The sequence below is a fragment of the Mustela putorius genome, unplaced genomic scaffold (genome assembly GCF_011764305.1).
Source record: "Mustela putorius furo isolate JIRA1106 unplaced genomic scaffold, ASM1176430v1.1 tig00000596_pilon_pilon_pilon, whole genome shotgun sequence".
NCBI classification, from domain to species: Eukaryota; Metazoa; Chordata; class Mammalia; order Carnivora; family Mustelidae; genus Mustela; species Mustela putorius.
In genome coordinates, this window is record NW_025421428.1 from 15212788 (window position 1) to 15340236 (window position 127449).

The 127449-nt window shown below is 62.7% G+C and overlaps 2 protein-coding genes across 7 annotated transcripts; both read right to left on the minus strand.

The window, feature by feature from the left end:
• Positions 1–23670: 23670 nt before the first annotated feature.
• Positions 23671–89621, minus strand: NACC2 (NACC family member 2). Of its 3 annotated transcripts, XM_045082701.1 has the most exons (7): positions 89472–89621; positions 49963–50390; positions 49443–49599; positions 31954–32118; positions 30073–30178; positions 29608–29705; positions 23671–28314 (listed from the first exon to the last, which is right to left on the minus strand). In XM_045082701.1, the coding sequence occupies exons 2-7, from the start codon at positions 50326–50328 to the stop codon at positions 27809–27811; spliced, it is 1398 nt and encodes a 465-aa protein (XP_044938636.1). In that variant the 5' UTR covers positions 50329–50390; positions 89472–89621; the 3' UTR covers positions 23671–27808. The 3 variants fall into 3 exon arrangements, with proteins under 3 accessions (XP_044938636.1, XP_044938635.1, XP_004757029.1); XM_045082700.1 differs by having other exon boundaries at positions 49443–50390; XM_004756972.3 differs by lacking the exon at positions 89472–89621 and adding an exon at positions 51671–52226 and having other exon boundaries at positions 49443–50390.
• Positions 89622–106198: 16577 nt separating this feature from the next.
• Positions 106199–109752, minus strand: TMEM250 (transmembrane protein 250). Of its 4 annotated transcripts, none has more exons than XM_045082703.1 (2): positions 109674–109752; positions 106199–108511 (listed from the first exon to the last, which is right to left on the minus strand). In XM_045082703.1, exon 2 carries the CDS (start codon positions 108460–108462, stop codon positions 107974–107976), a length of 489 nt encoding a protein of 162 aa, XP_044938638.1. In that variant the 5' UTR covers positions 108463–108511; positions 109674–109752; the 3' UTR covers positions 106199–107973. The 4 variants fall into 4 exon arrangements, with proteins under 4 accessions (XP_044938638.1, XP_044938639.1, XP_044938637.1 ...); XM_045082704.1 differs by having other exon boundaries at positions 109670–109746; XM_045082702.1 differs by lacking the exon at positions 109674–109752 and adding an exon at positions 109302–109439.
• Positions 109753–127449: the final 17697 nt, after the last annotated feature.

Sequence of the window (127449 nt, forward strand, 5' to 3'; positions counted from 1 at the left end):
GGGGAGGGTCAGGCGGGGGGGGGGGAGCGCGCACGCAGGGGAGGGTCAGGCGGGGGGGGGAGCGCACGCAGGGGAGGGTCAGGCGGGGGGGGGAGCGCACGCAGGGGGACGGTCAGGCGGGGGGAGCGCACGCAGGGGACGGTCAGACCGGGGAGCGCGCGCACGCAGGGGACGGTCAGGCGGGGGAGCGCGCACGCAGGGGAGGGTCAGGCCGGGGAGCGCGCACACGCAGGGGACGGTCAGACCGGGGAGCGCGCACACGCAGGGGACGGTCAGGCGGGGGAGCGCGCACGCAGGGGAGGGTCAGGCGGGGGGAGCGCACGCAGGGAAGGGTCAGGCGGGGGGAGCGCACGCAGGGGACGGTCAGACCGGGGAGCGCGCGCACGCAGGGGACGGTCAGACCGGGGAGCGCGCGCACGCAGGGGACGGTCAGGCGGGGGAGCGCGCACGCAGGGGAGGGTCAGGCCGGGGAGCGCGCACACGCAGGGGACGGTCAGACCGGGGAGCGCGCACACGCAGGGGACGGTCAGGCGGGGGAGCGCGCGCACGCAGGGGAGGGTCAGGCCGGGGAGCGCGCACACGCAGGGGACGGTCAGGCGGGGGAGCGCGCGCACGCAGGGGAGGGTCAGGCCGGGAAGAAGCAGACCCCCCCCAAACTCCCAGCAGGAAGGCCGACCCGCGGCCGTCCGGACCGAACGCAGGCAGACGCGCCACCAACTGAGCCCCCGCTCCCGGGCCCACACCGCTCACATCGTGAAGTAACAGCCCCGGTGACCCCCGCAGCGGCTTCTACCGCGTGACGAGGCGCCCGCGGACGCGGTAGTTAAGCCCGTGACCGCCGCTGTGCGCCTGCGACCGCAGGCTCTGGTCCCCAGCCCAGCGACAGGGCACTTGGGAACTGGTTAGGAAGGCGGGTCCCTGGCGTCACCCAAACCCCGGCTCAGGGGGCAGAGCGCTAGCCGACACCTGGGCCCCTGACCGGGCGACTCTGTACGCACTTCCTGGGAGGAGGACCGACGTGGAAGGAGCCCTTCGGGCCAGACCTAGACCAGTGACTGACCGGCCACCACTCACTGCTTTCATTCATCCAGACTCCTTTACCGAGCAGAGAGGAGTAGGGCGCCTGCTCTAGAGGGGGCGCTCCAGATGGGAAGGTGGTCCTAGCATCTGTATCCCATTCGGCCACTTACTGTCCCCAAGCTGCTTTGTACACATGCCCTCACTGTCCCCTAGAATCATCCTGACCATGCCCAAACCTCGTGTGTCCAGAGTAGTGTTCAGTGATTCTTCATGAATCAGGCTCTCCACTAGTCACCGCGCACACAGGCATGATTAAGGCCGGAGACGGGAATTCTGCCCTAGGAAGACGTGAGACGGGGTCTTATGGGACAGAAGCATGCCCGAGCAAGCAGAGCCAGAGAGGAGGGGGTCACCAGGGGCGCTTATGGGACTCAGTGACATAGGCGGGCTGAGGATGAGAAGTGGGGAATGATGGAGCAATGGTGTGGGGGGAGAGGGGGCAGTCCCAGCATGGCCAGGAGACCGGCAGGGAGGGGGAGGGAGGCTGGAGGCTCCCGGTGGCCGAGGACATGGGAAGCCGCAGTACAGCACGTGGACCTCCCTGGAGGCCGTGGGAGCTGCGTGTGGGTGGTGGGGTCTCTGCCGGGGGTAGCGAGGAGGACAGGAGCCAGCCTGGACGCAGCAGAAAGCCAGGAAGCCCCTGCACCCTTCCAGAGGGGGATGCGAAAGGCCTCAGCCAAGACAGTGAAGACAGAGGCATGTGGGCAGGAGACGCGGCCCCGTGTGGGGGTGTGGGAATAGGTCGACGGAGGAGGGCAGGTGAGGCGAGAGCAAAACCCCGCCGCCGCCGTGCGCGCCTCCAGCGTGACACCTGACAGTGCACAGGGTGTCGCCCCCCGAGGGGAGGAGGAGAACGTGGCGTGGGAAGATGCTGAGCTCTGCTCTCCTGTGCAGGGGTGGATGTGCAGGGCGTCCGAGGGGACCAGGCCGGAAGGCAGTTGAAGGCACTGAGCTGCTTTCTCTTCTAGGTGAGGATTCGGACACGTGTGGACATGCAGAGGAAGGACTGCCCCCCAGCGTTGGGGAGCGGTCAGCAGCTGCCTTCGCTACTTTGCAGGGTCATAGCTCCCGCTTCTCCAGCGGCTGAGCCGTGGTGTATAAAGACCCAGCCTCTCCCAGGCCCTAGAGCTCCCCACCAGCCTTGGCCACAGCCAGCTGAGCTTCTCCCCGTGTCAAACCCCTGCCTCCCCTGCCCCCCGACAGAGGCTGGTCCCTAAAGCACACTGGGCACCTGACTCGTTACAGCCTCTGCCTGCAAGAGCTGCCTGGTGCGCCTGCCTTGACCCCCACCTGTGTCTGTTCAGTACCGACTGTGTGCTGGGCGCCCCTGCAGGTACCGGCAGTGCAGCAGCACGGCAGGAGTAAGCTGGCCACCAGCTCCGGGAGGCGCTCTCAGGACCAAGGGCCGGTTGGTCTGAACGTGGCACGCCCAGGACCCAACGGGGCTTCGGCATGAGCCGAGGGTTTCCCTGAATGCAGCAGAGCCAGCTTTGGCTCCCGTCCCAGAACCAAGAGTGTCCGGGAAGAGCCGAGTTGCCCTGGGTGGTGCCAAGAGGATGATCTCCCTCCCCGTGGTGTCCCCACACTCTCTGACTCTTGCCAGGACTCAGCTCCTGGGCCCCCAGCAGACAGCGGCTAGGCCATAAAGGCTGGAGAGGGTCTCCTGGCTAAGGGCACTCCAAGTCTGGCTGAGAGGGCGTCCATCCTGGAGCTCCTGGCCCCCAGGGCAGTCCACCCTGTGGGGACCCAAAGCCTCCAACAGCGGCTGCCCAGCGGTGTCTCTGGGTGACCGCTAGAGGGCGGGGGCGAGCCGCGGTCCAGCAGGCTCCCAGGTGACCCGCAGGCAAGACCCAGCTGGAGTCCTCTCAGCGCCCCTGCTGGGAGCCCTGTTGGGCCCAGCAAGCACCCCCTGCGAGGGTCACGGGGACCGGCCATAAAGGATGCCTAAGAGCTCTCCTCCAGACGGCAAGAGGAAGGAGGAGGTGGTTGAGGGGGAAACTGAGGCACCCAACAAGAAGCAACAACCCTGTCACCCTTGTGGGTGCCCTGAGGAGCCCAGTTTGAAAACCACAGCTCTGGGCCAACACCCTACGGCGGGAGACCCAGGCCCAGAGACCAGAGGGGCAGGCATCTGGTCATTTAACCTGTTCACGCAAAAGCACGCACCCAGCATCTGCTGCTTAGATGGGGGGGCTCCGGGTTCCCAGGAGACAGCACCACGCTTAGCTGCCCTCTGTCTGGCACCACCCCCCAAGGTCGCCGAGTGTGGGAGTTTTCCACAAAGCAGGGGACTTCCGGCACCGAGAATCTCCTCTCATCCTGCTCTGGGGGCCGCAGGTGGGGGTAGGGCTCGTCCCCTCTGTGGGGGAGTCTGTCCCCGGCCTGCCGTTGGTGTCCCTCCGCGTGGAAACACCCCACACTTGTTGCTGTTCACTGTTCCCTGGGCCTGCTCCCTGTGTCCCAGATTTCCCTCTCCACCCCATGCCCTGTCTCTCCTTCTTCTAGAAGACACCTGTCCCGGGATGCAGGGCCCTCCGTAAATCCAGGGTGACCTCATCCCCAGATCCCTAACCAATCACGTCTGCGAAGACCCTGTGGCCCAGTAAAGCCAGGCTGAGATCTGGGCTGGGCATGGGCTCGGGCAGCACCCTACTCACGGGCACCCACCCCGCTGGGTGTGCGTGAGCCGGGTGCACCCCACCCTCGAGGACTGAAGCCTCGGGAGCTGGCAGATAGGAGTGGTCCCAAGGTTAATTAATCATTACATTAAAAATTCACCCGTTAGGGGCCCCGCAAACAGGAAAAGTATTAATCACTCGTTTCCTCAGAGTGACAAGTGCATTTCCCTAAATTCCTGGGCTGCTGACTTAACCGAATGCTAATCCCCACGCTGCTGCCTTTCCCGGGAAGTCACGGCTCATGAATATTCCAGGGTCACAATTTGCTTTTTAAAAGGACAGACTTATTATTTCATTTTTAAGCTTGCTGTCATGAATAGTAATAGTCCAGGCCCTGAAATAATGAAATGGCAGCAACTTTCTGGTTCAGTCCCCTGCCCCGTAGGGGACAGGGTGGGGGTTCTGGGCCTCCCCATCACGCGGTCTAGACACACGGTCAACCCACGGGAGCATCGCTGCCTGAGCAGCAGGTGGGCTGCAGCCCCTTCCCTTCCCCAGGGCACTTCACAGTTTATAAGCAGGTGTATCCTTGGCTCCTGAGAGCCTCCTGGCCACGATGGTATCACTAGCCAAGGAGGTGGGAAACCTTGCCGAGGAGCTAGACAGAGAGGCCAGTTCAAATCCTGACCCCAAGTGACCCTCGCCAAGTCCCTCGGAGCCTCCATTGCTCACTGTGAAAAGGGGTCTCGAGCCAGGATTTGAGCCAGGCTTAGCCGATGCCAGAGCCAGTGTTCTTCAGCCTCTCGCTACGCCCTCAGGTCTGGGGAGACAGAGTACCGGGACCCCCGCCCTGACGCTTGGATCTTCGATCTCCGTGGAGCAGGAGTGATGGCACCCCCGGGCAGACGGAGGGGGCCTACCACCCAGCAGCGTCCCCGGGAACGTCCTCTCAGTGTGATCTCTACCACTTGGTGAAATTATGGGCCGTTCCAAGCACCCAGTAACCCGCAGCAGCTCACTAAGTACGTGTTTAAGTGGAAAATCCGATGCCATGTCTCCCTTCCAGGACCGTTCAGACAGAAAGGAACTCCTTTTCAGAGATGGGCTGCTGGTAGGGGGGAGCTCCTCGGACCCCAGCCCTCCCCCGAGCCTCGGTGCCCTCTTCAGCGCTGGCCTCCCTGCCCCCAGCCTGTCACCAGACAGACCCTAAGGGCCCCCACTGCGGCCGTCTGTGGACTGGGGGTCACCACCTCAGCCTGGTCTCAGGTCGGCGGCCAAGGGGGACCAGCCCTGCACCCCACCTGCCTGGGCTTCCTCACTCTCTGCACCACAAAGCCCCCACCCCAGCTTGTACCGAACCCCCCCACAACCCCTGAGGCTCCATTCCAGCCTCCCTCTGCTGCCAAGCCCACCCCGGCTGCCCCTAGCAGGCATGAGTCCCCCTGGATCCCAGCTCAGGCCTTCCTGTCTCCCTGTCCTCACTTCTGCCTCTCCTGCCTCTCTGGCAGACGTCTCTGGTTCCTGGACCCCAGCCCCAGTGCAGCGCTTGTGGGCGATCAGGCGGCCATGTTCTTGGTTTTTTGTTTTTTTTTTTAAGACTTTATTTATTTGACAGACGGAGATCACAAGTAGTCAGAGAGGCAGGCAGAGAGAGAGGAGGAAGCAGCCTCCCTGCTGAGCAGAGAACACAATGCGGGGCTCTATTCGAGGACCCTGGGATCATGACCTGAGCCGAAGGCAGAGGCTTAACCTGCTGAGCCAGGTGCCCCTTTTGTTTGTTTTGAATGAGTGAAAAACGAATGAATGAAGAAGTCGCTCTGGGCCTCAGTTGCTCACCTGTGAGATAGCGGAGAGCCGTGACACAGGTTTACTCTGGAAATAATACGCACGGACCAGGTGTGGCCCCAAGAACTCCTCTCGGAGCATCACGCCCCGTCTCACTCTTCCAGAACAGAGTTACAGAAGGTGTGTCTATCCCGGGGTCTGGACCTCCAGGGGCCCACGGTGCCCTCTGTGGACTACCGAGGTGCCGCCCCACAGACCCCAGCGATGGGGTTGGTGCAAAAAGTGGAAATCTCACGGGGCCGGATGCTTCTCCCCAGCGCCGAAGCATGCTCGGATAGGCAGGCAGCACCGCGTGCACTGAAGGCATCACCGACCCCCGCTGAAAGCCACTGATGGGGACCAGAGCAGCCTTACCGTAACCAGACGTCTTCAACTGTCCCTGGGATCTTGTCACAGAGAATTTGAGTGGCCAGGGCCTCCAGAGCCTTCGTTTCCGGAAGGCTGTGTGCTTTTTGCTGAAATGGCATTTGTGGGACATGTGATGATTTTTCCCAGGGACGCCATCGGCGCTGTGGGGGAAGGGCTCAGGGGGCAGAGCCGCATGCCCAGGAGTGCTGTTTCCAGTCCCGGCCGGGGGATATAAGCCAATGCCACACCCCTTGCCTCCGGGACAAGAACCACACACAAGCCTCTCCCACGGGCTGGGGCCACGCCACCCCAGGGGACAAGTTTGGTGTCAGGAGCTGAGAAGCAGGCAGGCCAGCTCTGTCCGCTGTCCCCGCCTCCCCTGCACCCTTCCTGTCTTCAGACTGGTGTCCTGGTTCCAGAAAGCCCCCGTGGCAGCGGGTAGAGTCAAGAGGCCCCTAGAGGGACAGGAGGCTCCCCGAGGTCATGCCCAGTCAGTGCAGAACCGGTTGCGACCCAGACCCCTGAGAGTCTTTCCCAGCTGGGGTGGCCCTCAGGTGCACAGCCTCAGGCAGGACCGCCCTCCACCCTTGCTGGAGAAGCCCCGTAGACCCTGAGATGCAAAGTCCTTGGGAAATGTCACCCAACCCCTGCCGGCTTTGCCAGAGAGAGGAGCGGGCAGGCAGAGGTCAGGACGGCATCCCGACCACGGTGCAGGCACAGCGTGTCTCTCTCCGAGGTGCTGAAACACTGCCCGGCTCGGGCCACCCCACCGGCTGGCGTCGTCCCGCTGGGCTACCCGTGGGCGTCTGTCCATCCCCTCCGCCCACACTGCTCACCATCCTCGTGTGCTCACTTTCAAACTTTGTGATTGTGGTAAAACATATATGACATGACACTGACCGTTTTAACCGTTTTTAAGGGGTGTGAGGCACATTCACATCCATCCCTAGAACAAGACAGTCGTTTCTCCAGACTGAGCCTCTTCTCCCCATTAACCACTGACCCATCCCCCCAACTCCAGCCCCCAACCCCCCCCCCCCCCGCCTCTGTGGTCCAGCTCCTCCGATTCCTCCTGGGAATCGCTCCTTCAGGTCAGTCCCTCTGTGCCGGGCGGACCCCACCGGGGACCACGGCCTCCTTGTCCATCCGCGGTGTGGCCGGTGTCGGGATTCCTGCCTCTTTCAGGCTGAGTCATGCTCCGTGGTGTGGACGGACTGTGTTGTTTATCCATTCGTCCATCCATCACTGGACCCTTGGGTTGTGTCTACTTTTGGCGGCTTTGAACGATGCTGCTATGGACATGGGTGCACGAACACCTTCTTAAAACCTGCTTTCCATTCTTCAGGGGACATACCCAGAGGGGGCTGCTGGTCAGACAGCAGGTCTATGTTCAGTTTTTCGAGGACGCCCACCCCTGTCCTTTCTCCCATGGTGGCCACACCCCTCTGCACCTGCACCCCAAGCCGCAAGGCTCCTGTCTCCACGTCCTCACCGACACTGTCATCTTCTGCGCTTGCTGGCAGCTCTCCCAACGGGTCCATCTTTCTCTTCTTTTCCTCCTGCTGCTCTTTTGCTTGATTTCATCTTGTGGGGAGTTTTCCAGGGGCAGTCATGATGGTCGAGATCATGACTCTGGAGCCAAACGGATCTGATCCAAACACTCGCCCTGACACTCACCAGCTGCGTGACTGTGGCCTGCTGTCCCAAGAAAGGAGGGAAGGCCTGTGAGGGACCAGCAAAGGGCAAACAGGGGCCACGGCAGCTCCCTTTATTGTCAGCATGACCTGGGCTGGGCTGCATGTTTAGGGAGAACTGGCATGCGGAGGACGGCTCACACGGGTGACCCAGCTGCCGGAAAGCTGCGGGAGGGGCCCCACCCTGGCCACCCACCTCTGAGGACAGCACCTCTGGGGGCGCGGGGCAGGGTGGCCGCGGCCTCGAAAGCACCTCCTTCCCCCGCTGCAAGGCGGGCGTCCTCAGCGATGAGCTAACACTTCCCAGTTCTGAGATAATGACCTCTGAACACGCACCAGAGAGCTGATGTCCGGACGCCCCTGAGGCAGGAAGCACCCGGCTCCGATTCTGGGAACACGAGCCATTTAAGTGACTGCCTTGCTGAATATTTCATGATTTACATTAATGGCTTTCTGGTGTTTTTCATAACAAAACTGTCCACATTATGATGGGTTAAGATGTGGTCATTCCAGCCACTCTCCCTCCGCACACCCTCTCAGAGCACCGGCCACCATCCCTCTGTCTACCTGACTCCTCCCCGAGCCCACGTGTCCTAACCCAGGCGCCCCTCCTCCAGGACCCAAGGTCCTGCCTGAAGTCGGGGCTTAGGCGCTGAGATGTGCCCCACAAGCTGGCCTGGGGTCTGGAGCTGGAGGGACCCCCACAGGCCCCTGTCACATACTCCCTGAGAGCACCAAGCACCCCCAGGAATATGCTTTTTTTTTTTAAGATTTTATTTATTTATTTGACAGACAGAGATCATGAGTAGGCAGAGAAGCAGGCAGAGAGAGAGGAGGAAGCAGGCTCCCCGCTGAGCAGAGAGCCCGATGCGGGGCTCGATCCCAGGACCCTGAGATCATGACCTGAACTCAAGGCAGAGGCTTTAACCCACTGAACCACCCAGGTGCCCCTAGGAATACGCTTTTGTAGTTAATCAAAGTGCACGCTCTGTCAAAGCATCTGAGTTTTTACTGAAGTCTCTCGCCTACTCAGGGTCCCTTTGCTGTCGTAGGGGCTGCTCTGGGTCTGGACAGCTGTTCAGACTTTCCTCATTTCAATGACCTTGACGGCTCTGGGGAGCACAGGACTGGGATTTCGTGGAATGGCCCTCAGCTGGGATTTGTTCAACATGTCCTTTGGACTGGGGGGGCGGTTTCGGGAAGACCCCAGAGCTGAGGTGTCCCTTCTCAGCCCACATGTCAGGTGCACACCATCAGGTGGTAGGCCAGACAGTGACCTTGGTGACCTTGGCGGTCAGCAGAGGTGTGGTAAGCCGGGCTTGCTGGGGCCACCTACCTCGGTGCGTACTGTGCACCCCGAGGGGCATCTGCACAGAGACCCGTCTCCCCGCCCGCTCTGCAGACCAGCGTGGCCCACAGAGATTTATGACCTCAGCTTAGAGTCCGACGTGACCCTGTTTTGCTCACTCTGTTCCACTTTGGGCCCCTGGGGCTCTTTCACCACCCTCAGTGGTGCTCTTTTCGTGGCCCCCAGATACTTTCTTAAGTATATATCTTTTAATTGTGGTAAAGAATATAAAACATAAAATTTACCACCTTAGTGTTTTTGAGCGCACAGCTCAGGGGCGTCAGACACACTCACGCCTCCACGCGGCCACCCCTCCCTCTGTCCCCGGACACTCCACCTTCCCAGATGGAGCCTCTGTCCCCTCTGAACGCTGACCGCTCCCTTCCCCTGCCCAGAGGCCAACGCGCTAACATCTGCGGCTGCCTGCCGCAGCTCAGCGCAGGCGTTACCGTGGGGGCTGGGTCTCCATGGGGCGGGGGGGCGGGGGGAGCCACAACGGGGAGAGTCCTGCCCCCTCACCCCAGGGCAGGGTGCCCAGCCAGTCCCCAGGGTTCAGGCCCCCACACTCTGCAGGACCCATGATGTCCTGGGGTGGCTGGAATATTTCAAAGCTCCTAGTACAACATCCCCAAAACCAGAACCATCAAAAGCTGCTCAGAGGTGCCAAGGCAAGACGCTGTCAGCAGGACGCGAACAAAACAAAATCCGTTTCTTCTAAGCAACGCGTGGCCTCTGCTCGTGAGGTCTAATGCCAGGGGCCTGTTGGCTCCTCTCTGAGAGAGCCCTGGGTCACCCCAGCTGTCAGTGGCTGAGACCTCAGACACCTGGGTCCGGCCCCGTAGGCATCACGTCCGGAATGGAGGCCCCACAGGTTCAAGCCCGAGGACAGGCTGTGAGGGTGACCTGGAAGAGCCCTCAGTCTGCAGCCACCGCGGGGGCAGGCATCAGGGCTTGGAGGAGGTGTGGGGGGGTGACAGCTGACCCCCACAGCCCCGGGGAGGGTGGTCATGAGGGTGACACCACTGGCCCCCTGTGCACTCCCATCAGGGCCTCTGGAAAACTGAGGCTCACAAGGGAGGTGATCTGCAGTCACCCGGAACCTGCCTGCAGATCCCGGGACTCTGTGGGCTGCCCCGTGGCTTTCCCATCCTCGGGGGTCCTGGGGCTGAGACCAGCCCAGGTGCCTGCCCCCAGGCTGGGGGAGGGGGAGGCTGGCTGCCTCTGGGGGTCATTCCTGTGGGGGTTGAGGGAGCCCCTAGGGGCCTCACAAATCCCTCCTCCTCCCACTGGGCTGGTGCGCCACCGACCTTGGCGACCGACCACGGAGGCACCAACCCAGGGACGCCCGGCTGCGAGTGAGTCAGGAACCAGCAGGCTCAGCGCACTGGCCTCTCATCAGCCAGCTGGGGACCTGGCAGGCAGCCCAGGTGGCAACGGTCTGTCCCAACGGGGGGCCACGTGGAACCCAGTAGGGACACAATGTCGGCCCGCCTTCATCCTGTCCCTGTGTGGAGAGCCAGGAGGCCTGGGCCACCCACGCTCCACTCAGCTCCAGGACACCCGAGGAGCATTCTGCCTTCATGACGAAGGATGGTGAGTCCCCACCTCTCCTAGTCACACGGCCTCAGGGGACTGCAGGCAGGACATGCACCCCAGCCCCTCGGCCCGTCCACACCCTGGGCCCCCATCTGCAGGGCAACAGAGCCAGGCTGCAGGGGTGGGTGAAGGGGAGTCAGGAGGGCACAGGGGTCCGGAGTGCAGGGGACACCGGTTCCCGTCGGCCGTAGTGGGTGCCCACGTGGCTGTGCTCGGCCCCTGTCACTCAGGGGCTCACCCCCCACCCCGGGGGAACAAGTCCCACCAAGAGAAGAGCACATGGAGGCACAGAAGGGGGTACCGGCGGCTCGCACCCCCCAACCTCCCGTTCCCCCACCAGGACCCAGACTGTTAGGAAGGTGGCAGGATTTGAAGGGGTCCCCACTTCAGTCATCCAGTTCCGCCATGGACGGGGTCTCCCTGGGATGGCCATGGGGCTTGGGATAGGGGTGGTCATTGGGAGGCCCCAGCCACCCTCCCCTCCCCCTCCCCAGCAAATCTTCCCCCCACACCCCTCCCCACCTCTCTCCTGCCCCCCTCCCCCAGCCACCCTCCCCGACCTCCGACCTCCGTCCCCTCCTCCTCCCCTCCCCCGTCCCAGCCTGGCCCAGAGCCCCCCTCGAAGCCGGCTGTGGGTCGTGGAGGGTCGTGGAGGCGCCTGCAGCTGCACACACTGCATTCAGAGCAGGTCCCTGCCCAGGAGGTGGTGGGGACACAGCGTTCCTAACCCTTACCCTGTCCGCCCTCCCCCCTCCACGCAGGCACTTTCTGCAGAGGCAGCGAAGTTCCCGGACACCACCCCATCCCCAGACACACGCTGTCCAGCCGGCCCCCCGAGGATGCCTTGGCCACCCAGAAGCCCAGAAGGGGTGTCCCTCCTGCGCTGGGCCGAGTGCCCCACGGGGCTTACACCTGCCCATGGCGGACCCCCAACCCCGGGCTGGGCTGGGCAGTGGTTCCGGCCAGCCCTCCGTCCTCTGGGGCCGTTCAGTCCCGGGCTCAGGCCTGACCTGTGTTCAAGAATTGCTCGGCCCCTTCGCCACCTCCGAGATTGTCTTGGAGACACACCTGCAGCTTTGAAGGTTTCGTGCTGAGTCCCCGCCTGTGGCCGTCTCCAGGCCCCGCTTCCTAGGTGTCCCGCGGGCGCTCCCCCGGCACAGCGTCCCCAGGGAGCCGGAGTCCGCATCCTCTCTGGCTTTCCGGGACTCTGGCCTCTGCTCCTCCCCGCCATCCATCTCCCTGCTCTACCCCTTGCCCAAGCCCTGCCCCCTCCAAGCTTGTCCCTTCTCTGGCCTGGCTCATGCTGGACACGTGGCCTGCTCCAGAGCTCCTCCTCCATGAAGCCTTCCAGACTGCTCCTCCAGCATCATCTGGTCAAGGTGGACCTCAGGCGTCCTTCTGGGGACCGAGGGACAGGGTTCCTGACCCACGGCTCACCCACTCACTAGGACCCCCAGCAGCCCTTCCAGGCCAGAAGGTGGGTGTAGAGGCCGGGGCTTGTTGGAGGTCTCCAGACATGCCTGGCAGAGTCAGGACCTGACTGAGCCTTCCACAGTCCCTGATCGTGGAGTCGGTGGAGGATTCACGGGGTGGAGACTAGAGAGCCCCCAGCCCGAGCCTGTCAAGGGCCCAGAGGAGAGGGGCCACGGGGCCTTGGCGTGCGTAGATCAGGTTGGTAAGCAGGGGTTGGGGCGGCAAGGACTGTGAAGGGGCCCGGCGGTGGCCATGTCTCGGGTGCACGGACTGTGAGTAACAGTGTCCTTAGTGGTCGCAGGGAAACACACGCACTATCCCCTCCACGGACCATCTACTGGCTCCCCAGCCACAGCCCTGGGGCCACTGGAGCACCCCCAGTCTAGGAGACCCTTGGAGTCTGCAGGGCCCCAGACCCAGACACCCGTCCCTCACAGATGCACCTCCGATCTGGGATAGGTTGAGACCTGCGCCCATCCAAGAGTAGACACCCTCCAGGGCCACCCAGAGAAGTCCCCACTATTGTGTTGTCATCAGAGCTGCCTTGACCAAGCCCCATGGAGCGATCGAATCAGAGAGGAGTGAAGGGAAGATTGTGGGTGCGGCCAGGGGCCGGGGGACCCTCCTTTCTCTCGAGCTACTGGAGGACCCGGGCTGCCACAGCCCTCAGACCAGGCCCCCGTGGCTCCCAGAGTCTCCCCATGGCTCCCGTGGCAGAGAGGGGTCGCATGTCCCAGCTGGCGCCCGGGCGTGATACCAGGGCAGTAATTCCTAATTAGATAGAACACAAAACTGGGGCTGGGGGAGCGTTTGCCCAAAAGGTTGGACCTTGAGGAGCAAACACATGCCCATCCTGGCGTGGACATGCGGCCATAAAATAGGGACACAGGGAGCCTGGCGGCGAATTCGGAAACCTTCTCCGAGGCCACACGCTCAGAAAGGGGCCGCTTCCTGGAGAGCGAGCGGAGGGGACCGCCTGATTTATCGGCACAGACGCTTTGTAGTACTTGAAATTAATACAAATATTGAATAAAGAATCAAGACGTTTTATCTGTAATGCAAAGAGCATCACATTGCCTATATTTTTATTACTGAAAAATTGGAAGCAGGAAGAAATAGTGATGTCAGCCACTGGATAATTGACAGAGATACCCATTCCGGTTACATGCCGCGCTCCACCATCTCGCTCTGCCCCGAACACAGAAGCTACGTGCCACCTCTTCCGGCGGCTTGCAGAGCCTGCTCTGCACTGTGGCGTCTAATACTGCCCTGTTCTCAACAGCACAGGGAAGTGATTAAATAAGAAATAAATTTGGCTGTCACTGCATTTAAAATCAAATCAAGGATCATTTGTCACCCCAAATGAACCGGCTCTCCTTCCCTGCCCATAAGTAGGCCGCTGTTTGCCGAACCATTTAGAAATGTATATAGAGTAAACTCGGCGCATAATGGCTTGTACTGAATATGATCTTTATGGGGCTGCCGTGCGGAGCTGCCGGTGGAGTCATCAGCAGCACATGGCTTTTTTAATTTAAAGTTATAGGTACGAGACTTCGCAGATCCGTCTCAGACGGAGCCCCGTTGGTGGAGGCCCGCAGCGTCACATGGGGGCCGCAGTCCCGGGACTCCTCCTGCTCCCGCCACCTGCCCCTGGTGGGAGGAGGGGCCGAAGCAGGACAGAGGGTGCCTGTCCCGTCCCAACCCTACGTGCACCCATCCGCCAGGGGCAGCAGGGCCCGGAGGAGACCAGGAGTCGACCCAAAGCGGCTTGCCTTTCTCACACAGAGAGAGCATCTGCGGCCGGGGCGCTGGCTGAGAAGCAGGGTGGGCAGTGGGACTAGGAGTGGGGATCCCAGGCGGGACCCAGACGGCTGGGCTACAGTGGCTTCCTGAGATGGGGCTCAGGGGGCCTCCTGAGAAGGTAGGGCACCCCCCAGCCTGAGGTGACCTTTACAAGAGTTCTCAACACCGACATTTCACGGGGTTTCGTACTATAAGGGGTCGAGGTGCAGGAAAGACACTAGCCCCTCGCCCTGGCCCTCTGGGACCAGACAATTCAGGGAAGAAGCAGGAGGAGGTGACTCCGGAGCTTGGCTGGGGGCTGGGGAGAGCGTCCCTTTCTGCTAGGCCCAGAGAACTGGTCCACAAACCCTGGAGCGGGCCTGTCTCCTGCCCCCAGGCTGTCCCCTTGGGCTCCGCGGCCCTCCCCTCAAGGCTGCCCCCCACCAGGTGTCAGCGGCTGAGACGCTGGCACCAGCACCATTCACCACGGGCTGTCAGTCCTGCCCTTTCTCCCCTGCCACTGCCCACCCCCACCCCCGACCCCTGACCCAGGGAAAGTCAAGCCTAGAGCCTGCAGGAGGGGTCCCGGGGCAGGGCGGGGGTTGGTGAAGGGGGCTGGGAAGGGGTGGCCAGGGCTGGAGACAGCCCCCTGCAGCCTCTCCCTCGACCCCCACGGCTGTGGTTGCAGCAGCATCCTCTGCCCGGCCAATGCCAGCCCCCAGTAAGGGCAGGAGTCGCCTGGCAGTCGCTCCTCGTGGGGAGACTGAGGCCAGGAGAGGAGCGGAGAGCTGGAGAAGTGGACAGAGAGGGTCAGACTGGATGGAAGCAGGGCTGGCCCGGCCAGCTGTGAGCCTGAGCCCTGCTCTGCCCCTGACTTCCGAGACCCCCACACGGTCCTGCAGGGCTGGATGTGGCCCAGCGGCTCGGCAGGGCGGTCCGGTGAGCGTCCCCGGAGGGCGCTGGCCCAGGGCGCTGGCCCAGGGCGCTGGGGTTAGTGTCCCCTCCTCAGGGGCCTGCTGGGCTCAGATGTGCAGCAGAAGCTCAGACATTCATTGCTCTGCCCTTCCGCAGCACGTTTACCGGCTCCTGGAAGGAAACTCGGCCAACAACCGCGATTGTAGACTCCATCCTTGTGAGAAGATTATGTTTGACCAAAAGCCTTTTGTTAGCTCATTATTTCACATTTTCTCCTCCCTCAAAGAAACCTTTTATTCTGGCCCTAATTTTTAAATGTTCAAAGGAATACCGATTATGCTTGGGTCTGTACAGGCGGGCACGGGACCGGCCCGAGGGGACAGGATGCTCCTGACCCGAGGTGCAGGGCCGGCCCCCGCAGGCTCAGGGGCCCCCCTCCTTCCTCCCAGGGACGGTTCAGGGTGTACAGGAGGCTTCTGTGCTTCCCGCCGCTGGGGACTCACCGTCAGCCCAAAGGGATGCTCCTCCCCCATTGGGGGGCCCCTCGGAGCCCGCAGGGATGGTGAGGCATGGCCCTTAGGGGACCTGTGGGATGAGCAGCCCCGTTGTCTTCGGCCTGGGGCAGAGGCAACGGGGCAGGCTCGGGAGCTGAGCGCCCCGGGCCTTGCTTCCTCGGAGGCCGGGGAACACCATGGGGGCTTTGTGGTTGCCTTCTGCTGGGTACCCGAGCGCGGGCCTCACAAGCCCCTGGGGCCTCTGACTCTGTTCCCCGGGACCTGGCTGCCAGGTGGGGAGAGACCCCAGGGCCGGCCGCTGGCCGTGGTCTACACACGGTCCCTCCACCCACCTCGCGGCAGAAACGGTCTCTCCCCTCAGCCGCTGCAGACAGGAGGTGGAGAAACAGGCTCAGCTGAGGGATCCGACGCAAAGCCCCTGGCCCTGGAGAGCCAGCCTCAGCACGCTGCGTTCACACGCGTCCACACGGGTGCTGGGGGCACCGCGCTCCCGGAGCCCCCGAGCCCGAGGCCAGCCCAGCGTCCAGGAGCCTGCAGCACTCCTTGGCCCCCTCTGCCCAGCAGCCCCAGATGCGGCGAGACCGTCCAGCACGCCGCTGCGCCCCCGGGGTGGCTGCGAAGAAAGCCGAGGCTGAGGGTCCGCCAGCCCGAGAAGGGCGAGCACTGCGAGCGGAGGGGTTCAGCCCCACCCGGCCCCGCCGTCGGCAGCTGTCCTGACTGCTGGAGGACAAATCGCTCTCCGACAATAATCAGATGACCGGACACTTAATTCTGAGGCCATGAGACAGCAAGATTATTAATTTTGAATCACGCAACTCGCTCCTGAAAGCTAAGCGTCGACAGCGTGGATGCTCCTGGGGCCCTGGGAGCAGTTGGAGGCTAGGGGGTTCCAAGCACCAGAGTGGGGGGCTTCCAGGCAGCCCCAAAACTCTCCCTCTGGCCAGGGGAGTCTAGGTTGCAGGGGAGTGGTGGGGCCAGGGCTCCGGCCCCCCACAGAGGCTGCCCTGCCAGCAAGCCCCAGAGTCTGACCCCGGTGAGACCGAGCCAGCCCCTCGTGCCTACAGAGGGCCCATCGTGCAGTCGGCACTGGGCAGACCTCCTTTCCGAAGGCTCGGTTCCGCTGAGAAGGTCCTGGGCCTAGGAGCCCCTGCAGCCAGGGCGGGCGTCGGCATGCCTGCCTCGGGAAAGAAGGGGACGTGGGCATTGGCACAAGGCTGACCTCAAGAGGAGGCCTGTCGCCAAACCTCAGGGACACTGGCTCCCTCCTAGAGCTTCTCATCTCTTCCCACACCTCCTGTCTCCCCAGAGTTCGGTAATTCCTCCCACGGCATCTCCCAGCCGCGGGGCTCCCCATCTTCCCAGGTCTGCCGAGGCTGCCCCAGGGATGAGGCTGGGGGACCGGTGGGGGCCAGAGCCCTGTCGCGGGGCTGCGAGACCCGGAGCGCAGCAGGGGACACCCTCCCGGGCCACGGGCAAGAAGCCGTGTGCCAGGCCGGGCAGCCTGTGTGAGCCGACTGCCAGCCAAGCCGGCGGCTGCTGTCGCTTGGCAGGCGGGAAGGCATGTTTGCCGACTGCCGCCGACAGCTTCCCAGGCGAAGCCGCGCTGCTTCAACAGAAGAAGTGAGCAGTGCCCACGGGCAGATCCCCACCGGGAGGAGGCAGGCAAGGCGCAGATGCAGAGGGCACATGCCCTGGGGGCTGGGATGCTGGGGCGGGGGGGCTCCCCTTCCCACCTCGTCCACCCCTGGCAGCCTGGCCTGGGCTCTGGTGCCAGGCTGGGGTCCAAACCCTCCAAACTCTCCCCTCCCCACCTCTGTGGACAGTCAGGGTGGCCACCCTCTGGGCCACAGGGTGGTGGGCATCTGGATGAGACCTGGGGAGGGGAGCCTGGGACCCCCTGCCGGGGTCTCTTTCTCTCTGTCCTCCCGGGTGGGCTGCCAGGTGGGCTGAGCGGACCGACCTCCTCTGGGGACGGGTAGAGGGCAACCTCTCTTGCCTCCCAGCCTGTCCTGGCCCTACTCTCTACGGAGGCCGACGTCACGCTGCCCACCGGCCTCCCACGGACGGGGAGGGCATGTCCCTGACAGCACCCCCCAAGACAGCCTGGGACCTCAGTGTGCAGCGGGGTCTCCGTGAGTGTGGGAGGGATGGCGGGCATCGCGGGGAGAACCCCAGGAGGCTCCACAGGCCGCCAGGAGGGTGAGGGGACTCCATTGTGGGGTGGGCGATGGAGTAGGGCAGAGGAGGGAGCAGAGACAGATCGGGAGGGGGAGGGGCCCGGGCTTCCACCTGGCCTCTCCTCTCGGCTTGTTTCCTAACTGGCAACCTGGGTCTGCAGGGGCCCCTCCCGGGCAGTGGGGCAGTGTCCCTTGCGGCGCCAACGTCCTCATGCTGAGAAGGGCCCCAGCCTTCCCCGAGCCTCCCCCAGGTCCCCGCAGGCTGAAGGAACCCGGGATTCCACCCTGTGCTCCAGGTCAGCCCGGAGGGACTGGGCTCGGGGGAAACTCCAGGCGGGGGTGGGGCAGGTTGGGCCAGAGAAGCTACACCCCACGCCCCCCACGCCCCCCACGCCCCGCACGCCCCGCGCCCTCTGCGCCTCAGCTCCAGCGACTGCTTCCTGCGGTAGGTGCCTGGATCTCAATAATCAAAGAATAATCAATGGGTCTTTAATTTCCATACAATAACTGTCTTATTAAATCTAAATTTAATGTGCTTCTAGAATCCTTAATTTAAAGTGTTACTGCGCCCACCATCTGCTCCACGAAATACAGACGCCGGGCACACGTGACTCAGCAGCGCAGAAGCGGGGCTCTGGGACTCGCCCGCAGCTGCGGCTCCTGGGGCCGCCCCCCACCCCCGCCCCGGCAGGCCCACCCGGGCCTCTGTCTTGGGGAGCGCAACCCCAGAACCAGACCGGGAGTCTGCCAAGAGATGGGGTGTCGTGGGCCTGGCATTCAAGGCCGCAGGAGACCTCCTCTCTCCAGGGCTGGGCACCTCATCTTTCTTCCTGCTGGGCCTCTGCCCTGATGTCCTTCAGTGCCTGCTCTGGGGCACCCCCAGCAGGACGCCTTTCCTGGCCCCCCAGCCGCTGCCCAGAGCGCCATGGACCCTGGAGACGCGCAGGGTGTCCAGCAAGCACACCGTGGGCGCCTGTAGGCCCGCAGGCTCTGCAGGGAAACCTCCCGACAGTCCACCCTGGACACTGGACTCAGGGACACGGGGACTTCTCCACACACCTGTGTGGCTAGGGTCCGACTCCAGGACCTCTCTGGAAGGGGGACAAGATGGGGACAGGCCTGGGGGGGATGGAGCACCTTCCTGCCACAGTCTGCAGGGGCTGGAGTTCATGGATGAACGCGGACATTGGGAATGGGTGGAGGGCATGTGGGGACACCCTGGGGGCTTGGGACGGGGAGTCTACTGGCTCCTTGACCCCTTCCCTTGGCGTGCTGGATGGCTGTCTTGCTCTCTACTCCTCCCCAGATCCCATCTGATGGGGGCGGGGGGTGGGGCGGAAACTGAGGCCCAGAGGAGCTGAGAGCTCACCAAGGCCAAGGAGGGAGGAAGCAGCAGCAGGAAGCCCTCTACACCACCAGCCCCGGGCGCTCCCAGGGGCCGGGCGCCCTCCCCTTCCAGCCACGGCTCCTCCTGCGTGGGTCCCTCCACACAGGTGTGTCCTCAGAAAGTTCCAAGTCAGCAGAGCTGGCTTCTGCCTGGATCACAGCCTCCGCCTCACGGTCCCCACGAAATCCACCGCTCGCGAATCACACCGCTTTCCATCCCAGCGAGCCCTGCAGGCAGCCTGCGCTCCAGGACCGCATTTTGAGCGCAGACATATAATCAAACGGCAAAGCGCAGAGGGCACAGAGGGCCTCTCTGCCAATCGAATAAAAGCTAAATGGCCCGAGCTTTTAGGCCTAATCACTGATGTATTCCCACTTGGGGTGGGTCTACGGCAAAGCCCATCCGATCAAGGCCGGGCTTTTCCGAGCATTTTGGCATCAGGCCCCGGTTCCCCTCCCAGACGCGCCCGCCTTGCCAGTCCTGCTCTCTCAGCCGCGGTGGCCTGACGCTTCTCTTCCAGACCAAGTCCAGGTTCCCTGCGGGAGGGGCTCCCCCACTCAGTCCTGGAGATGCTCTTGGGACCAGCACTGGGCAGTGCACGTCCTCCTGGCATGTCCCCTGGGACTGGAGGCCCCATCAGGGCTGAAGCCAGGGCACAAGTCAGTCCTCCAGCCTAGGCAGGCTCTGGGTCTGCCCGGAGCCCCGGCCCGGGGAGGCACTGGAAGGGGTGCGTGGGGTTGTAAAGCCCAGTGGCTGCCCAGGGCATATGCGGAGACAGAGGCCAACACCCCTGCAGCCAGTCCCTGAGTCCAGGGGGACCCGTTCCAGCCCCGCAGAGCCTCCAGGTGGTGAGCCCAGCTTTGCCTACCCCCTCCCCTCCCTACCCTTCCCAGCCCTTCCCCCCAGGCCTCTCCCACCCCACTGCCCCCCCCATGTCCTCAGACAAAGAGCAGATCCCTCCCCTTCACCCCACTCCGTGGGCAGGGAGAGAAGCCGCCAGTCCGAGCCTGGAGCCTCTTCCTGAGGCCTGGAGTCCAACCTGGCCCGAAGGCCATGCCTCTCCGCCCCAAGCTCTGCACCCCAATCCCCCTCCATATGACCCCGGTCCCCCGTCTGTGTGGCACGGGTGCCTTGCGGGAGCACCTGCTGTGGTCTGCAGCTCACTGCCGGCTGCCTGGGGGCATCAGCCTTCAGGGCTTCCCCACCCCCCCCACCTGCCACCTGCAGGGCTGGGCCTGGGGCGGGGCTGTGTCCCATGGCCCCGCCGCTCTGCAGGCCTCAGCTTCTGCAGGCCATAGGCCACAGGGGAGAGTGTGGCCTCCCCATGAGGGACCCTGGAGCCCTGTGGGCGGGGCCCACTGCAGAGACCCTACGGTCTGGAGACGGAAGCCCCAGTCGGGGGATGGGCCGACACGTGCCAGTCTCAGCCCGTGGCCCTAAGCTGGACCTCAAACCCAGAGAGTCCCTTCAGCACCACATCACTGGGGCTTCGAGGATGGGGGCCCGGAGAGGGGCCCGGCCGATGGGTGAAGGGACGGGACAGTTGAATCACCAGGGTCCCAGCTGGCCGGGAGGCTGGGGTTCCTTCTGGGATGGCTTGGGGTCCACGGGGCTGCTAATTCCCTCTAATTCCCTGCTAATTCCTGGGGCAGGCAATGCTCTCCCGGCCCCAAGCTGCATCCGGGCCTCCGTGGGCCCAGGGGAAGGAGGGGCCTCAGGAGGCAGCTCAGGACAGAGACCCAGCCTCCGGGGCCGTGGAGGTCACTTTCCCCACCCCTGCTGCCGAGACTGTCCCTGGGGGCTGCCCAGGGCCTGTATCGGAACACCCTGCCACTAGGGGTGACTTCCGCCCTCCTGTCCAAGTGCAGCCCCCCAGCTGGGGGCCATGACTTCCTCCTTGGGGGTGAACTTCTGCCCCTGCCCCGCTGCAGGAGAAGGGCTGGCCAAGGGCCTAAGCCGGGTGAGGGCCGCAGAGCTGGACACCCCGAGGGGTGGTTTACAAGTGGGTGGGGCCCCCAGAACCTCCCATACCAGGGAGAGCTGTTTCCTGAACGGGTGCCCAGTGCTGCTGGGGGAGCCCTTTGCCAGAACCTGCCCCACCACAGCGAGGCAAGAGAGACACACACGGCTGGCTCCTTGCCAGGGTGGCTTCTGTCCTTCACTGATAGAGCTGGGCTACAGCCACACACCAGCCCACCCCTCCAGGAAGGCGGGGAGCCGAGCCAGGAGCCGGCCGGCCCCAGGCCATGCCCCCAGCCTGGGGCACGGGCTCTGTCCCAGCCTGGGACCGTCCCAGCCAGCCTGGCTGGCCCTGGTCAAGGCCTTGGTCCCCTCAGCCCCTGATGGCCAGCCCTGGGGAAGCAGGTTGCCTTTCCAGGAAATCGGGGCCTCCACACGCCCCCACCCCTTGAGGCAAGGCCATCCATCTCCTAGCTCTGCCGTCTGTCCGGAGCAGTTCGTCAATTATGGGTCCCCTGGGGGCTGGGAGCAGCTTCTGCTCAGTGAGGCCTACCTCCCTGGTGTGGGTTGTGTTTGTGGGAGGGGTGGGGGGGAACCCGAGGAGGCCCCCCCCGGCGCCGGCGCTGCCTGGGCCAGTGTCGCCCACTTCGGTTCCTCTGCCCTACCTGCACCCTCCCTCCGTCGGCCCAGTCCCTGCAAGAGGGCCCGGGAGCTCTGGGTGGCACCTGCGATCACAGCAGCCTTCGCAGCCCCGGCCCACCCAGGACGGCCTCCGTTGGACTGACGGAGGCCCCCTCGAGGTGGGTCATAGGGCCAGAAGAACAGCCCCGGACCAGAGGTCTCTTCCAGCCCGCCCTCATGGCTGCATTTCCCCTGAGGCTACCCGGGGTGCCCCGACGCTCACTTTACCCCGGCCCAGCCCTGGCCCTCACCCCTGGCCACAGACACTCTCGGGGAGCCCAAGAAGCAGCACCCAGGGGGGAATGGCATCGCACCCCCCCACCAGGCACACAGCCAGACCTCTGTAAAACCCTACTGTCACCACCGGCTCACCCCGTGTGCTCGTCCCCTGTGTGTGCGGAAGCCAAAATGTCTCCAAGCTGGGGGCATCTCAGCACCCCACCCTTCCCTGCCTGGCCCAGGGCCCTCATCCACCGCCCACGGGCCCACTGTCCCCTTTCCATCCCAACAGAGATCCCCCAGTGGTCCCTGAGCAAGTGTCTGTGTCCACTTCCCGGCAGACCCTCTTGCCCAGCCCTCCTGGGCTCCCTGATAGAGCGGACGTGACGCAGAGCTGAGACTGACCCGCCCCAAGCCTCCTGGGCAACAGTGGAGACCACTGCCCGCACGGCCCTGGCTGCTCAGAGCAGGCCCGCAGTCCCCCTCCAGGGACGGATGGTGCCCACCCGGCGGGGTTGTGAAGAACATGCCACTCAAAGCTGGTCAATGAAGACCGGGAGCTCCCAGCCCCCTGCCCCGCCCCTCCCTGCTCTCCTCCTGCACCGACCCCTGCACTGGCCAGGCCCTCACCCTGACCTCCGCACAGCTTGGACCAGCAGGCCTTTCCTCCACAGGCTCAGGATCACCCCCACCCCAGGGGCTCCGACCCTTTCTGCTGGGCTGAGCGGAGGGGCTGAGCTTCTGACGCCTCAGCCAGTCTCTGCCCACACTGTGCGGCCAGGGAGGCCGGCTGAAGGACAGGGGCGGCGGGGGATGGCCGACAGGTGCCCGGCCGCTCCTCCTGAAACACCAGGAGGCCCCATGTCACAGGTCCCAGCAGAATTGGGTTCCAAGCCCAGACCCTCCTCGTACTCCCACCCCGCGTGGGCCTCAGCTGGCCCTAGGCCGCCTGGATCGGGCCTTTGGAGGCCTGTGGGCATCCCGTGGCCCAGAGACAGGTGTCTCTATCAGCCCAGGGAGGTGACAGGGGAGTGCACCCCCTCCAGCAGCTTGGAGGCGTGGGTGGGAAGGGGCTGGCACAGGCCCGAGAGGACACTGGTCAGCTGGGCTGGAGGCGGCTGTGGAAACAAGATCGAAGCGGCGCGCTGTCCCCGTGGCCAGAGCTGGGCTCAGCAGCAGGGTGGGGACACGCACACCCAGCTCCCCAGCCCTGTGAGGGCCAGGCTCCTTGAGCATTCCCGGGGAGAGACTGTGATGTGCCGTGGATACAGGGGACCCCATCCTGGGACGTCACCATGAAGCACCCTGTCCCTGGGAAAAGCTCGCTAAACAAGGGAGCAGATACACCCATGGCTTCGCTCCGCCAGAGACCAGGGGTGCGGCGGAGGAGGAAGACCGGAGCCCACCTCGCAGGCCTCAGGTGTGGGAAGCACCCGCGAGGGGCCTAGCGCAAAAACGTCCTTGCGGACACGGCAGAGAAACCAGGGGGGCAGGGAGCGGCCCGGCCTGGATCTGAGGACCCCAGTCCAGAGCTGGCCTGGCAGGGACCCGGTGGGCACCAGGGGCTCCGACCGGGTCAGGCCAGGAGACCGGCCGTTCATCTGCAATTCCCCCTCTGTCCATGTGGGGGCAGACCTGGCCCAGGAGGAGCCGGCTGGGGACCGGAAGCAGGTACCTCACACCTGGCGGGTGGCAGGCAGGTGAGGCAGGTGAGGTGGCTCTCCTAGCTTGCAGACAATTCAAAGAAAAGGGGCCCCTCCCAGGCCAGCCCAAGGCCCTGCCCCAGGCATGTGATACCCCCCTCCCCGCATCCTGCCGACCCAACCCCCTTCCCATTAAGATACGTCACTGGGGGAAGGGGAGGTGAGTGCGCCTGCTGGGCAGCAAGCCTCGGCAGGCCCCTGCCCCCACCTGGTGATCCTGGCTCCTGGGGGGTGTCCCGAGTCACTGGGCCACCCCGCCCAGCAGCCGGCTTTCTCCTTGGCTCCGCAATGTCTCCCCCAGTCCCTCTGACGGAGGAAAGCGCCAGCCACTTGGGTTTGAACTGACTTTATTATTCTGTAAATGTGAATTTTACAAAGCGCTTTACAAGTAACGATCACATCCTTCTGTTTGCAAGGACTTCCGTGTCCTGCTCGGGCTCCGCTCGCCGCGGAAGCCCTGGGTTTCCCGGCGGCCGGTGGACGTCTCTGCAGGCTGTGACTAGTGCGGCAGCAAAGGCGACAGCGTTGGCTCTGCTGAGCGGCGGGGCCTGGGGAGGACGCACCTGCGGGGCGGGGGGACGAGCTTGCTGGGGGGGGGAGGGCTGACGGGGGGGGGGGGAGGGCGGGGGTGGTTCTAGGAAAACAAACCTGCTCCACGGCACAAGGAACAGTGATTTCATTTATTTATTGTTTAACAGTCGTGAGTTACAGCAGGACTTAACCCCTCCCAGACTGGACAGGAACCATGTCTTTGTAAAAAGGCTCTTTTTCCCAAACGCTCCGTCCAGAGGATGAACGGTCTGTTTGCACCCAGTGCCATCCAATGTTCAAGTCCAAAATATTTATACATTTTATACTTAGTTCTTTTTTTTTTTTTTGTCTGCTAAAAATAGTATTGCAAGTTTTGGCTTCTTTTGACATAAAAATTACAATCATGTGCAAAACGCTAACAACGAAGGAGTTGATTGGAATTCAAGCAGGTTGTCCAATCCGAATGCTTTAGATTCTGCGTTATTTTCCTTTGCATTTTTTTTTCCAAAGAAACAAAACAAACAAACAAACAAAACCCAAAACCTTTTGGCGCGTTAGAAACGTCTTGTACCAAAGCCCTAACGCTCTCCGGCCGGCGGCGGGTGACGCGCTCCGAGCAGCCTCGCTGACAAAAGGACAAACTTACGCACCAGCAACATTCTGGAACAGCAGCTCCAGACTCCCAGCTCTGTGTGTAGGATTTACTGCTGGCAAAGGCAAACAGAGGTTTTCTCACAGTTTTCAGGTGGTTAATGGGCCATCAGTCTTCCACTGGCATCAAGACACTTCCATAAAAATAACCCGAGAGGGGGAGCTAAGCAGTAAGTGGCCTGGGGTGGCATAGGGCTGGTACTAGAACCTTCTGCCCTTCAAGGGGACGCCAGGGCTGGGCACCCCAGAGTCCCCGTCCTCCCCCTGCCCCCCTCCCAGCTCCAAACACAACCGCCCCAGAACCAGACTGCAGCCGGGGGGCTCCCAGGACCGTCTCTCCCCGTGGCCTCGCACCCACAGCCACGGCCACAGTCGGGGGCAAGGCAAGACGCATGAATCCAACGCGAAATTAAGTGACCACAGAGAACTCTGGGTGACAGCAGACACGGCACAGAACACAAGACAGAATTCAAGCACCGAGGCGCGCCGGCGGGGCGGCCCCGCCAGCTCACGGTACCCCGTCCCTCTCCCCATCCCCGCTATCTCCTGGGCACAGCCCGTCCGCCGGGGAGGGTGGGCGAGGGTGGCGGCCCAGCCGGCCGCCCGCCACGTCCGCCTCGACGGGGTCCAGTCCCTTCTCTCCTCCTCAGAAAGGCGCGGGTCTAACTCAGCTCTGTGTTAGTCTACGTAGTGTATGTGTATTGCTAATAGTCAAGCTGGGGGGTCAGGTGCAGGCGCGTCATAAATACTGAGTGGCTTGTCTCTCGCTCTACGGGGTCGGGGTGAGTCGGGGTCGCGCTCACAGGACAGGCATTAGTCGTCTTGTAAACAGAGGAGGGGGAGGGTCCGGTTTTAACGGGTTTTCCTTGGGAAAAATGATCAGAAGATGCTAAGGCACTCTGGTCGGCCCCTCCCAGCCCAGGCCCGCTGCCGCCCGCCCCGCGGAACATTCTGGACGCGGAGGGAGCGCCCCGGCAGATACAATCATCAGCCATGCCCGTCCGCAAACGCTCCGGACCCACGTCCGCCGCGGGACACATTAGTGCAAAACGCTCGGCCTGGCCCGCCCGGGGCTCAGGGGGAGCTCAGGACCCATTCACATTGAAGAACTGAAGGTTCACACATCACTCCTGCCTTCCCTACCGGGAACAACGAAACGGACGGCGGTTACACACGATTAAGGGACCGAGGTCGCGGGACATTGTGCTGGCCTGAACGGCGGTCAGGCCTTCTCTGTGCGGGCGCTGCTGCCGTCACCGGGCCACGGGCACCCCTTCGTGTCCCGGCCTCAGGTCGGGGGCCGCTCTCACTCTGGAGTGGGGGGGGGGCAGGGGAACAGGGAGAGCGAGCGCGCGAGCCCTTCTGCTGACGGCCAGGACAGGCCAGCCGCCTGTCTCCCCAGGGTCCTCAGGGATGGTCAAATTAAAGTGCACATCAGGGTCGGGAAGGGAAGCTACGGAGGGGGATGGGGGCCAAGCCTCCCCATCCCCCTCTCCACACCCCCAGTGGCTGCCTGAGGATGGCCGCCTCTCGGTTCCAGGAGGGCTAGGTCCTGAGTGGCCTTGGGGCCCCAGGCCCATGCAGCTCCAACCCCAGGTGGGCCCAGGTCAGGGGAGAAAGAGGTGGAGACAGTGTGGCTCACCCCTGGGCCAGAAGGCTGGCTCGGATCCCCAGCAGGAGTGCAGCCCCTTCGGGCCCAGACACCTCCCTCAACCGCTGCTCTCGGGCACAGGGGCTGAGACAAGCTCCCACGGGCCTGCCCGAGGTGCCCCCACTCCCTCCTGGGAGCCCTCAGATCTTTCTGGAGGGCAGGCCCATGTGTGGCCTGGCTAGAGGAGGCGTGGAGGCTCCACACCCAGCCTGGGTCTCCCCAAAGCCTCTCCATACAGGGCCGTGGTCAGAGGGCACCTGAGCACACGGGTGCCGCAGCCCCGCAGGGCAGGCCCATGGCTGGGGGAGGTTCAGGTTTGTGGGTCACAGGGAGGCTGAGCCCAGGGGCTGCCGGCTTGCTCTGCACCTGGTCAGGGGAGGCAGCGTGCCGGCAGCGGGGGGCAACAGACCCCTTCATCTGGGAACAGAAGGGCATCTGGTCTCGCGGGCGGCCGGCCGGGGGGAGGCGCGTGGGACTCAGGAGGAAGCTTCCCGACCGCTGACCACGAGCGCACAGCCTGCGCCCTCGCTCACCAAAGACCGGCCACCTAACATGGAAGCGAGCCTTCCAGCCTCACCCACCACGTCTGTCTCCGGCCCCTCCTCACTGCGCTCCGCCACCCCCACACTCTGGATCCTCAGCTCTGCTGCTGCCCGGCTCCTCCCGCCCACCGCCCACCGCCCGCCGCCCGCCGTCCGGGCCCAGGGTCTGCAGCACGATTCGGGACCCGCTCAGGCCCAGCCCGGCCACGAGGGGCCTCCACACCCTCCTCCGTCACACACCCCGGCGGCATCTCCCTGGGACCTGGGCCCGGGCAGGGCGAAGCGCGGTCCACAGGTGACCCAGACCCAGGCAGGGACACCAAGTCCTCCCTAATTTTTTGCTCTTTTGGGTCTGAAAGTTTTCAAACCATACATGAACTAGATCTGAATTAAGACAAAAACAAACAAACAAACAAATGTAATCCCAACATGGTCGAGGGCGGCGGGGCTGCCCTGGCTGTGGAGCTGAGGGGGCCGGGAGAGCCCCCGGGCGCAGGGCAGGAGGCTGGAGGTGCACGGAGCTCTCCCTCCCCCTGCTGTGCTCACACCGATGCCCCCACACACGCTCAAACACACGCGCACTCACACACGCGCTCGCGGGCGCTCCACGCACGCAGCCGGCCCGGCAGGCCTGACCCCCGAGTCTTAGGAATAAGGGAAAAGGAGTTTGGCCCCTGTGGGCCCAGCCCTGGCCCCGGCCCCAAAGGGTGGGTGGGGTCCCCCGAGTCAGCAGCGAGGGTCGGGAGACGGGCCCCAGGCCGCTGGCCGCCCGATCCGGCTCCCAGGCACCGGGGACCACAGGCTCTCGTCCCTCCCGGAGCGGGGTCAGAGGCCCACGGCCTGGAGACGAACCTCGCAGGTATCCAAGGAGCCCTGGGACCTTCCTCGCAACTAGGTCACCAGCGGACTAACCCTTTACAGTATAACGAATGCATTTGTTTCCTTCATAAACTTTAAATACAAGCAGGATAAAAATCACATTTTTTTCAGGCAACAGTAGCAGTTCCGTAGTAAGTGGCTTGATCACATCTGTTTGTATTAGTAACGCATGCAAGCAGCTTTAGTACCGGCCGCGAGCCTCCCGGCGGCCCCTCTACAAGGTCCCTGCGTAGGACGCCTCCGGTCTCCGGGGCGCCGCGGGCGTCTGCGGCCGGCTGGAGCTCGCGCCCGCCTGCTCGAAGGGCTGCGGGGGGCTCGGGGCCGCAGCGGGGGGCGGCTCGGGCGCGGCCACCTCCTGGATGACCGAGCCAGCGCCATCCGCCTCCTCGGCTGCGTCGAAGCCGGGGTTGGCGGTGGCGCTCAGGTCGACGTTCACGGCGTCAGTCCTCAGAGCCACGATGGTGGCCGCGTCCCCCCGCCGCTCCGCGTAGATGCGCTGCTCGAACACCTGCGCTGCGGCGGGTGGGAAGTCGGGGTCGAGGGGCACGCCGGCCGCCGAGGAGCCCATGACCGTGCGGTACATCTCCACGCCCTCGGGCAGCATGGACTTGATCTTGGGCAGCCAGCGCTTCCGGACGCGGCGGGCGTTGGTGCACATGTCCGCGGCGATGACGTTCATCTCGCTCTCCTTGAAGCTGGGGGCGAAGTTCTGACAGTACACTGCAAACACGGGGGGGCGTTGTCAGCGACCCGGGGCCCGGGCGCTCGCGTGCTGCAGCTGTCCTCCTGGGCCAGCAGGGGAGGGGGCCTCCACCCTGCTGGCCGCTGCCCCCGGGGTCCATCCTGGTCTCAGCTGGCAGACAGTGGTTACCCTTCTCAACACTCGACCCTGGAGGCCCTGCCCTGTTCCCTCAGGCCAGAATGTCCAGGGGAAGAGGGACAGTCGGTGTCAGAGTATGAGACCGTGGGCCCTCCCTGAGCACAGGTTGGCTGTGTGGCCTTGGGCAGGTCCCTGGCATCTCTGGGCCTTACATTCCTGCTCTGTCCCACCCCCCCTGGGTCCCAGGGCCTGCTGAGACAAGCCCGCTCAGTGACCTTGCTCTGGCCAGAAGGGCAACTCGGGCAGGGGCCCGAGTCAGGTGGCCGTTGCACTTACCCACTGTGAGGCTCAGGCTTCTCGGGCCCTCACAGAGGCTCTTCCTCACAGGCTGGACGAGGAGTGTGTGGGGGAGCCGGTCCACACCTGTCCCGCACCCAGCCCCCACCAGCAGGAAGCGGCGGCCAGGGCCATATCCGCACTCCAATGTTACTGAGAGTCCCCTGCCCCGGGAGCCCCAGGACCCAGCTCTGCAAGCAGCCTGGGGGCGGGACACAGGTCCCTGGGGCGAACCCCTCATGCCAGCATCCCCGCACACCCCCCGTTCCCGGAGCCCAGCCGGCCGCCAGCTTTGGGACTGTCACGACCTATCACAAAGGGCCCTCTCTGCTCTAGAACAAAATCGGTCTCACGAGACGTGTTCCAAGCAAGGAAGTGAGACAGCGTTTCGCGTGCTGACCGCCACGGGAGGGCCCGCGGCTGGCCAGGGTGGCCCGAGCAGGCCGGGGCGGAGCCGGGCCGGGGGGCAGCAGTCAGCCGCGGAGACGGACCGGGCTCCACGACACCCCACCCCCGCGCCCAGGAGCGGGAGGCAGAAGCCGGCGAGCAGATGGCAAAGGCTCAAAATAACCTCGAAATGTAAATAAGGGGTTTTGTTCAAAAAGGAAAATTAGATCTATTTCACATATTAAAATAGTTCCGCACGCAGCTGAATCCATCACGCTTGGAAACCCACCAAGAACGTTAACACCTCGAGACCTGGCTCCCGCGAGCTGCTCTTTTCTCTCCCCCCTCCGCCCCCAAGCCCAGCAGGGCCGGCGCACTGCCCAGAAGAAGCCACCTCCCGCAGCCTCGGTCCCCAGCCCAGGGGACCGGCAGCCCCCCCCCAGCCCCTCAGGGCGCCCCGGGGCACTCACGTTTCACAGCGTTCAGAACCCGGCTGTCCAGAGGCTTGCGGCTGGGGTCGCTCGTGGAGGAACGGATGCCTGTGCCACAGCTGTTGGCCAGGGTGTTCCTGGTGGGGCGGGGAGGGAAGTGAGGCCGCCGGCCGGGGGGCCTGCTCTCCCGGCCTCCCCCCTGCACTGCTACTGACTGCTGGGGCTCAGGGTGACCCTAACCCCACCACTCTCCGAGAGATGAAAGGGAAGCAAAGCCTCTCGGGGATGGGTCCCTCTGACCCACTCACAAAGCACGTGTGCTTCTTATTTTATGGGGACGGGGTGTCCGGGGCAGCCAGGCCCCCTCCGATGGGCGTGTCCCCTCGCACGTCCCCGACCCACAGTGGGACATCAGCACGGTGGGGGGCCGTGGACCCGAGGCCGCAGCGAGCAAGCACTTTGCCAAGAGGCTCACACAGCCTCCGCACCGGTCCAGGGACCCACCTGTCGAAGAAGGTGGCCAGCAGCCGCCGCAGCAGGACCTTGTGCTTCACGCCCGCGCACAGGTGGCAGTTCATGAGCTGACCGCGCGTGATGTAGACCCCGGAGCCTGTGACCGCCAGACAGAGAGGCTGTGACCCACGACCCAGGGCCACAAGCTTCCCGGGGCCGCGGGGCTTCTGGGAAGCAGGGGACAGCGGCAGGCCACCCCGACTTCAGCAGCAGTGCTCCCCCTGGGGCCTGGGACCCCACAGGCTGGGGACATCGCTCTAGGGGTCCCTCACTGTGCCGAGGCCCTGTCACCTGCAAGAGGTGCCCTCGGTCACATGCCCAAGCGCTGTCCCCAGGTCGCCCTTCGGGCCTTGAGAGCATTCCCCGCTCTGCCTCTCTGTCCCTTCCCAAAACCAAAGCCCCTCAGGCAGTGGGGGGAGGTGGGATCAGGGAGGTCAGCTGGCCCAGCACATGTCGGGGGATGGTGCAGCCCGCCACGGGCAGGGGTGCAGTCAGCGAGCTCACGCAGCGCTGTTCATCCGAAGGAGCCTGGCAAGCCCCGAGCGCCCAGCAGGGCCCGGCAACGGCGAGGCCAGAGCCCGCCGAGAGCGTGGAGTGGCCTCTGTCGGCCCAGACTCTGCTCGCGGGGAAAGGAACGGACAAACGTGCGCTCCGTGTCCCGGACTCTGGAGAAGAAGACACCAAAGGGCACGTGCGTGGGGTCCTCAGGACGCCCCCCATCCCCGTCAGGCCGTCTTCGAGGACCCGACATCACAGATCCCGCTCTGAACCCTGGGAGGGAAGTGCGCGGGGCAGGGCGGAAGGAAGGCACGTGGAGGTGCTCTAGCCGCGGGGGACCCTGGATGGAGACCACCATCGGGGCGCTGGGTCTGTGCAGTCTGACCCAGTGTCTGTGAAGGCTCCTGTCAGGCCGTCTCCCGTCTGCAGAGGCTCAAGGCCGACAGCAGAGCAGGTCACCCGGGCCACACGGGCTGGGGACATCCTTGTTGAAGGGACTTTGTAATGGGCTAGAGTACCAGGGGGCCCGCCCCCGATGTCTAGCTGTGGGTCGGGCCAGGGAAGGGGGCCGGCCCTCGCCCGTCCCAACCCCAAACCCTGACAGACAGGTGTGCCCCACCCGTCTCTGCCCTGCTCTACTGCTGCCCCCTGGGACCGCGGCTCCCAGCTGAGGGGACAGTCAGAGCCCCACAGTGCTGCCCCGGGTATGGCGGTCGGGAGGAGCGAAAAAGACTGGGGGACCCAGAGGATCCCAGCGGGTGCACAACAGCACCGGGGAGGAGCGATGGTGCCCGTGGGTCCTGGCTGGCCCGTCTGGGGCTCCCCCGGTGACCACGGGAGGACACTCCCAGAGAATGGCTCCACCTTCCCCAGCACGGGTGACAGTTCCCCACGAACAGCCTGAGATCTGCCAGGAGCGGCGAGGCCCCATGCGGCCCCACGCGGCCCCACGCCAGGGGGGAGGGCTCTTGCTGACAAAGGCACCGGGCCCCAACGGGTGCCGTCTGTGTTCATCAAACTCCGTTTCCGACTCTGAGCTGCATCCGGTGGGGACACTCTGGGGGCTGGGGGAGGGGACCAGCACGCGAACTCGATTTGGTTTTATCTGCCACCTAAATTAAAACACAATCGTGATTGCAGTCCCTGCCAATCAGACGTGCGGCCGGCCCAGGGGATTCAATTAAAATGCTAAATTAATTCAATTGAATAACTCCTCTTAATGACACATTCTTCTAAAAGGAAATTAGAGGAAATTTAAGATGTTCTATCTTCTTTTTTTTGACTGATTGGTGATGAGTACATTGTTCGCAGCTCTGAGGAGAAAGGAGAAGAGGGCATTTGCATACAACAGACAGGGCGGGGAGGGACCTTCACCTGCCACCAGCTCCAGCTTCTCGCCGGGGTCCCCTTCCGAGTACAGCTTGGGGTGGCAGCGGTACCCAATCTGGCTGATGAGGCTGGCGGGCAGGGCCACGAGGTCACGGCGGATGAGGACGCAGGAGCGGCTCTCCAGGGGCACGGGCTCCGGTTTCTCTTGCACTGTGGACACAGACCCGATCGGGTTAGGGGCGCTCCCAGGCTGCGCCAGGACAGGGACGGAGCCGGAGAACGCCCTTCCCTCCCGCCCAGGCCCGGGTCAGACGCACTCCGTGCCCGCCCTCCATTCTCTCTCCCTGCCCACCTGGTCCTGACCCCGGCGGCCAGGACAAGAGGGAGTGAGCGGACGGAGGAAGGCAGGGGAGGGCTGGGCTCGCCCCCCCAGACCTGGACACGAGCTGGGAGGGCCTAGGAGGCGCCCGCGAGGTGTCCCCCCAGCAGAGGCCTGCAGACGAGGCAGGCATGAGTGGCCGGTGCAAGGGAGCCAGACCCATGGTCTGACCAGGGAGAGCGGCCCCTCTGCAGGACAAAGTGCGGGCCGGGAGCAGCAGCGGCCCCGTGCGCAGCCCCAATGGGGCGGGGGACAGGGAAGCGTGAGGGCAGCGGGCCGTGGCCATGGAGGTGGCCGCCGCCCGCCCCCACCGCCAGGCCTGGTCTGGCTGTGGGAACCTGCTCTCCACCAGGCAGGCCCAGGGCAGGTGCCCCCAGCCACCACTGAGGCTGGGCCACCCTGTCCCCTCAGCTGTCCCCTCTGCACTGTGACCCACTCCCCCTTAGGGGTTATAGGAAGAATCAGCACCTGTGGGCACTGAGGGCGGGAGGGGCCAGGCTGGGCCAAGTACCTGGGGAAGCTGTATGGGGGCTGCCACGAAGGGGTTTGGGGAGGGAGGATGGCAAGGAAGGGTCCTGGGCAGACCCTCTGCAGCCCCAGGCCTCCAGACGCTGGTGCAGCCTCAAGCTCCCAGAGGGGGGCGGTGAGGACCACTCAACCGTGGGGGGCTGGCACGCTGGACACAGGTGGGCCTCTGCGGAGAGGGCAGGCGGCTGAGACCAGAGCTGAGGGGGGCCTGCAGCTCCAGCCCATCCAGCCCGGACCAGGACACGGGTCAGTGGGTGCTGGGCCGCTCTGGGGGCTGGGCGTACCTTCCTGCAGGTGTGTGCGGGGCACCGGGCGGGCCGGAGCTGCCCAGAGCACCAGAGACTCTTCCCAACCCGGACGCCCGGGGGCTCAGGGAGCACAGGGAAAACAACCCGGATATTTTAAAACATAATTACCCGCCCCCGTCCCCCCACGGCCTGCTGTGACTACACACGCAGGCGCAGCGCCGCCGGCCCGCGGCGTTTACGTGTAGAGCGCTCACCGGCAGAAACCCCGCCATCCACCGCGCGTCCTGCCGTGTCTCTCTGAACAGCAGAAGTTGTCTGCACCGGCACGCTTGCCCCCCAGCCCCCCAGCCCCCAGCCCGGCTCCTGAGAGCAGAGAGCGGCGTATCCAGAACATCCAAAAGAGCCTCTTCTATTTCTGCTCTGCCGAGCGCCGGATACCGCGCCGGCTAAAAATACCGAACCCGAGCGGTGGCTCATCTGGAGAGGTGCTCTGGAGTCCTTCCCCGCCCCTTCCCCGGGCCCAGCTCTCCCGCCGCAGCAGCCCACAGCTGAGTGGAGCGGAGGGGGCAGCGTGCGACCGGGTTCTGGCGGACCTGGGGGATCGTGTGGGGGGAGGGGCACAGGGGACACGGGGGGGTGCAGGGGGCACGGGGGCATGGAGGCGGGGGCACAAGGGACACAGGGGAGTGGGGGGCCCCTAGGGCATCCCTGTGGCCTTCAGGTGGGCATTCCGGCAGGCGTGCTGGGAGGCCCCCTCGGTGGGCTGTAGGCAGGGACACAATGGCCCCGTTTTTAACCAGCTTCAGGACTGAGAGCTCCAAATATTTTGGCCCCGTGGAATGTGGAGAGGCACATGAAAGAGCGATTCGCTGTTTGTACCGAGAGGGAGTAATTGCTCAGTGCGGGAACCGTGAGTCACTGTCGACAGGGTCTGCACGGAAGGACCTGGAGCAGCAGCTGCCGGACCAAAGGGGACAGCGACCAAGGACAGGCAAACAGTGCCCCTCAGACCGCTGGACAGAGAGAGCTGTGACCAGACGCAAGGATGGACCCTGCGGGGAACTCTGGGCACCGAGAAGGGCCCCAAGTGCTCCGAGAATCAGGGACACTGCAGAGTTCAGCCGAGGAAGGACGGGGCCTTGAGGACATTGCACTGAAAAAGAGGAGTCCAGCAGAGGACAGATCCCGCCAGACTTTGCCGCTGTGTGGGCCCAAGAGTGCTCAGACCCACGGGGACGGACCGCAGGAGGGGAGATCTGTGTGTAACGGGGCAGAGTTCGGGTCAGGAAGATGGAGAGTCCTGGAGACCGACGAGGGGATGACAGCAGAGCAGTGCAAGTGTGCCCGCGGGCCCTGGACGGCGCACCGGATACCAGCGGGATGGGAAACCCCAGTTTGTAGGTCCTGTTGCAACAGAGCCACTCTCTTGAGAGACGAACAGTGACTGTGGGGACGTGGGCCCTCACCCTGCAGGGCACACGGTGACATCCGTCAGCTCAACCTCAGTACAACAGGGGCGGCAGGGGGACCAACCGAGGGCAGAGGGGGCGAGGCGGGCCTGGAGGGACCCCGGCAGGCTCCCCAGCTTCCTCTCTGGCACTTCCTCCCCCTCCCGTGGCTCCCTCACTGGGAATCTAGAAAATGTGCTGGGTCCTCTCCCCAAGCAAAGCACACGGATCCCACAGCCTGCGGGACGCCGACGCGCCACGGGGCCCCAGGGGCCGACTCTGCTCCTGTCCCCAGGTGCACCTCAGGATGGCACGGGGACCCCCCACCAGGGCCAGTGGCCGCCTGCAGAGAATGGAGTGCCACTGAGGCTGGGCAGGCAGGTGGGGGGACAGAGAAGGGGACTGCCACCCTATGAGAGCATAGGCCGTTTGTTAAAAAGGGACCCCTGGTCTGTGATTATATGGGAAAATAAAATTACAACCAAATGGAAAGAAAAACGCTAAATCACACTGTCCAGCTCTCCCGACTGCAGTGACTGTGACCAAGCCTGCGAGGGTCATGAGAGCAAGCGAGGGACCCCGAGGGACCCCCGTCCACAGGCCCGAGTCAGACCCGCACAAACACACTCAGCTCACTTGTGACTAAGGGTCACTCACCACGGCAGGGGAAGGGACAGCCGCTCCGAGACGGGGTGCCCTGGAACGGGTGGTATGTGGGCAAATTGCAAAAGGAAACCACAAAACTACCCTCGATCTAAACCTCACAACCTTACCTGAAAAAGAGTAAAAACGGGTCATGGACCTAATGTACGACACAAAAGCGTAAACGTTTTGGAAGAAAATCTCTGTGATCTTGGGTTCAGCTAAAAGCTCAGACACAATCCACAAAACAATCGATGGGTTAAAACCGACCAGATGAGGACGAAAACCTCCCATGTGGGAAGGAGGTACAGACAAGCCCGCCCCCCAGGCCAGAAGGAGCAGTCCGCAGACCACACGCGACCCAGGGCTTGCCCCGAAAATCCAGTGCAAACTCTCAAAACTCAACAGCAAGAAGACGGATGGTTTGTTTTTTAAAATGGGCAAAAGATCTGAACCGACACTCAGCCAGAGATGGTCCAGATGGCCAATTAGCACATGAAAAGATGCTCCACGTCTTCAGCCGCTGGAAAGCGGCACATAAACCACACAGAGAGACCCCACTTCACGCGTACGGAGCAGCGCAGCTCACGAACCCCGGGAGAAACGAGACGTGGAGACAGTCCGCACAGACCCCCAGTAAGGGGCCTCACCCCGCTCCGCTCACCAGCGCACCAGGCTGGAGACAGCCCGGGCCCCGCGGCGGCAGGCGTACATGGCCGAGTGCTCACATAGCGGGTCACCGCCACACGTCGGGAAGACCATGGTACTGCGCAGGGGAGCCTCAAACTCGCCAGTGGGACGGAAGGGGCCAGTCTCCCACGGTCACACACCTGGTGTGTGGGACAGGGTCCCAAATGCAGGACTCTGGAGAGAGAGAACGGGCCAGTGACTACAGGGGACAGCGCGGGGCCGGGGGACTGACAACAGCCACGTGGAGGCCGACGGAGCTGCTCTGCACAGTGAACACGCGCCACACGCCCCGTGCCTGCCCGCCCTGTCCCTGCTCCGCACCAACCAGACCCACAGCTCTGAAAGGGGCACACTGAGACCGGCAGCAGCGCCCCAGGACACGACCACATCAGCACCCCGGAAACAGGGCTGGCAGCAGTTCCCCAAGGTGCACCTGGGCCTGGGGGGCCGGGGGTCATCACAGACGGAGCTGCTCCGCGGGGAGAAGCCATGTCCCCCACCGATGGCAAGACCACCCCATCTTGTGGATGCTCAAGGGCAAGGACACGGGCATCTCAGAACCAGCAAACACGACACGCTGGGCACAAATCAGTCTGGCTGGGAAGGCCCAGAAGAAATAAACACAAGTGAGCACAGAGGTGAGGCCGGGAGTGGGGACGCCGTGTATGCAGACGCCGCTGCCCAGGGCCCCCGGGAGCACAGACAGAGAGGGACGCGGCAGGCCTCTGGGTCCCCGTGCTCGGGAGGACACAGACAGCCACAGGGGAGGATGCAGCCCTGAGACGGCTCCGCCTGGACAGCACCGGGTGCAGCCCCGAGCCATGTCCTCCCGCCGCAGCCTCCACCCCTCTGGTTCCAGCTCGAACACCCAAAATGTCCTCTGGGCATCTTCCCGTCCAACTCAAACCTGCCGCAGCCACTGCCTGAGCCCAGACTCCACAAGCTCTGCTAGTCTTGTGTCCAGCACCTGGGTCTGGCCCTGGGGGACCCCATGAAGCCCCCGAATGGAGTCCCAGCAAAGCCAGGGGGCCTGTGTCACTGCCCATCTGACCAAACTCTTCCTGTCCGCCCCCCTCTGTCTGCTCCCAGGGCTCGTCCAGCGCCAGCCTCGAGATGCAAGCCGCCTCTCCATCCCCCGTCCCCTGCACACGACCAGACAGGTCACGGCCTGGGACACCAGGCGACAGTGGTCACCGTGAAAACCCAGCAGGGCTCTGTGCCCGAGGAATGTGTTTAGGTAAAGTGCATGTGCACACTCTGTACAGCGACGAGACGCAGGCCTCTGGGAGACAGCGGGAGGCAGAGGGTAGGCTGGGAGCATGGCCTTCCCCGGTGTGGTCTCTGTTCACGATGACGGACATATATTCGCTATGCCAAAATATATGTGTTTATTTGATTTGATGTTTTAAAAAGACTTTTATTTATTTGACATAGAGAGACAGCAAGAGAGGGAACACGAGCAGGGGAAGAGGGAGGGAGAAGCAGGCTTCCACGGACCCCAGGGTCATGACCTGAGCCGAAGGCAGATGCTTAACGGCGGAGCCCCCCAGGTGCCCCCAAAATAAATGTGCTTAGGTGTGCCTGGGTGGCTCAGTGGGTTAAAGCCTCTGCCTTCAGCTCAGGTCATGATCTCAGGGTCCTGGGATCGAGCCCCGCATCGGGCTCTCTGCTCAGTGGGGAGCCTGTTTCCTCCTCTCTCTCTGCCTGCCTCTCTGCCTACTTGTGATCTCAGTCTGTCAAATAAATAAATAAATGTGTTTGACTTGTAAGGTTCCCCAGAGATGCCTGCCTGGCCATGGAGTGTCCCCCCAACATGATCAACTCCAGAAGCTGCATAAAAGTTGCTTAACTTTCAGGGCCAGGCCCCCTGAGCTGAGTGGTCAGCGGCCATGGGGCCGGGCAGCAGGGGTGCAGGGCCTGGAGCGTGCAGACTCAAGGTGCCCCCGCCCGGGGGACCTCCTGGCTTTCCTTCAATTTCCTTCCACCACAAAGCAGCATATGTGGAGGCCAGATTCAGAAAAATGACCACCAAGACACTAAGAAAAAGTTAAGTCAAGAACGTGGTGTCCACATACAAGATAAACAGACATCAGATCTTGGGGCCTGCCAGGAGGAAGTGCTCTGGGGACCGTAGGCCTTTAGCCAAGACCCAGGACTGGTCACGGCGCCGGGCATCCTGCCAGCTCCAGCCGAGACCCGGAGGATCCAGCAGACCCTCTCTGGAGCAGCCCCGGTGGGGGCTCCTGGACGTTCTCACACACGGTCCGGCATTCAGTAAGAAATTACCAGGAACACGGGAAAATGAGGAATAAAACCCCAATTTACAAAAAGATGTGAGACCAGACCCCCTGGGGATCCGTCCCGGACAAGAGCTCGGCACACACGCAGGGAGCGTGGGAACGTGACGGAGAACTTCACCGGAAAACCAGAAGCAGACCCTGGACACGGGATCGGTGCTGGAGACGGAACAGAGCAGGTGACAAGATCTTCGACCTGGAAGACAATCCAGATTGAAGCAGAGAAGGGGAAGGAAGGAGGAGAGTCCCAAGCAAGAGCCAAAGTGACACTGAACGCGGGCAGTGCGCCCGGGAGGCCATCGTGGCTGAGAGGTCCCAGCGAAGAGGGAGAGGAAGAGAGGGAAAGAGCCCAGGGACACTGTGCGGGGAAGCGTCAGCACAACTCGGGACACGGCCGAGAAGGGCTGGGGGCCCTGAAAACGTCCCCAGAACGAAGACAGAGCCCGGTCAGATGGCTTTGCAGGTCCCTGAAGGAGAAGCGTCCGTCGGGATGGACGTGAAACCCTAACCCTGGAGACAGCAGCGCACGAACTTACAAGTGAAGAAAAGGGGAAAGAAACAGAGTCAGGCTGACAGACTAGAAAGAGGGAAAACAGAGGAACACGGGGCATCAGCGGGCACAGACGGGAAGCGGGAAGATGGGAGAGAGGCCCCAAAGTGGTCAGTAATTGCACGAAAAGTAACCGGACTGGGCTAAGGACTTGAAACTGGAAGTCTGCGAAGCCCGGGAAAGGAGAGGACGAGAAAGGCTGGAAGCACAAGCGGACCCGCGGCGCCCGCCCCGACAGCACGCGCCAGCCGGAGAGCGCACAGACCCTCCCAGCCGGCCGTCGGAGGACGCGCGGGAGCGGCAGGACGGCCACTTCCACGGGGAGAGGACAGCAGCCGCGGCCGAGTGTGCACGGCGTGCCCGGCCGGGACGGTTTACCAGGCTGCACGACGCCCTCGTGCTCCTGGCGGTGTGGCTGGGGTGCAGGGGCGGACAGCCGACGGATGCCCGAGCAGAGAGCCGCTCTGAACACCCTCTAGCCGGGGCGAAGGCTGACCGGAAAGCCCGGCACGTGTCTGGGAGCCAAGCACTGCACCCCGGCCGCCCACCCCGTGGGTCAGCTCAGGGACATGGGGGACGCAGTCTGTGCCATCGACAAGGGAAACACACTACCCGGAAGGTGGCCGCACAGACCAGGGAGCACACGGCCCTCAGTGCACACAGTGGAGAGTCCTAGGAGCTGGTCGTCTAAACGTCTGCGGAACCCGGAAAGTAGAAGCAAACTGAAGTGACAACATACATAAGGCTGAAAAATAGAGAAACAAAATCCCAAAATCTTTCTTTGAGAGAAAGAAAAGGAGAAAGGGCAGAAATTAACAGGGTTAAGGACGCGGGGCAGGAGCCTGCCAGACAGGGCTCGGCAAAGTTCCGACATAAAGAGGCCGTCGGGGCTGCATGTGTGTCGGCTGCACTCAGGACGCGGCCCCTGCCGGGCTCCGACCAGAGCGGGCGCCCCCTGCCCCGATTCACCAGCGGCCGGACGCAGGCCCCGCACTTGCCCTCTCCGTCCGCCCGACGCCCCGTCCAGGAGTCGGACCCTGGGCAGCGCCGCATGCCCCGCAGCAGTCACCCGAAATGGGAAAAAAAAAAAAAGAAATCAGGAAGACAAATCGGGAGCTTCAACTGCCACGAGGCCGAACGGATTCCAGGAGCACGAGGTTTTGGTTCTGTCTTGTTTGAATATGCAAGAGGGCTCTGTCCTCCGTCGCTCAGAGAAGTAGCCGAGGAGAAGAGGGGAACCACAGGACCGTTTGGATATTTAGAGACAAAGTTTTGGTTAGAATTTAACACTTACAAAAAAAGCAGACAAAAACACTCCTCACCTAGGAAAAGAACGTCCTTCCTCTCCCAATGCGCACCCCAAGCGCCTGGAGCAAAGACCCCACTTAAAGACGAACTACGGCAGGCTGCTCCCGCGTTTGGAGAGGCCGCGGCTGAGCCGGAAGCCCCGGCCAGTCGAGCCGGGCAGAGAGGAAGCCGCACGGTGAGGAGCAGCAGCTGAGCCCCGGGGCGGCGGACGCCGGGGCTGCGCACACACACAGTCCGGAAGGATCCGCAGGCAAGCGATCAGAATACGTAAGTGAGCTCAGGCCAGACTTTTTTCTTAAGTAATAAACCCCGTGTGTTCCTGGGACCCTCGCAACAACCGATGACAAGACAGAAGAGACTTAAATACCAGGTAGATTCAAACAAAAAACGAGTTTCTAGGAATCAATCTGACAACGGGCGGGCAGAGACCACCACCACAGTCCCGAGAAAAGCCCGGGGTGGAGAGGAACAGCGAGCACCGCAGGGACCTGGGTGCGCCCTGGGCCTGGCCGGAGGCGACGGCTAACCCCGGCCGAGCCCCAGCAGACAGGCTGCGCGGCATCTGACAACGCGATTCTAGAAGGCGTGTGTCTGAGAACACAGAGAGGAGGCAGGCCCGGTCACCGTAAGGAAGAGAACCAGGGACAGGGGGACGCGCAGGGGGATGTGTGGGGGCAGGGGAGGGCATGGCCCAGGCGGGCTCACAGAGCGACACCGTGGGAGGAGGTGGTCTCCCGCGGACCCGTGGCTGACCCGCTGGGGAGTCCGGTGGGGTAAGGGTCAGCGCTGGGCCCCGTCGCAGCCCATTAAAACCGCAATCCCAGACGTGCCAGACACTAAAGCCTTTCCTGCATTCGAATCCCGTCTGTTAGGAGGAGAACCGGCGCAAGGGGAGGCCAGGATGACCCCAGGACTAAACCGGATTTGAAGACACCGGCCAGAGGCCTGACCGCGGGGCTTTGAATCCAGGAATCCCAGCTCGGATGGCCGGACGGCGGCACGTGCCCCGCCCCCCTGAAAGGCGAGTCGATTCTGGAACATTCGGAACGAGATGGGGTGAAAAGTGCTGTAAACACCCTCTACGCTAGCAGTAAGTGCCAGTGCAGGAACGCGTGGGGGACGCGGGGACACCGTCCGTGGCGGGGACCGTCGGCAAGCCAACCCCGGGCTGAGGAGCCAGACCACGGCAGGAATCTCGGCGCGCGCTGAACCTGCGTGGCAGGGAACGGGTGACGGTCTTCTCTTGCAAAGGGAAGAGCCCGGCTTCGCTGGCAGGGGTCACCTTTCCTGGCAGGGGTCATCCGTCACCACTGAGGAGCACACGCCATCGGGTGCCTCCTGAAGGCCACACCGGGAGGGACCCACATAGCTGCCACGGAGCTCCACCGACACGCACAACCCGAGCCCAGTCACGACCAAGACCTGCCAAACCCAAACAGGGGCTCTGCACAGCAGCTCAGCCGCGCTAGAGAGAGGCCAGTGTCCTGAGGGACAAGGGGCGAGAAACCATCCCAGACTAAGGGGAGGGCGGAGAATGGCCACAAACACGCAGCGTGCTCCTGACCCAAGCCGGGGTCCAAGAACCTCTGGCTGCGGGGGGCAGAGGGGACCGCGGGGACACCTCAAGGACCGCGGCTCAGAGGGGCCCTGCTCCACCGCTGATGGGAGTGTGTGCTTCCGTGGGACATTGTCCTTGCTTGTCACAAGTGCTAGCCTGGGGGGCAGAGGGGCTGACTCTGGCAACGTGCTCTCGGGGGGTCAGAGACCCCACAGCCTCTCCGGGTGCAGACGAAGGGGCGGCAGAGCGAACCCGGCACCTTCTGGCCCGTGAGCGCGTCCAAGCAGACGGCACGTATCGGGACGTTTCTGCGCATTTAAAATGATTTCAAATCTTAAAGTTATGGCTTTTTTTTTTTTTTTTTTTTTTTTTTTTTTTTTTGGAGCACAGAGGAACGTCACAATATCTTGACGTGGAGAAAAAAGGTCTTTCTTTAGACAAAACACAAAAACCAAATGATCATAAGGAAAAGGGGATAAACCTCTCGTGTCCGAGCAGAAGGCGGAGGCCGGGCGGGGACGTCTCCGCGACGGACCTGGGACAGGCAGAGCGAGGACAGGCAGCTCCCCCCATGAGAGGGGACGCTCCCGGCACAGGCCACCACGCCCGCAGCTACCACACACGCCGCTACTGAGTCCTGCTCGGTGCCACCGCCAGAGGCCCGGAACCACGAGCCACGGGTGCCTCACACGGCGACATGCGCCAAGTCCCGGATCCACCGACAATGAGCAGACACGGGACCAACCCGGAAAGGTGGCCCCAAAGAAGAGAAAAACCGGCGAAGAAATGACACAGGATGGCGCGAGGGGTGGAGGCTTTCGTCCGGCGACGGAACCCGACCGCGATGCCGCCGGGTGGAGCCCAAGGAGGGGAACCGTGGGCAGCCGAACTGGGAGCGAAACGGAGCTGCCACGAAGATGGTGCCCGCGGAGACACAGCGACTTCCTGCGGTTTCCCAGGAGGAAAGCCGGAGGCCGGTGTCCACCACACACGAGTGCGAGCTGGGGACGCCAGCACAGACCTGCGCCCGGGGCAGGGGCGCCCCCGCACGTCCGACGCCAGCGAGGCCGACTGATGGAGGCGCCTCTCAGACCGACCCGCGAGTTTCTGGAACTCACCGCTGGTCCGGTGTCAGCACCGTGAGAAATGTCACGGGAAATTCTTCAAGCGGAAGGAAAAACGGCACCAGACGGAAACTCGCGTCCACACAAAATAAATACCAACCGGGTCTTCTCCTGTTTTTAAAAAGATTATTAGAGAGAGAGCCTGAGCGCGAGCGGGGGAGGGGCACGTAGAGGGAAGCAGGCTCCCCGCCGAGCAGGGGGCCCAACGCGGGGCTCGATCCCAGGACTCCGGGATCATGACTTGAGCCAAAGGCAGAGGTTTCACCAACGGAGGCCCCCAGGTGCCCCGGGCTTTTTCTCGTATTGTAAATATCTTTGAAAAGAAACTGGACGTCACATGAAAGAGAAAACAGAACCTCACATTTTCTGCAAAAATTAACCCAGAACGACCCACGGACGGAACGTAAAACCCAAAGCCGCAGAACGTGTAGAAGGAAACGGACGGGAGAATCTTCGCACTCTTGTGAGTAGCGACTTGAAGACGACGCGGGCACAGCCGACGCCTGGACAGGGTGACGGCGAGAGGCCCCCGGGCCGTGGAAAACCCGTGTGTGACTCTGACCTGCCCCCCCACAATGTAGCAGCCGCCGCTGACCACCAGCCTGACGACAGCGCACGGTCTGGGAGCGAACGTGACTCCCCGCGTGACACGCTCTTCCCGGGACGTCAGCCGGAGGACAGGAAGTGCCGCCGAGGAAGGCCGCGGGGACGAGAACATACGCACAGCGGCGGCCGCAGACCGTCCACACGCGTGGGAGGGGGTCCCAGCAGTTCAAAGCCGACTGTCCAGGGTCAACTGTAATTAATGGCTTGATTTCATCGACATTAAAAATTGTCTGTTTTGTGTTTTCTTAAGATTTTGTAGATTTGAGAGACACAGGGCGAAAGAGGGAGCACAAGCCGGGGGAGCAGAGGGAGAAGGAGGCTTCCCGCTGGGCAGGGAGCCCGATGTGGGTCTCAATCCCAGGACCCCGGGATCGTGACCTGAGCCGAAGGCAGACGCTTCAGCGACGGAGCCCCCGGGCGCCCTGAGAATGTGTTTCAGCAGAGACTGTGCCAAGGGGACGAACAAACACGAGTCCAGGAGAAAATGTCCGTGACTCACGCACCCAGCAGAGGCTTCTTCCCCCGAATCCGTGAGGAACGCACAACTGCCGCCGGGGCCCGGGGAGCCAAACAAGCCGGAAGAAGGGCCGAGGGTCAGGGCACGGCAGACACGTAGGAGGAAGCCGACATCAGACAGCAGGGACACCACCGTGGCCCGGCAGCCGCAGCTTTAAAACACGGCAAGCCCAGCGTCAGCGCGCACGCGGCCCGTCTGGCCACAGAGTGACCCACAGCACCGCGTCCCACGAGAGGGCAGCGTCCCCCAGTCAGACGCACGCCTGCCACGCAACCACCGCCTTACCGCGGGGGCTCAGGCCGCGGGACGGGAGCCTCCAGCACGTGCCCGCGTGGGAGCTCAAGCATGCACACGGCCTCGCTCTCACTACTGGGGACTAGAAGCCACGGAAACGCCCCGTGACCGGTGAAGGAGCAGCCCAACCGCTGTGGCCGTGCATTCACACGGCGCACGGGACACCCACGTGGTCCGGCCCCCCCGGGTCATCCCCAGGAGAACGCAGAGCAGGGGGGCAAGAGCTGGGGGAGCCGGGGTCCCCGGGGACCTGACGAGGGTGGCGTGAGGAGGGTCTCTGGCATGCAGAGGCCATGACAAGACCACCCGCGGCGGTGAGACGGGAGAACTGAGCAGCAGGATGGACGTCGGCTCCTCACCTATCATTACCTGTTACCCGCGGTCCGTTTCTAAGCCACGTCCAGACGCAGCTGCAGCCCAGCGCGAGGCGCGCACTCCCGGCCCTGAGATCCAGAGTCGGAGGCTTCCCTCAAGACTGAGCCACCCAGGCGGCCCTGAACTTAGATTTTAAAACGGACTAGAACCCGAACCCAGAGAGTCGGCTGTCTCCGGCGGGCAGAGCGGCGCAGGGGAAGGCCGCTGCGTGGGAGCATGGGGAACACGCGGCTGCACGAGGAGCACACGGCTGGATGGCAGGCCAGGCCAGAGGGGACGGGAACGCGTGGCGACAGGAGGGGCGGCGTCGCGGAGGAAGCGGACCGGCCGAGGGGAGGCGTCCAAGGCACAGGGCGCGTCAACAGTGGAGCCAAGAAGGAAACATGCAACCCGAAAGGCGCTGGCAGAGGGGCGCCGGGGGTCCGCGGGGGAGCTTGAGCGTCTGAGTTATGATTTCGGCTCAGGTCATGATCTCAGGGTGGTGGGATCGAGCCCCGTGGTGGGCTCCGCCTCCTCTCATGCACCTGCTCGCTCTCTCTCAAATAATGAATAAAATCGTAAACCACACCCAGGTGCGAGGAGGTGTCGGCAGCAGGATAACGGGAACAGGGCCACGAGGGCAGACTTGAAGCAGCTCCATGGAAAGTCCGACCCCATGGGCGTGAGGGCCTCGGATAAAAGACGGACTGTGGGACCCTGGGCCTCGGGGAAGGAGCTACAGCCCCAGGTGGTCAAAGCCCAGGTCCGTATGCTGTGCCACGGTGACCGCGGGACCCGACTGCTCCCAGTCACCAGACCCATGACCCTCACAGCCGGCCTGGGTATGCGTACAGCTGACTGAGCACCAGACGGGGGAGGGAACCGAGGGACTGACCCTCACAGCACAGACGAGCCCCGCACGCACTCTGCCCAGACAGAAGCGGGAGCGCCTAGTGCATGAGGCTTCCCCTGACATTCTAGAACAGGCCGGCATGTCCAGACGGACAGAGAGCCGCTGGGAGGCTGCCGGGGCGGGTAGTGACCACGCTCTGCCGCCACAGCCAAGACACGGACAGGTGCCTTTCACACCCACTGCATGGAGGTAGAATGAGGCCCCGGGAACAGAGGAGGAAACCCCGGGGTCCTCGGGCTGGAGGGTTACACATGACATATGATGGGCTCTGTCCTGTCCCCGAGACAGGAGATGCTGAGGACCGGGGAACCAGGGAGGCCACCGCCAGAGGCTCTCAGGGACGAGCCCCAGACTGCAGCTGGAGTGCACAGCCGAGCCCCCTGCCCTCAGGGCTGGCACCTCCCCTGCCGGGCTGGAGCACTGCCTTCACAGGGAGGGAACCCCCACCCCACCCGGGAACCCCCACCCCACCTGGAAACCCCCACCCTCTCCAGAGCAGCGACAAAAAGCCCCACTCCTCCCCGGGCCCTCCCAGCCTTGGGACTGAGCTCCAGCAGTGTGGACGCCGTGACCCAGGCCGGGAGTCAGGGAGAGCAGCGTGGGGTTGGGACTTGCAGAACAAACCTTGCCTTCCCCTTCTTTGCAAGACCCCCAAACCGGAAGCGGGGCTACAGGTGGGCGTAGCCCCAACAGGCAGGGGCCGGGGTGCAGGGATGGACAGCCTCACGGATGGCGCTGAGCAGGGCCTGGTCCAGGACACAGCACACACTCTGTCCTTCCGGAGTCCCAGGGGTCCCCTGCAGCTTCTGCTCCGGGCGGCAGAACCGGAACGGATGTGTGTGTGCCACAAGCTAGGACCCCATCCCGAGTCCAGTGTCGGGCACACAGGCAGACCGCAGGGGAGCTGGCCAGGCCCCCGAGGGAGCAGAAGCAAGGCTGAGTGGGGCCGCTGCACACCTTGGACAGCGGCCCCCAGGGATCCCCTCCTGGGAGCGAGCGGGGCCCAGTGGAAGTGCCTGGCTCGGGGCCTTTGTCTCTGACAGCCGCAGGGGCAGGAGGAGGGGCTGAGCCTGTGGCAGAAGGTGCCACGGGAGCCCTGACGGGGTTGGGGGGAGGGGGCAGTGGTGCAGAAAGTGGCCCCTCCAGCCAGACCCACCCCACCTGCAGAGGTGGCAGAGGGACCCCCTCCACCTTTGGTGGGCTCACTCTCCCCACCCCTAAGCGTCACTCCCGCCCATCCTGCCTCAGGGTGACCCCCAGCCAAGATTAAATACTTGTTCAAGATCTGTTTGCTGTCTCTCTCCCTGTCTGGGCCACCACTGCTCGCGGCCTGTGGGTACACGTGTGCCCCAGGAGCATGGCAAGGTGGGAGCAGAGCCCGCACCTCTGTGCCCCACCACCAACCCCCACCGCCTAAAGGGGGCAGGCCTCCTCCACTCACTCCCCTGGCTCAAAGCTGGGGCAGGGGCTTCCTAGGCCCCCAGGAGACCCCACTCCAAGCCAGGGGCTGTGGAGAGACGGGAGGGAGCCTGACCTGCCCTACCGATGCCCCCTGCCCCTGCTCAGCACCCTCCTGGTCACTCAGTCCTAAGAGTGTCCTTGGGGACTAGGTGAGTCAACTATGGTATCTCCGCCCGATGGACGAGGAGCCCAGGGGACACAGGGGACAGAGGCCCTGTGGGAACGCAGTGGGACCACTGGGGGATGGTCCCCTAACTTCCTCTGTCATGTTTAATTCCTTCATTTCCAGAACAAGAGGCTCAGGGCACGGAAGCTGGTCTTGACGAGCTGGAGGGTGGACATGGGAGCACCCCTGTGGGCTCCCACACCTTCCTGCATAGACGAGGCTGGCCCAGAGACCCTGGGAGGTCGCCGGGGCCCAGCTCTCCCTGGACAAGTGGAGAAACGGGCTGGGAAGAGGGTCCCGCATGTCCGTATGTGGCACGGTGCACCTTGGAACATCCCGATGCCACCGGCTCAATGGCCTGCCCAACCCGAGTCCGGGCACCAGACTGAGGGCAGCGGCTGCCCAGCCGCCCAAGGGACTGGGAAGGTGTCCCCCAACCCAACCAAGCAGGCGCGCAGAGGGAGCCTGGGGTGCGGGCAGGCAGCCTCGGAGGGCAGGCCCCTCTCGCCGCCTGCTTGCCCCCACGGCCCCTCCCCCACCACCCTCCTCCCGGCTCACCCGGTGCCCGGCGATGCCAGCGACGTCACTGCCAATAACCTAGATTTTAACCAAGAAATCGCACTCCCCCCACTGCCCCACTTATGGTCTCACCGAGGAGAAAACCCAGACTGTAGCACCCTAGGCCGGCCCCAGGCTCTGCCCGCCGAGGCCTGCTGTCTTCTCCTACCTCCAACACCCCCAGGGAGAAGGCGGCAAGGGGCTCCTTAGATGAGTGACCCCCTGCAGGTACACGGCCCTGGGCCAGGCCTGTGCCCCCGGCATCTTGTCTTGGGGGGAGGTTTCGGGGGATGCTGGTGGGAAAGCCAGGTCACGGTCAAGGCAGAGGAGCAGTCCAGGCAGCTTGGCCTCCAATCCCCAGCCTGCCCTCCCATGGCCACCATTCCGTGCTTCCTTGGAAAACCCAAGCACAGAGGCAGGCCGCCGCTACAGTCCTGAGAAGGAGACCCCAGACTCATTCCCACAGTCCCAACACCTCGCCCTCTCTCTCAGCACCCCACTCCGGCCAAGGCCCATGGCCACACTACACTGGAGGGAGACGTCTGGAGACTGGGGTCCTTTCCTGGCTCCATGGTGTCCCACGGTGGGCCACGAGTGGACAGTCCCTGTCCCTGGACCCTTGGCAGATTCCGGCTCCCTCCGGCTGAGTCTGGGGCTCCACGCGGCCCTTCCCCAGCCCCCAGGGTGGCCCCCTGGGACAGGTTCCCAGAGGCCCCCCGAAGGCCTGAGCCCAGAGCTGGTGTCCTGGTACCGGGACACCAAGCTCCTGCCTCTCCCACCCCAAGGAAGGACCTCGTCCAGATCAACGTGGTCTTTGCACTCCTGTCCTGTGGAAGCCACTTAACTACCACTACATGCATTCAAATGAAGTCATGAGTCCTATGGAAAAACCGTCCACCCACAGCCCCAAGAAGCACAGGCGGGTGCCCCGGCAGAGCCTCCCCGCTCCCCACAGTGCTGAGAGGGCGTCGGCTTGGCCAGACCACCCCATCCTTGGCTGTTCTCGGGAAGAGGCCGTCCCAAGGTTCCTAGCGGGTCAGACTGGCCAGTTCCAGGCTGGACGTGGAATAGATGGGGGCAGGGGGAAGCATCTGTCCCATCAGGGCACCAGGACGCAGGGCACCAGAGGGGAGGAAGTCGGCGCACTGTCCCTCGGGGCCCCAGCTCTGGGACGTCACTTCCCGCCAGCACCACGTGTCCAGAGCCGATCCACTGGGCACGGGACCCGCATGCAAATGAGCAGGCAGCGGGCCCAGGCACACAGCCAGTTTTCGGGGAACACGGAAGGCAGGTGGACACCCGACCCGGGGCCCCAACTCCTGGACCCTCTGGCCAGCAGACCCCAGTCTCCACCGGGACGTAGTATGTAATGCCACGTCCAGTCAGGGCATCCCCGGTACACAGGTCCCCAGTGGGGGACCCCCCCCACAAATACCTTGGGGGGCCGCTCACTCAGTTCAACAAGCACTTTCCAGCCTGTCCCTTGGTGCTAGACCCCGGGAGGTGGCAGCACACAAGCTGGATACAGGGGAGTCTCTGAGGTCAAAGGTCAGGCAGACGGGGCCCCACGGGGTCACTAAGGCCTTGAGCAGGTGGGTCGCACAGCACCCCATGAGCCCTCGGGCAGGTCCCTGGGCCACTGAGGTCCTCACTGTCCTCTTGTGAGCTCCAGGCTGCAGCTTCTGGGGGGAGGTTTCGCCCAACGTCAGGCGTCCGGTCCTCAGCCTCGGCTGGGGACTGTCCCCTGCACTCCCCTGGCACAGCAATCACCCCGAGAGCTCACGGCCAGAGGTCAGCCCCACCTCAGTGCCCTCGTGGGGCCCACAGGAGCACCCGCCCCCACTGGCGGGCAGTGGCGGGCGGGGCACGGGCCGGGCCTCCAGCGCGCGTTACCTGCGTAGCTGCCGGTGGCCTTGATGTACATCTGGCCGAACTGCTCCTCTGCCATCGTGTCATAGGCCTCGTCGTCCTCCTCATCCTCCTCGTTGTGGTAAGAGGTGGGGCTGTCGGTGGTGGGCAGGCTGCTGGCCCCCGGGCTGGTCCGCTCTCCCTGGGAGTAGGGCACCTGCTGGATGCTGGGGATGAGGGTGGCCAGGCTGGGCACCCCGTAGTAGGACACCCGGGGCAGCTTGAGCGGGGCCGCGCCCGCCGCCGTGGCACCCGCCGCCACCGTCGTGCTATCCCGGGGCCCCGTCTCCAGCGGGCGCTTGGGGGCCAGGCCCGGGCCGGCGGCCGGCGGCAGCTCCGTGGCTTCGTGCTTCACGCGGGTCAGCAGCGGGATGGGCACAGAGGGGGACACGACGTAGGGGGATGCTGCGGGGGCAGCCGGCTGCAGCTGGGTGCAGGGGCTCTGGGGCTCCGAGCTGGCGTCCTCGATCATGGCGGTCTGCGAGTCACAGTGGGGCGAGCTCACCTTGAACATGAGGTCCGTGCCGCGCTCCACGATGTGCTGGATCTGCAGGAAGCCGGCCGTGTACATGACCACGAGCTGCTCACTGGCCGCCATGGTCAGCCTGCCCGTGTAGCAGAAGGACAGGATCTGCTGGAAGCAGGCGGGCGGCACGGTGCCCGGCAGCTCGAAGGCGCTCTTGCTGTTGCCGCTGAACAGGTCCCGGAAGTAGAGGCTGCTGGCGGCCAGGACGGCCCGGTGGGCCTTGAAAGCCTGGCCTTTGACCACGATGGACACATCACAGTAGAGGCCCAGCAGGCGCTGCTCGTTGAGGCAGCCGAGCACGGTGTTCCCGAAGTTGGGGATCTCGATGTGCAGCATCTGCGACATGGTGGGCAGGCGCTGGAGGGCTCGCCTCACACTCAGCGCGGGAGCGCCCGAGGGGGGCACATCTGTAGGGAGACAGGGCGCAGGGACATCCGGGTCAGGCTGCTGGACAGCCAGAGCTCACCCCAGCAGGCCTGCCCCCCCCACGCCCCTCCTCCTCCCCCGCCCCAGGCCCTCCAGCAGGGCCCTCCCCAGCAGACAGACAGCCCAGGGGAAGTCCGGGGCTGAGCTCCTCACAGTGGGACCCTGGCTGGGCCAGCACCCCATGGGACTCAGAGCTGCACAGCCGCATTCCAGCGGCGGGGGGTGGAGGGGGGGACACCTTGTGCAGCTCCCAGCTCCCAGTGCCCACCCCCAGGACAGCGCTAGAGCCCTCGGGCAGGAACGCCCCGTCTTAGCAGAAGTCAGGAACAGAAACAGAGGCCTGCACTCCGGGAGGACGGGGAGGACAGAACACAGAACAGGGCACAGTCCGCCGCGGCGGCTGGGAGGGCTGAGGGTGGCGGCCCCCTCTGCAAGCTCTTCTCCCCAGGAAAAAGTTAGCAGCAAAGGGCCCCACACAGCCCTTCCCCTGGGGGGGCCCGGAACCCAAACCAAGCCGGTCCTGCAAGGGGGTCTTTTGGTTTCCCTGGTTCGTTTTTCTCCCCTTCCCTTGGAACTGCTGCACAGAGGGCCCTCAAGGGGGGAGTCCCGCTCCACTGGCTGAGAAGCCGGCCCCTCGTCCGCCTGCGAGGGGCCAGGGTGGGGCGCCCAGGGAAGTGAGCCGAACCTAGAAGTCAGGCGCGCCCGCCACCGCCGCCCCTCCCCCGGACCGGCTCCCCAGGCCACCAGCACCGCCAGGGACGCACCACAGCTGGACCACCACTGGGGAGCCTGGCGCAGCCCCACCTGCCCGCCCTCCCAGTCCCCCAGCTCCCGACACCGGCCAATCCCTGCTGGCTCGACCCCAGCCCCAGGTGACTAAAGGGGTCAGGGGGAGACGGGGGGAGGGACCGGCAAGAGCTCGCCGGGTGCCCCAGGGGCTGGGGACGGGGCTCCGGGAGGTTGATCTGATGCCGGATTCACGGGTGGGGGTGCTGGGGACGGCCGGCAGGGGGGAGGAGGCGCCGGCCGAACTCCGCACAGCGGCGCCCGCACAAAGGGCCGCTCTGTCCCGCGGGAGGAAAGTGCAGGCGGCCGCAGAGGCGCCCGGGGCCGGGGGAGGGCGGGCGGAGGGAGGGCGGAGCGCCCGGACCCCGGCGACAAGAGTTGGGCAGATGGGTGGCTGCTGGGGGAGGGCCCGCAGTGCCCCCGCCGCGGAGAAGTTGCCGGCCGGCCGTGGCACCGGCCCGCGGGGGAGACCTACCTTGGGCGGCAGCCGCTGGGGGCCCGGCACTGCCCGCTCAGCCTGGCAGGGGCAGGCTCGCCAGCTGCTCCGGGAATGCAGCAAACGGAGCGGGAGCCCTTGGGGTGGGGAGGGCGCGCGGAGCCGGGAGAGGAGGAGGAGGAGGAGGAGGAGGAGGAGGAGGGAGGAGGGAGCAGGGCAGGGAGTCTGGGCGCTGGGCTCGGCGGCCGCAGCTCAGCTGCACCCAGCCCGGCTCCCGGGGCAGCGCACAGCATCTAAATGCAGAGGCCGGATGCAGACGGACATTCGGGCGGCTCTCCGGAATGAATACCGCCTTTGATTGGGGAGCCCAGTAAATGCCAGCTCCAGCCCCGGCTTTCAAAACAGTGGAGTGCTGGTGCCACAGGAATGCACGCTCCGGGTGTTGGTACAAGACAGACTTTGATGACTCACCGCAATGCAAACAAAGATGGCAGAAATACTGTACTGTACGCGGAGCGCTCCGCGGTGCCACGGCAACTGAGCGCCCAGATTTATGGTGCAGCTCTGCATGCGAATTACCCAGTCAGCCGCCGCTCTGCCATCCAGGACGGCCCGAGTGTCAAAGCATTTAAACTATTCCAAACAGTCTGCAGGGCTGGCAGAGCCACCAACTCCGCCAGGGCGGGCGGGGGCGGGGCGGACCAGGGGTGGGAGGGGGGGAGAGTGGGGGAGGGGGGCGGGCACAGGGGGACCGGGCACAGGGGGACAGGGGACAAGTTGGGTGAGGAACAAGGGGGTAGAGAGACGTCAGAATGGGGGGAGGGGGAGGGGCGGGAGGACAAGGAGGTGGACAAGGGGGTGAGGGACGGGGGACAAGAGGACCAGAGAGTATAGGGGACGAGGCGGCGGGTCAAACAGGGCAGGAGCTGGATGAGGGCAGGGACCCCGGGGTTGGGGGTGAGAAGCAGCATGAGAAGACGAGAAAGGAGCTGAAGAAAAAGAGGTGGACGAGGAGGCCCCGCGCCCCGCCGCGCCCCGTTCTACCTCCCACCTCTCCCCGGGGTCCCCGGAGCAGCAGCCCCAAACAGGGCCGCCCAGCACCCCATCCCACTCGCCCTGGAGTCCCCCTGCCCCCCAAGCCCTGAGGCGGGTCTTGTCAAGACTTGTGAGTGCAGTTGGGCAGGGTGGGGGGGTGGCCACCGACCGCACAGATGGGCAGGACCTAACCCCCCACCCCCACAGGTGGGCAAAGCCCACCCCCCACCCCCACAGGTGGGCAAAGTCACCGTCTGGTGACGGACGGTGGATGATGGGATGGTAGGAAGGAGGCAGGCTGCCTCGCAGGGCCCGTGGCAGCCCCCTGCCCCCGCTCCCGGGCCCCCTCTGGAGGAAAGGGTACGCGGAGCGCGTTGTCTCTGCCACCCCGTTCGAGGCTCACACCACCTGCAACCCGCCCAGCCTCGGTTTCCCCTCTTGCCAGCCGTGGCCCTGGGCAGAGCACAGGTCCCTACAGAGAGGGGCAGGACGAGGCTGGCAGTGGCTGCGGCCTGGCCCTCTGCAGCCCCCGGCCCGGGGAAGGGGGCTGCCAGCCCGACACCCTGGTGGGCGCGGCCAGGAGGGGCCGGCGTGGGTGGGGGGGGGGGGGGGGGCTGGGCAGCAGCCCTCCCACAGGCGAGTGGCATCCGGAGAAAGAAAGGGCCATCTGGTGCCTCCCCATTCACACACGGCGGCTCAGCTTCCCAGAGCAGATAAAGCTAAAGCGGAAGGCAGCACAGGAAGAAATCCAGGTGTGGGGAAGCGCCCCCAGGGGCGGCTCCGGGCCTCCCACAGGCACGGACTACCCTGGGGGGAGGGTGACAAGCCCTGCGATTGCAGTCTTGACAGAAATGGTCCCCGCTCACTGCTCTGGGGACCCGGGGGCCAGCCGGGGGACACGGGGGCCTAGCCCTCAGTCCCCCAAACCCCCCGCCCCGTGACGGAGCGAGTCCAAACCCCAGCACCCGACTCGTCTCTACCTAGATGAGAAGTCCGGCGGCTGGGCGAGCTTCAGGCCACACAGCCCTCACAGCCTGGTCCCCACTGCCCCGGTCCTGGGGGACGGCCACTCGGCTGCCCTGGGCACCAACAGCCCCAAGCGGGCTTTCACATGGATGCTCGAGTCTGCACAACCCCAGGTGGGGGCTGTGGGGGGCAGCCGTGCCAGCCTGCCTTGATCCAGACCCAGAAGGACTGACCCAGGGAATCCCCCACCAGAAGCCCTGGCAGGCTCCAGACTGGGTAGAGTCTCCTTTTCTTGGGGCCCAGGAGAGGCTCAATGGCCCCCAGATGAGGGGGCTGAAGCCCTAGGGTGGGGGTTGGGGACACAGCCCCCACATGCCACCCAGCCGCAAAGGAAGGCAGACTAGGCCACAGGCAGAGCAGACATGGGGAACAGGGGACACCCAGAGGCCAAAACCTGGTGGAACCCGTGCTGGGGAGGGGAGGGTGCGGCCAACCTTGGCCTGGGTGTAGGACTCGGGCCCCTGGGCCCCAGGACACACAGCCTCTCCTCCCTGAGACGGACCTGCCTACTTCAGGACCCTGCCTCTTCGTCACCTCCTTAGAGAAGCCTGCCAGGTGCCCTCTTGAGCTGAGCGAGGCCAGGTGGGTCTGCACAATGCCTGGCGGGCATTTAGCCAAATGCTGGGGACGCCTGGGAGGGCCACGGGAGTGAGGCTGCGCCGGCCAGTGCACAGCGCTCTGGAGGGGAGCCCCCCGCATGGCCCCTTCACAGACCTGCAGTTCCTGCTGGCAGGAGTCTCCTAGAAAGCCAGGTAGGCTCCCCTGGGCCAGACCAGGGCGCTGGAGCTGGGTGGGGGGGGGGACCCAGGCTGGCAGGGGCAGACAGAAGCCAGCAAAGGTGCACTGGGCACCAGTTCCTAGAGGGTCTCTACTGCCTGGGGCTGGGCAGGACAGTGACCAGGACCACACTGAGAGCAAGGGACAGCATGCGGCCCTCAGAGCCCGTCCCTTCGCACGGCAGGTCCCCCCTGGTCAGCAGGACTGGAATCTCGGGTCCCAGCAGGACAACAACCCCCTGCGCCAGCCCCACCTGACTACTCTGTGTCCACGTCCTGCGGCCTCAGGCAAATGGGGCCCCATCTGGGAAGCTCGCCTGGGAAGCGGGGGCCAGGGTTACCCTGGACGGTCACCACAGGGTGGAGGGCGACGGTGCTAGCAAATAGCTAGGTGTCCACGAGGACACCCACCTGCCGCGACCTGGACGGGAGGCGGGAGTGCGGGTGGGTTAGGGTTAGGGTGGGTGTCTCTCCCTCCACCCCTCCCTGCCTGGCTCGCCCCCGCCACCCGGGCCCCAGGGCCGCAGGCCAGCCTGCACGCTAGAGCCGGCCCATTATTCCCCTGGAAGGGGATGAGGCCGTCTGGTCTCTGGGGAGAGAGGCCCGCTGTGCTGTTGCCGCTGTGTCCTCAAGCCACCTGCAGGCTGGAGCTGCTGCCCCACAGCCCAGCACCCCCTCAAGAGCCCCGGGGGCGCCGGTGTTAGATTCTTTCTTAGAAGCCCTGGCTGGGATGCGAACAAAGCCGAACTTTAGGAGAAAAGAATAAAATAAAGGCTTGGTTTACGTGCCCAGAACCCTGAAAGCAGGACAGGCCGACAGGCCGCAGCCGACCGGCGCACGGTGGCCAGAGAGGGGGGCCCCAGGACCTGAGAGCGCTGAGGGCAGCGGGGTCACCCCCTCACTCTTCCCTGTGCGGCGGGGCCCAGCCCGACCAAGAACACCTGTCCCCTTCTATGCCTCAGTTTCCCCATCTCCCTGCTTCCCAAGCAACACACATTTGGTCCCCCCCCAAGGGCAAGAGTCACTACACCGACGGGCATCCGGAAGGTTCTGAAAAGCCAGGAAGAACATCAGAGATCTCTTCATTCATTCCGGCCATCTTCAAAACCACCGCACCATGGAACCCTCCCCGCTCATAAGGCCCTGCAGTATGGAACCCACTTTGGGAAATCCCAAAGCCAGAGCCCAGCCCCTGCAGCTGAGCCAGCCCCAGGGGCCCCAACCCCATACAGACCTCCCCCAGAATGAGGAAACATGGGAAATGGCGGGGTCTCCTCTCACACACCCCTCCCTCAGGGAGAGCCAGGATCTAGGACCTGGGGTCACCGCTGTCAACCAAAGCCCCTCCCAGGCCCAAGCGCAGCGCCGCCTGCAGGCGGGCGAGGGAAGGAGCTCGAGGAGAAGGGGGTGGGCCACGGGCCCCCGGAGCTGCAGACAGGCTCCCGGACAGGCCTGACGGCCTAGAGGGTGCAGGTGGGGCCCAGATTCTTGGAGTGTGGCCAGGCCGAGACCGGCCACACTGGGCTCCAACAGGTGCCAGGAGCACGCCAAGGACTTCCCTTTGGGGCCTGGAGGACCAGAGGAAGATGCACAGTCCAAGAGGAGGGGCCTCCTTCCCAGGCCCCCCCGGAGATACAGCCCCAAGGTCTGCAGGGAGGTCCTGGCCAGACTTCCTCAGAAGCCCTGCAGGACCCCGGCCCGCCACGCCTCACCCTCCCGGCCCTGGTCTCCATCCCAAGGAGCACCCGCCACAGCAGAGGAATGCACCGTCCACCTTCTTCAGGGTCACCACCAGCGAGGAAAAGAGAGGCAAGTTAACTGACATTAAATACAATCAGGGCGCAGGATTTAACTTTTCCCATCTCATGAGAGGCCCGGGCCTGAGCAAATGCGGGGCCAGTGCACCGCGGCAGGGAGAGAGACAGGCAGGGAGGCAGGCAGGCAGGCAGGCAGGCGGGTGGGCCCTGCCCCGTGGCGCCCCCGATCCTGGGAGCAGCCCCAAGGACACGTCCTCCCAGTGCAGGCGCTCGCCGGAGACAGCAATGAGCGCAAGCAGGGCAGGGCGGCCGGGAGAGGGTGAGGAGGGTCGGCGGGGAGGCAGGCTCACTTTGGACGGAGGCCCGCGCAGCCAAGGCCTCGGCTTTGCAGCTGACAGTGCGGGCTTGGTTCTGGCCTGTGGGAGCAGAAGCTCCCTTCCAGCCCCAACCCAGCTCCCGCTCTGGCTCCGCTCCTCCAAGAGCAGGGGGAGGCAGGCCCCTCTGGGGTCGAGGGGCCAGGGCTCTGGCTCTCCTCACCGCTGCCCAGCTCGGGGCGGGCCGGGTTCCCCCAGGCCGGGTGAGGCCCCAGCCTGCTTGGGCCTCAGGTTTGCATTAAACTTTCAGTGCATCATAAAACCGGGCTGCACAGCCTCGGCCTTGCCGCTAATGGAAGGGCCCGTCGTCACCCCTCCTGGACTGGGGCAAGCAGAAGCAGGGCCCCCAGAGTGGGGTCTCCGCAGCCAGGAGCCCCTCCCGCACAGCCCCCCACGTGCAGCACCCCCACACACACACACCTACTGTGCGCTTAGCGAGCTGCACCTGCGTCCCAGTCCCTGCTCTCCGGGTGGGTGTGCAGCACCCAGTGTGACCCTGCACAGGCCCGGGGCCCAGGACCCGCCCCTCCCCTGCCTTCCACACCCACACCCAGCTGGGGCGGGCTTCCGTGGTGGAGAGAGAGGGCAGGCTAGCTCCGCCACAGAGGGGCGACTTGGCCCCCAGGGCTCGGAGGCAGAGGAGACACCAGGGCAAGGGGCACACAGGCCCCTGGAAGCCTCCGCCCTGGCTCAGCCCCTGCCCCAGACCACAGCCTGGACAGCATCAAGCCTCAGAGCCAGTTTTAACACACGTTTGCCTGGAACCTTTTTTTTTTCCCCAACAGAAAAGGGCAGCAAGCCAGAATCTGCAAATTCAAACACGTGCTTATCAATCCTTCCCCCTGCCCCCCCAAGGAGAGAGCCACAGACACAGGGCTGGTCCTCAGAGAGGGAGCACACGCCCAAGGACCCAGGGCGCGGGGCAGGCCACCAACGGCCATCAGAGCCACTTGGCAGGGCCAGGGGGCTGGGCTCAGGCTGGGAAGACACCCCTTGGTCGAGACAGCAGGTCTTGCATCTCAACAGGTATCCACGGTGCAGGCTCTGACACGGGTGCGGTCCAGTGGCTGGTGTGACCCAGCGAACCCGGCTTTGCTGGGCCCCTTCCGCCCAGCCACCACCCGCCACCACCACGCCAGCCACCAACCCTTGCCCTCTCAAATGTTTTGACTTCAGCGTGGGTGCGGGGTTGGGGGCCAAGAGCACGGTGTGCACGGTCCCTCAGGTCGGCACACACGAGCCCCAGAGCGGCTCCGAAAGGCTTCCGGAGAAGGAAGCAGTGTTTTGAACAGAGCCGACAATCTCCCTCACCGTATTTGTAATTTCAATAACGTAAGCTGGAAGAGTGTGTCCCTCGGGCATAGTTTAATAACTTAAAAAGCCAGCTCCACGCGCCTGCAGACGGCCTGCCTCTTCCCTTATCGGCTGACACGGCCCCCCCCCTTGCACCCCTGGTCCCGGGGAGCACTCGGGGGCTGTCCAGCCTGAGCTGGCCAGGCCCACGGAGCTGGACCCCATCCTCAGTCCACGGGGCACTCTCCCTGGCCACTGGCCCGTGGGGGAAGATGGGGGGGTCCCAGAGCAGCTGGGGGCTGGGTGGGGGTCCCCGGCGGGCGGAGGCTGGGTGCCGCCTGGTGCCGGTCACCAATCCCTCACCCACAGGGACTCCGCAGCGCACCGCCCCCCACCCCCGTCCGTTAATATTCATAGCCCTTCCTCATCTGCATATCGTGCCATAAATAGTCGAGGTAAGACACAAAGCTCCCCGCATTTCTAATTATGCTTAAAAACCTAATGTAAATCAGACCGACACAGAAATACTAAATCAGCCACGGGGGGGGGGGGTTACGCAGAGCCGGGGGGCCACGACGCAGCAGCCCCCACCTGGGGGCTCCAGGCAGGCTGCCTGCTGGTGACGGTGGCCCACCTGACCTAGGGCTGGGCAGCAGGGTCCCCAGCCTCTCCCTGGCCAACCTCAGCCCTGCTGGCCTTAAAGTGGGAGACAAGTGCAGGGTTGGGGAGAGGCCTGCAGAAGCCCCGGGGCACCCTCCGGGGCCGGCCAGCCGGCCTCAGCTTCTCCCTAAGGGTTCCCAGTCACAGGCCTTCTTTCCTGCCCGAGGACACCCAGCTACCCACCTGACGTGGCCGCCCAGCTCACGGAGGCCCCTGTGGCCCATCAGGGTGTACCCCATGGGTCGGGGCTATCTCCATCACCCTGTCCCCATGTTTAACCCCATGGACACTCTGGCCCTCCTGCCTGCTCAGCTGGCCCGGCAGAGTGCAGAACCAGCCAGGTCCCACCCCTGGGGTGACACCTACTTGGGGGATGGAACGCTGGTCCTGAAGGACCAGGGATGGGCCAGCGGGTCTTCGAGCCCCGAGGAGCCTCCTGCTCTGGGTAGGCTTCGGCTCTGCCGTCTGGGCCCACCCCCCATCTGCAGGGAGACACGGCACAGAGGCCTAGAGAACAGAAGGGTCTGGGCCAGGGAGAGGGGGACAGAGGCCACACCAGCTGTGCAGGGCCTAACACAATGCCCACCTTTATGGGTGGGCACCAAAGGGGCATCCAAGACCCCAGTAGGTGGCACTGACGGACAGATCTCAGGGTCCCTGGGGGCCGGGCTGCCAGCTGGTACATGCGGGGCCCCGGGGCAAAGCGGCCAGCCGGGGAGCACAGAGAAGCCTCCACCTGGCCTGGCCCGGCACGACCCCTCACCCATACCCCAAATGCCCCCGGCTCTGCCTCCTGAGCAGCCCAGGCACCAGCTCGCTGCACAGCCCGGCCCCGCCCTGGCCCCCAGCTGCAGCCCAGACCCAGCCCCGTCCGGGAGCAGGGCGCCGGGGCTGGCACAGCCCTGCTCCTCCTGGGTGTGGTGGCAGGACTACCTCGGGGGACCCGTAGGAGGCTCAGGCCCAAGTGACACAGGGGTTGCCCCACGCTGCCTTTAGAGAAGACACAGAGATGCCTGCTGCCCGCATCTGCCTGGCATCACGCCCAGACCTATTTTTAAGCCCATTTACTAGAAATCCCACAAATTAAAGGAAATACGGATAATGCACTAAGAATCCTGGGGGCCGGATAAAAGCCGCACGTAATTGTGCTCATGCTGCAGTGTGAGGCTCGTAACCACAAACCCCGGTCTCCCCAAGCCCTCGTGCCAGGCGGACGCATCTTGCTGCGTGGGGGGGGGGGGGGGGTCTGCGCTCCGCCCACGACCAGAGGCATGGGCCGCTGCTTACAGCCGGGGCCATAAAAGGTAATTACTGATATGAAAAATAAAGACCATAAATACCAAACTTTACAGCCCGGGGAGTGCTGCGTAGAGCCAGGGCCACGGGCAGGACCTCGCTCCTCTCCCATCAGGGCCCACGTCAGTCCCCACCCCGTGTCTCTCGTGGCTCCCGTGGCAAGCCGGCAGCGGGGGCTGCAGACACCTGGACCTCGCAGAAGCCGTGGCACAGAGAGCTGACGAGAGGGCCGGTGTGCCCGGGAACGGAGGGCTCAGCGCTCACTCCGGGAAGGGCAGGACCCCTGGGAGGGGCTGGACCCCCACACGGGCTGGCCAGCCGACAAAGGGGGTGAACGGCCTTCTGTGAGTCCCCGAGGGTCAGCCACGCCTGCTGGGCCCCCAGGCTGAGGCCCACCACACCTCAAGAATGGACGTCGACACACAGGACCAAACAGCAACGGGACACGCCTGCGAGGCCATGGCAGACGCCACTGGGTGGGGACCACGCTCCCCGCAGACCCTCAGGGCCCAGAGGCCTGGCCTCACCACCCTCCGGACTCCGGGGCCCGGCCCTGCCCAGCTCATCCCCCTGCCAGACAGCGGCTATCTGGGTATCCGGCCATGGGAACCCGGCTACGGGCCGACACCTTCACCGCGACCTCCCCGGCATACCGAAGGCCTCCCAGACCCAAACGCTGCCCGAGAGCCTGTGGAGGGGGGTTGGATCTGCACGGGCTGAAGGGGAGCAGAGGAGGTGGGGACAGGTGGGTGCGTGCATGTAACACACCCACACCTCAGAGCACGCTACTCATCCTGGACTGTCACAGAGTCGGGACAAGGCCCACCCGGACCACGCTCTAGTATGGAGGCGACCCCGCTCAGAAGCTGGGGAGCGGCCCTAGAATCGCACGGAGGCCGCAGTCACCTACTCACGGCCTGGCAGGGGTGGAGCGGATGCGGGCAGGGCTCCTGCTAGCCCAGCAACAATGGCCTGCGTCATGGGCCGCCTCCAGCCCCTCGATCCCACAGTGGACACCCACTCCACGACGACGCTTGGCCTGGTCCCGCAGGACAAGAGGCTTCCCAGGTCTGGCCTTCTCCCTGGGGGGCCCTGGCCACTGAGGGGTCAGCTGGGAATTTAGCCCCGCAGAAGCAGCTGGAGGGCCAGGGAAGCTCCGAGACAGCAGAGGAAGGACCCAAGAAAGGCAGGATGGGGAACGGTGGATGGTGGGGACACGCTGACCCTCTGCCAGCCCGAGGCCCGTGTGGCACCTGGAGCCAGCGGGTCGCTCCATCGAGACACCCGAGGCACCAGGTCGGAAAGGGCCAGGAGGCTCCGAGCAGGCAGGCCAGCAGGGGAGGGGAGTGGCTCAGGAGATAAGCATCAGGTCCAGATGGCTGGTACGCTGTTCCGAGAATGACCAAACACTTGGAGGTAAAACAGATGTCCCCTCACCATCACAGGGAAGCAGGGCCTCCCCCAAGACGGCTCCAAGACGAACACCGTCTGGGAAGACACCCTCCAACTCACTGTCCAGCTAGGCTCCGTGCAGTTACACACCAGCACGTTTGTTTCTGTCCAGGAAAGATGCAAAGCTCTCTCCCTGCAGGAAGACAGCCCCATGGACGAGGGGTTTTGCTCTGCAGGACACTAGTCTAGTGGGGCAAGGAGACCACCTGCTCACCCAGTGCCTGCCCTCCCAGGCAGCCTCTGGCCCCGCCAATCCCTCCCCCAAGGGCAACACCCCCACCCCCGCAATGCTGTACCAGCCCCAGGCTCTCGTTCATACCTTATAAAACACAGCCACCGGGGGAACCGGGGTGGCTCAGTGGGTTAAGCCTCTGCCTTTGGCTCAGGTCATGATCCCAGTGTCACGATCCCGGGGTCCTGGGATCGAGCCCTGCATCAGGCTCCCTCCCATCGCTTGGCCTGCGGGGATAGCACCGAGCCCCCCATCTCCCAGAGGGAGCCCAAGCTATCTTTTGCTTCTGCAGTTTCTTTCTTCCTCCAAGACCATTTCATCTCTGGTTGTTGGCCTAGTGGCTCTGCCCACCTGAATCCTGTGTCACTTGGGGTTCAGGCCACGTCCCTTCTCCAGGGCAAGGACCAGGGAGGAGTGGTCACCAGGACTGAGGCTAGTCTGGGCCGCCCTGTCCAGAGGCACCCCCAGAGCTGTGAGCCAGTGAGCGGGTGGAGGCAGAGGTGCCTTAGGTCTGGCTTTCTGGTCTGAGCACGATGAGACTGTGCAGGGCGGACAAGGGGTCTCATCCGTGCCATCTGACGTGTCTGGTCATCAATCAAGGCCACAGCTCAGGTCCACAGCAGTGAGAAACTGCTCTCTCTTGCTGCACAAGGAAAGGTGAGCTGCTCTCCGTGTTTACTTCTGACCCGTGGTTAACACTGCAGGTTCTCTGTGTCTAGACCCGAGAGGAGCCCCTGCTCACATCGGGTTGGAATTTTTCCTAACTCTGATGGGTGTTCATGACTTACAGAGTCTCTTAAAGAAAGAGCTGTATCTTCCTCCCCCGTTAGTAGATAGTAAACAATTTTATAAATCTAAAACCTTTAGAATTCGCCAACCATAAAGAAAAGGAACCTCAAATGCTGTAAATGAGCTAGCATTTAAGGGGGAGGGGACCCTTTTCAGAGAAACAACCAGTTCGAAAAGTAATTTCCCTAGAAGACTCCAAATTTCCACAGTCCTTAACAAATCAGACCGCTCTGATAACTAGAGGTAGTGGGGGTGGGGGGCGCTGATGTCTTTTCTTTGACTTAAAAATCTAGCGCGCATTTTGTTGTCAAGATCTGAATGTGCTTTCTCATGAGGAAAGTAGCTAATCTAAATTTCTCCTTATTTCCAAACTCCTTGCTTGACCAACCAGAGAAGCTGGCATTACTTTAACACTACGCTCGAGACCACAAAGAAATAGAAAACTTACTGTCAACTCTATTAAATGATTCAAACTGATGTAAAAACTGGAATCAACACCGTGTTAAACGGCCAGTTCCGGGAAGATGGGGTTCTGGAGTGAGGCTCTCGAGTCTGTCTGGTCATTCGAAAACACGGACATGGAGCTCATAAGCAACACAAAGACACTCGGCGAAGCAGGAATCGGGGAGACTCCGTCAACCTGAAGACAGCGCATACGGGAAAACCCACAACCGACACACACTCATCAGAAGAATGGCTGCTTCTGCAAGGGTGCGGTGGAACACAAGGAGGTCAATGCTGGAGGGCAGGGTCTAGCAGAGGCCACTGGGCATGAAATGAAATAAAAACAGATTGAAAGAAAAAAGTAAAACTATCTCTATTTGTAGAGGACATGATCTTGTAACAGAAAATTCTAAGGAACCAAACAAAAACTCGTAGGGCTAATAAACGAATCTAGCAAGGTTACAAGACAGAAGATCAGTACACACAACTCAAAACGATGTCTACATGCTACGAACAACCTGAACACGAATTTAGTAAATAATCTCACTTATAAGATCAAAAAACATAAAATACATGGGGATAAATTTAAAGAAGTAGTGTAAAAACTTACACTTTGAAAACTGCAGAATTCTGTCAAAAGAAACTGAAGATCTAAATAAATGAGAAGACGCCCCATGGACTGGAAGAGCTAACATCTGTTAAGGTGGCAGTGCCCCCCAAAACGACCCACAGATTCAGTGTGATCCTCATCAAAATTCCGGTGGCTATCGTCACAGAAATTAACAAACCAATCTTAAAATTCATATGGAAATAAAAGGAATCCAGAACAGCCAAAACATTATTCAAAAAGAACAAAGTTGGAGCACTCACACCTCCCAATTTCAAGACTTACTATGAAGCTACCATAATCCAAACAGTGTGGTACCGACATGAGGACGCACCCACAGATCAGTGGAGTGAAAGGGAGAGTCCAGAATCCGACAACAAGGGGGCCAAGGGGACCACTCAATAAGAAAAGAATAATCTTGGGACTCCTGGGTGGCTCAGTGGGTTAAGCAGCTGCCTTCGGCTCAGGTCATGATCCCAGCATCCTGGGATCGAGTCCCACATCGGGCTCCTTGCTCAGCGGGGAGCCTGCTTCTCCCTCTGCCTCTGCCTGCCATTCTGTCTGTCTGTGCTCACTCTCTCTCCCTCTCTCTCTCTAACAAATAAATAAAATCTTTAAAACAAATTTAAAAAAAAGAAAGAAAAGAATAATCTTTTCAAAATATGGTCCTGGGAAAACTGGACATCCACATGTAAAAGAATGAAGTCGGGGGGCACCCAAGTGGCTCAGTCAGTTGGGTGTCTGCCTTCAGCTGGGGTCATGGTCCCGGGGTCCTGGGATCAAGCCCCACGTCGGGCTCCCTGCTCAGCGGGGAGTCTGCTTCTCCCTCTCCCTCTCCCTGCTGCTCCCCCTGCTTGTGCTTTCTCTTGCTCTGTCAAATAAAAAATCTTTAAAAAAAAAAAAATGAAGTTGGGTCCTTACCTTACACCATATACAAACATTAACTTAGAACAAATCAAAGATCTGAATGTAAGAGCCAAAACTGTACGACTCTTGAGAGAACACACAGGGTAAATCTCTGTAACCCTGGGTCAGGCAACGGATTCTGACATATGAGCCCAGAAGCACAAACAACACAAGAAAACCAGATAAACTTGACTTCATTAAGTTTAAAAACATTTGTGTATCCAATGAGTCCCGATGTGGGACTCGATCCCAGGATGCTGGGATCATGACCTGAGCCGAAGGCAGCTGCTTAACCCACTGAGCCACCAGGCGTCCCAAGATTATTCTTTTCTTATTGAGTGGTCCCCTTGGCCCCCTTGTTGTCGGATTCTGGACTCTCCCTTTCACTCCACTGATCTGTGGGTGCGTCCTCATGTCGGTACCACACTGTTTGGATTATGGTAGCTTCATAGTAAGTCTTGAAATTGGGAGGTGTGAGTGCTCCAACTTTGTTCTTTTTGAATAATGTTTTGGCTGTTCTGGATTCCTTTTATTTCCATATGAATTTTAAGATTGGTTTGTTAATTTCTGTGACGATAGCCACCGGAATTTTGATGAGGATCACACTGAATCTGTGGGTCGTTTTGGGGGGCACTGCCACCTTAACAGATGTTAGCTCTTCCAGTCCATGGGGCGTCTTCTCATTTATTTAGATCTTCAGTTTCTTTTGACAGTTTCTTTTCAAGAAAGTGAAAAGACAAAGAATGGGCGGGGATATCTGGAATCGTACTTTGGTAAGAAACCTGTACCTACACTATAGGAAGAACCCCGACAACTCAAAAATAAAACGACAAATAACCCAATTTAAAAATGCGCCAAGCATCAGTAACATTTCCCAAAGAAGATACACAAATGTCCAACACGCATGAGGCTCCACATCACGAGCCATCAGGGAAATGCAAATCAAAACCGTAACGAGGGAGCCCTTTCGCACTCAGCTGAATGGCTATCGTCAGAAAGATGCATGAACGGTGTTGGTGAGGATGTGACGGGAACGTAAATGGGTGCAGCTGTATTTGGAGAACAATCTGGAAGCTCCTCAGAAGGTGAAGTATGGAGCTGCTGCATGTTGTACCGAGCCCCACTTCTAGGTATGACCAAGAGAAATTACAACAAACATCCATGCAAAAACCGGTATATGAATAGCAGTGTTACTCGCTATCGCCGGAAGTGGAAACAGCCCAAAGGTCTACCAACCAATGAGTGGATAAACTCTCCATGTGGCACAGCCACACGATGGAGTATTATTCATCCATAAAGAGGAATGAAGTAGTGACCCGTGCTGCGAGATGAACCCCGAAAACATCGCACTAAGTACAAAAAGCCAGCCATGCAAGATCACATTATTGTATGGTTCCATCTATATAAAATGTCTCGAACAGACAACTTATAGACATAAAACAGGTCAGTGGGGATGTCTGTCAGTTAAGCATCTGCCTTCAGTTTGGGTCATGATCCCAGAGTCCTGGGATCAAGAGTCCTGCATCTGCTTGGTGGGGAGCCTGCTTCTCCCTCGCCATTCCCCCTGCAGGTGCGCTGCCAAGTAAGTAAAATCTTTAAAAAACAAAACAGGGCTGGAGCACCTGGGTGGCTCAGTGGGTTAAAGCCTCTGCCTTTGGCTCAGGTCACAATCTCAGGTCCTGGGATCGAGTCCTGCACTGGACTCTCTGCTCAGCAGGGAGCCTGCTTCCTCCTCTCTCTCTGCCTGCCTCTCTGCCTGCTTGTGATCCCTCTCTCTGTCAAATAAATAAATGAAATCTTTAAAAAAACAAAACCAAACAAAAACAGTAACAACAAAAAACAAAACAGGGGCGCCTGGGTGGCTCAGTGGGTTAAGCCTCTGCCTTCGGCTTGGGTCATGATCTCAGGGTCCTGGGATTGAGTCCTGCATTGGACTCTCTGCTCAGCGGGGAGCTTTCTTCCCCCCTCTGCCTACTTTATTTATAAATAAATAAAATCTTAAAAAAAAATTAAAACAAACAAATCAGTGGTTGCCTGGAGCCAGAAGTGGCAGAAGATCGGGGAGGACAAGAGTGAATAGGAGTGACAGCTAAAAGGTGTAGGATTTCTTTCTGGGTTGATAAAAATGTTCTAAAATTGACTGTGATGATGGTCACACAATTCTGAGTCAACACTGCTGGATGTGTACCTTATGGGTAAGTGCATGGTATGTGAATTATATCTTAATAAAGCTTTCTTCTGAAAAGAAAAAGATTACAGATGCATCAAAATGGAATTTTAATATCTGGGGAGGGGCACAGAGAAACAAACAAAAGGACAAAACAAACACGTCAAAAAATCAAATGGCAGACTTAAGCCCTGGCATATCAATAATTCTATCAAATATATATGGCCTAAATATGCCAATTAAAAGAACAGAGATTGACAGAATAATGAAAAAACAAGATCCAATTATATGCTGTCTCTAAGAAACTCAATTTCAAACATGATACAGGCCATTTGAAAAGGAAAAGACAGGAAAAGATAAACCATGCAGAAATAGTCAAAGGAAAATGGGTTGCTATATCAAATAAAGTAGATTTCAGCAAAGAAAATCATCAGAGACAAAGAAAGACAATTCACAAGGATCAAAGGGTTAATCCACCCAGAAGGCACAGCGATCCTCAATGTGTACAGACAACAGAACGGCTAAAAAAGAAACACAAATACATGATTATTTCTGGGGACTTCAACAACCCTCTCTCAACAACAGACAGCCCCAGACAGCAGATGAGCAAAGGTACTGAGAACCAAAGTCAACTGACAGGATGAGCACAGAACAGAGCCGCCCACCCGGCAACAGTACAATACATACTTTTCAAGTGCCTGTGGAACCTACACCAAGATGAGCAATATCCTGGCCCAAGAAATAAATCTCAAAAAATTTAAAAGAACTGAAATCACACCGTGTGTTCTCCCACAATAAAGCCAAATTAGAAATGCATCGGCGGGGCACCTGGGTGGCTCAGTGGGTTAAGCCTCTGCCTTGAGCTCGGGTCATGATCGCAGGGTCCTGGGATCGAGCCCCGCATCGGGCTCTCTGCTTGGCAGGGAGCCTGCTTCCCCTCCTGCCGCCTCCCTCTTTGCCTACTTGTGATCTCTGTCAGTAAAATAAATAAATAAAATCTTTAAAAAAATAAATTAAAAAAAATGCATTAGCAGATACGTTAAGGAAATCTCCAGACATCTGGAAGAAGAAACACATATGCCTCAAAGTCACCCACATGTCAGAGGAAGTCTCAAGAGGTCAAGTGAAGAGGAAACACGACAAACCAGAATGTGTGGAACACCAATTCAGAGCTGAAGGGAAAATGTATAGCACTTATGCTTACAGTAGAGAAAAGGGGAAATTTCGAATCAATAATCTAAGCTCTCTCCTCAAGAACCTAGAACAATAAGCAAAATAAACTCCGAGGAAATAATGAGAGAGAAATCAACGAAATTGAAAATAGAAAAAAAAAAAAATCAATGAAACCAGGAGTTGGTTCTTTTAAAAGGTCAATGAAATTGGCAAACCTCCCGCATCACCGACAAAGAAAAAGAGAGAAAGAAGACAGATTAATTACCGGTATCAGGAATGAAACGGGATATCACTACAGACCCCACAAATGCAAAAAGAAGAATGACAATTTCACACACCTAAACCCAACACCATAAATTAAATAACCAGTTCCTAAGGGAATAAAAACCTACCACAATTCACCTAACATGGAACACAACATTTGAACAGCCTTCTAACTATTAAGGAAAATGAATCTGTAATTTTAAAAATTGTCAAAAAAAGAAATCCCTAAGGCCAGACGGTTGCCCTGGGGAATTCCGCCAAACATCAAAAGATAAATTAACACTACTTGTACACAATCTTTTCCAAAAAACAGAAAAGGAAGGAAGGAACACTCCCCAATGCATTTATGAAATGAGTCTTACCCTGATACCAAGACCAGACAAAGATGTCACAAAGACAGAAAATAGCAAACCAATGTCCCTTGTGATATAGATGCAAAATCCTTAACAAAATATGAACAAACAGAATTCAGTAATATATTTAAAAAGTTATATACCATGACCGAGTGGGATTTATTCCAGGGATGGATGCAAGGCTGGTTCAATATTCTAAAATCAGTCAATGTAACCCACTATCACAAGAACATACCATTCAATGCAGAAGAAGTATTTGACAATATTCAACATCCACCCATGATAAAAACTCTCAGAGAACTTCCTCCACTTAACAGAAGAGCATCTACAAAAATCCTACAGTTGGTGCTTTCTCCTTAAGATGGAGAACATGGCAAGGACCTCTGCCCTCACTACTCTTAACACAGCACAATACGGCAAGAAAATACACACAGATTGGAGAGGAAGAAATAAAGCTGTCCCCATTTGCTGATGGCTGGACTGTCTATACAGAAAATCCCAGGGAGTCCACCAAAAAGACTCCTAGAACTAGTAAGTGGCTTCATCAAGGTTGCAAGATAAAACATTAACAATCATATTTCTATATACTATTCATTACCAAAAACTAAAAATACAATACTAACCAAGATCATTCAAAAAAATCTACATGTAATGGGTGCCTGGCTGGCTCTATCGGTAGAACATATGACACTTGATCTCAGGGTTCTAAGTTCCAGCCCCATGTAGGGAGTAGAGTTTTTTAAAAACACGACATGTAAATAAAAACAAAAGATGGGGCGCCTGGGTGGCTCAGTGGGTTAAGCCACTGCCTTCGGCTCAGGTCATGGTCTCAGGGTCCTGGGATCGAGTCCCACATCGGGCTCTCTGCTCGGCAAGGAGCCTGCTTCCCTCTCTCTCTCTGCCTGCCTCTCTGCCTACTTGTGATCTCTCTCTGTCAAATAAATAAATAAAATCTTAAAAAAAAATAAAAAGATGTACAGGACTCGTATGCTGAAAACCTCAAAACGACGATGAAAGAAGCCTACATCCTAGTAAACAGAGAGACATACCATATTCATGGACGGAAAGATTCTCCCCCAAAGAGTTCTCCCCAGATTAATAATTCAGGTTTAATGAGATCCCACCAAAACTCCAGCACGTTTTTTCGTAGAAACAGACAAAGATTAACCTAAGATGTATCTGAAAAGGCAAAGGAACTAAAATAACTAAGAATTTTTTTTAAAGATTTTACTTATTTATATGAGAGAGAACGAGCACAAGCAGGGGGAGTGTAGGGGCAGAGAGAGAGGGAGAAGCAGGCTCCCCACTGAGCAGGGAGCCCGATGCAGGGCTCAATCCCAGGACCCCACGATCATGCCCTGAGCTGAAGTCACACACTTAACCAACCGAGCCCCCACAAGGGCCCCCAAGAGACCTAAGACGATTTCTAAGAAGAGTTCAGTGGGAGGAACCAGGCTGCCTGATTTCAGGGCTTACCAGACAGCTACAGGTAACGAAGACAGTGCGAGACAAGACAGAGACAGATCAGGGACAGAAGAGAGAACCCTGAAGACCCACAAAAAAGCCCAATGAACCCTTAACAAAGATGCAAGAGCGAAGTGAGCGAGGGCCAGCCGGTCTTTCCAGCAAATGGTGCAGGGCCAAGTGCAAACCCAGAGCCAAACCAAACGAACCTGGACTTCACACCGTGTACGAAATTAATCCAAAATGGACTGACATCTGCATGTGATTGAAAATGAGAAAAAGGGACCGGGAAGAACTCCAGAATCTAGGGCTAGACACAGCGTGCTTCCCTAAGCAAAAACTCGTAAACTTGACTTTATTAAAATTTTAAACTTTTGCTCAGCCAAAGACCGTTAGGAAAATGGAAAGACCCGGCACGGTCTCATACGCGACCAAGGGTTAGTACACAGGCTACACATCTCAACAGGAAAACACAGTCCGACTAAACATCGGCCGAAGACACGGAGACATTTCAGAGCACGGGACATACAGACGGCAGACAAGTGTGCGGAAGGTTTCACAGCCAACCGGAAACGCAAATGAATGCCTCCACGAGAGACACGACCAAACCACCAGATGCCGGTGAGGATGGAAGACGGATGGCTGACCGGAGAGACCGCGGTGGTCGCCGCCAGAGGCTAACGGGACCGGGGCTGGAGGGACCCCACGCGTCTCCTGGGGACAGTGCACTCGGCCAGATCCGATCCATATACCGTAAAATTCACCCATTCCTTCTTGTGATCAAATGACATTCCCATATAGGGTTACACAATGTCCTGGTTTCTCTGTTCTGACCATTCCCAACGGCACGTGAATCTAGGAACATCTCAAAACACAAAGTTTAAAAAAAAAAAAAAAGTGACTGTGTTGGTTTTTGGGGTGTCAGCATAAAATAGGATTCCAGAGTCATCGCTCCCTTGCACATCCCGGAGCACCACGGTCCGTACCGTCCAGCCGTGTCCAGCCAGCTGCACACGACCGAGACGGCGACCAGGAAGCAGGTGTTTCAGCCGACCTCACTCACCGCGGGTGCGATGGGCTCGTTCCCGGCCACTCTGACGAGGTGTGAAAGGCACTGGGACGACCGTGGGTGGGTGTGTGTACGTGTGTGCTCGCACACTGGAAGGGCTCCCGGGGGGCGTGCTCTGGCTTTGCCCGGGGCTGGGACACGGTGCACGACGGGCAGGTCCACTGCTCACCGCAGCCCCTTTGCCAGAGAGAAGGTCGTCACCGAGTCTGAAAGTGTCCGAGCACAGGACACGCTCGGCCCCGACGCGGGTCTACGGACGCAAGGACACTGAGCGGGGTGCTTCGGTTATGGGGGCAGGGGAAGAGGCGTGTCATCTCGCGTCCAGCATCGGCTTGTTCCAGAGTGTGAAAGGGACAGAGGACAAAACAGAGAACGGGGAGCTGGAGGAGGTCGCTGGAAGACATCCTTCCTTCCCTTGCTTCGGGATGCCTGTCTGTAGTCACTGAAGAAGGCACGGAATAGTACAACGTTGGCAAGTTTGCTCTGTTCTGGTGGGTTCTAACAGAACAGAATTTTTTCCAAGGTGCTGGGAGTCCTGGGCGGCCCAGCATCGCACTTCCATGAGCCCGGCCACGGGGCTGCACCCACAGCGCCCTCCTCCAGCAGGATCCCCTGAGGGCGTCTCTCCTGCAGCCCCCACGCAGAGCCCTCGGAGCAGCTCTGGCTGTTCTGCATGGACCACGTTGAGATCTTTTTTTTTTCCCCAAGATTTTATTTATTTATTTGACAGACAGAGATCACAAGCAGGCAGAGAGGCAGGCAGGGGTGGTGGGGGGGGCAGGCTCCCCGCTGAGCAGAGAGCCCTGTGAGGGGCTCAGTCCCAGGACCCTGAGATCGTGACCTGAGCTGCAGGCAGAGGCTTTAACCCACTGAGCCCCCCAGGCATGTCTCCCCTCCCCCTCACCCCTGCCCCTCGTGGGGAGATCTTGACTGTTTTTTTGTTTTCTTTTGTTTTTTAACTTAAAGTTCTTCTCTCTCAGGGAGCCAGGGTGGCTCAGTCATTAAGCATCTGCCTTCAGTTAGGGTCACGATCTCAGGGTCCTGGGATGGAACCCCACATCAGGCTCCGTGCTCAGCAGGGAGCCCGCTTCCCCCCACCTCTCTGTCTGCCTCTGCCTGCCTCTCTGCCTGCTTGTGCACTCCCTCTCTGACAAATAAATACAGTCTTTAAAAAAAATACATGCAGGGCGCCTCGGTGGCTCAGTGGGTTAAGCCACTGCCTTCGGCTCAGGTCGTGATCTCAGGGTCCTGGGATCGAGTCCCGCATCAGGCTCTCTGCTCAGCAGGGAGCCTGCTTCCTCCTCTCTCTCTCTGCCTGCCTCTCTGCCTGCTTGTGATCTCTCTCTCTGTCAAATAAATACATAAATAAATCTTAAAAAAGAAAGAATACATGCACACTTTTAAAAATAAATAAATAAATAAAGTTCTTCTCTCCCAAAGCAGCGAAGTTTCCTTGCAAAGGTGCTCGTCATTTCTAAGATCATTTGGGATTATTCGATCCATGGGGACCCGGCCAGAGCCAGGCGCCGTCCTGCTCTGTAGAGTGTGGGTCTCCCCTGACGACACAGATTTCGTCTCCTCCGAATCAGAGCCTAAAGTGACCGCAGCTGGACCTCCCCCGACGTGACCCCCAGACCCTCTTCTGTAGCTCCCACGAGCCTCTGTCCGCCACGTGGGGTTCGGGGCCCACGGCGCGCCCGAGCCTCCCCGCCACCTCCCCAGCTGCCCCGCAGACAGCTCGCTCCGGGGCCCTCCAGGAGCTCCGGCCGGGCCTTTCCTCACTGCCGCCTGTGGCCTGCCTCTGGGGAGGGAGCCGTCATACCCCAGCCATGCGCAGGCCTTCCCGTCCGTCCCGCGGGCGCTGCCCGGTTCCCGGGAGAGGAACTGGCCCTGCTCATCAGTGGGCGCTTCTGCTCCCTGGAAGTCGCTGGCCAGGAGCGGGTGACCTGCGAGGAGGTGTGCCACATGGCCACCTCCAGGAAGGGGACCCGGCGTCCAGCCACCTCTCCGTCCACGGGGACACAGGCTGCAGACCGAGGCCTACACCGACCACAGGGAGGGTGACGCGGAACCTGAGTGTTGGTCCTGAAATCCTGGGCCCGAAAGCCCTCCCTCCCTGCGGAGGCCAGCCCCGAGCCCCTCTTCTGTACACGGGGTGGGGACATTCCCAAGGGAACGCGGTGCCCTGCGCGAGCGCCTTCTCCCCAGTCTCACGACTCAGAAGCTAGTGCCCTTCCCGGGCCGCTCCCCGTTTCCGGGGCCGCTCGCCCTTTCCCGAGCCACATGCAGTGTCCCTGCGGAGCCTGTCCCCTCGCCCCTGACGCGCTGCACAGGCGACTGCGCGGGCTGACGGCGAGGCCCAGGCGGGTCTCCCGAACACCGACAGGCTCCCGGGCTCTGGGGGGCGAGTGAGGAGAGCACAAGGGTCCCTGCCTTCGGCGAGGCTGCTGGGGCTCGCGGGCTGCCCGCACCAGGGCCCTGGGGCAGCCAGCTGTATCCATCGGGGGCCCCTGCCGCCCCGTGCCATCGAGCTGACGGAACACAGCCACGCATGCCTTTTGAAACTGTATTTGGAGGCGCCTGGGTGGCTCAGTGGGTTGAAGCCTCTGCCTTCGGCTCAGGTCATGATCCCAGGGTCCTGGGATCGAGCCCCGCGTCGGGCTCTCTGCTCAGCGGGGAGCCTGCTTCCTCCTCTCTCTCTGCCTGCCTCTCTGCCTACTTGTGATCTCTGTCAAATAAATAATTTTTTTTTAAGTTTGAAAAATAAATAAATAAAACTGTATTTGGAGATCTTTCAGGAGCACAAAAGGGTCCTGCTAAGAACAACTTTCCGAAGCTCGGAAAGACAGCGGAGGGTTAACCGTGGGTCCTTCCCGGACGACAGGGGGAAGGGTCTGCAGGCGCACCCAGGCCGGTCTCACGCAGGGGTCAGTTCAGATCCCCCGCCTGACCTGCTGTCTGATGTTCGTTATGCCCCAGACCACGTGGTGTCGGCTCTTAGACTTGTGCCCGAAAAAGACACAAATGATGATTTCTGTCCAGGAGCAAAGAGAACCCTGAAGGCTCTGGCTTTCTTGTCCTTGGGGACATTAAGCAATTTCGTAACTAACTGAACAGCCGGACCCCAGCATTCTTTCTTCAGTGACTATAAATACTATAAATACTCAGTTCCTCAAATGCTCTTTGAACCAGCTTTCCCGTCCACACCACCGAACATAATTCAGGCTTAAAAAGGAAGGAAATCCTGGCACCGGCTACACCGCGTATGAACGAGGAGGACGTGGTCCCCGGCGAGGTCTGCCCGGCACGGAGGGACCGACCCCGAAGGATCGACTCCCAGGAGGCCCCGGGGGAGTCGGACCCAGAGACACCGGGCGGGGGCGGGGGTCAATGTCTAACAGGACAGAGTCCAGCGTGGGCAGACGACCACGTGTTGGGGACGGACGGAGGGAGGGTGCCCAATGGTGTGAACGGGCTCACACCCCCGGACTGTGCACTTAGAAATACTTAAAATGATAAATTTTATGTCACGTTTATTTCACCCTTAAAATTTTTTAACTAATAATCCGTCAAACTTCCGTGTGAAAGGTGCAAGAGTCAAACATCAGGCACAGAAGAAACACGTGGCTTTTGGTAAAAGGGTCCCGAGCAGGACACACAGCTCCAGCCGTTAAGGAAGAGGCTGGTGAACCGCCTTGCACAGAAATCGGGAATCTGAAAGACGGGCGTGGGGACAGGACCGACAAGGAGGAAGAGACCTGTGCCGGACCTGGAAAGCCAAGGACTTGCGATCAGAACATCTCAAGAACTCCACAAGCCGGTCTAGCAGGAAGGGGGGAGCAAGCCAAGACCAGACACCAGGGGGGACATCCAAAGGCACCAAGCAGAAGGCAGGGCAGGGTTAGTCACCGGGGAGACGGAGCAAGGCCTGGGGGCACCTACCTGTACCCCCCATGCCCCAGGAAGAGGCTGCCGGCCAGCACCTCCAAGCAGGACCAACCCCAGAGCCCACAACAAATCAGCTGCTGAAGACGGGGGAGTCCCCGAGGGATACCTGTCCAGCAAGCATGTCCAGGACAACAGGTGCCACGGGGACGCAGTGATGGCCGGGGCGCAGAGTAAAGGGAGCCGCACCCCACGCCCTCACTGGAGGCTCGACGCCAGCAAACCCATCCAGGTGCCGGGAGCCCGGCAGGCTGGCAGGCAGGCTGCGGGGACAAGGGTCCCGGAGGGCGCTCTGACCGGACTCTCCGCTCCCCCCCCGCCCCGCACACCCAGCTGTGTGTCAGCTGTTGAGGAACGGATCCAAGTCCGCACTCAGGATCCGTGACCGTTTCTGTACGTCGTACGGTCAGGCGCGCCTAACAGAGCAGGTGACCGCCGCAGCCCGAGCACTGAGGGATGGGGGACAGCCGCCGAGCACTCCATGCCCCACACCGTGCCTTTCAGGGCAGGAAGTCGGGTACACGATGTCACTGCATCTCCGCTTCTGCGAGGAACATTTCTGCAAGCTATCTCAGCAATCCATGCACGCGTTTTTTAAAAATTACTCTTGGGAGGGGTCAGAGGCTGCGTCCCCACACCCCCACCCTGCACCGCAGCTGGGGGGGCTCCCCAGGATGGCCACCCCCTCAGCCAAACTCCCAAGACCCCAGAACTCCATGTCTCCCGGGAAAGCTGACATAGGGGCAGGGGCTCAATGATCCCTGTACTGCCTGTGGCCGCAACGTCCAGGTCCTGCTGGCTTTTCTACCTAAGCTCCAGAGCGACACCCCGTCCTCCTCTTACAGACCGGGAAATCGAGGGTCTGAGCTGGGAAGGGACGGGCTCGCTGGCCCAGGAACCAGACCTGCATCTCGAGAGCAGGTATCAGGCCTCCTGGTCCAGGCAGGACTCCGGGACTAAGCGCTCCTGGGCCACAAGCCACCAAGGCCATATGGGCCAGAGGGACCCACCCCAGTGCCAGAGAGCAAGTGGGACAAGGGCTCAGGCGTGGGGGGCCAAGGTGGTGGGGGGGCCAGGGCGCAGTCCGTCTCCACCTCCTCCAGGGGCAGGGTGCCCAGGAGACGCCACGACGCAGTGGGGAGGCCAGGAGTCAGCACGGGACCCTCACCTGTCCCCGAAGCCGGGAGAGCCGGCGCCACCGCCGCCAGCCACCGTCACTGTGCCCGCCGCTGCCGCACCTCCCCGATCCCTAACGGTTCCCCTGGGAGCACTGAAGGTAAATATGTTAATTTGACTTCAATCATGGCTTTTTAAAACAAAGTGCACACTCTATCAGTTTAGGGCAGAGAACCTGAAAACCACCCACTCGAATGTCTGGGCATTCCTCCCGGATGAGACCAACCACGAGGAGCCACGAGGAGCCACAGTGAGGGCCAAGGGCCACAAGGAGCCTGTGGGGACACGGGGCCAGGCCAGCCGGCCAGCTCCCCCATGGGACCAGCTACCACGGTGGCCGTCTGGCTTCTCGCAGGGGACATCTCACACCGGCCCGGCTCCCGTGGGGCAGAGCCTGCAGACCCCGGGCTGCCCAGGACACCCTTGGGTGGGCCCCGGCTCCCTGGCTCTCAGCCTTTGACCCGTCAAGGTACAGCCTGGACAAGGGACACCTGGCCTGCCCTCCTGACTCAGCAAGAAAGCAAGCAAGAAAAGGGGGAAGCAGGGTGGCCTCTGGGACGAAGGCGGAGGCTGGGTCCGCGCACAGCAGAGCCCCACTTGCGGCCACAGGGCCCTCCCTCCCTCTGCCGCCCTGGGGGGCTCCGTCCGGGGAAAGCTGCGTGGCCGGCTCTCCCCGAGTCAGCCCACCGCACTGGGCTCTTAAACTGTCATCAACTCTATGGCAAACGCACAGACCACCCCCACCCAGGTTGTGCAGAATGTAGCCGACAAAGGAAACTGTGTGGGGCTTTCACTTACCTTACTCTAGGGAGGCAGAGAGTCCAGGTGGGGTCTCCTCTCCAGACACAGTCGGGGCCCTCTGATTTCCCAGGCAGGAGCTCGGGGAGAGCACAGCCACCCAGACCGGAGCTGGACCGCCACAAGACTCAGTAAAGCACCTACCCCACGCGGTGGGTGGGCACCACAGCCTCCCAGACTGGCCGGGACGTCAGTGACAGGTGAACAGACCCCATTTCCAGCATGAGTGTAAAGCTGACTTTATACCTTCAAGAATAAGTGAGTAACCGCACCGCTGTGTTGTCAATCGCCGCAAGAACAGCATTTCTGGGCCCCAGGCAGGCACCAGGAAAACCCACTGGTCTCGCCTCCACCAGGAGCAGCCCCCAGCCCAGGCCCAGCGGCGTTAGCAGGAGCCCGTGTGCGCGGGGACGGCCTTGGACAGCCCCTCCCAGGGATGGCTAACCTCACGGGTGGCTGCTCCAACAAAAAGAAGGGGCTGACCTACAACACCACAGCCCAAGGTCAAGGATCTCCAACAGTCTCGGGGGAAAAGACATGATGTGGCCACGCGTGTTCATCTATTCCAGGACAAGGAACCTGGAAAAGAGTTCCCAAGGGCGGACACTGAACCAGACTCAGGACCCAGATGCCCACCTGGGGAACCTCCAGGCCCCTAAGCCACTGGAAACGCAGAGGGAGAGAGGTGGCCGGAGCCCCAGGCCAGCCAGCTCCCCGGCAGGGGCTCCGAGCAGAGGCTAGACGGGGTCAGCCTGTGTGTTAGCCGAGAACCTGCCGACATGGTCGCCACCAGGAGCTGGCGGGGGCCTCTGTCCCTACAGTGTCCCTGCTTGGTGGCAGTCCAGAGGACAGGGACGGCATCTCGAGGCCTGTCATCTCAGACGTGCAGGGCGCCCGCCTCCACCGCGGGCTTGAACGAATTCCCTCGTGGGGTTTCTTGGAAATCAGCGACTGTAATGTAATCACAGCTGCTGGGGCTCGAACAAGCCCGCCCCGCGGCCCCGCTCGGTTGTAACTGTTACGAAAGCGCAGTTAAGAAACAGGGAGAACTAACGGAAACCAGGAATACCCGCTGGCCAGCCGAGGGGCGGCCCCACCTTGTGGCCGTGGCCTCAGTCGCCACTGTGCCACCCCCCCGAGACCAGGACACCCGCCACTTCCTAAGGGTCCCCGGGGGGGAGGCCATCCTGACCCCGGCAGCAGCCCCCCCCCCCGTTCATCCTGCCTGCCTGGCCGGAGGACCTGCCCATGTAACCAGGCAGATCCGGGACGGGGGCAGGGCTGGGCGGGCAGCCAGCAACCACCCCAGCCCCCCTGGAGCAGCACCCTGGGACCCCAAGAAAACCATCAGTGGGGATGGTCATCACCATTCCCTGCTCAGCTTTGTCCCTTCCACAAAATGAGGGGAGTATCAGACGCTATCCAGAGACCCCCAGTCAGCAGCTCCGGGCCAACTCCAAAGTAAAGCCGTGACTGCCCAGCCCCTCTGTTGGGGGGGTTCCCTCCTAAAATGGCCACAGGTGTCCGAGACAAGGGGAGCCGGCCTCGGCCTGCAGCCCTAAGCTGGTGGCTGGACCTCTTGGACACCAGGGCTCCTGTCTCCTCCCAATGCCTCACTGGGGACAGCAGCCTGACCCCGGGGGAGGCTGACCCACATGCACCCCAGCCTGGGGTGCCCTTGCCTATAAAGCCCAGAGCACGGCACCCAGAGTCAGGGGGAGGCACCAGCCTGCCCTGGGTAGCACCTCCCTGAGAACACCATGACCCCTGGGGGCCATCGGTGGGAAGATCTGGGCCTCCCGGAGCCCTAGGGACAGGTCCACAGTGCACAGTGCCCCTCGGCGGCCAGCGGGCCATGCAGAGCCCCGGCCCCCTGTCCTGTGCACCTGGCTTAACGCCCCCCGTGGGGCTGGCTGGCAGCCCAGCAGTCCTGCTGGCCATCCTCGAGCGCTAGGTCCTGGCTTCCTTCCTTCTTCCCAAAGAGAAACATGTCTTCCAAGAGTGGCTAATTTTATTTTGCTAACTTCACCTTCGTGTATGGCCCCCTTCAGGACGAGGACTTTCTGCTGACTGCCTCAATCCCATCAAATCTTGGTGCAGGAGCAATGGCCCTGTCTTCCGGCTATAGGACCTCCTCCTCCATCTGAGCTGGGCAGACATGACGGTCACCAGGCTTGGCGGCCCCACTCCAGAGCAGGACTCCACATGTGCTGGCCCGATCCCAGGCTGGAAACCCTGCGGGCCCCCCCTCTGCTCCAGAGATGGAGACCACCCTCCCCGACACCCAGAAGAAGGGAGCCCAGGAGGAAGGTCAGAGGCACAACCAGGGACGGAGGGACATCCACCTGCTCAGGGGGTCAGGGGCCGGCTCTGCTGTTCTGAGACTAAGGGTAGGAGAGAGTGAGGTGGTGGCATGGCGGGACCGAGAACAGGGCCTTCGCCCCTGCACTGCCGGCTCACGATGTGATCTTACTGAAGCCACGGTCTCTGCAGACGTGGTCAGTCCAGTCAAAAGAAGGTCTCACCGGCTCAAGGGGGTCCTGAAAAGGAGCTGGGGACACACAGAGGAGCGTGGCCAGAGGCAGGATGGGGGGGGTGCGGCATGAGCCCACGGGTGGAGGGCACCCACTGCCCTTCACCCGTGGGAACACACGTAGCAGACAGAGTGTCCCCCAATGACATGAGGCCACCTCCGGCGGACAGGACAGTCACGCACTGCGGCCTCCCCACCCGAGATGCACTGCCGGGAGCCCGCTGGCTACCGCACATCAGCCTCAGACAAAGCCAGGCTGGGAGGCATTCTGCAAAACCGGCCTGGATTCCAGAGCCAAGAAAGAGCACGGAAGGTTCCAGACTGAGAGAGCCTAAGAGACACAGGAAGGCTCAGACACGTCAGAGCACACCCACGCTCACAGCGGCGTTCTTCGGTAAGCCCAGACGTGCAAATGAGCCAAGTGTCCATCGACAGAGCAATGGGCAAGCAGACGTGGTCCGTCCACGGCGTGGAACGTGGCTCAGTCCTAGAAGGTGGGAGCCCACGCGGTGCTCCGTGAAGGAGGGCACCGCGCTCCGTGACAGCAGCCGGACGCAGAGGGATGAACGCCACAGGATCGGCCCCCGTGAGGCTCCGGGACCGTGGGACCCACAGACACCAGGAAGGGAGCTGCTGTCTCGCGGGGACCAGTTTCCTACTTGCCTGAGGACAAGTCCCGGAGGTGGACAGTGGCCGGTCACTTGGCACCACTGAACCACGAAACTTCAAAAACTTTGGTCAAGATAGCAAACGCGATGTTGTGTTTCCCGCAACACAGGGAGAGCAGGAAGAAAAAGACGCAAGAGGCGGAGAGCAGGCGCTGGGGCTGCGGACTGGGGGAGGGGCGGGGGCGAGCTGGGGGGCGGGGGCTGGGAAAGGGGGCCCGTGTATACTGGGACGCAGTCCAGTTTGGGCAGAGGACCACGGTCTGGGGACTGACGGAGGGGACAGACAGAGGGATGGCGCACGACAGTGTGAGTGGCCTGACGCCCCTGGACTGTGCACTTAAAACTGGTTAAAATGACAAAATGTATACAGAAGCAACTAGAATTTTTCTGAATTACAATGTTGAAGGCAGCCCTGGCCTGTGCTTGGACCGCGGGCCCACAGCGCCGCCCCAGCTGCGAGGGGCGACGCGGGCTGGTGCACTCAGGCTCCACCAGGAGCCGCGCACATGGCACGCGGTGACCACTCAGGGCAACTTACTGTCAAATCATTCCAGGATTTGCTTTCCTTCCATTTTCCTGAGTTACTAAGAATCTGACAAGAGACCGACAGCAAAACCACTGGGCAGCCCCCCACGACCCGGGGGCCTCACTCTGCAGCCCGGCCTGGCCCAGGTGGGTCTGCGCGGCTTGGAGCGGCGTGGGGAGAGACGGGGACCCTGCTCCTCCACCACGGAAGGCCCCAAGGCCCGCATCTCATCTCTCCAGAGCCAGCCACCGACTTCCTGTAGTCCTGGGCCCAGGAGTGGGGGGGCCCCTCGAGCTGTGGACCCCAAGGACAGCACCAGCTCTTGCTCCCACATCCCACTGCCCCAGCCCGTCCTGGGGACCCACCTCCTCTCCTGGATTACCTCCCCCTCACTTCAGGAGCTCACTTCTCTTCTGGGGGGATGGAGGACGGGCCAGAGGGCCCCAGTGGCCCCAGTCTGTGCCGCATTTGGGAGCCAGCACACAGCCAGGCCCAGCCCTGAGGACTCCTCTGTGACCGACACGCCTTTCCTGGCCCTTCACGTGACAGAGACTGGCCAACTAAACTAGGTTACAACAATTAACACAAATTCTGCCTCCTGTCCCGAAACTTACATAACCAGACACTGTCTCAGGAAACTCTTCCTCCGCCCACGGCCCCATTTCCTGCCCTCGACCCCGGCTTCAGTCCCGAAAACAAAGGTCCTTCTAGACATCACAACTGATACTGACCCTTCGGCCCCACCGTCCGTTACTTGTCAGCGCAGTGGCCACTGTCTTTGTGTCTGGATGCCCACCTTCCCAGGCAAGCACAGGGCAGAACCACTCGGCCTGTCTCAGCAAGCCCACCCTTGGCCGCCAGGCACGGGAGGATTTCTGTGACCACCCCCCACCCCACACACACTGGACTGACAGCATCTCCCGGACTCACGTCCACCCCGGGCTTCAGAGCAGGACCTTCCCTAGAGAGAGGGTCTTTGCGGACGTGACCAGTTAAGGACGGAGACGATGCTGTCGTGGACTTAGGGCGGGCCCGGCCCCCGTGACCGGTGTCCTCGTCAGAAGAGGGACATTTGAACACAGACACACAGAGGGAGGACAGCCGTGTGACCATCGAGGCAGAGACAGCAGGGACGGGGCTACAACCCAAGGGAGGCCGAGGCCCGCCGGCACCAGCAGGAGCTGGGAGAGGCCAAGGTTCGGCCCTGAGCCTCCAGAAGGAATCAGCCCAGCCGGGCCCACTCGACTTTGGGCTCTGGCCTCCAGAACGGTGGCGAGAACAAACTCGTGTCGCTGGAAGCCACCAGGGGTAGGGTCAGCTGTTGCCGGGGCCACACCCACCGGGTGCCCACACGGCTCATGCCCTCCCTGCCCGCCTGAATTCCCCAACACAAACATCACTCCCGTCCTAAAGCCCACAGGACCCAAGGGAACCCCCAGAGCAGCAGTTACAAATTGGGGGGGTGAGGGGGAGGATCTCTGCAGGAAAGAGAGAAGCCCCGGGTCGGTGGGGGCAACAGCAGGCCGGGGACTGCCCTCTAGCCAGAGCCTGAGTTTGCCCCGACCATCACCACCCCGGCAGCCAGAGAGGGGGGTGTGCCTCGCGCCTGCGTCTCTTCAAAGCTCTTCCCCGGGACTCCTGGGTGGCTCAGTTGGTTAAGCAGCTGCCTTCGGCTCAGGTCATGATCCCGGCATCCTGGGATCGAGTCCCACATCGGGCTCCTTGCTCTGCAGGGAGCCTGCTTCTCCCTCTGACTCTGCCTTCCACTCTGTCTGCCTGTGCTCGCTCTCTCTCTCTCTCACAAATAAATAAATAAAATCTTTAAAAAAAAAAAAAAAAAAAAAAGCTCTTCCCCATTTTACATGTGGGGAACCGAAGGCCCAGGGAGGCCACCGTGTTTACCTCGGGTCCCACAGCAGCACAGTGAGGAACAGGGTTCAGAAATCCCAAGATGACACACCCAGACTCTGCAGAAAGCGGCTACTGGTGGGGCGCAGCCCAGGGACAGCCCTGGCGATATCCTGGGCACGGTCCCAGTCCTGTCCAGCCCCAGCGGCTTCCAATCCAGTCCTCTTCCTGGCCGTATGACCCCGGGGAGAGGCAGCCTTCTGTCCACGCTGGGGGGGGGGGGCTGACACACCCCTGGCCCGGTCCCTGCCTTCCTGACCTTGCCCACTTGTGACCACACTCACGGGAAGCACGGGGGGCCTGAGGCTGTGGGGCACCACCAGGCTTCCAGTTCCAGGTGGACACTGTCTGCCCCATGAGATCAGGGGTGTTTTTACCCCAAACTTGCTCTGTCCAATTTATTCCAGACACGGGGAGAGGGAACTTGGAAGGAAATCTTGAAGCCATTAAACTGCAGCGAGGGGGGACCCCCCCACCCCACCCCCGGGCTGAGCCAGGGTGCTAAGTCGGCCTTAGCACCCAGGGCAGGGCAGGGCAGCATGGGGTGGGGGGAAGGGTCTGTGACCTCAGTCCCTCCCTCAGGGAACAACTGCTTGGGGCTCGTGAACCCCCAGGTCCAGCTCCTCCCAGATCCGGCCACAGTAAACCACACCACAGGGCTGTCTGCACGGATCCCAGGGACCTCTGGGAAGGCCAGGTCCCAGCACGGAGACGATGAGCGCTCCGCAAACATCACGACGCCTCTTGAAGCCTCCACCAGGTCCGAGCTGCCCCTGCTTCTGGTGTCCCTCAGTGTCCCCCTGGAGGCACTGGCCAGTGCCCCACGCCCATCCCGGGAGCAGGCTTCCGGGAGGAGCCAGCAGGCAATTTGCATAATATTCTTTGCAAGTTAATATCAGCCTCTGATAATGATCTCGGCATAGCGTGGAGCGCTGAGGCGGCTGTTACAACACTAAGTAATCATATTTTAAATTATGTTTCCCTTTATAGAAAGGTGTTGCAAAAACACACAGACATGAAATCTGTCTGTAGCAGCCCCACTGCCAACCACCTGACCAGCTTCCCGGTGACGGCTGTGACTGCAGCACTGGGGTCCGGGAAAGTCCGCCCCGCCGGCTGCACCCAGACGCCACTGGCCACTGGCCAGCCCGGACCCCCGCCTCACCCAGGTCGGGGCACCCTGCCCAGCTGTGGCACCGCCCCCGCCCAGGGCGAGTCCACACAGAGAACTCCGTGGGGGCACCTACCACCCACACTGACCAGGGATCCCAACTGCCCTGACAGGAGGCCAGAGGGGCTCCCCTTCCCCACAGGCCCCAGCCCCAGCCTCCTGCTGGAGACCCCAGTGCCCAGGAGGCCAGCCTTCCGGGGATGCACGATCCTGAGAAAATCCCAGGCTCTGGTGCCCACCCCGCGGCCCTCCTCATCCCACCAAAGGCCTGGCTGGCGATGCCCCCGACCCCCCCCAACCCAGCATCGGGGCTCTGCACCTCTCCCCAGGCAGGTGAGCTTAGCCTTGACTGTTGCACACCCTCACCCCAAAAGAAGCTCATCCAACACCCCGGGGAGGCCGTCCTGTCCCAGGGACCCACCCACCACTGAGTGGCTTGTCTGAGGGACCCTGGGGTAGCCGCGGGGGCGCTGGAGCTGGGGGGGCAGGGGCCCCCACCCTGCTCAGAGGGGGAGCCCTCCAGGGGGAGGCTGTGTACTCCCTGCTCCCCCTCCCTTCGCTTAGGAGCCAGAGCCACCACTCAACCTTTATTTTCTTAAAAGCCTTTTTTTTTCCTTTTTATTAAAAAAAAATCCAATTATAGCACAAATCTCTCAGCAGGGGTCAGTGTGGAACAAGCTTAGCCGAAGTTAATGGACATGACAGAGGCAAGATTAATGCCTAAAGGGCTCCAAAAGTTGTATGATGCAGATTTCATTAACATTTTAATTGTAATGTATCTTTTTAATCTTGCCTCTCTAATGGTTTTATACCCAAAAAAAGGGAAGAAAAAACTGCTGACACAACAAAAGTATGGGGATGCTCAATTTCAGAGGCACTCGGCACCGCAATGGAAACTAAATTAAATGAGCAGAACTATGTTAACATTGTGATATTTTAACGGCACAGAAGTCAGGAATGCGGGTATTTCTCCCTTCCTGGCACAGGGGCAGGGACAGGGCACAGAAAGGAGACAGCAGGGGCAGAAGCCGGAAGCCAGGCCGGAGAGCCCCGGGAAAGCCTGCAGGCCAGAAACACCCAGGGCAACGTCCTCTTGCTCCCGAGCCACAGGCACGGGGCCACCCCGCAGTCCAGGCTCCCATCAGCGTCCGGCGGACCAGGAGGGACATGACATCCACAGCACGCAGCCATCAGAGTGTGCAGCCCTGGTGCTGGGGGAATGGGGAGTGGGCATCTAGAGGCATAACACAAGGGTTTTGTGGGGCCCAAGCCAGGGCATCCCACCCCCAACACCCACAGGCGAGGAGCCCGGGCAGCTCTCCTGGGTGTGGCAGCCACAGAGCGCTAGATCCAACTCCCAAAGACAGTTCCTAGAGATGTACCTGGTCCTGACTGTGGAGGGCTCGGGAGATTTTTATTTGCAATCAACAAACACTCACAGAGCACCGCTGCTCTGCACGATGGTGTCACCCCAAATCCACCTCCTCTCAGCAACACCCCCCAGCCCACCCCACCCCCAGGCAAGGCCTCCCTCCGGGGGACCTGGGAGTCGGGCAGGGGGCTGGGCCCGGGACACAGCTCACAGACACACTCGGCTCAAACCCCGTGACTATATATGGGCACTTTCAGGCCCCTACGGTCCCGCCCCCGACCTGCCTGCTTCCCCAGCACACAGGCAGGCGCTGGGCGGGGCCCATCCATGGCCATGTGCCCTCCTGGATGCCAGGGCCCCAGGCCGAGGGGGAGGGGGCAGATTCCTTCAGAGACCCGGGGCCAGCCTCTCCTCCCCCTGGGACGGAGAACAAGGCCTCCGGAGGCAAGTATGCCTGCGTCCTCCCCAGAGCCAAGGAGAAGCAGCCTCCCCTTAAAGGGACATGTGCCCCTCCCTGGCTCCAGCCCACTTCCAGGGAGGGGCGTCCCGACAGGGCCCTGGGCCCGACCTGCAGAGGAGCAAGGCAGAGGCCGGTGCTCACCTTCAGCCGCGAGCAAACAAGGAAGCTACGACTTCACAGGGAAACACACAGGCCAGGGTGGGGCAGAGAGAGGGTGCGCGGAGCATCCAAGGTCACACAGCGCCAGGCAGGATGTGACCTGGGAGAGCCCCTGCCACTGTGTCAGGCCCCCGGGCCTTATCGGCTGGAGCAGGGGCCAGCCGGCAGGCACGGCAGAGGGCTGGGGAGGGGCCTGCAGAGCCCAGGGTCATGGTCAGACCCCTCCATTCCTTCCCCCACTCCCATGTGCTCCCGCTGCCCCCGCCCTCAAGGACACTGCCCCACTCAAAAGGCGCTAACCACCACGGTGGCCACCAGGGAGCCTCACTCCAAAGTTCACGTCCCAAACGTCTATGACCCACTTCCAAACCCCTCTGTGTCCACCCACAGCCCGCCAGACCCCCATCCAAGGCCCCACTTCCAAAACCTAAACTCGCAAGCACAAAGGCCAGAGGTCACGGCGGAGAGAGCCCAGCTCCCGGCAGGCAGCAGCCGCAGGAGACTCGAGGAGGGAGCCCAGGCCAGCAGAAGAGCCGGAGAGCCAGGCCTGGTGAGAGCAAGCGTCCACTAGGAGAAGTCCAGATCGCCAGGATCCCTGCCCTGCCCTGAGGACAGCAGGGCTCACTGCCCTCCCCGGCCTGCACGCGGGGTCCCTGGAGCTCCGTCCCCGAGGGAGGAGCAAGACCTTTCAGGCACCCCAGCGGCAGCCCGCGGCCACACAGACCTCGCCCACCGGTCCCAGGGTGGGGCCCACACACCCCTGAATTGAGGTGCACACCCGAACAGACAACGGGCTGTAGCCCCAAGCTGAGCTGCAGAAGCACCCGAGAGCCCAACTGTTCATCTCGGGGAAGACTGGGCGGCTGGCCGGGAGCAGGCCAGGCAGCGGTGTAGCTCGGTGCTGGGAGAGCGGCTCCGGGAGGGCCCAGGACACCCTGCAGGCCAGGGCAGGCAAGAGGCCCCACCCAGCCACCCCTCAACCGCCCCGAGGCATTCCCCAGCCCCAGGCAGACCCCAGCCCCGACTGGACCTCACTAGCTCCCAAAGTGGGGCGGCTGAGCGCTGGCGCCGCTCCCAGCAGCAGCTCAGACTAGCTGCGCCTGCCCCTGCCCTGGGACCCCCCACACCCAGCAGCAGCAGCACATCACAGAGCCCTGCTCCCTTCCAAAAGCCCAGGCCTGGAAGACCAGCCTCAGGCAGACACTACCCTGTAAGTGGCTGACACTACCCTGAACAGAAAGGCAGCTCATGGCGTCCCCGGATCCTAGCCTCCGCCAAACCTCCCCAGCATGCCCACTGCACACGTGCCGTGTTCCCGGGTGAAGGCCGTGACCTGGCGTGGCCTGGGGTAGTGTGGGTCTCTCCCCAGGTCTTCCCTCTCCACCCCTACCCCTTCCAACCCCCTCCTCTCCTCCAGAGCCCACCCCCCCAAGGTGCCCAGAGAAGGGCAGCAGGGGCTCTGGGCACGGACTGTCACTTAAGTCTCCCAAGGACGCCGCCGGGAGACAAGGTCTCTGTCACCGGCTCTGTTTCACAGGTGAGGAACCAGCTTGGCACGCAGCAGCCAGACAGAGGGTCAGGCAGTGGGCGCTGCCTCCCGCCTCCTTAAGAGCCACCTCGTGCCTTTGGGCTACGCTTCAACAGACCCTGACCACAGCTGCCCCCAGCCTGGGGGGCTGCTCCCACCCCCTGTAGATCCCCCCTCCGGGCAACAGAGTGCAGGGAGAGCCCAGATAGGGGATGCCCAGGTGGAAGGGGCCCGCACCAGGCAGCTCTGGGCACCCGGGAGCGAGGCCTCAGGACATGGAGACTTCTCCCTTGGTGATGGCAGTGCTGGGGCCTGCAACTGGAGGCCTGGTGCTGACCCTCCTCACCCACACCCAGCTCTGCATTCCAGGAAGCGCAGGCCTCAGAGGCCGTGGTGTGGGGTGGCGCCTTGGGAAAGTTCTGGAAAGGGTCAACGCCACAATTCTCATCTCCTGACCCTGGTGGTACAAGGCCCACCGTAGCCCAGGACGCAAGGCAGGCAGGTGGGACCCTGAGGCCAAGGTTCACGAGGAACCCTGGCTGCAGATGCCAGCCCAGCCTGTGCTGACACCCTGGCCCGTGAGGCACGCGCGTGCTCGGGACTGAGCTGGAAACCAGGGAAAGAACCCAGAGACAGTCTCGTGCAGCCCAGGGGCGCCGGAGCGGGGGCACCTCTGCAGGGCTGCAGGAGGGGGTGGGCAGAGCCGGCTTCTGGTCAGCACCGCCTCTGCCCTGGGTGTGGCTACTGAGCTCAGACCTCTGGGCGAGGTGACAAGTGATACCTGGTGTCGTGTGCTCCTCCCGGCAGGCTCACGGAGAGAGCCGGGGCCCCACACCGTGGGTCTCCTCCTCCTGTTTCCTTGGCTCCGGCTCCAACCAAGGTGCCACCCAACAGTGGAATGACCCTACCGAAATGCCAAAGGACCTCCTGGGAGGGACAGGCACCACAGGGGGCCATAGGAGTAGCCACAAGGTGGCTCTTTGGGAGGTGGGAGGCAGCGCCGGCTGCCTGACCCTCTGCCTGGCTGCTGCATGCCAAGTTGGTTCCTCACCTGTGAAACAGAGCCAGTGACAGAGGCCGTGTCACCGGCTTCCTCAGGAGAATTAAGCGAGTCAGTGCAGAGAGCCCCTGCTGCTGTCTTCTGGGCACATTGGAGGGGGAGGGGACGGTGCTCAGGGGCTCCAGAAGAGGAGGAGGAGGAGGAGGAAGGGTAAGGGGTGGAGAGAGAAGGCTGCGGAGGGAACCACACCAGACCAGACCAGTCCGTAGGGTGGGCCCACGGCCTGTGGGTGCAGGATGGGGGGGGGAGCAAGCCCATGGGTCTCTGCCCCCCTCTGCCTGGGGAGGGGCCTAGCTTACAGACTGCAGAGAACCAGCAGCTTTCCTCCCGGGCCAGCACACTGGGGGCAGGCAGGACCCCGGCCTCCGGCGCCCACGGCCCCCCTCAACTTCCCGCACAGGGGACTTGCTCAGCTAGAACACGCCTACCAGGAGACACACAGCTGGGTGCTCAGGGAGCCCCAAGAATTACCGCTAGAGAGGAGGAGCCCAACTGCCCATGGCACGCATCATCTCGGAGTTGGAGGCTACGGAGAGGGAGGAGGAGGAGGGCGGGTGCAGGGCGGCCGGCCTGTAAGGCCAGCCCCAGGGCACCTACCACCTGCAAGCCCACAGTTTAATTAAAGGGCGGCAGGAGAGAGTTGGCAATCACCAGCCCCAAGACCAAACTTCTAAGAGGCCCGGAAGAGGGGCCTGGAGGTGACCTCTGACCTCATGACCCCCCCCAACACCCCCCCCCGAACGCGGCAGACTTCGGAAGAACCTGGGTCGTCCCCCTGGGTCATGGGCGTGGGCGCGGGCAGCGGCCTCAGAGGTCACCTCTGAGGTCCGCGGATAAGGGGCTTGAGCACCAAGACCTCAGCTCCGCAGGGTCCGAGCCGCGGATGACAGGTGCGAGCCCCCTCCCGGGGCAGCCGGCCCTCAGGTTCTCCCCGGGCCGGGGTCCGCACGAGGGAGGGACGGGGGGGGGCAGGGACGCCCAAGCCAGCCCCCCCACCACACCCCGGGACCGGGAGGGAGAGGCGCCGGCACGGCGGATGCGCAGCAGCGCGGCCGTCCTCGGACCCTGGCCCCGGGCCTCGGCGCGCGGGAGGGCCGGGCCGGGGCGGCGCGCTGGGGCGGGGGCCGGGCGTCCCGAGCGAGGCCCCGCGGCCGCCGGCCGGGAGGGGGGCGGGAGGCGCCCGGGACCCCGCTCGCAGCCCCCCTCGGGGCGGGCGCGGGCGGGTCGGCGCCTCCCCAGGCCGGGCCCCGCCGCCTCCCCGGGCCGGCGGGCGGGCGCGCGCGCGAACTTGGGCTGCGGGCGGCCGGCGGGCACTGCGGCAGGAGGCGGCCGGGCGCGCCGCGGAGTTTTCGGGAAGTGCGGCGGCGGGGCCCGGCCGGCGGCGCCAAGTTGGGCGTACCTGCGGGCGCCCGGCCCGGTCCGGCCTGCGGCGGCAGGAAGTCTCGTCCCCGCGCTCCGGCTCACATGGACTTTCTCCGGCCTCGCCCAGCACCGGCCGCACCGCGGCGGGCGGGGCGCGGGGAGGCGCCGCGGGCCGTTTAAAGGGACAGCGCGCCGGCCGCGCGCGCGCACTCGCCGCCCTGGGGGTGCGCGCCCCGCCGCCAGGTGGGAGCCGCGACGCGCGGGTGGAGGCGCCCGAGGGGGGAGGGGGCGCGGGGCGTCCCGGGGCGAGGGGCGGGGCGGGGGGGGCGGGGGTCCTTGGCCCCTCCGCGCCACCCTCCGTCCCCCGCCCCCAGCGTCCCGCCCCGCGCCGGACCCACGCCCTCCCCCACCCCCGCCCTCCGACCCCCCCCACGGACCCTAGCAGCAGGGGGTTGGGGGGGTCCCGGGCCCCGCAGCGCCCCCTCTCTGCGGCGGCCGAGCCTGCACCGAGCGGCGGCGCCGGCGGGAGCGCGTGCCAGGACCGCGGGGATGCGGGAGCACCGCTGGGCGAACCCGACGCCGGGCACCGGAGCCTCCTGCTCGCGCCGGGAACTTGACCCGGGCTGCTTTCAGGCCTGGCGTGATCCGGGCACACTGGCGACTACTGGGATGCGTTCCCGGCCGTCCCGCTCCCCTCCCAGCCCTGCGGCTCCAAGTTTGTCCGAGGTTCGAGGTTCGTTCCTGTGGACAGAGTTGCGCCTCTGAGTGAAACGGGCCGCACATCAGAAGGGACCCACGAACGCCCCCCTTCTCAGTCGCCCCCATCCTAATCTGGGGTCTGGGGTCAGGACAGGCCACAGTGGTCCCCCGGGGCCAGAGGCAGCGTGGCTCCCTCCCTCCCACAAGGGTCCTCGTGGGAAAATGAGGGAGGTACCAGAACAGTGATCTTGAGCATGGGGTCGGGAGGAGGAGATTAGCGTGGAGAACAAGGTGTCCACTCGTCTTCCCAGAGAATGTTCTAGACCCCTTGGGAGTCAGAGGCTAGGGCTAAAGCCCTGCCAGCTAGCCAAGGTCATTCATAGGACAATGGTCAGAAGCTGGTCCAAGTACTTCTGTCCCAACCTCAAGCCAGATCCTTCACCCTGATCATAGACGGACCACCAACCCCAACTTGCGGGTCTGCACAAAAACATCCTCCCGCCAGCTCACTCTTGCCTTGCCCTGCCCTCTGGCAGGATGAGTAGGACACCCCCAGATCACCACTCAGACCCAAACAGGGTTCCGGTTTCCTCTCCTCCAGACCAGTGCAGCCTACTGCCCCTTCCAACCCCATGGGGCAGTCGGGCATGTCCAGGGGGCCTCTCTCTACCCACTAGAGACACAGTCATGTGGTTTGGCATGTGGTCACGTGGCTCCAGAGGTACAAGGTGAGGGAGACTAAGGTAAACCTCCAGCAGGAGCTCCTCCACCCAGGGGCTGTCTGCATGCAGAAGGCTCTGGAACAGGTGGGGGCTGGGGGCTGGGTGCCTGCAGGCCACCCCTGCAGCCTTGGGATTCCCGCTGGCTCCTAAGTGCTCTGGACCAACTGGGCAGTGAAAACACAAACCCCCCAGCTCGGCCCCCGCATCCCTTCCCCCAGCCCTGACCCTTCTCCTCAAGCCCCCTGGAGATTGGGGCTTCTACGGATGACGTGGTGAGCAGGGACAGACTAGTCTATGGGCACTTCCAGCCCAGCGTGAGGCCACAGAAGCCATCCACTAGGCCACGGAGGTCCTCTCCTGGTGGCCCGTGAGGCCCCACAGAAGGTCTGGAGGGGTGACCGCCCCCGAGCAGGCAGCGAAGACAGCACCGTGACCTCTATATGCCACTCCCTGGGGAACCCTGCTCACCTGGGGAGCTGATTCACACTTCGCACATTCCGATCGGTTCCCTCACTTTGTTTTCTAAATATCAAAGGAAGGCTTTCTTCTTTAATGGAGGACATTTGGAAAACACTGAGAAGTTTTAAAAGACAACAGGGAACCAGAAACCCATTCCCCAAGGGTAACTACCAGGATTCGGTGCTGTTTCTGGGCATCTGGGTGTGAGTCTGCAAGAGCACATTTTGTTTTTTATTTTGTAACAAAGATTTTTTATTTGACGGGGGGGGGGGGGGGGGGGGGTGGGGGGGCAGTGGGAGGGAACAGAAGCTGGAGAGGGAGCAGGCTGCCGGCAGAAAGGAACCCGAGATCGTGACCCCAGCCGGAGGCATTTGCCTAACAACCGAGCCACCCAGACGTTTAAATACGAATGCTTTTTTGCCGGCTAACTCACTTCCAGGCCTGGCTGCGTGTCCGTGTCCGGGGCGCGCTCTAACTTTATGTTCCGACACTCCCGTGAGGTTAGCTCTGTTCCTACTCCTGTTTTGCCAATGAGAATAGCGCAGCTCTGGACGAACGTGTAGCCAGCCCCGGGCTCGCTCAGCCAGGGCTCCCAGCCTGGGTCACCAAGGAACTCAGGGTGTGGGCCCGAGCGCCTCGTGCCTCCGCTGTGAGTTAGATGTGGCGAGCAGTCAGCTTGGTGTGGGCGCTGATAGGCGGGCGGGTGGGCCACAGTCCCCTCCTGAGGGATCTGATTAGCGCCGCAGCCCCTCTGCCCTGCCAAAGGGGGCTTCCTCAGCTCAGGAAGGCCGGGCCTGGCGTCAGATCCTTCGCTAATGCAGAGAGCATAGGGCTTGGGGTGGGGGCTGGGGAGGGGAGAGGGAGGTGACAAGAGATAAATCTGCAAACAGGTAAGCCACGGTGGGGGGGGGGTTGTCCTCGGGTGGGGGCCCAGGAATTCTTGGGAGCAAGGAAGAGAACCAGTGCCTGGCCGCCTGTCTGTCCTCCCCCAGATGCCACAAGCCTTGGCGGGTCCTGCAGGTGGCTCAGTGCTCTGTGCAAACCTGACCACCCCCGGGTTGGCCATCTGTCGAGGAGGGATGGAGGGGGCACCTTTCTCCTCCCAGGGCTCCTCCAGCCACACGTACCCCAAACTCTGCTTCCTCCACGGGTCTGTCCCGGGCGTCCTCCGTGAGCGGTTTTGGGGGTCAGGTCTGCGCACTGTGCCACATCCATTCTGGAAGACACTGACCTCCTCCATCCAAGGCTTGTCTTGAAGGACTAAGGACGGTCAAACACACCTAGACTCAAGATGCACTCAGCCAGCTGCCTCCTCGACTGCCCGCTTGGGTGGCTGATGGCCGGACAGAGTCCCTTGCCGTGCCCTAGGCCTGTTCCCGCTGCCTCTTCTGCTTCAGCAAGTGGCCGCTCACCCTTTGGACAGCTCAGGCCAAACACCGGCTTATGGGTCACCTTTCTCCCATCCCGGGTCCCGTGGGTCCCCTAGGCCTGCAGCTCCACCGCACAGCTGACCCCTTCTCACACCCACCATCTCTCCGCAGACCCTCCAGTCTAATCCCCTTCTCCCCAAGTTACTGCAGCAGCCCCAAAGCTGGGGTTCCCCAGCTCCCCCCACCCCGCTGCCCCATCCAGGTCTCGTACCACACAGGACCAGAGATGCCTCTGAACATGTCCGATCAGAGATGCCCTCTGCTCAGATCCCTCAGTGCTCCCCATCTCCTTCCCACACAGAACTTGAGCCCAAGTCTTTGCAACGGCCAAGACCTGGGTCCCCAGCCCACGCTCCCCACAACTTGGTCCTGATGTAGCTCCAGCTCCCAGCTCTGCTCCAGCGCACTGGTTTCTGCGGGGCCTCCAACTGCGGGCATCCTTCTGCCCCAGGGACTTTGCACCTGCCGATCCCACTGCCCGTACCTCCCCCTCCACCCGCCATGTCTTTGAGACGATTTGCTTCCTTTGGGTCTCTGCCCAGTCATCCCTGGAGACTGGGTCTTCCCAACCCTCCCATATAAAAGTGACAGATGGGCCGCTGCCCGCTGACTCTCCCTGACCCAACCCTGGGTGCTAATCCACTCTGACACTCACGTCCCCACAGGCACCAGCCCTCCCATATTATTCACCACCCTAGCCCTGGCCCAGTAGGGTGCCTGGTACAGGTCAGGTGACCATAGATGTCTACAGAGTGTGGGCGCCTGAGGGGTGCTGTGCCCTCAGTGACGAGGGGCCAGAGCCCCTGTCTACCTGTCTGAGTTGGGGGTCCCTGAGTGTCCAGAGTCTTCTGTTGGCAGGACGGGAAGCAGTAGGCAGGGGACCCCAGGGTCAGACCCTGGCTGGGTCTGCCGGCATGAGAACAGACTCCAGCCCCGTAAATGGCCGAGCAGGAAAACGGAGCCTCCCCCCGCAGGTGCACGCAGAGTCCTGTCGGCCCGAGCTGAGTGGGATCGGGGCGCCCACCGCGCGTCTTTGCGCCCGGGGGCCGGGGCCAGGGCAGGCCTGCGCAGGGCCGTGAAGGAGCGTGTCCACCCTCCTTGTCCCACGCTGGCCCGTCGGCACAGAAGCAAGGACGCCGGAAAGCCTTCAGCGCCCAGGCGTTTGCTCTCTTTGGTCCAAGGAGGAGTTCACCGGAGCCAAAGTAAACACCTGACCGATGGTGGGTCCCTCACCCTCCCTGGGAAGCTGCCCCGGGTGGGCTCTTCCTCAGCCCCAATGGGGAGCGGCCGGTGGGGGGTTGTCCTGCCATCACCCCAAGCACCCGCGTTCTCAGCAGAGGCTAACTCAGGGACGACCCTGACCCCGAGACTGGGCAGCTGCCAGAAAAGCCATGAGGCTCCACTTCCGGCCCCTCCCCCGGGAAGCTCCGGGAGAGGCCCTGGCCGCCTGTGTGCGGCCACACGCCAGTGGCCCACAAAGGGCCCCTTTGTTAGGATCCTGCTCTGTGCCAACCATGCAGCGCGGCGGGGTGGGGGGGAGGGTGTCACTGAACGCCTGGGCGCTCGGGCCGTCCCCTTGCAGCCAGGGTTGGAGCAGGGCCCCCAGTCTCACCCCAGGCTCGGGGAGCAGACCTGCCTCGTCCATCTAAGCGGGGCAGGAGCCAGCGATGTCGCAGACCCCAACCCCCAGACTCGCAGGCCAAGTCCGGCCCCCACTTTGCCCTGTCAGGTTTTGCCCACCCCACCCCCAGTTTTGGATTTGAATCGAGGCCAGCAAACGGTCCCACCAGTTCGTATGGCCTACCCCCTCAGCACGTCTGCCCGGGGCCCCAGGCTGGCACTGGGGAAGACTTCAGGGGGAGCCAGGTCCACAGGTGGAGGGAGCAAGAGCCGCCCACACCTCATGGCCGCCCTGGGCCCCAGTGTTGCAGGATTCTGGTCTCGTGGAGTCGAAGAACGGATCTTGGGGCCACCAAAGGGTGAGGTGAAGCGAAAGTGTATTAAGTGAAGGTGAGAACAGGAAGGAAAGGAAAGGGGCTCTCTCTGGAGGGACCATCCACCATGGCTTGCCTGCAGGGCCTCCAGGGTCGGCCCTTTTTTTAGAACATTGACCAGAGAACTCGGTCAATATCTTGTCTATATCACACAGGGGACGCCTGTTCCAGCATCAGGAGCACAAACAAGGCATTCCTGCCCAACCTTCTTACTGTCTCACCTGTGACCCGTCTCCACATCCGGTTTCTGTGAGCCTGCTCACTAGCTCCCTGCTCCTCTCGCCCTACCCAGCCCTGCGTGCCCCTGACTCAACGAGGCACAGGACACCGGGCAGGGACGCCCAGGCGCCATCTGCCCCAGGGCCCCGGGCCACCGTCCAGCCACTGCCCAGCTCCAGACATCAGGCCCTGGCTCCTGTCAGGGGGCAACCTTGAACACAGCCCACACCCCTCCCCAGGAAACTACCTCACTTTGTTCCTGGCCCCGCTCCTGGGCGCTGGGGGGCCTGCACGCAGGGCAGCACTGTGAGCATTCTTGCAGGAGGGGAAGAACAATGGGAGGTGCTAACAGGTCGCGAGTCTCCAGGCCCCTCCGGCAAAGGGGCCAGCAGCTTAGCTGCCCCAGAGCCAGGCTCCTGGGTCCCTCTGTCATTCCTCCTCTTACCATGGCTCTGGAGAATCGGCAGCCCCTCCACCCCTGGGAGTCCCCCTCTCCCCTCTGGGGACACGCGGTGCTGCGAGTACTCCTGCGGGGCCTGAGGCACAGGGGCACGGGAGGTCTCCGGTGGCCCTTTTTGGGCGTTGTCACAGTGCTCTCAGAAGCCCCAGGGCGGCGTGCAAGCTCTGGCGGCTCCGGGCCCTGCACACTGTCTGTGTGGCGTCCACATTAGGAGGCATCAGCCCAAACCGGAAGGGGGACCAAGCGCGTTCTGTACTGAAACTGGCAACAGACTCCTGGGGTTCAGGCCGTGGTCCCCCACCCGTGCCAGTCCATGCACCCCTGCAGATGATGAAGACCCTGGACGAGGGGGATTTCAAACTTCTGTGTTTCTGATGGAGAGTCTGCTTGACCTGCAGACACAGGAGCTGGAGACTAGGGAGGTGTCCAAGGATGAGAAGCAGGGGCGAAGGGGGAAGGGAGAAGGAGCAGCCAGAGTGGAGAGAAGGGCTGACCTGACGGGGCCTCACCCTGTGCTCAGTGAATTCCCTCTAGGCCTGAGGAGCCGGCCTCTGCCCGCTGCCCAGCTTCTGTCCTCCACCCACCCACCCTGTCCGTGTAGCACACGGCCCGCCAGTCTGTGCCCATGACCACAGGGCCTTTGCACCTGCAGTCCCCCTGCCTGGGATCCCTCCTCTCCCTGTGTTGGCACGTGAACTCTGATTGGTTTATACTTTAGGTCCTACTTTAGGTTCCATCCTATTCAGGTCTTCAGGGAAGCTGTTTAGACCCCCAAGCTGGCTCTCACAGCATTGGGTTCCCTCCTGGGGTGCAGTTCTACACACCAGCAGCTGGTTTAATCTGGCCCCTAGGTGAGGAGACATAGTTGCTGAGACAGGCCCAGTCAGAGCACAGGCAGCCCAGGAGGGTGGCAGGCAGGGCCCGTCGCATGGTGCGGGGTAGACAGGCTGCACACCTGCCCCCAGAGAGCAGGAGGCCAGGTCATCTGTGAGCAGGGCTGTGTGCCAGGCCCGGGACTTGGCCCTGGGACACGGCGGGGGGAGAGCAGGGTGGGCCGGGACAGCTTTCCAGGGCCTTCTGTCTGAGACAGGGGCACAGTCAGAACCCCCAGAACCCCCCAGAATGCCACGGCCCAGAAAGCCATGTGCACACGGTGAGAGACCATCGCGGAGTTGGAACCGGGAACTGGCCAGAGACCGCCGTGGGGAAAGGCATACAGTTCTTCACAAACTGAAGAGAATTACATGCGACCCTGCAGTTCCGCTTCTGATGTGAGTGAAAATCTGGAGCAGGGTCTCAAAGCCTTCTTTGTGCCCCCGTGTTCATGGCCCCGTTCACAACGGCCAAGGTGTGAACACAACCCGGTGTCCTTCGACGGAACATCCGCACGTGGTCTCCCCGTGGAGCGGAGCCATGTCCAGATCCCATGTACTGAAATACCTAAGGGGTCACCCACTGGAGGGGGCCAGGGGGTACAGGGGGTCCACGTTCAATGGAGACTGTTCACTGCGGGAAGATGCACGCGGTCTGGGGACGGCTGCCCGGCACATGGGCTGCCCCAGAGCTCTGTGCTTAAAAGCAAGGAAGACAGGAATCTGATCCCTGTTTTCCTGGAGAAAACACCCAACGCTGTGCATGGACACGAGAGGAGGAAACGGCCTGCCGGGCGTTGTCTGAGTGTCCGTGCAGGGGACAGGCTCCCAGTGGCGTCGGGGAAGGTGGGGGGTGGGGGGGGAAGGGACCACCTGGTCAGCGGAGCCAGGATTCCTCTCCTTCCACACCAAGCGAGCCTCCCCGTGCATGTGGGGAAGAGGTCTCCTGGTTGCTGGGTTCCAGGAGACCCTCTGGGGATCCTCCCAGGACCCCAGGAGGGGGAGCCAGAAGGACCCAGGTGGGAGGCCTGTGATACCCATTCCCCCCGATGGGAAGACGGAAGGACATTTTGGGGGAATCAAGCCTCCTCTGTGGCTGCAGGACTCCCTGGGTGGTTCCTGCTTGGGTCACATGATCCCAGGCATCAGGCCAGATGCGGCCAGGGCTCAGTCCTGTCACTGGGGGTCATCACTGCCCCAAGTCCAGTAGTGCGCCCCGATCTTCCCTTGACGTCTCAGCATCTGGCCACAGGGTCGGACCGCCCACCTCCACAAGCACTTAGTGGCTTCTGGACCGCGCTGCTGTGTCGCGTGGTCCCCCGCCTCCCGCTCCTCCTTTGCCCACCCCTAGGCCCTTGTCCTGCTGAGGGGACCCCCCAGGTGGACAGGGTGCGCATTAGGGTCTGAGTGTGCCTGTCCTTGCTGGGATCCACGCGGAGTGCCATGGGGCCTGGCCCGGCCTGCTCTCCGCACTGCAGGAGCAGGGCTGGCAGCCAGCCATGGACCCAGCGCCCTCGGGGATGACGGGGGGCGGGCTGGACATGATGGAGCACGGCAGGGCAGGAACACTGGGTCTGGGGTCGCACGTACACGCTACGGTGCATTCGCCAGGAGCTCCCTCCTGCCTCCAGGCAGCCCGTGGGCAGCTGGGCCCTGCAGATGCCAACCTGGGTCTGGTCTTGCCAGGAAGACCGGGTGCTTGGGGGTCTGGAAGCGCAGGAAGACTAAACTTCATTCTCAAGGGCCAGCCAGGGGTGGTGGGGTCTGCACTGGGATCCGAGGTGTGCCCACCAGGAGAACCCTCTGAAATGAGCTGGGCACCCCCCCAGACCTTGGGGGAGGTCTGGGTGCCCGCAGGTGGAACAATACCCAGATGGAACCCTCGGGGTGAACGCTACCATGAACCAGGACCTCCTGAGGGGGTAGCGGTGCCCTCAGCACAGGCTCCCCACTCAGACCTCCCACCCTGGGAGCTCATGCTCAGGGGCTATGCCCCTCAGTGGGCACATCCCTTCAGAGGAGCCGGGCACAGTGCTGGGCGTAGCCCCTCCAGCCGTATCCCTGCTCCTGGACCCGCCATAACCATGGCCTGACCCTGAGACAGGGGCCTCTGGAGATGACATGGGGTCTGGGACACCCCAGGTGTGACTCCCACTCCTTCTTCCCCTCCCCCCCATTCTGGCTTGCGGGAGAACTGAGTCCTCTGCTCCATGTCCCCAGTCCGGCCAAAGGTCTTGCTCAGAGGAGCAGCCTAGGGGGCAGGGCTCTACTCTCCACCCCGACCCAAGTGAGACTCCAGGGCTCAGGTGGGCAGGAGCGGGAGCCATGGCCTGCAGCTAGTCATCGAGAAGGGTGGCCCAGAGCTGGCAGGAGGGCTACCTGAGCACGTTCCTGAAGTCACTCCATGTGGCCGCCCAGGGGAGGGGCCGCCTGCTTACAACCTCCCCTCCGAGGAGGAGTCCAAAGGGCTGTGCACTGTCCCCCTTCAATGGCCTGGGTGGGTCATGTGGCCCACGGGGTCCCCCAGGGAAAGGAGCCAAGAGTAAGGGACGGACAGGCAGCCCCGGCGCCTCGAGGACTCAACTGTTTGCTCTGGGTGGTGTTTGGGGCTGCCGGTGTGACGACAGCCCCAGTCCCTGCCGGCCACGGCCATGGTCCTTTTCATCCTCCCTTGTCCTGGAAAGTTCTGGGTAAGGACCTGGTGGCTCCGATTCTGGCCAACCAAATGAGGCGGTCAGTCTGGGGAATGGGCCAGAGCTGGCCTTTTGGTCACCAGGTGTGGCCTTAACTCAAGCCTGAGCTTTGTGCTAACGGATAAGTCCCCGTGGCAGCTGGAGCCCCAGCCCCACCAGCAAACTCCCCAGTCTCCACAGCCCTGTGTCTGCGGGTCCTGAGACCTTCAAGGCACTTACGACTGGGAAACCAGGCTTCCAGGAATGCGTCCTGGAACATTCCAGAGCACTTTGGGAAGGCGCTAGTACCTCTGTGCAATGTGGGGGGCATCAGCAGGGACACTGGCTTCAATCCCACGGACCGCAGGGCAGGGTCCAGAAGGCAGCGCCGCCCAGCACCGCATCCCTGCCCATCCCTGACCTCGCCTGCCAGGAGCCCAGGAATACATCTCAGGGAGCCCAGCCGACAAGGCCGTGCCTGCCCTGTGCTTGGAACGATGCACCAGGGGAGGTGGGCGAGAGCCCCTGCCAGACCCCCAGCAAGGGGGAAGGTGCGTGAGGGTGCAGAGTCGGGCCCCGCCACAGCCAGGGCTTCTGGGCGGGGAGAGCACCTGGGCCCAGGTGGGTGTGTGAGCAGGTACGGACGCCTCTCCTTGACCCCCTACAAAGCTGCCCAGGGGACGATCTGCCCAGGGCATTTTGCTGAAGGACTGAACAGACCCCGGGGTTTAAGACTGTTCCTCGTGTCATACGCCTCTCCTTCAAACCCCAGGCCGGGCCCGCACGTTGTTAGGAGGTTAATTCTCATAATTGGAACATGTGGGCAGTGCAGGCCAGAGGTCCCTAAACTTCCCCGAGAGGTGGGGGGCTAGGCGGCAGCCGGGTCCGCCTGCAGCTGCGCCCCCTCGGGCAGGGATGGTCTCCCCACTCAGCATCAGCACACAGAGCCCGCTCCAGGCTGGAAGGGGCACCAGGAGCCCAGCGCTGGGTCTGTGGCTCGCCGCCTCCCACTCACTGGCTTGCAGACCAACCTTTGGCCCCGCTGTTGCACCGACGGTGGGTCCTCCCGTCGTGGCTGGAGACGCCTGACAGCTGCCCTGGAGATGAAGACTTGCCCACCCAGACTCCTGAAAAGCCCTCCTCCGAGGGCAGCTCCTATTTGCACTAGACCAGCTCCTCCAGCTGGGAACACCAGCCCAAGGGCAGCAGAGCTGGCCGGCCCACACGTGCTCGGGCAGGGCAGTGATGGGCAGATGAGGAGTGTGCAGGGCTGGGGTGCCATGAGCTCCTGTGGGCCAGACGCATAGGTCGTAGCCAGGGCTGCCTGGGACCCCGCGGCCCCAGGGGTTCTGCCAGGCCCGGGGCCATCTGAGGCCGCGCCCTGGGGCCCAGGGACATCTGTGAGTCCTTGGAGGCCAGCTCGGGTCCCTTCCACAGAAGGAAACTGGGTGAATATTTTGGTTTCGCGGCAGCGGCTGCGGAGCCCGTGGCGCTCCGTGCGAGTGAATTAGGGCAGCACCGCGTTGGCTTCCGTGTGCCTCCCCCTGGCTTAAATTGGATGCTCCAATCTTCTTCTTCTTTTGTCCTAAATTTCTCTCTAACATTTTGTGCAGCTGTAACGCAGCTGCTGCTTCCTGCTGCCGGGCAGGCGGAGGCATGGGTGGCGGCGGTGACTCACCTTCCCCCTGGAGGGACCGCAGAGCCTGGCCGGACACGCCAGGGTGGGCACAGCTGCTGGGGGGCAGCCCCAGGTAAGCCGGGCACCCACACAGCCGGGGCGGAGAGCGGGGGACCCCTGCCGAGGTAAGAGCAGGCACTCCAGGGCCAGTTCCAGGGTGAGGAGAGGGCACTACCTTCCCCGGAGAAGTCCGCCAACTGTAGGCACCTGTCCCCACGGACGCTTCTGGAGGGAGGCATCCCACCGGCCAGGCCGAGCTTGCAGGGCACTGTGTGACCTTGGACACCGTCTTTCAGAAAGTGTCAGGCCCTAGGGGCTCGTGTGCTATCACCAGAATGTGTGTCCTGGGGTGCCTGAGGGGCTCATTTTGTTATGTATCTGGCTTTGGCTCAGGGCCAAAAAAGCTGGTCCCGGAGGGGTGACCTCAGGGTCCTGGGATCGAATCCTGCATCGGGCTCCCTGCTCAGTGTGGTGTGCTTACGGTTCTCTCTCCCTCTCCCTCTGCCCCTTTACCCTGCACACGTGCTGTCTCTCTCTCTCTCTCAAATAATAAATAAATCTTAAAAAAAAAAAAGATTTATTTCTCCCCAAAGTCCTGTGTTGAAGCCTAATCCCGCCCCAGGTGAAGGTGTCAGGACGGCCTTGAGAGGGGAGGAGGTCACCAGCCGAGCCACCCCCGAGACCCCTGCGGCCCTCCCGCCGCGAGAGGACACAGCGAGACGTCGCGTCTGTGAGCCGGGGAGCAGCCCCCCCCCCCCGACGCGGACTGTGCGGGCGCCGGGGTCCTGGACTAGCAGCCCCGGAGCTGTGGTGGTGGACCCGGCTGCAGCGCTCCGTCCCAGCCGCAGGGGTGGACTGAGACAGCACAGCCCCCTCGGCCCTTTGCTCATTCCACAACTGTGTGAACGCGCTGCGCCCCCGGAGACCGTCTGCCAGCCTGCCCCTGAGGTCAAGACCAGGAACAGGCCCAGGCCGCAAAGGGCAGAAAGGCATCTCCCCGCCCCTGGTCAGGGCTGCAGCCTCAGCCCCTGGCTTCCAGCACCTGCCCCTGGAGAGGGCCGCGCGGAGCTCTGGCCCCCTGCGGCAGTCTGGGCTCCTCAGGAGTCCTCCACCCGCATCCGCAGTTCTCCAGGGAGGAAACCCCGGCCTCCTTCCAGGAGGAGGTGTGCCCAGCAGCTCTGTCCTTTCTGGACTTTGTCTAGTTGCTCTTGTTTTCCACTCCCATATGTCGCAGAACAGCTGGTCCTGGAGGGGTGCAAAGACCCGCACGGGGCAGTGGCGAGGACGCAATGCCCTCCATGCGGTCGGCTCCGTGGCCGGCGGAGCCAAAAGTGGGAAAGGCAGACGGAGCAAGCCACTGGGGGCTTCCCTCTCCTCTCTGAGAGGCCTGGAGGGACCCGCGGGGGCAGGGAGGCAGGCCCAGCTCCGGCCCACCCTGCCCTGCCCGCTCTCGGGGTGCACAGGGACAGACTCGGAACTTCGGGCTGTGGCAAACACGCATGCATCATGCACACATGTGAACGCACACGCAGGCGCACACACCCCCGTGGCTCGGCGGGTCGAGGGGCTGCAGCTGCTCAGAGGAGCACAGCTCCCCACGCAGGTGGTGCCGAGCTCGGCTGACTCAGCTGCAGGCGGCGCCGTCAGGGGGGACCTCGCGCCGCCCCTGGGAGCCAGGAACCCAGGGACCAGGAGATGGAAGCACAGTTGGAAAAACACAGATAATTCCCAGGACGTTGTGTCAGGATGTTGTTGTAAATAATGAGTTCACAGTTGAAACTCAGAATTGTATTGTCCGAGGGCTGCCCCTGCCTGCTGTGAGCTGGCAGGGAGCGTGTGGAGGCCCCCTCGGCCCTGCAGGTGAAGGGCAGGTCAGCCGCTGGGCAGCATTCCAGTCCTGGAGGAGGAGAGCCTAGGGGCCGGGGTGGGCGGGGGCAGAGAGGGCAGAGGGGCCCCGGAGCAGGGGTGTGGCTCGGCCCTTGCAAAGACCTGGACACCCACCGTCTCTGCTCACCTAGGTCAGCGCGTGGGCAGAAACATCCCCACCAGTGGGGCACGGGGGTCAGGGTAGGCCCCAGGGGGCATGTGCGCTGCGTCTCCCTGTCTCCTGACCCGAGCGAGGGCAGGAAGGGCACCCCTCCCTGCCCACCGGAGAAAGCGGCGTCCGCGGCAAAACCTGCACAACCTCTTCTGGGTGCCCCTGGAAGGAAAGGGCCCCCCGGGGCTCCAGGGGACCTGGTGCTGACCCCTGGGGCAGGGGACATGCCTCCTGGGAGGCCACCTGACCACTCCCCCCAACCCCCAGCTGCTCTCCCCAGCCATCAGCAATGCCCTCAGCCTGGACTGACTGATTTCTGCATGAATATTCATGCCGCAGCCTGGACGAGGCACTAATGTGCTCGGAAAGCAGAATGGAGCCCTGGCCCCTCCTCGCAGAACAAATGGCCTCGGGCTTCTCCCCTCGCACAGGCCTGCAGGGCTCTCCTCTGGAGACGTTCTTCCACTGACCAACTCCGGAGGCTGGGGCATGGCTGTCCCCTCTAGAGGGATGCCCACTTTCAGGCGGGGGGGGGGCCCCAGGCCCTGCCCTGCTCAACCACACCGCCGGCCCCACCCAGCGACCTAGCCTCTTCGTCTTCCCACCAGTGCAGCCCATCCCCAGCCCAGGGCTCAGGGTCAGCGTCCAGCCCCAGGTCAAGGTGGCAGGGGACATGGCTGAACCGGCCAAAGGCGGAGGGGGTCTGCCTCAACCTGGGCTCCAGGAGTGGCCTGGTGGCTCCTGGTGGCCAGGAGTGGCGTTCTGGCCTCTCTTGGATAAGGCCGCGGTTACGCCCAGCGGAGACGGCCGTCTCACCATGCGCCCTCCTGCAGGCCCTCCCCCAGCACCAGGCGCAGAGGCGGCCACACAGTGAGAGCCACAGACACTCTGCCAGAGGCCCCGTGTGACACAGCTGCCAGCAGGCCTGGGCACGCTGCCCGCTGGGGCGGGGGGGAGGGGCGCAGCCCACGAGCCGCTGAATCAGCGGCTCCCTCCCGTCCTCCCCGTCCCCTCTGGGCAAGGATGCTGGTGAGGCGGGGCGCTCCCTCTTCTGGGAGCTGTCAGGGAGGCGCGCCAGACTGCTGGGATTTCTGCAAAGTGGGTCCTGGGTGCAGCCTGGTGCAGAGCGGCAGGCGGGCCTCGAGGGGATGGGGCGGCTGGCTGTCCTAGAGGGGCTGGCCCAGAGAGGCCCTTTCCCAGAGCAGCAGGGAGGGGGAAGGAGAAGCGCTGGGCTCGGCGGAGGGAAGGAAGCTCGCTCCGGCCCAGAAAGGGCTGATTCAGCACCAGCACGGAGCGCCTGCCCTCCGCCAGCTCCCTCCTCCAATCACAGGCTGCCAGGGACAGGGACCTCTCAAGGTCAGGGACCATCGATGCCTGTGCAGCCAGCCCCAGCCGACCGCCCTGTCCTCCGCAGCAGTACCGGGCTCACACTCTGGTCCAGAGCCCGCGGCGCCTGCCCAGCCATCGCCCGGGGCGGGGCTGTGTCCCTCCCCCACAGCCCCCCACCATACTGCGGGGGGAGGGGAGACGGGGACAGGCACAGGGGTCCGACTGCCCCTCCAGGTGTGACCTCCTGGGGGCTGCCAGGAGTGGCCGCAGGACCAGAGAGAGCATCTCCTGAGATGTCCGTACTGCCCTGGGTCTGGACGGCACCCAGACTTTCTCACATAAGTCTCTGGTTTCTGGAAGTTCCCAAAGCACCACCCTTCCACGCCGTTGCCCCTCTGCTGGCTGATTCCCCCCTCCTGACAGCCCCTCGGACCCTCCTCCTAGCGGCAGAGGACTCAGGCCCTGGGAGGCCCTCAGCAGAGGCGTGGGAGTGCGAGGGCGGGGCCCCGGAGGCTTTTCCTCCGGCCTCCGGGCACCTGGCTCCAGCCCCAGGGACCCGGACCGGGTGCCTCCCCTCTTTGTTCAGAGAACTGCTTCTCTCCTCCGTCCTCTCCCACTATCCGCCCCCCCTCCCCGCACTTCTGTCCTAACCCTGACCTCCAGACCCAGCCTGACCCTGACTGGAACATCCCCCTGCCAGGCTGAGAGACCCCCCCCACCAAGCAGGCTCTAGCGGAGCCCCGGCTCCTCACCCCCACCTCCCCAATCAAGGACAAACCTGCCACCACCTGCGTGCAGGTGCTGTCAGCAGGGCAGCCTGGCACCTGCAGAACCTTCCAGGTTCCCTCTTCTCTTCCCTCGTGCCCCACCTCGGGCCCATCTTCACCCACCGGGGTTCCTGCGTGAGCAGCAGGGGCCCTCCCTGCCCACTCAGTCTGACACAGTGGCTGTCCCGGGTCACTCCCTCCCCCACCCACCTTGAAGGCAGCCTGGGCCATCGGGGAGGGAGGAGGCGGCAGGAGCCACGGAGGCCTGGCAGTTCTGTAAGGTTGACTCCTGGTTCCTAAGCCCGCTCCAGCTCCCGGCATCAGCCAGCCCAGCCCTGGGACCTGCGCTCAGGCCTGCAGGTCAGTCCTTTTTCCCAAGACAGGGAGCTCATGATGAGCACAAACTCTGCCCTAAATGACATCTCAGCATAATGCACCCGACCGGAAGCCACTGGCCTCACAGGTCACCCCCCCCACCCTACCCCATGATGCTCTGAGGCTGAGACCCCTCTTTGGGTGGCAGCATCCTGACTGCAGCCTCGGATCCCAGCCCAGCATCCTGACTGCAGCCTCGGACCCCAGCCCTGCTCTCCCACTGCTTGGCCCATGGCTCCATACACTGTCCTTGAAGATGGGATGGGGAGTTGGCCGGAGGCCCACCCGGTGGAGGAGGCCTCGCACTCACCAAGCACCATCCTAAGTTGGCCTGCTGGGGCTGCTGCCCTGGCGGCTGCCAGCGCCCAGCGTCCACAGCCACCGCAACCACTTACCAGCTCTGCCACCACAAGCCAAACCCCGAAACAACTTGGGACTGTTTTCTGCTGGGAAAACACCCAGGTCTACAAAATCCTGGAAGCAGCAGGCCGGCGGCCTTTCCATGGCACTTCCCGGCCAGCGAGCGCAGCAGCACGGCAGGGCGTCCCGGTCATGGGCGAGGAACGGGCGTCCTGCATAGAAGCTCCGAGACGTTTACAAAATAAAGATACTGAGTAATCATGTGTCTCTCGTTTTTCCAAGGCTTTTGCTTAAACAAGAACCGCCGCTTTGGTTTCCAGCCAGCGTCCTCCCTGAACACAGATCTTCCCCGGGAGGGAGCTCACACAGTGCACTCGGTTCAGGGACCTATTCCCGGGCCCTGTGAAGACCCTACACCCCGTTGGCAGGTACAAGTCGGCCCCGGGGACCTTGCTGGGACCCGCTGCCGGCGCGGCCACATTGTCCCTGCCGTCCTGACAGACTCCCGGACGCAAGGTCAAGGTGGGCCCCTTGAAGCCCCACCCGGGCGTCCCTGCCTTGGCGCCGCAGACGCCTGCTTTAGTGTCCTCGATTTTGCCTGGGACAGACTCCTTCTGTGGCATCTTTGGTCGGTCAGACCCTTACAGAAAGAACAAAGATTTTGAGCTTTAAGCAATCACTCCATCAACGTGTTAAAAAAATAAGTTTAATGCAGGTGGCTCATCTCATAAAGAATTTAACAGGCGCTCGCGTCACCGAGCACCTCTGTGTTCACCGTGCCAGCTCCTCATGTGGCCGCAACCACATTCGAGGCAGCCCGGCCACACCCCTCCTGCTGTCCTGACGGTGCGGACACATGTCCACCTCTGTGGCGGGAGCTCTGGGGGATCGGAGTTAACACAGAACAAAACTTTTAGGAAACAGCATGATTTAGTGCAAAAGATTCTCTGCGGCGCTGAGAAGTGGGGTACACGCAGGTCAGCTCCCCGTCGGGCATCCAGGGAGCCCGCAGACTCCACCCAAGCAAGGACTTCGTCCCGGGAGCCCTCCCACCGTCCCCGAGTTGACAACTGCTGGACAGAAGCCGGCTACAAATCAAAGAGCGTGGTTTACAGCCGAGCTTTCTTCACCTTCTCTTCCTGATTTGGAGTCTTCCTCCCGGGGCACCCAACTGTCCGACAGCTCCCCTGGCCTCTGGACTTCCTGGGCACACAAGGTCAAAGGGGCGACTGCCCATGCTCGGGGGTGGGGAGGCACAACTCGGGATGAGGGGTTTGTCAACCCCAGGATGGGGCTGTCTGCTGTCCCTGGTCTCTGCCTGTTGTCCCAGCACCATTATTCCGAGTGGTTTCTCACCTGCCAAGGACACCTGCTGTGACTATGGGGCCACCAGGCCACCCTCTCCTCCTCTGACAGAGAAGCGAGGGGTCTGCACAAGACATGGGCCCCCGGATGGACCAACAGGCCCTTTGCTCCTTTCGGCCTCACATTCAGTTCTGCTTATCCCTCAGCAGCGGCTCTGACACAGGGCAAGAACGCAGGGACAGCCCAGCCCGTGCACACGCACGCCCAAGAGGGGCTCTTCCAGCGGAAGCTCCGCTCACGTCCCAGGGACAGGCGCGCAGAGGCTGTGGTGCTTCTCCAGACCTCTGACGTCAGCTCCCCGCACGCACGACTCAGTGCCAGCCATCCCTCAAAGGGAGAGAGGGCAAAGCTCGGCTGCTGTCCCCACTCCCAGCCGGAAGGAGTTCAGGGGCGCCCCAGCATTCTACGCTCGGAGAGACTATGGGATCCCGCCTGACGTTTTCAACAAACCTGCCCAAGAGGAAGGCAGATTGCCCAGGACCAGGGCTGATCCCTGATCTGGGAATTGGCCAAGGCTGCCTGTGACTCCCACTCAACCACGTCTAAGGAAACCAATGTGGCCCAGAAGCCCGGCCTGGGACTCAGGACTCCGCCGCCACTCAGGGGGACAGACCGAGGGCCTGAGAGCTATGCCGGGACGTGGGCGGCCCAGGGCAGAGCGAGCAGCTTTGTGGCAGTGTGGACGCCAGCCATTTGAGCCTGACACTTCCCTAAGGCTGGGGCCGGGGCTGGGGGCTCACGGGGAGGGACCGTGCAGCTGGCCAGGAGGCCCTCGCTGGCAGCCTGTGATGCCCGTGTCCCAGAGAGGAAGCAGGGACACAGAGGCTCTCCAAGGGCAGGCTGGGCCAACGGGCCTCATCCTGGTACAGCTGGGAAAGGCGAGGGCTGGAAGCGTGGGCTGGCGGCCAGGAGGCCTGACCCCCCAGGGACATACAAGGAGGGTCAGTGCAGAAAACGAGCAGCAGAGGGGGCGCCCGCGTCCCCTTCCCGGAGCAGTCTCAGCACCCCGCCGCCCAGACCCGCGAGGCGGGAGGAGTTCGGACCCAGCCGGTCAGGAGAAGCGGGGAAGACAGCCCGCGGCGGAGGCCCGGGCCGGGCCCTCACATGTCCACGAAGACCATGAAGCACCAGCCCAGGCCCCCGACCAGCAGCACGGTCACGCGGATGCCGTAGATGAGCAGCTCGTTGAGGAGGCGGAAGTCCACGCGCCGGCGGCCCAGCAGCAGCAGCAGCACCGACAGCTTGAGCTGGAAGCGCAGCAGGACGCGCACGCCCAGGTACTGCAGGCAGAAGAGCGCGGCCAGCGCGCCCCAGAGCGCCGCGGTGAACAGGCTGCAGCTGAAGTAGAGCAGGAAGCGGATGAAGCCGTACAGCCAGCGCGCGCGCACGTACACGTCGAAGTTGTTGTACTTGGTGCGGGCCAGGCGGGAGGTGCGCGCCGGCCCGCAGGCCGCGTGCAGGCAGGTGGTGTGCGGGCCGTGGAAGGAGCGCACCCGCCGCGGGATGGGCATGACCGGCATCGGGGCCCGGGCGCTGTGGCGAGCTGGTGGCAGCACTGGTGTCCGCGCAGCGGTCGGCATAGGCGTCATGGGCACCTAGGCCCGCGCGTGGCAGCTGAGCCCGGGGGGGTGCAGCGGCCTGCGGGGAAGTCACAGAGACAGGAGCGGGGTGAGCCCCGGGACGCCGGAGCCGGCCACGGGGAACCTGCCCCCTCGGCTCGGGTGCCCGGGGGCCGCTCTCGCCACAAGAAGCACCGAGGACGCTTCAGAGGCACCGGACGCAGACCGAGGAGCCAAGCGCGAGGCCGGACAGGGGGTCCGGAGCCCTGGCGCTGAGGCTCCCTAGGAATGACCTGAAGCCGGTCCGCCCCCCTCCCCTCCCTGCCCGGCTGGCCGGCCGGGGCGCTGGGCTCCCGTGGGGGCGGGGGTGGGGGACGCTGGGGACCACGCCTGGCAGGCAGAGGACACCACAGGCCTACGGACCGGGGACCAAGAAAGGACAAACGCCGAGTGGTCTCTGGTGACCGCCTGAATCACTCGTGGAGGGAAAGCTGCACGTGCGGACGTGTGAACAGCGGGGCAGCCGGGGGCTACGGGCTCGGGAGACACGTCCCACGGGCCGGCCAGGGGCGTGCACGGGGGCGGAGGCCGGGCGGGTCCAGGGCTCCCCGCAGGCTCCGCCAGAGCCTGGTCTGAGCCCCGGGCGGCTCCGCGCGCTTGCCCCGGTCCGGCCCGCACCTGCACCTGCGGGCCTCGTCCGCTGGACCCCGCGAGGCTCCCTGCCCGCCTCCCTCCCGCCCCGGGCCCGCCGCCGCCACGCACGCCCCCCCCCCGCCCAGCGTCCGCGCCGCGGGCTCCCGGGGCAGGCAGGCGGCGGGCACCGGCGCGGACCCGCGAGCCACCCCCGGGCAGGCCCGTCCGCCGCTCACCAGGTGCCCTCTCCGCGCCGGCGCCGGGGAAGGCCGGCGGTGCGGGCGGCAGGGCCTGCGGCACCCCCCGGCCCACGGGGCTCCAGGAGCAGGGCGGCCGCATGGTGCCCACGGCGCGGCGGCTGCGGGGCTCAGCCGCTCACGCGTCCCTGCCCGAGGCCGCCCCGAAGGGCCCGGGGCTTGCGCGCCCGGCGGCCGGCGGCGTTTGGCCCAGCGCGGGAGCCGTAGCGCCGTCCCTCTGCGGCCACCGTAGCACTTCCCTCCCACCCCTCCGCCCGAGCCGACACCGAGAGCGCCTCCCTTCCCCCCGGCTCGGAGAGACTCTGAGCAGCCGGAACTCGACACTTCCCCAGGGCGTGCGTGCTTACGTGCCTGCGTGCGCGCCGGCCTTAGCACTGCCGCCCGACGCCTCGTCCCGCGTACGCCGCCGGCCGCTCGGTCTGTCCTGCGCAGGCGCAGATGGCGGGCCTGCGCGTGCGGACCGTGGGCAGCCCCTCCGCGCACGCGCGCGCCGTCCTCACGTGTCCGCGGCCCGCGGAGCGGCGGCGGCGGGGCTGGGGACCGGCCCCCTCCCGCCGGCGCGCCCGGCGGTGCCCCAGCCGGACCCAGAGGGTCGCGCGCGGATTCGTGAAGGGTTTCAGGCCTGCCGAGTTCCGGTCTCTCTCGTAGATGCGGCTGCGCGTCCCCGAGAATGGGGGCCCGCCGCCGGGCCGCTGCAGCCCTCCGGGGTGGCCGCCGCCTCCGGGGCCCGAAGCCCCGTGGCCCTCGCCTCCGGCCCGCACCCCGCACCCCGCACCCGGTCCCTGCTGCGGGCTCCTGCGTCCTGGCCTTTGCGCTCCTGGCCCTCGGGGAGGAGGCCCGCGGGGTCGGCGGAAGGAGCGGGAGCGCTTCGGAAGGCGCCCGGGGCCTGTGAAGGGGCAGCGCCTGGCAGGAAAGGAGGCTGTCCTATAAAGACTCCCTAACACGCGGCGCTCTGCTGGCTGGGTGTCTGCAGGAAGCGCCTGCTCCGCGCTCGGGCTCCCTCCCGCCCGGTCCAGCCCGGTCCCCCGGGGCACCCCATCAGGCCCTTCCAGGTCTGTGCGGAGGTCCCATTGCTCGCTGCATGGCCTGTCCCTTCTCGCCGGTTCTGTTCCTCCCCGGCCGCCTGCCGAGCTCCTACTCACCTGCGAGACCCCAGTCCAGTGCCCCCTCCTCTGGAAAGCTGCCTCCGCCCGCGCGGCGTCCCTTCCCGGGCACCCATGCCCGCCCCGGGTGTGCGCGGGCTGCTGCTTGCTCTGCGCGGTCTTCCATGCCCAGAGCGGCAGACATCTCGTGGACAGACCCACGCCCCCATCAGCCCAGTTTTCTCGCCCGGCCACGGTGAGACGTGCTTCTGCTGGGTGGCCGGGTACACACGGACCGAGTTCACACAACCCCCGAAGCCTCACGAAACAGCACTTCTGAGCCACAGTCGGGTCCGTCCCCAGGTGCTGCCCAGGCTCGCAGGTAAGGAGCCTGGCCGGCGAGCACAGGCTGTGTCCTCAGGGCTGCCTCGGGGCAGGGCCAGGGGAAGCCTCCGACCCTATCATTTGGGGCCCCGGTGGGGATCCTGATCCTGCTCTCCACCCTCCTGAGTACCCCCGTCCCCCGGCTTGCCCTCGGGGCTGGGCGTCAGGCAGTGGCCGGGCGCCACCTGCCGGGACGGTGTCCTGTTGCTGCAGACCGGCTCTGCGGAGGGAAGGGTGGGAGCGAGGCTGGGTCCACCGGGGGCTTCCAGGCCTTAAAGCGGCTGCCTGGACCCGCCCAGCCCGGCGCCCCTGTGCCGTCTGGGGCTGCTTTCGAGCTTCTGTGGCAGAATGGAGTGGGCTCCTGGGAGGACACCCAAAGGCCTACAAACCCGAGAACCTCTACCCTTTGTTCTCTACGGTTCGTTGGGCCCTGCTCCCCACTTTAAACGGGGAGGAGGAGTGTCACCTTTGGGGTCATGTTTAACTCACTCGTCCTCGGCAGGGGTCAGCATGACGTCCAGCTCGTGGAAACACTGACGTCTGCTGGATGCCAGACAGCATGCCTGCCCCAGTTCCGAGGCCTGATTGAGCCCCCAGCTCCCAGAGGGGCTCAGCCTCTGGGGTCCTCATACACACCCCCACAGTCTCCGGGCAGCAGCTCATGGGCTGCAGTTCCTGCCCCCAGCTCCAGGCTGCCTCAGTGACCAGATCCTGAGGCCCAGGTGACCTTGAGGCCCAGGTGACCCTGTGGCATCTCCAGGTTTGGGTCAGAAGAAGCTGCACCCGCCCCCCTGCCATGTTCTGATGCTCCCTCCTAGAACCCAGCTGCCGTGCTGGTGGACACTGGGCCACAGTTGGGGGGGCACACATGACAGGCGTGTGAGGTGCGTGTGGGGGACGCCATTTAGGGGGCTCCGGGCTGGGCTTTTTTTTTTTTTAATGTTTCTTTTACTTTATTTTTTAAAAATTTACTTGATAGAGTTCACAAGTAGGAAGAGAGAGGAGGAAGCAGGTTCCCTGCTGAGCAGAAAGCCCGATGCAGGGCTCGGTCCCAGGACCCTGAGATCATGACCTGAGCCGAAGGCAGAGGCTTTAACCCACTGAGCCACCCAGGCGCCCCAGGGCTGGGCTCTTCTGAGCGCAGCTTTCCAGTGTCTGGGAGAGGCAGCAGACCTGTGAGCGAAGGAAGCTCGTGTGATCCCGTAGTGGTTGCGTGGGCCACGCCGGAAGCAGGGAAGGGAGGCGGTGAGGAGGGGTTTGTCGGGGGGCGCGTGGGTCCAGTGGGGGTCACCTTGGGCCACATGGCAGGGGTGAGGCAGCAGTGTGGATAAGAGTGGCAACAGAGAGGGGTCTGTGGTGGTTCCGGAGAACAAGCACGTGGGTAGCACATGGGGGTCTGTAAGGTGGTCATGTGCAGGGCATGTGAGGGACGCCATGAGGAGGGATTCACAGGGCGGGGCGGGTCATATGTGGAGTTACATGGGCCACGTGGCAGGGGCGGGGGGCCACGCGGGTGGCATGTGGGGTGTTAGGTGGAGGGCACTCGGGGTCTCTGGGGCATACACGGGCACACGGGGGGGCATGTAGAGAGGTCGTGGGGAGGGGCTCCGTGCTGAGCACTGTGGCCACGGCTTTGCCCCGTGGGAGCAGGAGTGCAGCTGGGCGAGGAGGCCGCAGGGCTGGGGCGGGGACCCCAGACAGCACAGGGCAGAGAAGCCTGTGTGGGCCGTGGCTGGATCCTGGCCTGCAGACCCAGGGCTCAGGGGAAAGACTGGTGTTCTCAGTACTAGGTTGGGGGCGGTCTGTTACCAGACCGAGTGAGCGGAACACGTGGTTTCCAGGCCTTACCACCTGATGGCACACAGCCTTGCCCCCACTTCGTGGATGAGGAGACACTGGTGGTCGGCGGGCCCAGCTCTGACCCCCCAGTGGCCACTGGGTGGCACGCACACTGAGATGCCTCCTCCCAGCGGCCAGCAGGCCTCCCTATGGGGTCTGGTGCTCCATCCGACCTCTGCTTGTCTGTCCAGTGACACAAGAGCCCATTGGACACACCCAGAGGTTGGTCACCGTAGAAGTGGTAGACGGCATTCCTGGGGGCCTTGGGAGGAACCAGCTCTGCCCGCCTCCGGGAGGTGAGATATGCTCCTGTGGTTTGAGCTGGGGTCTGTGGCGCTCTGGATGGCCACCCTGGTGAACGAACATGTGTGTCTGCTGCTTCATTAGCCGTCCTATTCCGGGACCACCTGTCGGGCAGCTGCAGGTGACCGGCAGGGCTTTGAGGATGGCCCCGGCCACGCCGAGCGCCTTCGTCCTTTGTCTCCTGAGAACATCGGTCACAGCCCGCGTGGGGGTGCGGCCCCTGTGTCCGTGCTGCGGGGGCTCTGGGGGCTCAGCTCCTTACTCAGGCCCCTGTGGGCTGCGAGGAGGGTCAGGCCTAGGCTGGGTTTCTGTGCTGTGCTGACCTGAATGTCCACGAAAGCGTTCATCTTCCGATGTTGGCTCCCTGGCAGGGGCGTGGCCAGAGCAGGAGGGACAGACAGGTCCTCTGTCCTCTCAGCAGGCCTGCTTCAGGAGAGGGAGTGTGGCCTTCACCCCCACCTCCCTGGCCCGCAGCTGGCCGGCGATCTGCCGTGTCTCCTAGCCCGGGGCAGGCTTGAGCTAGGTGCCCGGTGTCAGGCGTGGCTGTGCCTGGGCCTGGCTGCTTCCGCCCGCTGGCTGCCCCCCCCGCCGGCCCTCCAGCTGAAGCTGCTAAGGGGAGGGAGGGGCTGTGCCCGGCCGTGTCTGTGGCCTGGCTTGCACAGGGCCCAGGATGGACGGGACTGCCCGGAGGCCTGGCATCACCCGGGCAGCTGTGAGCCCTTGGCCCGCCAGGCTTCAGTCTGGCGCCCACGCCCACAGCCTGCGGGAAGTGGACCGCGGTGGGTGCTGGGGAAGCACTCAGGCCGCATCGGGGGCCATCGTGAGTGATGCCGGGGGCTGTCGGGGGGCTGCTGGATGATGGCTTGTAGGTGACCGACCCGCCTGATGTCCCTGGTGCCCGGCGCCGAGCCACAGGAGGTGGGTCTGTGGTTGGATGAGTCACCGGCCTGTCCTGGCGGTTCCCCTTCATCAGCCAAGGAGGCTGTGCAGCCCCAGGGGCTGTTGGAGGGTTTAGCGAGGTGTGGCGTTCGCCAAGGCCGGGCAGAGTCGCGCTCAGCAGCGCTGCCGTCGGGACACAGGGAAATGCTCACTGTACACCAGCCACGGAATCCGTGGGAGCACGGACACTCCGCCTCCTCTCTGCGGGGAGGAGGAGGCCGCGTGGCCAGCTTCTGCGTGGCCCTGCCCTCCTCCTGGTCTGCAGGCTTTATGCCACTTCGTGGATGTGCCCTCCCGAAACCCAGGTCCTGGCCACCCCGGAGTCACCCTCAAGGTGAGCACCCTGGCGGGTCCAGCCCTTTGCAGCCGCACACCCCCAGGGCCTGGCTGTATTTCCTCCCACGCTAATTTCCCTGAGACACTGTTCCTACTCCCGTTGATTGAACGCTTCTGGGCTGACAGGGGAGAAGATTTGTGGCGCAGCTCATCACGGCCCCAGAGCAGGGCGGGGCGCCGGCAGAGGAGCCCGGGCTGCGGGCATGTTTTATGGCGGTGGGGGGACAAACATACGCATTTATATGTCACTTGTTGCAATATAAATGCTAACTTGTACTCCTTTCAAAACTTTTAATGAATTGTACACATTCGGAGAGATTTATAGGGTGAGCGGAATGGCACAAAATGTTACTTTTAACATATTTGTCTCTCTGGCAACAACACCAAAAAAAAATCTGGAAGATACCGCATTCAGGAATAAATCATAAGTAGACGCATCTTAAAAGAGGTTTATTTGGGTCGTTAATGGTTGATGGGCCCCCCAGGCAGGATCTAAAGTTAAATTATGCAAAATCAAAAACAAACCTTATAATACTTAATCAGACATGCATAAAACTGGCAGGTCCAATAAATTCTCCCAATTAACTTGCTTCAGGTCGTGATTGCACTCACTAATTTAATCAGCCCCAGAGTAATCTGGAGGCCGGGAGCTGATGAGTGAGTGCGGGCGTGCGCACTGCGGGCGAGGGCAGAGCACGGAGGTCGGGGCCACCGAGGAGGGTGCTATCTCGCACGAGGGCAGCTGTTGGCTCACCCAAGGGCCAGCGGCAGGCACTGGGCTCAGAGCCTCATGGGCCTGCCGTCCTGGGAACTCAGCAGTGTCCACCTGGGTCCCTGGGAGGAGCCGGGCCTGGTCATGGCCGTCTGGAGTGAAGTCTGCGCTCGCTCTGCTTGGCTCCACATGCCCCAGGCTCTCCTCAGCTGTGGATCCCAGCCCTTCCAGAACGTGCTTGGGATGGTTCTGTCCCTGGCATCTGCCCCGGAGCCTGCCCATTCCAACCTCTGATTCTTGATTAAACGAGGGCTTTGAGAGGCACCGGGTGGCTCAGTAGGTGAAGCATCAGACTCTTCATTTCGGTTTGGGTCATGATCTCAGGGTCATGGGATCGAGCCCCATGTTGGGCTCAGGCCACAGCAGTGAGTCTGCTTAAGACTCTCTCTCCCTCCCACTATGCCCCTCCCGCCCGCTGTCTCTCTAAAATAAATAAATATATCTTTAAAAAATAACAACTGACAGTTTTGACTCCAGTGTGCTTTGTCCTTCCTGCTGGGGCAGGGAGGGTGGACAGTGACAGGCAGAAGGGCCAGGGAGGAGCCCAAGCCCCCGCCTGGGCCTGCATGGGGAGGCCGGGCTCTCTGCTCCAGGCCGGGCCCCCACGGTGTCGCACAGCTGAACTCCCAGAGCTCACGCTCTTCTCTGCCAGGCAAAACGCTTCATCCTGTTTTACTGTCAAAGTCGGGGTTCTGTTGCACACCTGGGTTTGCATTCTGTCCTCCCCAACCTTGACCTTACTACGTAATGAGCATTGCTCCACGAATCTGGCCTCCGGTGCTCTGTTATGACGTCATCAGTTCCTCTCTGACCGGACAAGTGTGTCGGTGCCAGTTTTTTGTGCTTACACTGCAGCGCACACCCCTGTTTCCTCTGGGCGGATTGCCGGCGGGCTGACCGCGGGAGGCTCCTGACCCCGGCCGCGGCAAGCCCCCCGGCCCACTTGCAGCAGACGACCCAGGGCTGAGGTTCCGTGCTGGGGGCTCCCTGCCCGAGCTCCTGCCCTCACCACTCCTCAGCCGGTCTCCCTGGCACAGACACAGTCTGGGGGAGTCGCGCCTCCTGTGATTTCCCCCAGCAAGCAGTGAAGAGTGCCCACTGCTTGGAGAGGGGCAGCTGGCTCGTTCTCACCAGTGCAGGTCCGCGAGCAGGCCTGTGCTGATGTCACGCTCAGTCTGGGGGCTCAGGTGCCTCTGGGAGGAGAGGCCCGAGGCCCCGCCGAAAGGGCAGCCTGGCCCCCCAGCTTAGCACAATAGACACACCAGATTAATTAGATCGGAGACCGTGAACCCAGAAAGCATCATCCAGACTCAAGTCCCAGATCCTGAAGGATCCACTCCCAGGAGGCCCCAGAAGAGTGGGACCCACCGGCACAGAGGGGAAGGGGGCCCATGTGTGACGGGGCAGAGCTTCTGTTCGGGAAGAGGACCACGTCCTGGGGACGGACAGACAAGGGGACGGCTGCACAACAGGGTGAATGAGCTTCAGACTGCTTCAGACGGGGAATGTTCTGTGTTCCACCACGCTGAGAAGAAAAGGGGCGTGCCCAAGGGGCTCAGGTTGTGATCCCGGGGTCCTAGGATCGAGCCCCGCGTCAGGGCTCCACAGTCAGTGGGGAGGCTGCTTCTCCCTCCGCCCCTCCCCCTGCTCATGCTTTCTCTCTCAAATTAATCTTGAAGAAAATAAACACTAAAATTTTTAAATAAGAAAGGGGGGACAGATAAAACCACATTTCCGAGTGCTTTGATACGCAGGAAAAACTCTGGAAGAGTAGGAAGTGTGGGTGAAGCTGGGCTGGAGGGCTCCCGGCGGGCAGGGAGGGGTGATGCGGCTGGATGCCGAGGGGTCTCCAGACTCTGGACCCAGCGCGTGGCCTGGTGCGGGAACCTGCGGTGTTCATGCCTTTCAGGTCACCAACTGTCCTCCCCCATTACACCCTGCCACCTTCCGGAAGCTTCTGTCCTTCCAAACGTTTCCATCCAATGCGCCCTCCTGCAGTTGCTCCCCCTGTGGAAGGAATCTTCTCAAAGACCCCCCGACCCACGGGCTTAGAGGCTCTGCACCCCGGCCACCGTCACCCAGGCCACCCCTCCCCCAGGAGACCTAGCAGCTGGCGTCTCCCCACCAGGGCCGTGACTTCGAGGTCTTCCTCTTCTGGGGCAAGTCGCCTCGCAGAGTTGTCCCTTCAGAGCCTTCCAGAGTGAGCTCAAGACCCCTCCTCTTCCAGGAAGCCTTCCTGACTCCCAGGGCTGGACCAAGTGCATGCCTCGGGTGTCTGTCTCAGGACCCCCCATGGGACTGCCTGCTGGGCGTGAGCTCCTTGCACTCAAGTAGGGCCTGGGTCTGGTTGAGCTGTACGACCCTATGCCCAGCACAGGGGCTTGTCTGGCCAGATTGAGCCAAAGTCACCTCCCAGAATCCCTAAAAGTGGCATGCTTGACAGCAGTGTTTGTCCCAGTGTCCCAAGGGCATGACTGCTCCCCAGAACCCTTGGTCCTCCTTTGCACCAGGCTCCCTGATGCCACAATGAGGCTGGCCCTGGCTCTGAGGGTGCTCAGGTTGGGAAGGGTGTGGGTGGACCCTGAGGCAGTAGCCAACCCCACAGCCCGGGGACGGGGGAGAGGGAAGGGCCAGGTGGGAGCACGCTGTGGGCAGGCTGGAGGGCGAGTGAGGGCTTCGCCAGGGGGTCTTCTGGGAGTGCATTTAGGAGGCTTTGATTTTGGTGTGCTGGGGCCTGGGGCATGCGGGCTGGGTGGGGTCTGTGGGGATGGCGTCCTGCAGCGGACCTCGGCGTCACCACGGGCCCCAGGCCTGCCAGCTCCCCAGGGGTTTGGGGGTTGACCAGAAAGAAAGAAATGGTGCTGGACCTCGGGAGGGACAGAAGCCCCGGTCACCACGTCCCTGTGGAGGGAGGCTGGTGCTGAGGGACCCCGAGCCTGTCCAGGTTTCTGTCCAAGGCACCCGCCCTGCCCTGGGTGACGGTCATTGGCTTGTGTCCTCACGGGGCCCCCGGCTCCATGAAGAGGAAGAGCTCTCAGGACTTGGAAGTCGCAGGGCGGAGGCATCATGAGCCGCAGAAGGACACTGGAGTGCAGCTTGTTGACCCTCTGAGGACAGTGGCAGAAACCATGTGTCCTGAACACTGAAAACACTCCTGTCTTCTGTCCAGATGAACGTGGTGTCCCCTGAGAAGTGACACTCCCAGCCCTGGTCACTGAGCCCCGATTCCCTGGGCAGGAGTGCTGGGGCCAGACGGACCTCCAGGGCCCCACATCCTGGCTGGACCTCGAGGGTCTCGCCGCACCCAGGGCCCAGCTTCGGCCTCTGTGCGGTGGGGTGGGCAGTGCCTCTGACTGGGACAGGTAGGAACCGATGGCACAGATGCACGCGGGGCAGCCCTCGACATCGTGGGAGGGCTGGTCCCACTGCAAGGCCGCTGTCAAGACCATCTGCTGTTGGCACTGGGCCAAGGTCTGCCGTGAACGAGTCTTAACTCTCCTCTGTGCTGGGCTGGCCTCAGAGCTGACCAAATGGCTACTCCCTTCCCTCACCTCCCACCAGAAGAACCTGCTGCTGGCTCCTGGGAGCCCCAAACGTTTGCAGGCACAGGACTCAGGTGCTGGATCCAACCTGTCCTGAACGCAGCCCAGGACCAGCGCACCGACCTTGTGTTTGGCTGCTGCTGACACTTCTCAGCTGGGCTCCCCTTTCTGGCTACAGGCTCTGGGCCTGTGGTCTGGGTCCGGAGGAACTGTCTCCCTTGCTTCCTGCTCCTAAGGGCATGTGGGCAACCGGCCTGGCATCCTGGGGCAGGCTCCCCCTCATTAAGTGGGGATAACCATCGCGCCCGGTGCTCACTGAGGGGCCTGCCCACTGCTTTCCACCGACCCGAGGCCAGGCTGACTGCAGGTCCACCGTTGTCTCACAGCCGATGGTGAAAGGGAATGCACTGTCACCGCCCCGGGGCCCCGGAAGAGGGTCCCACTGCAGGGGCGGCAGCACGGGCGGGCGAGCGTCTCTAAGGAGCAGGTGTCCTGCCCCGCCCCTGCCCACCCCCCCCACTCCCTCCCCCGACCCCCCAGCCAGCGCCGCAACGGAAGGCCCCGGAGAATCCCCGCGGCGACCCCCAGCGCCCCGCTCCCCGGGCCCGGCGGGTGCGCGCGGCGGCCGGCAGAGGGCGCCCCCGGGCAGGACGCGCTCGCCGGTGTCCGCGATCCGCACGGTCCACGCAGCCTGGGTGCCGGCCCCGGGGACAGCGGGTTGCGAGCCGCCGGGTCTCCAGGACGGTGCACCTCCACGCACCCCGGCGCACCTCGGGGCCCTCCTCACCCCAGCTCATCCCTGTCCGGGGCGCCGCTCCGCGCTCCGGCTCACCGCGGGGCCCCCCAGCTGCCCTGTCTCCCCCACGGACCCAGGCGGGTCGCTCCCTCTCGCTGGGCCTCAGTTTCCTCTTGGGGTCAGACGCGTGCGAAGCGGGGCCCGCGCTGCTGCGGCCGCTTCCCGACCGCAAGCTTTCTTGGGGCACCTGGGCGCCCCACTTTAGGGGTGAGCAGAGCTCCGAGCCCAGAAGGGACTCGCACCCCCTGTACATGAGGGTCCCCGAGCACAGCGGGCGGGGGGCTCCGAGGAAAGGGCTGTGCGCCCTGCCCCTGCCCCTCCTGGGATCCCCATTGCCCACCTGACCCGGGCGAGGGGTCGCGTGGGCAAGTCCTGCTCCCGCGCTCCGCCTCCGGCGCTAGGGGGGCGGCCCCGCCCTCCCGCCTGGGTCCTGGGACCCCTGGCCGGTGGCCCGGCCTGGGGCGAGGTGGCAGGACTCCCTCCGTGGCCGCGGCTTGCAGCGCCCAGACCGTCCCCCCAGAGGCCTGCAGGGGGCGCCCGCTGCCTGGCTCCTGGAACAGCGCAGGTGGGCGTGCGGAGCTCAGGTGGGTGGGCGCCTTCAGCAGTGGACGCGCCGGGCCGCAGGTGTCCAGCAGGAGCGCAGAGGCGGAGGGCTGGGGTGACTCCCCACCACAGGTCTGGGCTGCGTGGGCTCTGCACGGTGCCTAGGGTCATCTTTTGATCAGCGGCGGAGAGACAGAGACTGGGGGGGGGGGCACAGAGGGAGACGCTCTCAGAGGGTGGGAGACCCCAATTCACAGGTAAGAAAATGAGGGACGCAAAGTTTGATAAGAACTGTGACTGCGGTGGGGGCTCCGATGGGTGCGGAGGCACCAGACGGCTACCAAGGGGACGGGGCGCGGTCAAGGGTCCTGGTTCCAGCAGGTGCTCCCTGGGACTCTTTCCACCCTGGGTGCTGAGCAGGGAGCCCCATGCGGGGCTCCATCCCAGGACCCTGGGATCATGACCTGAGCTGAAGGCAGAGGCTTTCAGCCATTGGGCCCCCCAGGTTCCCCCCAACACAATTTTTGAGAACACTCTTCAGTTCACAGCAAAACAGACAGAAAGGGGCAGAGGCCCCCACACGCACAGCCTCCGCCATCACCAGCAGCCCCGCCGCAGCGGCCCACTTGCTACAGCTGAGGAACCCATGTCGACACGTCATTGTCACCCAGGGTCCACAGGTCACCTTTGTGCTCACTCTTGGCGTGCCATGGTCTGTGGGTTTGGACACGCGCACAGGGTCCCGGACCTGCCGTTCGAGACGGGCAGTCGTGTGGCTGCCCTGAGAGCCCTCCCTGCCTCCCCACACTCAGGCCTCACTCTCTCATTTTCATTCTCTCCTGGGACGCTGGCCCAGGTGGGGGCCGGGGTGCTCAGTCTTCAGAGGACTAGATGTGGGCTCGGCAGCGGCGAAGGGACCCGTGCCCCCTGGACGGGCCAACCAGGCTGAGGCCTGACGGTGACCTTGGCACGCCGCTGCTGCAGCACTGCCCAGACTCATGCGGGGGACACGCACGTTGCAAGCATGGCCTAGCCATGCCCTGTGGGCGGCCCAGTGGCCTGTGGTGGTCCCTCGTGCCGGGCTGAGTGGTTTCACTGTCGGGGGCGAAATCGAAGGACCGCGGCAGGGAACACAGTGGCCCCCGGGGGGGGCATGGCACCTTCTCGACTCTGCCAGGTGCTCAGGGAGAGTCTGCAGGGGGCTGTCCCAGCACTGGGCGGGCAGCTCGGAGGCCACCCAGCCCTTGCCCCAGCTGGCAGGGGTTACCTGCTGGGGTGTCCATGGACTCCCCCAGATGCCCCTGCCTGGCTCACAGGGCTCCCTTCTGTACCCCCACATTCTTGGCAGCCAGTGGACTTCTGTTGAGTGGATGATTGGCTTCCTGCGTGAATCTCCTGGGTGCTTCTGGAAGGCAAGACGAGGGCCCCGCCACAGAGCTGTCAGAGATGAGGGAGATGCGGGTGCTCCCCTGTGTCTCCCCATACCCTCAGGGGCCACTGATCTGCACCCCAGCCCGCACAGGCACGGCACTCTGCCAGGGCTCCCGTCTGAGCCGCCGCAGAACACCTACCTGTCTCACTGGAGCTCCAGGAGACAGCTGGAGGTCCGTCACCCTTTGAGGGGTGCAGCACCGATTCCTGGGCCTGGACTCGAGCGCAGGGGCAGTGGGACGCATTAGCATTGCAGTAGGGTCCCGAGCCCGGTGATCTCAGTGTTTTGGGGTCATTTATGAATTCATCTGTTCGCCGGGGCAAGTCCTTCTGCACGCGGTTGCCATGGCTGCCTGGAGTCAGTGTCTTATTAATTCTGCGTGTTATGCAATAAATACAGATCAGATGATCACCGTGAAGGTTGTGTTTTTATTATGCACTTTGGCTCCTGGCGCCAGGGTAGGACGCACACGGTGTCCCGCTGACAGACATCCATCAGGTTCTGGGCACCTGGGTGGGGCGCGGGGAGGTGCTCCGGAGCCGGAGCCTGAGGACGGGGAGGGACAGGGAGACAGAGCTGCGGGGGAGGGGCTGGAGGTTCCCAGCATCCTCGGCCGGTCTGAAGGGGTTCCCACAGCCGGACGGACAGCACTGTCCAGGAGGGAGGCCCTGTCCCCTGTGGGCTGCTTCTGCTGGAGTCACGAGGCACAGGGAGTCGGAATTGCCCCAGAATGCATGGTCCTACCCAGCCAGGGGTGTCTGGACTGAAGGGTCCGCTCTATGGCCCTGGGGCTGCCTGAGGCCGGCCATTTTTGCTCTGTCTGTCCAGGAGGTGAGGACAGGTCACCAGAAACGGAGCGAGCATCCTGACGTCCGCCTGGTTTCAGGCTGGCTCGGGAGACTGGGGTGGCAGTGTCCAGGACCAGTCCTGGTAGGAGCCCTTTCGGTCAGCCTGGCTGTCTTTGTTGATTTTAGCTTCTGTTGTCTTCACCATCATGGACACCTGCTTCACACAGTACGTGCCCAGGATGGCCCCGAGCCTGTCCAGCGGCTGAGGCAAACACCATGCCTTTCTCCCGTTCAGTACAAGCACGGAGATGAGAAGTCACAAGCTGAGGACTTCAGGATGATGGGGATTCCCACGCGGTCTATTTAGTGTCCATGCACGGCCCTCACTGGCTCTCCTGTCCAGTCCCTCCCCAGCTTCTGAAGCCAAACTGCCCCTATGGTTCCCCCAGGGCTCTGTCCCCCAAAAGCCTCCCCAGGTCTGTTCCCCTGGCCCACGGCAAACTGCTTGGCTGCCCAGTCGTCCCCATGGTGCTTGGTGCCTAGGGCCAGGCTCTAGGTTGTTTGGGGGCAAGAGAGGGGCAGTACCCAGCATCCGGGTCCCGGCACAGGTGGCTTCTCCGGCAGCCTATCAACTCTGGCTAGGCTGGGTGTTTGCTTCTGTCAACCGCTAAGGTTCAGGGCCAGGAAAGGGTGGGGAGCCCAGGTGGGCAGGGGAGGGAGGCCCAGCCCAGGGCTCTGCTGTGAGCTGTGGGGAGAGGGGACTGGCTGGAGTCGGGGTGCCAATGGAGGCCCTGGGGTCACACCTGCCACAAGAAGAGGCAGAGGGGGCTCTGTTGTAGGGTGCCCCGGGGCAAGGTAGAGGGGAGACCCTGGCACCGGGGCGCTGGGTGACCTCAAGCATGTTGCCGGCTCTCGGGGGCCTCTCCTCCTCTGTATAATGGGGCCATCTCCAGGCTCTCTGTAGCTGGGCCGAAAGTGGCTGGCCTTCTGCAGGGCAGGATCCCCCCTTCCCTGCCCCAGGCAACCACCACCCCTGCCGTCGGACAGCCAGACCCGGCAGGCATGTGGGTCATCGACCCCCTCCCGCCAGCGCCCCCGTGGCCTCCCCAGATGCTCCTGGCTCCCCAGGGCCTGATCAGGGCATCGACGGAGCCGTGCTCACCATTTAATTAAGCTTAGTTTAATTAAAAACCTGGGATCCTTTATTAGACTCTGTAATTGATTTAATTTCCTATGGAATTCAAGTGTCAAACACCGCTGCCGTGTGAAGTCCCAGATTCCTGGGGGGGGGAGACCAGCGGCCGGCCGCACTGCCGGAGCTCCCAGGAGGGAGAGCTCTGCCCCCAGAGCCCGGCAGACAGGCCGCGAGCCGCCCTCCCCGCTCCCCTTTCCCACGTCCCCCACACAGGCTTTGGGCTTTGTCATTTGCGGATCCCGAGCTGGGGGGTCCTCGCAGCCCCGAGTTCTCCCTGATGGGAAAGGGAGGCCTCGCCGCTGCCAGCAGGGTCTGGAAACCCTCATTCAAGCTCCTAAGGCGGCTCAGGCCGTGGCCTTGCCCCTGGCCTGCGGGGAGACTGGGTGTCCTCCAGGGACTCCAGAAGACGGCGACCCGTGTTCTGACTTGGTGGGCCTCTGGATGGGGAATTCCCGCCGGCCTGCCCTTCACGCCCCCGCCCAGTGGATGGGACGGGCGTGAGCCTGGGGGTGGGGGTTGGACAGCCAGCTCGCGTGGACTGTCCCCTGCCCTGCCACAGATCCTCTGAGGGCAGAGTGCCCAGTGTTGGCAGCACTGGGAAGCGGGGTACACGGAAGAGAGGCCAGGGCTTGCACGCAGAGAACGTTCCCTCCTCTGTCTCCCGAGAACGCCGTCACCCGCAGCAGGAGTTATGGGCCTCGAGGTCACCTGTGAGATTAAAATCCCTGAACATCTGGGGGTGTTGTGGGCGGCGACGTTTCATTATTTGAAGCCACGGAGGGACTGGGCATCCTTCTGATCCATCTACGATGGCGACCTTGGACCCCCGGGTCCTCCCAGGCCAGAGAGCAGCTCTGGAGCGGGGACTTTCTCATCCTGGATTGCGGAGCGGGGACTTTCTCATCCTGGATTGCGGAGCGGGGACTTTCTCATCCTGGATTGCGGAGCGGGGACTTTCTCATCCTGGATTGCGGAGCGGGGACTTTCTCATCCTGGATTGCGGAGCGGGGACTTTCTCATCCTGGATTGCGGAGCGGGGACTTTCTCATCCTGGATTGCGGAGCGGGGACTTTCTCATCCTGGATTGCGGAGCGGGGACTTTCTCATCCTGGATTGCGGAGCGGGGACTTTCTCATCCTGGATTGCGGAGCGGGGACTTTCTCATCCTGGATTGCGGAGCGGGGACTTTCTCATCCTGGATTGCGGAGCGGGGACTTTCTCATCCTGGATTGCGGAGCGGGGACTTTCTCATCCTGGATTGCGGAGCGGGGACTTTCTCATCCTGGATTGCGGAGCGGGGACTTTCTCATCCTGGATTGCGGAGCGGGGACTTTCTCATCCTGGATTGCGGAGCGGGGACTTTCTCATCCTGGATTGCGGAGCGGGGACTTTCTCATCCTGGATTGCGGAGCGGGGACTTTCTCATCCTGGATTGCGGAGCGGGGACTTTCTCATCCTGGATTGCGGAGCGGGGACTTTCTCATCCTGGATTGCGGTGCATCTTGGGAACACCTTAAAAAAATTTTTTTTTAATTTTATTTATTTGAGGGAGAGAGAGAGCATAAGCAGGGGGAGCAGCAGAGGGAGAGGGAAAAAGTAGGCTTCCTGCTGAGCCGGGAACCCAATCCAGGACCCTGAGATCGTGGCCTGAGCCGAAGGCGGACACTTCACCCACTGAGCCCCCCAGGCGCCCTCATCTTCACCTTTTTTTAAGTGCTCAGCCACTGTCAAGCACACTCACGCCACCGTACAGCCATCCTGTCCCTCCGTCCGTCCCCAGGGCTCTCCACCTGCCCACAGTGAGCCTCTAACCCCATGGAACACGGTCCCTCCCACTCCCCGTGTCTGCGGGTCCGACTCCCCTCGGGCCTCCTGGGATCGAATCCTTTGGGATCAGTCCTTCCGTGCTGGGCTGACCTCACTCTGCACCCCGCCCTCCAGGTCCATCTGCCGTGTAGCTAGTGTCTTTCTGGGGTGATAAAAATGTTCTCCTGCTGACCTTGGCGATGGTCGCACACATCCACGGATATACTGAAAACCACTGAGTTGCGCACCGCAGCGGGGTGAATTATAAAGGAGGGAAGGCTGTCTGCCTGCCTCCGGCCCCGTCCTGCGAGGGGCTGGTCTTTAGAAACCAGAGGTCCTGGGTTTTCTAGCTAGTTCCATCGGCGGAGGCACGCACGAGGCTCTCCCGTGATGAGAAGCTTCTAGGGACTCTGGACGCCGAGGACCAAGCCGGCCTTGCTCCCAGCTGAGACCTGCCCTGCTCTGGCGCGGCCCCTCTCCGTCTGTGTCCCTGACCCCTCTGCGTCCAGGCACCCTCAGCGCCGGGCAGCTCTGGCCTCCCCAGCAGCACAGGGAGCCTTCCTGTCACTTGTCACAGTGGGTCCTGCTGTCACATGGTCCCAGTCCACTACCCCCGCGTGGCACTCACAGCCCAACGGGCCCCATCCGCTCAGGGACAGGTGAGCAGGCAGATGGGAGCCCTGGGGCTTGGCCGTGCCCAGCTTGGCCGGACCTCCTCCTGGTGCATCTATGCCAGGCTGTCCCCACGCACGCCAGGGCAGAGGTGGCCTCGCGCCGTTGGCACCATCTGCAGAGCTCGAGGGCATCCCAGGAGCTGAGAATCACAAACCACTTGCTTTGCTTGCTCGAATGTGCGTCCTGATTTCCAAGTAAAGACTCCTCATCCGCGCGGAGGGCTGAAAACACAGGTCCAGCCCCGCCGCTCCCGGCCCCACACGCCCTGCACTGCCTTCCCCCGCTGGCCCCACGGTGGGTCCCGGTGAGGTCGGAGGCAGCCCAGAGGACCGTCGTCCACCCGTGAGCGCCGGGGCCCTTCCCCCAGGCCGAGTCCCAGTTGCAATTTATTCTGCCTGTTTGTCCTCGCAATGCGACGGGCTGGGCCGTGCCCCACGCGTATTGATTTTGCTCTGTTTTACTGGTTTTAACTTAATGACTAGGAACCCCAAACAAATAAAATTTCCTTTAAAAACTCAGGGAGATCAATGAGGGGGACTGGAATCACTATTCTACGAGCTGAAGGGACGGTCCCCCGGGGCCACGCGGTCCCCTGGGAATCAGGAGGACGTCCTGCCATGGGGGCAGGGCCTGCTCTGGGCAGGACTCCGGTGCCTCGAGGCCAAGACTGCAGAGGTGCCCACTGGCATGGGCTGTTCTCTCCTCAAACCCCCATCTGGGGCCCCGGGCAGGGGTGAAGCCGCTCCTCCCCACCTCATCCCCGCACCAAGGGCTGCCGCCGGGCTCTGGGGAGTGTCCCCGTTTCCTCTGCCCAGACACCACTCCTGGACCCCGGACCCCAGCCCTGGAAGGTTCCGGAGCTGGGATGCCCCGCCCAGCCTCAGCCCAGAGCGGGACCCCGGCTTCCCGTGCCCCGGTGGGAGGCCCTTTGCTCAGGCTGCCCGTCCCCAGAGCCTACAGGCAGAGCTGCTGGGACTCTGCCCGATGGCGATGACCAACCTCGGAAGCAGGGAGTCACCACGGTCCATGTGGGCACAGACAAGCGCCGGGAGGGCAGAGGTCCCCGGCCCCGGCCAGCTCCCCAGCTGCCCGGCACCGAGTGAGGGAGGATCCGGACATGGGGCTGCCTGCTGTGGAGTCGGGCGGCTCCGGGACGTTTCTGACCCACGTGGGCCTCAGTTTCCCCAGATGATGATGCCCAGCTGAGAGGAGTAAGTGGAATGCGCGAGAGGAAGGGTCAGGTGCCAGCTCGTCTGTCCCTAGAGCACTCAGGGTGAGGGGGTTTGCCAAGGTCAGGCTCACCAGGACGCACCGGCCCCGCCTGCCCCGCCTCCCCCGGCTCCCTTCGCCCCACGCCGTGTCCTCGGGCCTCAGTAGGAAGCACATGGCCCGTCAGGGAAGGGAAGCTTCCCACAGGCTTGGAAAGGTCCCTGAGGTCCCCAGGGTCACGGCTGCAATGGCAGGTCACCCTCACGGAAGGACGTATTCACGTGTGTGTGGCATGTGCGTCGGGGTGTGTGTGTGTGCAAGCACACGTGTGTGAACGAGGGCTCCGGTGATGTGTGTGTGTGGGGAGCACAAACACGAGCACGTCCTGTGTGTGGCTCACATGTCTGCTGTGGGAACACACATGTGCCCCCTGGGAACCGCGAGAGGTCAGACCCCACAAGTTGGCGCCGGGGCACGGAGCGGGCA

Bases quoted from the DNA above. Each gene is read 5' to 3' on its own strand.
- NACC2 (XM_045082700.1), bottom strand. From the start codon at position 50,328: ATGTCGCAGATGCTGCACATCGAGATCCCCAACTTCGGGAACACCGTG. The intron at 32,119-49,442 runs GTAACGCGCGCT...CTGTGTCCACAG, and splicing joins GGCCACCGGCAGCTACGCAG to TGCAAGAGAAACCGGAGCCC. The intron at 30,179-31,953 runs GTGAAGGTCCCT...TGGCGGTCACAG, and splicing joins GAAGCTGGAGCTGGTGGCAG to GCTCCGGGGTCTACATCACG.
- TMEM250 (XM_045082703.1), bottom strand. From the start codon at position 108,462: ATGACGCCTATGCCGACCGCTGCGCGGACACCAGTGCTGCCACCAGCT.